The sequence below is a fragment of the Ranitomeya variabilis genome, chromosome 4, assembly GCF_051348905.1.
Source record: "Ranitomeya variabilis isolate aRanVar5 chromosome 4, aRanVar5.hap1, whole genome shotgun sequence".
NCBI lineage: Eukaryota > Metazoa > Chordata > Amphibia > Anura > Dendrobatidae > Ranitomeya > Ranitomeya variabilis.
The window spans coordinates 720,231,069-720,375,247 of record NC_135235.1 but is presented as its reverse complement, the minus strand read 5'-3'; the positions used below and the strand labels follow the sequence as shown (position 1 = coordinate 720,375,247).

At 44.8% G+C, this 144,179-nt stretch overlaps 2 protein-coding genes across 2 annotated transcripts; both read right to left on the bottom strand.

Annotated features, from left to right (window-relative positions):
- Positions 1-41,207: 41,207 nt before the first annotated feature.
- On the bottom strand, positions 41,208-64,918 carry LOC143766630 (uncharacterized). The gene is made up of 7 exons (XM_077254436.1): positions 64,708-64,918; positions 63,923-64,071; positions 63,614-63,793; positions 63,408-63,531; positions 63,235-63,332; positions 52,841-52,931; positions 41,208-43,597 (listed from the first exon to the last, which is right to left on the bottom strand). Exons 2-7 carry the CDS (start codon positions 63,998-64,000, stop codon positions 42,261-42,263), a joined length of 1,908 nt encoding a protein of 635 aa, XP_077110551.1. The 5' UTR covers positions 64,001-64,071; positions 64,708-64,918; the 3' UTR covers positions 41,208-42,260.
- Positions 64,919-73,657: 8,739 nt separating this feature from the next.
- On the bottom strand, positions 73,658-125,337 carry LOC143766631 (uncharacterized). Its single transcript, XM_077254437.1, has 8 exons — positions 125,128-125,337; positions 124,340-124,488; positions 124,031-124,210; positions 123,825-123,948; positions 123,652-123,749; positions 117,309-117,399; positions 100,183-102,620; positions 73,658-75,429 (listed from the first exon to the last, which is right to left on the bottom strand). The coding sequence occupies exons 2-7, from the start codon at positions 124,415-124,417 to the stop codon at positions 101,620-101,622; spliced, it is 1,572 nt and encodes a 523-aa protein (XP_077110552.1). The 5' UTR covers positions 124,418-124,488; positions 125,128-125,337; the 3' UTR covers positions 73,658-75,429; positions 100,183-101,619.
- Between the last annotated feature and the right edge of the window lie 18,842 nt (positions 125,338-144,179).

Sequence of the window (144,179 nt, the reverse complement as noted above, 5' to 3'; positions counted from 1 at the left end):
TGGCACGTAAATACGTGGCACTTAAATACGTGGCACTTAAATACGTGGCACTGAAGTATTTACGTGCCACGTATTTTTCAGTGCCTGAAATACGTGGCACTGAAATACGTGGCACTGAAATACGTGGCACTGAAATACGTGGCACTGAAATACGTGGCACTGAAATATTGTGGCACTTAAATACGTGGCACTTAAATACGTGGCACTTATATACGTGGCACTTATATACGTGGCACTTATATACGTGGCACTTAAATACGTGGCACTTAAATACGTGGCACTTATATACGTGGCCACTGAAATATCGTGGCACTTATATACGTATATACGTATATAAACGTATATTTCAGTGCCACGTATTTCAGTGCCACGTATTTCAGGTTAGGGGTAGGGTTAGGGTTTTTTGTTTTTTTCTTGTTTTCTTGTGTTTTTCTATAAAAACGCATGCGTTTTACCGCGTTTACATGCATTTTTTCACACATGCGGTTTTTTTAAAAAACGCATGCAGATAAAAACGCAAGTGTGAAACCAGACTAAAAGACGCTTTTTATAGCAAAAAAGTTTTTGCGTCTCCACATTTTGAGACCTATAATTTTTCCACATTTTGGTCCACAGAGTCATGTGAGGTGTTGTTTTTTGCGGGACGAGTTGACGTTTTTATTGGTAACATTTTCGGACACGTGACCATTTTTTATCACTTTTTATTCCGATTTTTGTGAGGCAGAATAACCAAAAACCAGCTATTCATGAATTTCTTTTGGGAGAGGCGTTTATACCGTTCTGCGCTTGGTAAAATTGATAAAGCAGTTTTATTCGTCGGGTCAGTACGATTACAGCGATACCTCATTTATATCATTTTTTTATGTTTTGACGCTTTTATACGATAAAAACTATTTTATAGAAAAAATAATTATTTTGGCATCGCTTTATTCTGAGGACTATAACTTTTTTTATTTTTTTGCTGATGATGCTGTATGGCGGCTCGTTTTTTGCGGGACAAGATGACGTTTTCAGCGGTAACATGGTTATTTATATCTGTCTTTTTGATCGCGTGTTATTCCACTTTTTGTTCGGCGGTATGGTAATAAAGCGTTGTTTTTTGCCTCGTTTTTTTTTTTTTTTCTTACGGTGTTTACTGAAGGGGTTAACTAGTGGGCCAGTTTTATAGGTTGGGTCGTTACGGACGCGGCGATACTAAATATGTGTACTTTTATTGTTTTTGTTTGTTTTTTTTAGATAAAGAAATGTATTTATGGGAATAATATTTTTTTTTTTATTATTATTTATTTAGGAATTTTTTTTATTTTTTTTTACACATGTGGAAATTTTTTTTTTTACTTTTTTACTTTGTCCCAGGGGGGGACATCACAGATCGCAGATCTGATAGTGTGCACAGCACTCTATCATATCTGCGATCATACTTTCATCGGAGCAGGCTGCAGCTTTCATCTGCAGCCTGCTCCGACCCGGAAGTGCTCCCTGCAGGACCCGGATACAGCCCCTCGGCCATTTTGGATCCAGGGCCTGCAGGGAGAAGACGTTCGGTACGAGGTGAGTACATCACCTTGTACCGATCGTCTCAGGGAAGCCCGCAGGGAGCCCCCTCCCTGCGCGATGCTTCCCTGTACCGCCGGTACACCGCGATCATGTTTGATCGCGGTGTGCCGGGGGTTAATGTGCCGGGGGCGGTCCGTGACCGCTCCTGGCACATAGTGCCGGATGTCAGCTGCGATATGCAGCCGACACCCGGCCGCGATCGGCCGCGCTCCCCCCGTGAGCGCGGCCGATCGCGTATGACGTACTATACCGTCACCGGGAATTAAGGCCCACCCCACCTCGACGGTATAGTACGTCATATGGGATTAAGGGGTTAAGACACACCACAAAGGATTGTTACTTACAGAATTAGCCTATCGGATTACACCTTGATCTAACAATTCCTGTATGATCTTTGACATAGAATCAATTGATTCTGGAGGCAATTTATACTGACGTTGTGGTGGAAGATCTCGCCCTTCCACATTTATAACAACATCCTTCATTGTACCAACCTCATTCCTGAACAGAGCCCAAAGAAAAGGAAAAAGCTGTACAAGTCTGTCAATACCTCATCACCACCAGTTTCAGGCCACAAATTGTTGTGAATTCTGTTTTTGGGCTCCCTCTGGTGGCTACTGGTGGTACTGGGTGACTTGTGTCTTGTGTTTCCAGTGCACCTGTTTCCATCTGGAAGAGTGGGAGTTTCCTATTTAGTCTGGCTTCTCAGTCATTCTAGTGCCGGCAATCAATGTTACCAGAGCACCTCTGTTGCTTGCTACCTGCTCCAAGTCTGCAATTCAGCTAAGTTGAATCTTTGGCATTTTTTTGTGTTTGTTTTGTCCAGCATGCATTTATATTTCTTGTGCTGCTGGAAGCTCTAGTGATCTGAAATTACTACTCCGTTGTCATGAGTTGATAACGGAGTGAAGGTAATTTCAGGATGGCTGTAAGGGTTTTGAGGTAACCGCGAAGTCCTCTTTTGTATTTTCCGCTATCTAGTCAGAGGGCCTCACTTTGCTGAATCTATATTCATACTGCGTTTGTGTTTTCCTCTTACCTAACCGTTATTATATGTGGGGGGCTACTATAACTTTTGGGGTTTCCCTGGAGGCAAGCCAGGTCTGTGTATTCCTCTACTAGGGGTAGCTAGATCTCCGGCTGGCGCGAGGTGTCTAGGGATAAAAGTAGGCACACCCCCTGGCTACTTTTATTTGCGTGTTAGGTTCAGTATCGCGGTTACCTAAGATACCATCTACCTAGAGCTCGTCCGTTTTTGCCTTCCTCCCTGCCATTGGGAATCATGACAGTATTGCCGGCCTGATTGTATTAAAAGTATTGGCTTAAGAAAGAGAGAAAAAAGAAGGTTCTGATTTTTTATTTTTTTTTTTACTCTGAAGCTCTGTCTAGCCATAATTGCAATCTGCTGCTTTTTTCTCTCCTCTTAACCCCTGAATGGCTCAGATCTCAGCTGTTGAGAAATGGATATCCAGAGTTTAGCTTCAAACCTGAATACTCTCGCTTCTAAGGTTCAAAATATCCAAGACTATGTTATACATGCTCCTATGTCTGAACCTAAAATTCCTACACCAGAGTTTTTTTCTGGAGATAGATCTCGTTTTTTGAATTTTAAGCACAATTGTAAATTATATCTTTCTCTGAGATCTCGCTCCGCTGGAGACCCCGCTCAGCAGGTTAAAATTGTTATTTCCTTGTTGCGGGGTGACCCCCAGAATTGGGCATTTGCATTGGCACCAGGGGATCCTGCGCTGCTCAATGTGGATGCGTTTTTTCTGGCACTAGGGTTGCTCTATGAGGAACCTAATTTGGAGATTCAGGCTGAAAAGGCCTTGATAGCCCTCTCTCAAGGGCATGATGAAGCTGAAATATATTGTCAAAAATTTTGAAAATGGTCTGTGCTTACTCAGTGGAATGAGTGCGCCCTGGCGGCGAATTTCAGAGAAGGTCTCTCTGACGCCGTTAAAGATGTCATGGTGGGGTTTCCTACGCCCACAGGTCTGAATGAATCCATGACTATGGCTATTCAGATTGATCGGCGTTTACGGGAGCGCAAATCTGTGCACCATTTGGCGGTGTCTTCTGAGCAGGCACCGGAGATTATGCAATGTGATAGAATTCTGTCCAGAAGTGAACGGCAGAATTATAGACGTAAAAATGGGTTGTGCTTCTACTGTGGTGATTCTGCTCATGTTATATCAGCATGCTCTAAACGCACAAAAAAGGTTGATAAGCCTTTTGCAATTGGCACCTTACAGTCTAAGTTTATTTTGTCTGTAACTTTGATCTGTTCATTATCATCTATTACTGTGGATGCCTATGTGGATTCTGGCGCTTCCTTGAATCTTATGGATTGGTCCTTTGCCAGACGCTGTGGGTTTAGCCTAGAGCCTTTGGAAGTTCCTATCCCTCTGAAGGGTATCGACTCCACACCTTTGGCTAGGAATAAACCACAATTCTGGACACAAGTGACTATGTGTATGACTCCTGACCATCGGGAGGTGATTCGCTTCCTTGTGTTGCATAACCTGCATGATGTCTTAGTGCTTGGATTGCCATGGTTGCAAACCCATAATCCAGTCCTTGACTGGAAAACAATGTCTGTGTTAAGCTGGGGATGTCAGGGGGCTCATGGGGAAGTACCTTTGGTTTCCATTGCCTCATCTACTCCCTCTGAAATTCCGGAATTTTTATCTGATTTTTGTGATGTTTTTGAGGAGCCTAAACTTAGTTCTCTTCCCCCTCACAGGGATTGTGATTGTGCTATAGACTTGATTCCAGGCAGCAAGTTTCCCAAGGGTCGTTTGTTCAATCTGTCTGTGCCTGAGCATGCTGCTATGCGAGAGTATATTAAGGAGTCCTTGGAAAAAGGACATATCCGTCCATCCTCATCCCCTTTAGGAGCAGGTTTTTTTTTCGTGGGTAAAAAAGATGGCTCCCTGAGGCCCTGTATTGATTATCGCCTGTTGAATAAGATTACAGTCAAATACCAGTATCCTTTGCCACTATTGACTGATTTATTTGCTCGTATTAAAGGGGAAAAGTGGTTCTCTAAGGTTGATCTTCGGGGTGCGTATAATTTGGTGCGGATTAAGCAGGGAGATGAGTGGAAAACTGCATTTAATACGCCCGAGGGCCATTTTGAGTATTTGGTAATGCCTTTTGGTCTTTCTAATGCCCCTTCAGTCTTTCAGTCCTTTATGCACGATATTTTCCGTAAATACCTGGATAAATTTATGATTGTGTATTTGGATGATATTTTGATTTTTTCGGATGACTGGGAGTCGCATGTTCAACAGGTTAGGAAGGTGTTTCAGGTTTTGCGGTCCAATTCTTTGTTTGTAAAGGGCTCAAAGTGTATCTTTGGGGTTCAGAAGATCTCCTTTTTGGGGTACATTTTTTTCCCCTTCTTCTGTTGAGATGGATCCTGTCAAGGTTCAGGCTATTTGTGATTGGACGCAGCCTACTTCCCTGAAGAGTCTTCAGAAGTTCTTGGGCTTTGCTAATTTCTATCGTCGATTTATAACTGGGTTTTCAAGTGTTGTAAACCTCTGACTGATTTGACTAAGAAGGGTGCTGATGTTGCCAATTGGTCCTCTGCGGCTGTGGAGGCCTTTCGGGAGCTTAAGCGCCGCTTTTCTTCTGCCCCTGTGTTGCGCCAGCCTGATGTTTCACTCCCTTTTCAGGTTGAGGTTGATGCTTCCGAGATTGGAGCGGGGGCGGTTTTGTCGCAGAGAAGTCCTGATTGCTCAGTGATGAGACCATGTGCATTCTTCTCTCGAAAATTTTCGCCCGCCGAGCGAAATTATGATGTCGGTAATCGGGAGCTATTGGCTATGAAGTGGGCATTTGAGGAGTGGCGTCATTGGCTCGAGGGGGCTAGACATCAGGTGGTGGTCTTGACTGATCACAAGAATCTGATTTACCTTGAGTCTGCCAGGCGTCTGAATCCTAGACAGGCACGCTGGTCATTGTTTTACTCCCGGTTTAATTTTGTTGTTTCATACTTGCCGGGCTCGAAAAATGTGAAGGCTGATGCTCTTTCTAGGAGTTTTGAGCCTGACTCCTCTGGTGATTCTGAGCCTACGGGTATCCTTAAGGATGGGGTGATTTTGTCTGCTGTCTCCACAGACTTGCGACGTGCTTTGCAGGAGTTTCAGACTGATAGGCCTGATCGTTGTCCGTCTGGGAGATTGTTTGTTCCAGATGAGTGGACCCGTAGAGTCATCTCAGAAGTTCATTCTTCTGCGTTGGCAGGTCACCCTGGAATCTTTGGTACCAGAGATTTGGTGGCCAGGTCCTTCTGGTGGCCTTCCCTGTCTCAGGATGTGCGTACCTTTGTACAGTCTTGTGATGTTTGTGCTCGGGCCAAGCCTTGCTGTTCTCGGGCTAGTGGATTGTTGTTGTCCTTGCCCATTCCGAAGAGGCCGTGGACGCACATCTCTATGGACTTTATCTCGGATCTCCCGGTTTCTCAGAAAATGTCCGTCATTTGGGTGGTGTGTGACCATTTTTCTAAGATGGTTCATTTGGTACCCTTGCCCAAATTGCCTTCTTCATCGGAGTTGGTTCCTTTGTTTTTTCAGAATGTGGTTCGTTTGCATGGTATCCCGGAAAACATCGTTTCTGACAGGGGATCTCAATTTGTGTCTAGGTTCTGGCGAGCGTTCTGTGCCAGGATGGGCATTGATTTGTCTTTTTCGTCTGCGTTCCATCCTCAGACTAATGGCCAGACGGAGCGAACTAATCAGACCTTGGAGACTTATTTGAGGTGTTTTGTGTCTGCTGATCAGGATGATTGGGTCGCCTTTTTGCCGTTGGCAGAGTTTGCCCTCAATAATCGGGCCAGTTCTGCCACTCTGGTTTCTCCTTTCTTTTGCAATTCAGGGTTTCACCCTCGTTTTTCATCTGGCCAGGTGGAATCTTCGGATTGTCCTGGAGTGGACACTGTGGTGGATAGACTGCATCGGATTTGGAGTCATGTGGTGGACAATTTGAAGTTGTCTCAGGAGAAGACTCAGCAGTTTGCTAATCGTCATCGTCGTGAGGGTCATCATCTCCGTGTTGGAGATTTGGTGTGGTTATCTTCTCGTTTTGTCCCTATGAAGGTCTCTTCTCCTAAGTTTAAACCTCGGTTCATAGGTCCCTATAAGATTTTGGAGATTCTTAATCCTGTATCTTTTCATTTGGACCTACCAGCATCTTTCACCATTCATAATGTCTTCCATCGGTCGTTGTTGCGGAGGTACGAGGTACCGGTTGTTCCTTCTGTTGAGCCTCCTGCTCCTGTGCTGGTGGAGGGTGAATTGGAGTATATTGTGGAGAAGATTTTGGACTCTCGCATTTCCAGACGGAGACTTCAATATTTGGTTAAATGGAAGGGATATGGTCAGGAGGATAATTCTTGGGTGACTGCCTCTGATGTTCATGCCTCTGATTTGGTTCGCGCCTTTCATAGGGCGCATCCAGATCGCCCTGGTGGTTCTCATGAGGGTTCGGTGCCCCCTCCTTAAGGGGGGGGGTACTGTTGTGAATTCTGTTTTTGGGCTCCCTCTGGTGGCTACTGGTGGTACTGGGTGACTTGTGTCTTGTGTTTCCAGTGCACCTGTTTCCATCTGGAAGAGTGGGAGTTTCCTATTTAGTCTGGCTTCTCAGTCATTCTAGTGCCGGCAATCAATGTTACCAGAGCACCTCTGTTGCTTGCTACCTGCTCCAAGTCTGCAATTCAGCTAAGTTGAATCTTTGGCATTTTTTTGTGTTTGTTTTGTCCAGCATGCATTTATATTTCTTGTGCTGCTGGAAACTCTAGTGATCTGAAATTACTACTCCGTTGTCATGAGTTGATAACGGAGTGAAGGTAATTTCAGGATGGCTGTAAGGGTTTTGAGGTAACCGCGAAGTCCTCTTTTGTATTTTCCGCTATCTAGTCAGAGGGCCTCACTTTGCTGAATCTATATTCATACTGCGTTTGTGTTTTCCTCTTACCTAACCGTTATTATATGTGGGGGGCTACTATAACTTTTGGGGTTTCCCTGGAGGCAAGCCAGGTCTGTGTATTCCTCTACTAGGGGTAGCTAGATCTCCGGCTGGCGTGAGGTGTCTAGGGATAAAAGTAGGCACACCCCCTTGCTACTTTTATTTGCATGTTAGGTTCAGTATCGCGGTTACCTAAGATACCATCTTCCTAGAGCTCGTCCGTTTTTGCCTTCCTCCCTGCCATTGGGAATCATGACAACAAATAATCTATTGACACAACATCATTTAAGCAAATACTTCCAACATGGCTATAATCACTAGGGTCAATGACTACAGGTTTACAACCATTAGAATCTTTCCGGATCACTTGATTTCCTAGATCGACTACCCATCCGAATTTCTGCACAAAATCTGTGCCAAATATATTTTCAAAATCACGACAATAGCAAATGTCAATTCCTGTTTTGAAAGAACTAGGTATTTCCAACGTCACATTGATAACCAAGGTTGCTTTAGTTCCACATTTCCACTAAAACCAACAATAGTTCAAACTGGTGAATCTGGTTGTAGCTTCAAATCAAGATTTGTAACACTTAATTGAGCTCCTGTATCAATAAGAAATACAACATTCTGTCCTGCTAAATTTCCATTGATAATTGGTCTTCCACAGTCTTCCAATGTAACGTCACAAATTCCAATGGATGGGGTGTAGGAGTAGTCTGTGATTGTCAGAAGATGGAGGAGATGGGAGAAGACCAATGTCCTTTTTAAAAGCACTTGGAATTCTGTCCCTGGACTCAGTCTCCTTCACTGTCATCTCTCTGATCTGTCTTATTAATGGTGCATGTTGTGAACTATGTTTCTGAGCTCCCTCTTGTGGTCACAAGCGGTATGGTATGAGTCTTGTCTTTCCTCAGGCTTGGACTCAGCTGTTTCGTTAAGCTGTGGGTGTCTCCTATTTAGCTCTGCTGGAGACTCAGTCTTGTGCCTGTTATCGATGTATTCAGTCCAAATCTGTTTCCTCCTGATTCCTTGCCATCTGTCTCTAGCAAGAAAAGCTAAGTTTTGTTTGCACACTTTGGATCATTTGTATTATTCATGTTTTTTGTCCAGCTTGCCAAAAATGTGATTTCCTAGCTTGCTGGTAGCTCTGGGGGGCTGATATTCTCCCCTCACACCGTTAGTCGGTGCGGGGGTTCTTGAATATTCAGCGTGGATGTTTTACAGGGTTCTCTGCTGACCGCATAGTCCACTTTCTATTTTCTGCTATCTAATATTAGTGGGCCTCACTTTGCTGAATCTGGTTTCATCTCTACGTTTGTGTTTTCCTCTTACCTCACCGTTATTATTTGTTGGGGGCTTTCTATATCTTTGGGGTTAATTTCCCTAGAGGCAAGTGAGGTCTTATTTTCTCTCTAGGGGTAGTCAGTTCTCCGGCTGGCTCGAGACATCTAGGAACAACGTAGGCACGTTCACCGGCTACTTCTAGTTGTGTGGTTAGGATCAGGTATGCGGTCAGCCCAGTTACCACCTCCCTAGAGCTGGTTCTATGTTTTGCAAACTTAGCCGGAATACCAGAGATCCTCTCCCACTAGGATCACAACAGTATAACAGGCCAAAAGGAAATGTTTAATGCATTGCAAAAGCGGGATTAAAAAGAAGTTCTGAGTACATTTTTTTTTTCCCCTTATACTCTGAGTGGCTTGAGCTCTGCTGCAGACATGAATGTTCAGACTCTGAGTTCTAGCGTGGATCAGCTTGCTGCAAGGGTGCAAGGCATTCAGGATTTTGTCACTCGTAGTCCTATGTCTGAGCCAAAGATACCTATTCCTGAGCTGTTCTTTGGAGATAGATCTAAGTTCTCGAATTTTAGGAATAATTGTAAATTGTTTCTGTCTTTGAGACCTTGTTCCTCTGGTGATTCTGCTCAGCAAGTTAAAATTGTTATCTCCTTCTTGCGTGGCGACCCTCAAGATTGGGCCTTCTCTCTGGCGCCAGGAGATCCTGCATTGGTGAATGTTGATGCGTTTTTTCTGGCGCTTGGATTGCTTTATGAGGAGCCTAATCTTGAAAATCAGGCAGAAAAGGCGTTGCTGGCTATCTCTCAGGGTCAGGATGAAGCTGAGGTGTATTGTCAAAAATTTCGGAAATGGTCCGTGCTTACTCAATGGAATGTGTGCCCTGGCCGCAAATTTCAGAGATGGTCTTTCTGAAGCCATTAAGAATGTGATGGTGGGGTTTCCCATCCCTACAAGTCTGAGTGATTCTATGGCTCTGGCCATTCAGATTGATCGGCGTTTGCAGGAGCAAAAATCTGCTAATCCTCTGGCGGTGCTGTCTGAACAGACACCTGACTCTATGCAATGTGACAGAATTCAGACCAGAGCCGAACGGCAAAATCATAGACGTCAAAATGGGTTGTGCTTTTACTGTGGTGATTCTACACATGTTATCTCAGCATGCTCTAAACGCTTAAAAAAAGTCGTTAATCCTGTCGCCATTGGTACTTTACAGCCTAAATTTATTTTGTCTGTGACTTTAATTTGTTCATTATCTTCTTACTCAGTCATGGCTTTTGTGGATTCTGGTGCTGCCCTGAGTCTTATGGACTTGTCTTTGCCAGGTGCTGTGGTTTTGTCCTGGAGCCTTTGGAATTTCCTATTCCTCTGAGGGGAATTGATGCTACACCATTGGCAGAGAATAAACCTCAGTATTGGACACAAGTGACCATGTGCATGACTCCTGTACATCAGGAGGTGATTCGTTTTCTTGTACTGCATAATTTGCATGATGTTGTCGTTTTGGGTCTGCCATGGCTACAGGCCCATAATCCAGTTTTAGATTGGAAAGCTATGACTGTGTCAAGTTGGGGTTGTCAGGGAATTCATGGCGATGCTCCGTTGGTGTCTATTGCTTCTTCCACTCCTTCTGAGATCCCTGAGTTTTTGTCAGACTACCAGGATGTATTTAATGAGCCCAGGTCCAGTGCCCTTCCTCATCATAGGGACTGTGATTGTGCTATAAATTTGATTCCTGGTAGTAAATTTCCTAAGGGACGACTCTTTAATTTATCTGTACCAGAGCATGCCGCGATGCGGAGTTATATAAAGGAGTCTTTGGAGAAGGGACATATTCGCCTATCCTCTTCCCCTCTTGGTGCAGGATTCTTTTTTGTGGCCAAGAAAGACGGGTCTTTGAGACCTTGTATAGATTATCGTCTTCTAAATAAAATCACGGTCAAATTTCAGTATCCTTTGCCATTATTGTCTGATTTGTTTGCTCGGATTAAGGGTGCCAGTTGGTTCACCAAGATAGATCTTCGTGGTGCGTATAACCTTGTGCGCATTAAGCAGGGAGATGAATGGAAAACAGCATTTAATACGCCCGAAGGCCATTTTGAGTACTTGGTGATGCCTTTTGGACTCTCTAATGCTCCTTCTGTGTTTCAGTCCTTCATGCATGACATCTTCCGGAAATATCTGGATAAATTTATGATTGTTTATCTGGAAGATATTCTGTTTTTTTCTGATGATTGGGATTCCCATGTGAAGCAGGTCAGGATGGTGTTTCAGGTTCTGCGTGATAATGCTTTATTTGTGAAGGGCTCAAAATGTCTCTTTGGAGTACAGGTTTCCTTTTTGGGTTTTATTTTTTCCCCTTCTACGGTGGAGATGGACCCAGTCAAGGTCCGAGCCATTCATGACTGGACTCAGCCCACGTCTGTTAAGAGTCTTCAGAAGTTCTTGGGCTTTGCTAATTTTTACCGTCGTTTTATCGCTAATTTTTCTGGCGTAGTTAAACCTTTGACGGATATGACCAAGAAAGGTTCTGATGTTACTAATTGGTCTCCTGCGGCCGTGGAGGCCTTTCGGGAGCTGAAGCGCCGGTTTACTTCAGCGCCAGTCTTGTGCCAGCCAGATGTCTCACTTCCCTTTCAGGTCGAAGTTGATGCTTCTGAGATTGGTGCAGGCTGTCATGATTCCCAATGGCAGGGACTCAGGCAAAAAACAGACTAGCTCTTGGAAGATGGTATCTTAGGTAACCGCGATACTGAACCTAACACGCAACTAAAAGTAGCCAGGGGGTGTGCCTACGTTGTCTCTAGACACCTCGCGCCAGCCGGAGATCTAGCTACCCCTAGTAGAGGAATACACAGACCTGACTTGCCTCCAGTGAAACCCCAAAAGTTATAGTAGCCCCCCATGTATAATAACGGTTAGGTAAGAGGAAAACACAAACGCAGTATGAATATAGATTCAGCAAAGTGAGGCCCTCTGACTAGATAGCGGAATATTCAAAAGAGGACTTCGCGGTTACCTCAAAACCCTAAGCAGCCATCCTGGAATTACCTTAACTCCGTTGTCAACTCATGACACCGGAGTAGTAATTCCAGATCACAAGAGCTTCCAGCAGCACAAGAAATATAAATGCATGCTGGACAAAACAAACACAAAAAAAGCCAAAGATTCAACTTAGCTGAGTTGCAGACTTGGAGCAGGTAGCAAGCAACAAGGTGCTCTGGTAACATTGATTGCCGGCACTAGAATGACTGAGAAGCCAGACTAAATAGGAAACTCCCAATTTCCTGATGAAAACAGGTGCACTGGAAACACAAGACCAAAGTCAGTCAGTACCACCAGTAGCCACCAGAGGGAGCCCAAAAACAGAATTCAGAACAGTACCCCCCCCTTAAGGAGGGGGCACCGAACCCTCCTGAGAACCACCAGGGCGATCTGGATGCGTCCTAAGAAAGGCGCGAACCAAATCAGAGGCATGAACATCAGAGGCAGTCACCCAAGAATTATCCTCCTGACCGTATCCCTTCCATTTAACCAAATATTGAAGTCTCCGTCTGGAAATGCGAGAGTCCAAAATCTTCTCCACAACATACTCCAATTCACCCTCCACCAGCACAGGAGCAGGAGGCTCAACAGAAGGAACAACCGGTACCTCGTACCTCCGCAACAACGACCGATGGAAGACATTATGAATGGTGAAAGATGCTGGTAGGTCCAAACGAAAAGATACAGGATTAAGAATCTCCAAAATCTTATAAGGACCTATGAACCGAGGTTTGAACTTAGGAGAAGAGACCTTCATAGGGACAAAACGAGAAGATAACCACACCAAGTCTCCAACACGGAGATGCTGACCCACACGACGATGACGATTAGCAAACTGCTGAGTCTTCTCCTGAGACAACTTCAAATTGTCCACCACATGACTCCAAATCCGGTGCAGTCTATCCACCACAGTGTCCACTCCAGGACAATCCGAATATTCCACCTGGCCAGATGAAAAACGAGGGTGAAACCCTGAATTACAAAAGAAAGGAGAAACCAGAGTGGCAGAACTGGCCCGATTATTGAGGGCAAACTCTGCCAACGGCAAAAAGGCGACCCAATCATCCTGATCAGCAGACACAAAACACCTCAAATAAGTCTCCAAGGTCTGATTAGTCCGCTCCGTCTGGCCATTAGTCTGAGGATGGAACGCAGACGAAAAAGACAAATCAATGCCCATCCGGGCACAGAACGCTCGCCAGAACCTAGACACAAATTGAGATCCCCTGTCAGAAACGATGTTTTCCGGGATACCATGTAAGCGAACTATATTCTGAAAAAATAAAGGAACCAACTCCGATGAAGAAGGCAATTTGGGCAAGGGTACCAGATGAACCATCTTAGAAAAACGGTCACACACCACCCAAATGACGGACATTTTCTGAGAAACCGGGAGATCCGAGATAAAGTCCATAGAGATGTGCGTCCACGGCCTCTTCGGAATAGGCAAGGACAACAACAGTCCACTAGCCCGAGAACAGCAAGGCTTGGCCCGAGCACAAACATCACAAGACTGTACAAAGGCACGCACATCCCGGGACAGGGAAGGCCACCAGAAGGACCTGGCCACCAAATCTCTGGTACCAAAAATTCCAGGGTGGCCTGCCAACACAGAAGAATGAACCTCTGAGATGACTCTACTGGTCCACTCATCTGGAACAAACAATCTCCCAGGCGGACAACGATCAGGCCTATCAGTCTGAAACTCCTGCAAAGCACGTCGCAAGTCTGGGGAGACAGCAGACAAAATCACTCCATCCTTAAGGATACCCGTAGGCTCAGAATCACCAGAGGAGTCAGGCTCAAAACTCCTAGAAAGAGCATCTGCCTTCACATTTTTCGAGCCCGGCAAGTATGAAACCACAAAATTAAACCGGGAGAAAAACAATGACCAGCGCGCCTGTCTAGGATTCAGACGTCTGGCAGACTCAAGGTAAATCAGATTCTTGTGATCAGTCAAGACCACCACCTGATGTCTAGCACCCTCAAGCCAATGACGCCACTCCTCAAATGCCCACTTCATGGCCAAGAGCTCCCGATTACCGACATCATAATTTCTCTCGGCGGGCGAAAACTTTCGAGAGAAGAATGCACATGGTCTCATCACTGAGCAATCGGGACTTCTCTGCGACAAAACCGCCCCCGCTCCAATCTCGGAAGCATCAACCTCAACCTGAAAAGGGAGCGAAACATCAGGCTGGCGCAACACAGGAGCAGAAGAAAAGCGGCGCTTAAGCTCCTGAAAGGCCTCCACAGCCGCAGAGGACCAGTTGGCAACATCAGCACCCTTCTTAGTCAAATCAGTCAGAGGTTTAGCAACACTTGAAAACCCAGTTATAAATCGACGATAGAAATTAGCAAAGCCCAAGAACTTCTGAGTAAAAAAAAAAAAAAAAAAAGTGTCAGAAACTTCTTTTTTTCTCTCTTTCTTCAGCCAATACTCTTAATACATCTGGCCGGCAATACTGTCATGATTCCCAATGGCAGGGACTCAGGCAAAAAACAGACTAGCTCTTGGAAGATGGTATGTTAGGTAACCGCGATACTGAACCTAACACGCAACTAAAAGTAGCCAGGGGGTGTGCCTACGTTGTCTCTAGACACCTCGCGCCAGCCGGAGATCTAGCTACCCCTAGTAGAGGAATACACAGACCTGACTAGCCTCCAGGGAAACCCCAAAAGTTATAGTAGCCCCCCACGTATAATAACGGTTAGGTAAGAGGAAAACACAAACGCAGTATGAATATAGATTCAGCAAAGTGAGGCCCTCTGACTAGATAGCGGAATATACAAAAGAGGACTTCGCGGTTACCTCAAAACCCTAAGCAGCCATCCTGGAATTACCTTAACTCCGTTGTCAACTCATGACACCGGAGTAGTAATTCCAGATCACAAGAGCTTCCAGCAGCACAAGAAATATAAATGCATGCTGGACAAAACAAACACAAAAAAAGCCAAAGATTCAACTTAGCTGAGTTGCAGACTTGGAGCAGGTAGCAAGCAACAAGGTGCTCTGGTAACATTGATTGCCGGTACTAGAATGACTGAGAAGCCAGACTAAATAGGAAACTCCCAATTTCCTGATGAAAACAGGTGCACTGGAAACACAAGACCAAAGTCAGTCAGTACCACCAGTAGCCACCAGAGGGAGCCCAAAAACAGAATTCACAACAGCAGGGGCTGTTTTGTCGCAGAGAAGCTCTGATGGCTGTGATGAAGCCATGTGCTTTTTTTTCAAGGAAATTTTCGCCTGCTGAGCGGAACTATGATGTTGGTAATCGGGAGTTGTTGGCTATGAAGTGGGCATTTGAGGAGTGGCGACATTGGCTCGAGGGAGCTAAGCATCGTGTGGTGGTCTTGACTGATCACAAAAATCTGATTTATCTCGAGTCTGCCAAGCGCCTGAATCCTAGACAGGCTCGTTGGTCGTTGTTTTTCTCCCGTTTTGACTTTGTGGTCTCATACCTGCCTGGTTCGAAGAACGTGAAGGCTGATGCTCTTTCTAGGAGTTTTGTGCCTGAATCTTCGGGAGTCTCAGAACCGGCTGGTATTCTCAGAGAGGGAGTTATTTTGTCTGCCATTTCCCCAGATTTGCGATGAGTGCTGCAGAAATTTCAGGCTGATAGACCTGATCGTTGCCCACCAGAGAGACTGTTTGTCCCTGATAGATGGACCAGCAGTTATTTCCGAGGTTCATTCTTCGGTGTTGGCGGGGCATCCTGGGATTTTTGGTACCAGAGATTTGGTGGCTAGGTCCTTTTGGTGGCCTTCCTTGTCGCGGGATGTGCGTTCCTTTGTGCAGTCCTGTGGGATTTGTGCTCGGGCTAAGCCTTGCTGTTCTCGTGCCAGCGGGTTGCTTTTGCCCTTGCCTATCCCGAAGAGGCCTTGGACGCACATTTCCATGGATTTCATTTCGGATCTTCCAGTATCTCAGAGAATGTCTGTCATCTGGGTGGTGTGTGATCGTTTTTCCAAGATGGTCCATTTGGTGCCCTTGCCTAAGTTGCCTTCCTCCTCGTTTCGTTAAGCTGTGGGTGTCTCCTATTTAGCTCTGCTGGAGACTCAGTCTTGTGCCTGTTATCGATGTATTCAGTCCAAATCTGTTTCCTCCTGATTCCTTGCCATCTGTCTCTAGCAAGAAAAGCTAAGTTTTGTTTGCATACTTTGGATCATTTGTATTATTCATGTTTTTTGTCCAGCTTGCCAAAAATGTGATTTCCTAGCTTGCTGGTAGCTCTGGGGGGCTGATATTCTCCCCTCACACCGTTAGTCGGTGCGGGGGTTCTTGAATATTCAGCGTGGATGTTTTACAGGGTTTTCTGCTGACCGCATAGTCCACTTTCTATTTTCTGCTATCTAATATTAGTGGGCCTCACTTTGCTGAATCTGGTTTCATCTCTACGTTTGTGTTTTCCTCTTACCTCACCGTTATTATTTGTTGGGGGCTTTCTATATCTTTGGGGTTAATTTCCCTAGAGGCAAGTGAGGTCTTATTTTCTCTCTAGGGGTAGTCAGTTCTCCGGCTGGCTCGAGACATCTAGGAACAACGTAGGCACGTTCACCGGCTACTTCTAGTTGTGTGGTTAGGATCAGGTATGCGGTCAGCCCAGTTACCACCTCCCTAGAGCTGGTTCTATGTTTTGCAAACTTAGCCGGAATACCAGAGATCCTCTCCCACTAGGATCACAACAGTATAACAGGCCAAAAGGAAATGTTTAATGCATTGCAAAAGCGGGATTAAAAAGAAGTTCTGAGTACATTTTTTTTCCCCTTATACTCTGAGTGGCTTGAGCTCTGCTGCAGACATGAATGTTCAGACTCTGAGTTCTAGCGTGGATCAGCTTGCTGCAAGGGTGCAAGGCATTCAGGATTTTGTCACTCGTAGTCCTATGTCTGAGCCAAAGATACCTATTCCTGAGCTGTTCTTTGGAGATAGATCTAAGTTCTCGAATTTTAGGAATAATTGTAAATTGTTTCTGTCTTTGAGACCTTGTTCCTCTGGTGATTCTGCTCAGCAAGTTAAAATTGTTATCTCCTTCTTGCGTGGCGACCCTCAAGATTGGGCCTTCTCTCTGGCGCCAGGAGATCCTGCATTGGTGAATGTTGATGCGTTTTTTCTGGCGCTTGGATTGCTTTATGAGGAGCCTAATCTTGAAAATCAGGCAGAAAAGGCGTTGCTGGCTATCTCTCAGGGTCAGGATGAAGCTGAGGTGTATTGTCAAAAATTTCGGAAATGGTCCGTGCTTACTCAATGGAATGTGTGCCCTGGCCGCAAATTTCAGAGATGGTCTTTCTGAAGCCATTAAGAATGTGATGGTGGGGTTTCCCATCCCTACAAGTCTGAGTGATTCTATGGCTCTGGCCATTCAGATTGATCGGCGTTTGCGGGAGCGCAAATCTGCTAATCCTCTGGCGGTGCTGTCTGAACAGACACCTGACTCTATGCAATGTGACAGAATTCAGACCAGAGCCGAACGGCAAAATCATAGATGTCAAAATGGGTTGTGCTTTTACTGTGGTGATTCTACACATGTTATCTCAGCATGCTCTAAACGCTTAAAAAAAGTCGTTAATCCTGTCGCCATTGGTACTTTACAGCCTAAATTTATTTTGTCTGTGACTTTAATTTGTTCATTATCTTCTTACTCAGTCATGGCTTTTGTGGATTCTGGTGCTGCCCTGAGTCTTATGGACTTGTCTTTGCCAGGTGCTGTGGTTTTGTCCTGGAGCCTTTGGAATTTCCTATTCCTCTGAGGGGAATTGATGCTACACCATTGGCAGAGAATAAACCTCAGTATTGGACACAAGTGACCATGTGCATGACTCCTGTACATCAGGAGGTGATTCGTTTTCTTGTACTGCATAATTTGCATGATGTTGTCGTTTTGGGTCTGCCATGGCTACAGGCCCATAATCCAGTTTTAGATTGGAAAGCTATGACTGTGTCAAGTTGGGGTTGTCAGGGAATTCATGGCGATGCTCCGTTGGTGTCTATTGCTTCTTCCACTCCTTCTGAGATCCCTGAGTTTTTGTCAGACTACCAGGATGTATTTAATGAGCCCAGGTCCAGTGCCCTTCCTCATCATAGGGACTGTGATTGTGCTATAAATTTGATTCCTGGTAGTAAATTTCCTAAGGGACGACTCTTTAATTTATCTGTACCAGAGCATGCCGCGATGCGGAGTTATATAAAGGAGTCTTTGGAGAAGGGACATATTCGCCTATCCTCTTCCCCTCTTGGTGCAGGATTCTTTTTTGTGGCCAATAAAGACGGGTCTTTGAGACCTTGTATAGATTATCGTCTTCTAAATAAAATCACGGTCAAATTTCAGTATCCTTTGCCATTATTGTCTGATTTGTTTGCTCGGATTAAGGGTGCCAGTTGGTTCACCAAGATAGATCTTCGTGGTGCGTATAACCTTGTGCGCATTAAGCAGGGAGATGAATGGAAAACAGCATTTAATACGCCCGAAGGCCATTTTGAGTACTTGGTGATGCCTTTTGGACTCTCTAATGCTCCTTCTGTGTTTCAGTCCTTCATGCATGACATCTTCCGGAAATATCTGGATAAATTTATGATTGTTTATCTGGATGATATTCTGTTTTTTTCTGATGATTGGGATTCCCATGTGAAGCAGGTCAGGATGGTGTTTCAGGTTCTGCGTGATAATGCTTTATTTGTGAAGGGCTCAAAATGTCTCTTTGGAGTACAGGTTTCCTTTTTGGGTTTTATTTTTTCCCCTTCTACGGTGGAGATGGACCCAGTCAAGGTCCGAGCCATTCATGACTGGACTCAGCCCACGTCTGTTAACCCCTTCCCGACATTTGACGTACTATCCCGTCGAGGTGGGGTGGGCCCGTATGACCGCCGACGGGATAGTACGTCATCACCGATCAGCGGCGCTCACGGGGGGAGCGCGGCCGATCGCGGCCGGGTGTCAGCTGCATATCGCAGCTGACATCCGGCACTATGTGCCAGGAGCGGTCACGGACCGCCCCCGGCACATTAACCCCCGGCACACCGCGATCAAACATGATCGCAGTGTACCGGCGGTATAGGGAAGCATCGCGCAGGGAGGGGGCTCCCTGCGGGCTTCCCTGAGACCCCCGGAGCAACGCGATGTGATCGCGTTGCTGCGAGGGTCTCCTACCTCCTTCCTGGCTGCAGGTCCCGGATCCAAGATGGCCGCGGCATCCGGGTCCTGCAGGGAAGGAGGTGGCTTACCGAGTGTCTGCTCAGAGCAGACACTTGGTAAGCCTGCAGCCCTGCACAGCAGATCGTCGATCTGGCAGAGTGCTGTGCACACTGCCAGATCAATGATCTGTGATGTCCCCCCCTGGGACAAAGTAAAAAAGTTAAAAAAAATTTTTTCCACATGTGTAAAAAAAAAAAAAAAAAAAATCCTAAATAAATAATAATAAAAAAAAATATATTATTCCCATAAATACATTTCTTTATCTAAATAAAAAAAACAAAACAATAAAAGTACACATATTTAGTATCGCCGCGTCCGTAACGACCCAACCTATAAAACTGCCCCACTAGTTAACCCCTTCAGTAAACACCGTAAGAAAAAAAAAAAAAAAACGAGGCAAAAAACAACGCTTTATTACCATACCGCCGAACAAAAAGTGGAATAACACGCGATCAAAAAGACTGATATAAATATCCATGGTACCGCTGAAAACGTCATCTTGTCCCGCAAAAAACAAGCCGCCATACAACATTATCAGCAAAAAAATAAAAAAGTTATAGTCCTGAGAATAAAGCGATACGAAAATAATTATTTTTTCTATATTTTAGTTTTTATCGTATAAAAGCGCCAAAACATAAAAAAATGATATAAATGAGATATCGCTGTAATCGTACTGACCCGACGAATAAAACTGCTTTATCAATTTTACCAAACGCGGAACGGTATAAACGCCTCCCCCAAAAGAAATTCATGAATAGCTGGTTTTTGGTCATTCTGCCTCACAAAAATCGGAATAAAAAGCGATCAAAAACGGTCACGTGTCCGAAAATGTTACCAATAAAAACGTCAACTCGTCCCGCAAAAAACAAGACCTCACATGACTCTGTGGAGCAAAATGTGGAAAAATTATAGGTCTCAAAATGTGGAGACGCAAAAACTTTTTTGCTATAAAAAGCGTCGCTGGTTTCACACTTGCGTTTTTGTCTGCAGCGTTTTTTGCACAAAAAACGCATGCATTTTTTCCCTATATTTAACATTGAAAACGCATGCGGTTTTTTTGTACGCGTTTGGTCGCGTTTTCAAACGCATGCGTTTTTTTTCTGCATGCGTTCATTTTCAGAAATACAACCTGCAGTATTTTCTTGCGTTTTTAAGCACATGCGTTTGTTTGCGTTAAAAACGCATGCATTTAAACACACTGAAAAGCCACCCACCACCATCAAGGTGATAAAGGGATCCAAACCCTAACCCTAACTCTACCCCTAACCTCACCCCTAACCGTTTAATGAACATTTTCTGACAGTCATAGTGCCACGTATTTCAGTGCCACGTATTTCAGTGCCACGTATTTCAGTGCCACGTGTTTCAGTGCCACGTATTTCAGTGCCACGTATTTCAGTGCCACGTATCACATATTTCAGTGCCACGTATCACGTATTTCAGTGCCACGTATCACGTATTTCAGTGCCACGTATTTTAGTACCACGTATTTCAGTGCCACGTATTTCAGTGCCACGTATTTCAGTGCCACGTATTTCAGTGCCACGTATTTCAGTGCCACGTATTTCAGTGCCACGTATTTCAGTGCCACGTATTTCAGTGCCACGTATTTCAGTGCCACGTGTTTCAGTGCCACGTATTTAAGTGCCACGTATCACGTATTTCAGTGCCACGTATTTCAGTGCCACGTATTTCAGTGCCACGTATTTCAGTGCCACGTATTTCAGTGCCACGTATTTCAGTGCCACGTATTTCAGTGCCACGTATCACGTATTTCAGTGCCACGTGTTTCAGTGCCACGTATTTAAGTGCCACGTATCACGTATTTCAGTGCCACGTATTTCAGTGCCACGTATTTCAGTGCCACGTATTTCAGTGCCACGTATTTCAGTGCCACGTATTTCAGTGCCACGTATTTCAGTGCCACGTATCACGTATTTCAGTGCCACGTGTTTCAGTGCCACGTATTTAAGTGCCACGTATCACGTATTTCAGTGCCACGTATTTCAGTGCCACGTATTTCAGTGCCACGTATTTCAGTCACGTTTAGGGTTAGGGTTAGGGGTAGGGTTAGGGTTAGGGTTAGGGCTAGGGTTGGAGGTAAAGTTAGGGTTGGGGCTAAAGTTAGGGTTGGGGCTAAAGTTAGGGTTAGGGTTTGGATTACATTTACGTTTGGATTAGGGTTGGGATTAGAATTATGGGTGTGTCAGGGCTAGGGGTGTGGTTAGGGTTACCGTTGGGATTAGGGTTAGGGGTGTGTTTGGGTTAGGGTTTCAGGTAGAATTGGGGAGTTTCCACTGTCCAGGCACATCAGGGGCTCTACAAGCGCGACATGGCGTCCAATCTCAATTCCAGCCAATTCTGTGTTGAAAAAGTAAAACAGTGCTCCTTCCCTTCCGAGCTCTCCCGTGCGCCCAAAAAGGGGTTTACCCCAACATATGTGTTATCAGCGTACTCGGGACAAATTGAACAACAACTTCTGGGGTCCAAGTTCTCTTGTTATCCTTAGGAAAATAAAAATTTGGGGGGCTAAAAATCATTTTTGTGGGAAAAAAAAGATGTTTTATTTTCACGGCTCTGCGTTATAAACTGTAGTGAAACACTTGGGGGTTCAAAGTTCTCACAACACATCTAGATAAGTTCCTTGGGAGGTCTAGTTTCCAATATGGGGTCACTTGTGGGGGGTTTGTACTGTTTGGGTACATCAGGGGCTCTGCAAATGCAACGTGACGCCTGCAGACCAATCCATTTAAGGCTGCATTCCAAATGGCGCTCCTTCCCTTCCGAGCTCTGTCATGCACCCAAACAGTGGTTCCCCCCCACATATGGGGTATCAGCGTACTCAGGACAAATTGGACAACAACTTTTGGGGTCTAATTTATCCTGTTACCCTTGTGAAAATACAAAACTGGGGGCTAAAAAATCATTTTTGTGAAAAAAAAAAAGAATTTTTATTTTCACGGCTTTGCGCTATAAACTTTAGTGAAACACTTGGGGGTTCAAAGTTCTCAAAACACATCTAGATAAGTTCTTTGGGAGGTCTAGTTTCCAATATGGGGTCACTTGTGGGGGGTTTGTACTGTTTGGGTACATCAGGGGCTCTGCAAATGCAACGTGACGGCTGCTGACCAATCCATTTAAGTCTGCATTCCAAATGGCGCTCCTTCCCTTCCGAGCTCTGTCATGCGCCCAAACAGTGGTTCCCCCCCACATATGGGGTATCAGCGTACTCAGGACAAATTGGAAAACAAATTTTGGGGTCCAATTTATTCTGTTACCCTTGTAAAAATACAAAGCTGGGTGCTAAAAAATCATTTTTGAGAAAAAAAATAAAAATTATTTTCACGGCTCTGCGTTATAATCTGTAGTGAAACACTTGGGGGTTCAAAGCTCTCAAAACACATCTAGATAAGTTCCTTAGGGGGTCTACTTTCCAAAATGGTGTCACTTGTAGGGAGTTTCAATGTTTAGGCACATCAGGGGCTCTCCAAACGCAACATGGCGTCCCATCTCAATTCCAGTCAATTTTGCATTGAAAAGTCAAATGGCGCTCCTTCCCTTCCAAGCTCTGCCATGCGCCCAAACAATGGTTTACACCCACATATGGGGTATCAGCGTACTCAGGACAAATTGCACAACATTTTTTGGGGTCCAATTTCTTCTCTTACCCTTGGGAAAATAAAAAATTGGGGGCGAAAAGATCATTTTTGTGAAAAAATATGATTTTTTATTTTTACGGCTCTGCATTATAAACTTCTGTGAAGCACTTGGTGGGTCAAAGTGCTCACCACACATCAAGATAAGTTCCTTAGGGGGTCTACTTTCCAAAATGGTGTCACTTGTAGGGGGTTTCAGTGTTTAGGCACATCAGGGGCTCTCCAAACGCAACATGGCGTCCCATCTCAATTCCAGTCAATTTTGCATTGAAAAGTCAAATGGCGCTCCTTCCCTTCCAAGCTCTGCCATGCGCCCAAACAATGGTTTACACCCACATATGGGGTATCAGCGTACTCAGGACAAATTGCACAACATTTTTTGGGGTCCAATTTCTTCTCTTACCCTTGGGAAAATAAAAAATTGGGGGCGAAAAGATCATTTTTGTGAAAAAATATGATTTTTTATTTTTACGGCTCTGCATTATAAACTTCTGTGAAGCACTTGGTGGGTCAAAGTGCTCACCACACATCAAGATAAGTTCCTTAGGGGGTCTACTTTCCAAAATGGTGTCACTTGTAGGGGGTTTCAGTGTTTAGGCACATCAGGGGCTCTCCAAACGCAACATGGCGTCCCATCTCAATTCCAGTCAATTTTGCATTGAAAAGTCAAATGGCGCTCCTTCCCTTCCAAGCTCTGCCATGCGCCCAAACAATGGTTTACACCCACATATGGGGTATCAGCGTACTCAGGACAAATTGCACAACATTTTTTGGGGTCCAATTTCTTCTCTTACCCTTGGGAAAATAAAAAATTGGGGGCGAAAAGATCATTTTTGTGAAAAAATATGATTTTTTATTTTTACGGCTCTGCATTATAAACTTCTGTGAAGCACTTGGTGGGTCAAAGTGCTCACCACACATCTAGATAAGTTCCTTAGGGGGTCTACTTTCCAAAATGGTGTCACTTGTAGGGAGTTTCAATGTTTAGGCACATCAGGGGCTCTCCAAACGCAACATGGCGTCCCATCTCAATTCCAGTCAATTTTGCATTGAAAAGTCAAATGGCGCTCCTTCCCTTCCAAGCTCTGCCATGCGCCCAAACAATGGTTTACACCCACATATGGGGTATCATCGTACTCAGGACAAATTGCACAACATTTTTTGGGGTCCAATTTCTTCTCTTACCCTTGGGAAAATAAAAAATTGGGGGCAAAAAGATCATTTTTGTGAAAAAATATGATTTTTTATTTTTACGGCTCTGCATTATAAACTTCTGTGAAGCACTTGGTGGGTCAAAGTGCTCACCACACATCAAGATAAGTTCCTTAGGGGGTCTACTTTCCAAAATGGTGTCACTTGTAGGGGGTTTCAGTGTTTAGGCACATCAGGGGCTCTCCAAACGCAACATGGCGTCCCATCTCAATTCCAGTCAATTTTGCATTGAAAAGTCAAATGGCGCTCCTTTCCTTCCGAGCTCTGCCATACGCCCAAACAGTGGTTTACCCTCACATATGGGGTATCAGCGTACTCAGGACAAATTGTACAACAACTTTGGGGGTCCATTTTCTCCTGTTACCCTTGGTAAAATAAAACAAATTGGAGCTGAAATAAATTGTGTGTGAAAAAAAGTTAAATGCTCATTTTTTTTAAACATTCAAAAAATTCCTGTGAAACACCTGAAGGGTTAATAAACTTCTTGAATGTGGTTTTGAGCACCTTGAGGGGTGCAGTTTTTAGAATGGTGTCACACTTGAGTATTTTCTATCATATAGACCCCTCAAAATGACTTCAAATGAGATGTGGTCCCTAAAAAAAAATGGTGTTGTAAAAATGAGAAATTGCTGGTCAACTTTTAACCCTTATAACTCCGTCACAAAAAAAAATTTTGGTTCCAAAATTGTACTGATGTAAAGTAGACATGTGGGAAATGTTACTTATTAAGTATTTTGCGTGACATATGTCTGTGATTTAAGGGCATAAAAATTCAAAGTTGGAAAATTGCGAAATTTTCAAAATTTTCGCCAAATATTCGTTTTTTTCACAAATAAATGCAAGTTATATCGAATAAATTTTACCACTAACATGAAGTACAATATGTCACGAGAAAACAATGTCAGAATCGCCAAGATCCGTCAAAGCGTTCCAGAGTTATAGCCTCATAAAGGGACAGTGGTCAGAATTGTAAAAATTGGCCCGGTCATTAACGTGCAAACCACCCTTGGGGGTGAAGGGGTTAAGAGTCTTCAGAAGTTCTTGGGCTTTGCTAATTTTTACCGTCGTTTTATCGCTAATTTTTCTGGCGTAGTTAAACCTTTGACGGATATGACCAAGAAAGGTTCTGATGTTACTAATTGGTCTCCTGCGGCCGTGGAGGCCTTTCGGGAGCTGAAGCGCCGGTTTACTTCAGCGCCAGTCTTGTGCCAGCCAGATGTCTCACTTCCCTTTCAGGTCGAAGTTGATGCTTCTGAGATTGGTGCAGGGTGTCATGATTCCCAATGGCAGGGACTCAGGCAAAAAACAGACTAGCTCTTGGAAGATGGTATCTTAGGTAACCGCGATACTGAACCTAACACGCAACTAAAAGTAGCCAGGGGGTGTGCCTATGTTGTCTCTAGACACCTCGCGCCAGCCGGAGATCTAGCTACCCCTAGTAGAGGAATACACAGACCTGACTTGCCTCCAGTGAAACCCCAAAAGTTATAGTAGCCCCCCACGTATAATAACGGTTAGGTAAGAGGAAAACACAAACGCAGTATGAATATAGATTCAGCAAAGTGAGGCCCTCTGACTAGATAGCGGAATATACAAAAGAGGACTTCGCGGTTACCTCAAAACCCTAAGCAGCCATCCTGGAATTACCTTAACTCCGTTGTCAACTCATGACACCGGAGTAGTAATTCCAGATCACAAGAGCTTCCAGCAGCACAAGAAATATAAATGCATGCTGGACAAAACAAACACAAAAAAAGCCAAAGATTCAACTTAGCTGAGTTGCAGACTTGGAGCAGGTAGCAAGCAACAAGGTGCTCTGGTAACATTGATTGCCGGCACTAGAATGACTGAGAAGCCAGACTAAATAGGAAACTCCCAATTTCCTGATGAAAACAGGTGCACTGGAAACACAAGACCAAAGTCAGTCAGTACCACCAGTAGCCACCAGAGGGAGCCCAAAAACAGAATTCACAACAGCAGGGGCTGTTTTGTCGCAGAGAAGCTCTGATGGCTGTGATGAAGCCATGTGCTTTTTTTTCAAGGAAATTTTCGCCTGCTGAGCGGAACTATGATGTTGGTAATCGGGAGTTGTTGGCTATGAAGTGGGCATTTGAGGAGTGGCGACATTGGCTCGAGGGAGCTAAGCATCGTGTGGTGGTCTTGACTGATCACAAAAATCTGATTTATCTCGAGTCTGCCAAGCGCCTGAATCCTAGACAGGCTCGTTGGTCGTTGTTTTTCTCCCGTTTTGACTTTGTGGTCTCATACCTGCCTGGTTCGAAGAACGTGAAGGCTGATGCTCTTTCTAGGAGTTTTGTGCCTGAATCTTCGGGAGTCTCAGAACCGGCTGGTATTCTCAGAGAGGGAGTTATTTTGTCTGCCATTTCCCCAGATTTGCGATGAGTGCTGCAGAAATTTCAGGCTGATAGACCTGATCGTTGCCCACCAGAGAGACTGTTTGTCCCTGATAGATGGACCAGCAGTTATTTCCGAGGTTCATTCTTCGGTGTTGGCGGGGCATCCTGGGATTTTTGGTACCAGAGATTTGGTGGCTAGGTCCTTTTGGTGGCCTTCCTTGTCGCGGGATGTGCGTTCCTTTGTGCAGTCCTGTGGGATTTGTGCTCGGGCTAAGCCTTGCTGTTCTCGTGCCAGCGGGTTGCTTTTGCCCTTGCCTATCCCGAAGAGGCCTTGGACGCACATTTCCATGGATTTCATTTCGGATCTTCCAGTATCTCAGAGAATGTCTGTCATCTGGGTGGTGTGTGATCGTTTTTCCAAGATGGTCCATTTGGTGCCCTTGCCTAAGTTGCCTTCCTCCTCGTTTCGTTAAGCTGTGGGTGTCTCCTATTTAGCTCTGCTGGAGACTCAGTCTTGTGCCTGTTATCGATGTATTCAGTCCAAATCTGTTTCCTCCTGATTCCTTGCCATCTGTCTCTAGCAAGAAAAGCTAAGTTTTGTTTGCATACTTTGGATCATTTGTATTATTCATGTTTTTTGTCCAGCTTGCCAAAAATGTGATTTCCTAGCTTGCTGGTAGCTCTGGGGGGCTGATATTCTCCCCTCACACCGTTAGTCGGTGCGGGGGTTCTTGAATATTCAGCGTGGATGTTTTACAGGGTTTTCTGCTGACCGCATAGTCCACTTTCTATTTTCTGCTATCTAATATTAGTGGGCCTCACTTTGCTGAATCTGGTTTCATCTCTACGTTTGTGTTTTCCTCTTACCTCACCGTTATTATTTGTTGGGGGCTTTCTATATCTTTGGGGTTAATTTCCCTAGAGGCAAGTGAGGTCTTATTTTCTCTCTAGGGGTAGTCAGTTCTCCGGCTGGCTCGAGACATCTAGGAACAACGTAGGCACGTTCACCGGCTACTTCTAGTTGTGTGGTTAGGATCAGGTATGCGGTCAGCCCAGTTACCACCTCCCTAGAGCTGGTTCTATGTTTTGCAAACTTAGCCGGAATACCAGAGATCCTCTCCCACTAGGATCACAACAGTATAACAGGCCAAAAGGAAATGTTTAATGCATTGCAAAAGCGGGATTAAAAAGAAGTTCTGAGTACATTTTTTTTTCCCCTTATACTCTGAGTGGCTTGAGCTCTGCTGCAGACATGAATGTTCAGACTCTGAGTTCTAGCGTGGATCAGCTTGCTGCAAGGGTGCAAGGCATTCAGGATTTTGTCACTCGTAGTCCTATGTCTGAGCCAAAGATACCTATTCCTGAGCTGTTCTTTGGAGATAGATCTAAGTTCTCGAATTTTAGGAATAATTGTAAATTGTTTCTGTCTTTGAGACCTTGTTCCTCTGGTGATTCTGCTCAGCAAGTTAAAATTGTTATCTCCTTCTTGCGTGGCGACCCTCAAGATTGGGCCTTCTCTCTGGCGCCAGGAGATCCTGCATTGGTGAATGTTGATGCGTTTTTTCTGGCGCTTGGATTGCTTTATGAGGAGCCTAATCTTGAAAATCAGGCAGAAAAGGCGTTGCTGGCTATCTCTCAGGGTCAGGATGAAGCTGAGGTGTATTGTCAAAAATTTCGGAAATGGTCCGTGCTTACTCAATGGAATGTGTGCCCTGGCCGCAAATTTCAGAGATGGTCTTTCTGAAGCCATTAAGAATGTGATGGTGGGGTTTCCCATCCCTACAAGTCTGAGTGATTCTATGGCTCTGGCCATTCAGATTGATCGGCGTTTGCGGGAGCGCAAATCTGCTAATCCTCTGGCGGTGCTGTCTGAACAGACACCTGACTCTATGCAATGTGACAGAATTCAGACCAGAGCCGAACGGCAAAATCATAGACGTCAAAATGGGTTGTGCTTTTACTGTGGTGATTCTACACATGTTATCTCAGCATGCTCTAAACGCTTAAAAAAAGTCGTTAATCCTGTCGCCATTGGTACTTTACAGCCTAAATTTATTTTGTCTGTGACTTTAATTTGTTCATTATCTTCTTACTCAGTCATGGCTTTTGTGGATTCTGGTGCTGCCCTGAGTCTTATGGACTTGTCTTTGCCAGGTGCTGTGGTTTTGTCCTGGAGCCTTTGGAATTTCCTATTCCTCTGAGGGGAATTGATGCTACACCATTGGCAGAGAATAAACCTCAGTATTGGACACAAGTGACCATGTGCATGACTCCTGTACATCAGGAGGTGATTCGTTTTCTTGTACTGCATAATTTGCATGATGTTGTCGTTTTGGGTCTGCCATGGCTACAGGCCCATAATCCAGTTTTAGATTGGAAAGCTATGACTGTGTCAAGTTGGGGTTGTCAGGGAATTCATGGCGATGCTCCGTTGGTGTCTATTGCTTCTTCCACTCCTTCTGAGATCCCTGAGTTTTTGTCAGACTACCAGGATGTATTTAATGAGCCCAGGTCCAGTGCCCTTCCTCATCATAGGGACTGTGATTGTGCTATAAATTTGATTCCTGGTAGTAAATTTCCTAAGGGACGACTCTTTAATTTATCTGTACCAGAGCATGCCGCGATGCGGAGTTATATAAAGGAGTCTTTGGAGAAGGGACATATTCGCCTATCCTCTTCCCCTCTTGGTGCAGGATTCTTTTTTGTGGCCAATAAAGACGGGTCTTTGAGACCTTGTATAGATTATCGTCTTCTAAATAAAATCACGGTCAAATTTCAGTATCCTTTGCCATTATTGTCTGATTTGTTTGCTCGGATTAAGGGTGCCAGTTGGTTCACCAAGATAGATCTTCGTGGTGCGTATAACCTTGTGCGCATTAAGCAGGGAGATGAATGGAAAACAGCATTTAATACGCCCGAAGGCCATTTTGAGTACTTGGTGATGCCTTTTGGACTCTCTAATGCTCCTTCTGTGTTTCAGTCCTTCATGCATGACATCTTCCGGAAATATCTGGATAAATTTATGATTGTTTATCTGGATGATATTCTGTTTTTTTCTGATGATTGGGATTCCCATGTGAAGCAGGTCAGGATGGTGTTTCAGGTTCTGCGTGATAATGCTTTATTTGTGAAGGGCTCAAAATGTCTCTTTGGAGTACAGGTTTCCTTTTTGGGTTTTATTTTTTCCCCTTCTACGGTGGAGATGGACCCAGTCAAGGTCCGAGCCATTCATGACTGGACTCAGCCCACGTCTGTTAAGAGTCTTCAGAAGTTCTTGGGCTTTGCTAATTTTTACCGTCGTTTTATCGCTAATTTTTCTGGCGTAGTTAAACCTTTGACGGATATGACCAAGAAAGGTTCTGATGTTACTAATTGGTCTCCTGCGGCCGTGGAGGCCTTTCGGGAGCTGAAGCGCCGGTTTACTTCAGCGCCAGTCTTGTGCCAGCCAGATGTCTCACTTCCCTTTCAGGTCGAAGTTGATGCTTCTGAGATTGGTGCAGGGTGTCATGATTCCCAATGGCAGGGACTCAGGCAAAAAACAGACTAGCTCTTGGAAGATGGTATCTTAGGTAACCGCGATACTGAACCTAACACGCAACTAAAAGTAGCCAGGGGGTGTGCCTATGTTGTCTCTAGACACCTCGCGCCAGCCGGAGATCTAGCTACCCCTAGTAGAGGAATACACAGACCTGACTTGCCTCCAGTGAAACCCCAAAAGTTATAGTAGCCCCCCACGTATAATAACGGTTAGGTAAGAGGAAAACACAAACGCAGTATGAATATAGATTCAGCAAAGTGAGGCCCTCTGACTAGATAGCGGAATATACAAAAGAGGACTTCGCGGTTACCTCAAAACCCTAAGCAGCCATCCTGGAATTACCTTAACTCCGTTGTCAACTCATGACACCGGAGTAGTAATTCCAGATCACAAGAGCTTCCAGCAGCACAAGAAATATAAACGCATGCTGGACAAAACAAACACAAAAAAAGCCAAAGATTCAACTTAGCTGAGTTGCAGACTTGGAGCAGGTAGCAAGCAACAAGGTGCTCTGGTAACATTGATTGCCGGCACTAGAATGACTGAGAAGCCAGACTAAATAGGAAACTCCCAATTTCCTGATGAAAACAGGTGCACTGGAAACACAAGACCAAAGTCAGTCAGTACCACCAGTAGCCACCAGAGGGAGCCCAAAAACAGAATTCACAACAGCAGGGGCTGTTTTGTCGCAGAGAAGCTCTGATGGCTGTGATGAAGCCATGTGCTTTTTTTTCAAGGAAATTTTCGCCTGCTGAGCGGAACTATGATGTTGGTAATCGGGAGTTGTTGGCTATGAAGTGGGCATTTGAGGAGTGGCGACATTGGCTCGAGGGAGCTAAGCATCGTGTGGTGGTCTTGACTGATCACAAAAATCTGATTTATCTCGAGTCTGCCAAGCGCCTGAATCCTAGACAGGCTCGTTGGTCGTTGTTTTTCTCCCGTTTTGACTTTGTGGTCTCATACCTGCCTGGTTCGAAGAACGTGAAGGCTGATGCTCTTTCTAGGAGTTTTGTGCCTGAATCTTCGGGAGTCTCAGAACCGGCTGGTATTCTCAGAGAGGGAGTTATTTTGTCTGCCATTTCCCCAGATTTGCGATGAGTGCTGCAGAAATTTCAGGCTGATAGACCTGATCGTTGCCCACCAGAGAGACTGTTTGTCCCTGATAGATGGACCAGCAGTTATTTCCGAGGTTCATTCTTCGGTGTTGGCGGGGCATCCTGGGATTTTTGGTACCAGAGATTTGGTGGCTAGGTCCTTTTGGTGGCCTTCCTTGTCGCGGGATGTGCGTTCCTTTGTGCAGTCCTGTGGGATTTGTGCTCGGGCTAAGCCTTGCTGTTCTCGTGCCAGCGGGTTGCTTTTGCCCTTGCCTATCCCGAAGAGGCCTTGGACGCACATTTCCATGGATTTCATTTCGGATCTTCCAGTATCTCAGAGAATGTCTGTCATCTGGGTGGTGTGTGATCGTTTTTCCAAGATGGTCCATTTGGTGCCCTTGCCTAAGTTGCCTTCCTCCTCGTTTCGTTAAGCTGTGGGTGTCTCCTATTTAGCTCTGCTGGAGACTCAGTCTTGTGCCTGTTATCGATGTATTCAGTGCAAATCTGTTTCCTCCTGATTCCTTGCCATCTGTCTCTAGCAAGAAAAGCTAAGTTTTGTTTGCATACTTTGGATCATTTGTATTATTCATGTTTTTTGTCCAGCTTGCCAAAAATGTGATTTTCTAGCTTGCTGGTAGCTCTGGGGGGGCTGATATTCTCCCCTCACACCGTTAGTCGGTGCGGGGGTTCTTGAATATTCAGCGTGGATGTTTTACAGGGTTTTCTGCTGACCGCATAGTCCACTTTCTATTTTCTGCTATCTAATATTAGTGGGCCTCACTTTGCTGAATCTGGTTTCATCTCTACGTTTGTGTTTTCCTCTTACCTCACCGTTATTATTTGTTGGGGGCTTTCTATATCTTTGGGGTTAATTTCCCTAGAGGCAAGTGAGGTCTTATTTTCTCTCTAGGGGTAGTCAGTTCTCCGGCTGGCTCGAGACATCTAGGAACAACGTAGGCACGTTCACCGGCTACTTCTAGTTGTGTGGTTAGGATCAGGTATGTGGTCAGCCCAGTTACCACCTCCCTAGAGCTGGTTCTATGTTTTGCAAACTTAGCCGGAATACCAGATATCCTCTCCCACTAGGATCACAACAGTATAACAGGCCAAAAGGAAATGTTTAATGCATTGCAAAAGCGGGATTAAAAAGAAGTTCTGAGTACATTTTTTTTCCCCTTATACTCTGAGTGGCTTGAGCTCTGCTGCAGACATGAATGTTCAGACTCTGAGTTCTAGCGTGGATCAGCTTGCTGCAAGGGTGCAAGGCATTCAGGATTTTGTCACTCGTAGTCCTATGTCTGAGCCAAAGATACCTATTCCTGAGCTGTTCTTTGGAGATAGATCTAAGTTCTCGAATTTTAGGAATAATTGTAAATTGTTTCTGTCTTTGAGACCTTGTTCCTCTGGTGATTCTGCTCAGCAAGTTAAAATTGTTATCTCCTTCTTGCGTGGCGACCCTCAAGATTGGGCCTTCTCTCTGGCGCCAGGAGATCCTGCATTGGTGAATGTTGATGCGTTTTTTCTGGCGCTTGGATTGCTTTATGAGGAGCCTAATCTTGAAAATCAGGCAGAAAAGGCGTTGCTGGCTATCTCTCAGGGTCAGGATGAAGCTGAGGTGTATTGTCAAAAATTTCGGAAATGGTCCGTGCTTACTCAATGGAATGTGTGCCCTGGCCGCAAATTTCAGAGATGGTCTTTCTGAAGCCATTAAGAATGTGATGGTGGGGTTTCCCATCCCTACAAGTCTGAGTGATTCTATGGCTCTGGCCATTCAGATTGATCGGCGTTTGCGGGAGCGCAAATCTGCTAATCCTCTGGCGGTGCTGTCTGAACAGACACCTGACTCTATGCAATGTGACAGAATTCAGACCAGAGCCGAACGGCAAAATCATAGACGTCAAAATGGGTTGTGCTTTTACTGTGGTGATTCTACACATGTTATCTCAGCATGCTCTAAACGCTTAAAAAAAGTCGTTAATCCTGTCGCCATTGGTACTTTACAGCCTAAATTTATTTTGTCTGTGACTTTAATTTGTTCATTATCTTCTTACTCAGTCATGGCTTTTGTGGATTCTGGTGCTGCCCTGAGTCTTATGGACTTGTCTTTGCCAGGTGCTGTGGTTTTGTCCTGGAGCCTTTGGAATTTCCTATTCCTCTGAGGGGAATTGATGCTACACCATTGGCAGAGAATAAACCTCAGTATTGGACACAAGTGACCATGTGCATGACTCCTGTACATCAGGAGGTGATTCGTTTTCTTGTACTGCATAATTTGCATGATGTTGTCGTTTTGGGTCTGCCATGGCTACAGGCCCATAATCCAGTTTTAGATTGGAAAGCTATGACTGTGTCAAGTTGGGGTTGTCAGGGAATTCATGGCGATGCTCCGTTGGTGTCTATTGCTTCTTCCACTCCTTCTGAGATCCCTGAGTTTTTGTCAGACTACCAGGATGTATTTAATGAGCCCAGGTCCAGTGCCCTTCCTCATCATAGGGACTGTGATTGTGCTATAAATTTGATTCCTGGTAGTAAATTTCCTAAGGGACGACTCTTTAATTTATCTGTACCAGAGCATGCCGCGATGCGGAGTTATATAAAGGAGTCTTTGGAGAAGGGACATATTCGCCTATCCTCTTCCCCTCTTGGTGCAGGATTCTTTTTTGTGGCCAATAAAGACGGGTCTTTGAGACCTTGTATAGATTATCGTCTTCTAAATAAAATCACGGTCAAATTTCAGTATCCTTTGCCATTATTGTCTGATTTGTTTGCTCGGATTAAGGGTGCCAGTTGGTTCACCAAGATAGATCTTCGTGGTGCGTATAACCTTGTGCGCATTAAGCAGGGAGATGAATGGAAAACAGCATTTAATACGCCCGAAGGCCATTTTGAGTACTTGGTGATGCCTTTTGGACTCTCTAATGCTCCTTCTGTGTTTCAGTCCTTCATGCATGACATCTTCCGGAAATATCTGGATAAATTTATGATTGTTTATCTGGATGATATTCTGTTTTTTTCTGATGATTGGGATTCCCATGTGAAGCAGGTCAGGATGGTGTTTCAGGTTCTGCGTGATAATGCTTTATTTGTGAAGGGCTCAAAATGTCTCTTTGGAGTACAGGTTTCCTTTTTGGGTTTTATTTTTTCCCCTTCTACGGTGGAGATGGACCCAGTCAAGGTCCGAGCCATTCATGACTGGACTCAGCCCACGTCTGTTAAGAGTCTTCAGAAGTTCTTGGGCTTTGCTAATTTTTACCGTCGTTTTATCGCTAATTTTTCTGGCGTAGTTAAACCTTTGACGGATATGACCAAGAAAGGTTCTGATGTTACTAATTGGTCTCCTGCGGCCGTGGAGGCCTTTCAGGAGCTGAAGCGCCGGTTTACTTCAGCGCCAGTCTTGTGCCAGCCAGATGTCTCACTTCCCTTTCAGGTCGAAGTTGATGCTTCTGAGATTGGTGCAGGGTGTCATGATTCCCAATGGCAGGGACTCAGGCAAAAAACAGACTAGCTCTTGGAAGATGGTATCTTAGGTAACCGCGATACTGAACCTAACACGCAACTAAAAGTAGCCAGGGGGTGTGCCTATGTTGTCTCTAGACACCTCGCGCCAGCCGGAGATCTAGCTACCCCTAGTAGAGGAATACACAGACCTGACTTGCCTCCAGTGAAACCCCAAAAGTTATAGTAGCCCCCCACGTATAATAACGGTTAGGTAAGAGGAAAACACAAACGCAGTATGAATATAGATTCAGCAAAGTGAGGCCCTCTGACTAGATAGCGGAATATACAAAAGAGGACTTCGCGGTTACCTCAAAACCCTAAGCAGCCATCCTGGAATTACCTTAACTCCGTTGTCAACTCATGACACCGGAGTAGTAATTCCAGATCACAAGAGCTTCCAGCAGCACAAGAAATATAAACGCATGCTGGACAAAACAAACACAAAAAAAGCCAAAGATTCAACTTAGCTGAGTTGCAGACTTGGAGCAGGTAGCAAGCAACAAGGTGCTCTGGTAACATTGATTGCCGGCACTAGAATGACTGAGAAGCCAGACTAAATAGGAAACTCCCAATTTCCTGATGAAAACAGGTGCACTGGAAACACAAGACCAAAGTCAGTCAGTACCACCAGTAGCCACCAGAGGGAGCCCAAAAACAGAATTCACAACAGTACCCCCCCCCTTAAGGAGGGGGCACCGAACCCTCCTGAGAACCACCAGGGCGATCTGGATGCGCCCTAAGAAAGGCGCGAACCAAATCAGAGGCATGAACATCAGAGGCAGTCACCCAAGAATTATCCTCCTGACCGTATCCCTTCCATTTAACCAAATATTGAAGTCTCCGTCTGGAAATGCGAGAGTCCAAAATCTTCTCCACAACATACTCCAATTCACCCTCCACCAGCACAGGAGCAGGAGGCTCAACAGAAGGAACAACCGGTACCTCGTACCTCCGCAACAACGACCGATGGAAGACATTATGAATGGTGAAAGATGCTGGTAGGTCCAAACGAAAAGATACAGGATTAAGAATCTCCAAAATCTTATAAGGACCTATGAACCGAGGTTTGAACTTAGGAGAAGAGACCTTCATAGGGACAAAACGAGAAGATAACCACACCAAGTCTCCAACACGGAGATGCTGACCCACACGACGATGACGATTAGCAAACTGCTGAGTCTTCTCCTGAGACAACTTCAAATTGTCCACCACATGACTCCAAATCCGGTGCAGTCTATCCACCACAGTGTCCACTCCAGGACAATCCGAAGATTCCACCTGGCCAGATGAAAAACGAGGGTGAAACCCTGAATTACAAAAGAAAGGAGAAACCAGAGTGGCAGAACTGGCCCGATTATTGAGGGCAAACTCTGCCAATGGCAAAAAGGCGACCCAATCATCCTGATCAGCAGACACAAAACACCTCAAATAAGTCTCCAAGGTCTGATTAGTCCGCTCCGTCTGGCCATTAGTCTGAGGATGGAACGCAGACGAAAAAGACAAATCAATGCCCATCCGGGCACAGAACGCTCGCCAGAACCTAGACACAAATTGAGATCCCCTGTCAGAAACGATGTTTTCCGGGATACCATGTAAGCGAACTATATTCTGAAAAAATAAAGGAACCAACTCCGATGAAGAAGGCAATTTGGGCAAGGGTACCAGATGAACCATCTTAGAAAAACGGTCACACACCACCCAAATGACGGACATTTTCTGAGAAACCGGGAGATCCGAGATAAAGTCCATAGAGATGTGCGTCCACGGCCTCTTCGGAATAGGCAAGGACAACAACAGTCCACTAGCCCGAGAACAGCAAGGCTTGGCCCGAGCACAAACATCACAAGACTGTACAAAGGCACGCACATCCCGGGACAGGGAAGGCCACCAGAAGGACCTGGCCACCAAATCTCTGGTACCAAAAATTCCAGGGTGGCCTGCCAACACAGAAGAATGAACCTCTGAGATGACTCTACTGGTCCACTCATCTGGAACAAACAATCTCCCAGGCGGACAACGATCAGGCCTATCAGTCTGAAACTCCTGCAAAGCACGTCGCAAGTCTGGGGAGACAGCAGACAAAATCACTCCATCCTTAAGGATACCCGTAGGCTCAGAATCACCAGAGGAGTCAGGCTCAAAACTCCTAGAAAGAGCATCTGCCTTCACATTTTTCGAGCCCGGCAAGTATGAAACCACAAAATTAAACCGGGAGAAAAACAATGACCAGCGCGCCTGTCTAGGATTCAGACGTCTGGCAGACTCAAGGTAAATCAGATTCTTGTGATCAGTCAAGACCACCACCTGATGTCTAGCACCCTCAAGCCAATGACGCCACTCCTCAAATGCCCACTTCATGGCCAAGAGCTCCCGATTACCGACATCATAATTTCTCTCGGCGGGCGAAAACTTTCGAGAGAAGAATGCACATGGTCTCATCACTGAGCAATCGGGACTTCTCTGCGACAAAACCGCCCCCGCTCCAATCTCGGAAGCATCAACCTCAACCTGAAAAGGGAGCGAAACATCAGGCTGGCGCAACACAGGAGCAGAAGAAAAGCGGCGCTTAAGCTCCTGAAAGGCCTCCACAGCCGCAGAGGACCAGTTGGCAACATCAGCACCCTTCTTAGTCAAATCAGTCAGAGGTTTAGCAACACTTGAAAACCCAGTTATAAATCGACGATAGAAATTAGCAAAGCCCAAGAACTTCTGAGTAAAAAAAAAAAAAAAAAAAGTGTCAGAAACTTCTTTTTTTCTCTCTTTCTTCAGCCAATACTCTTAATACATCTGGCCGGCAATACTGTCATGATTCCCAATGGCAGGGACTCAGGCAAAAAACAGACTAGCTCTTGGAAGATGGTATGTTAGGTAACCGCGATACTGAACCTAACACGCAACTAAAAGTAGCCAGGGGGTGTGCCTACGTTGTCTCTAGACACCTCGCGCCAGCCGGAGATCTAGCTACCCCTAGTAGAGGAATACACAGACCTGACTTGCCTCCAGGGAAACCCCAAAAGTTATAGTAGCCCCCCACGTATAATAACGGTTAGGTAAGAGGAAAACACAAACGCAGTATGAATATAGATTCAGCAAAGTGAGGCCCTCTGACTAGATAGCGGAATATACAAAAGAGGACTTCGCGGTTACCTCAAAACCCTAAGCAGCCATCCTGGAATTACCTTAACTCCGTTGTCAACTCATGACACCGGAGTAGTAATTCCAGATCACAAGAGCTTCCAGCAGCACAAGAAATATAAATGCATGCTGGACAAAACAAACACAAAAAAAGCCAAAGATTCAACTTAGCTGAGTTGCAGACTTGGAGCAGGTAGCAAGCAACAAGGTGCTCTGGTAACATTGATTGCCGGCACTAGAATGACTGAGAAGCCAGACTAAATAGGAAACTCCCAATTTCCTGATGAAAACAGGTGCACTGGAAACACAAGACCAAAGTCAGTCAGTACCACCAGTAGCCACCAGAGGGAGCCCAAAAACAGAATTCACAACAGCAGGGGCTGTTTTGTCGCAGAGAAGCTCTGATGGCTGTGATGAAGCCATGTGCTTTTTTTTCAAGGAAATTTTCGCCTGCTGAGCGGAACTATGATGTTGGTAATCGGGAGTTGTTGGCTATGAAGTGGGCATTTGAGGAGTGGCGACATTGGCTCGAGGGAGCTAAGCATCGTGTGGTGGTCTTGACTGATCACAAAAATCTGATTTATCTCGAGTCTGCCAAGCGCCTGAATCCTAGACAGGCTCGTTGGTCGTTGTTTTTCTCCCGTTTTGACTTTATGGTCTCATACCTGCCTGGTTCGAAGAACGTGAAGGCTGATGCTCTTTCTAGGAGTTTTGTGCCTGAATCTTCGGGAGTCTCAGAACCGGCTGGTATTCTCAGAGAGGGAGTTATTTTGTCTGCCATTTCCCCAGATTTGCGATGAGTGCTGCAGAAATTTCAGGCTGATAGACCTGATCGTTGCCCACCAGAGAGACTGTTTGTCCCTGATAGATGGACCAGCAGTTATTTCCGAGGTTCATTCTTCGGTGTTGGCGGGGCATCCTGGGATTTTTGGTACCAGAGATTTGGTGGCTAGGTCCTTTTGGTGGCCTTCCTTGTCGCGGGATGTGCGTTCCTTTGTGCAGTCCTGTGGGATTTGTGCTCGGGCTAAGCCTTGCTGTTCTCGTGCCAGCGGGTTGCTTTTGCCCTTGCCTATCCCGAAGAGGCCTTGGACGCACATTTCCATGGATTTCATTTCGGATCTTCCAGTATCTCAGAGAATGTCTGTCATCTGGGTGGTGTGTGATCGTTTTTCCAAGATGGTCCATTTGGTGCCCTTGCCTAAGTTGCCTTCCTCCTCGTTTCGTTAAGCTGTGGGTGTCTCCTATTTAGCTCTGCTGGAGACTCAGTCTTGTGCCTGTTATCGATGTATTCAGTCCAAATCTGTTTCCTCCTGATTCCTTGCCATCTGTCTCTAGCAAGAAAAGCTAAGTTTTGTTTGCATACTTTGGATCATTTGTATTATTCATGTTTTTTGTCCAGCTTGCCAAAAATGTGATTTTCTAGCTTGCTGGTAGCTCTGGGGGGGCTGATATTCTCCCCTCACACCGTTAGTCGGTGCGGGGGTTCTTGAATATTCAGCGTGGATGTTTTACAGGGTTTTCTGCTGACCGCATAGTCCACTTTCTATTTTCTGCTATCTAATATTAGTGGGCCTCACTTTGCTGAATCTGGTTTCATCTCTACGTTTGTGTTTTCCTCTTACCTCACCGTTATTATTTGTTGAGGGCTTTCTATATCTTTGGGGTTAATTTCCCTAGAGGCAAGTGAGGTCTTATTTTCTCTCTAGGGGTAGTCAGTTCTCCGGCTGGCTCGAGACATCTAGGAACAACGTAGGCACGTTCACCGGCTACTTCTAGTTGTGTGGTTAGGATCAGGTATGCGGTCAGCCCAGTTACCACCTCCCTAGAGCTGGTTCTATGTTTTGCAAACTTAGCCGGAATACCAGAGATCCTCTCCCACTAGGATCATAACAGGTGCATACGGTGACTGCGTTTGTCTGTTGTCAGTCTGAGTGAGTGCAGAAGAATGTCATGGAGGTGCAGAAGGTTTAGTGGATGATTTTGGCATGAGTCCATTTTCCCTTCCAAGCTTACCTGTCTGTTTCTGCTCTCAAGAATTTTCTGCACTGCCATTTTAAGTGTCCAGGTATACCACAAAAATAACAATGGATATTGTTCCTTTGTGTAGTATTTTTACCTCTATGATCAATGTAATCTCTGTTCTTGGATGTTACAGTGGGTCTAGGTTTCAGCTGACTAATTTCTCAGGAACTACAACTATTTTAGTCAAAAACTGTTGCTTCTTCCAATGATGGCTGAGCACTAGCCAGTTGCTCTGAGGCAGACTCTAAATATTTGAACTTTTTTTTTTACAAAAAATCTGATCATGGATGTTGGCTCCAGATGAGGCCTAAGATCCATCACCATCCTAAAGGCCTGTTCAAATTTTACCAAAAATGCAAATGGGTCAACATTAATATTAGTTCGTACATTTTCCAGGACATCAATTGTAGGAGTGGCTTCGCCGGTCGTAAACAGTATTGTCTGTCTGTCTTCTTTTGTGCTATGTGTCAATTCATTATCATTTAATCTGGGTGTGGTCTGTAACCTTTTTCCCATATGTGAGGGTAACCATACTTTGAATATCTTGTTTTTTTGTTCATCATTAAGATTGAATTTATCTGTGTTTGATTCAAAAATGTCCACATTACAAAAGGCATCCATCTTGTCATTGAAGTTTGGAATGTCTTTTAAAATTTTCATTAACTGATCGTGTATTTTCAGATTAATTTGTGCTGATCTGTCATGGAATTTTTTCTGTTGTAGTTCATCTGCCTGTAAATCTTCTACTGAAACATCTGGATTTTGTGTGTCTGGTACAAATGATGTGGTGGCATTGTCTTCATGTTTGATCGTGTAACAACAGAAGCCTTTTTTATATCTCGGTGCAATTTGGACAATAATTCTGCTCGAGTATCAATTTGATCTTCCAATTGTTCATTATATTCTGACAATATCAAACAATTTAGACAATCGAAGTAATCCCCGTCATACTCTTGTGTGTCACCTTGGGTGTCAGTATGACCAATGTCTTGTGTGATAGTACATGCTTTATGTATTTGTGTTTCAGTTTTCTCAAAGACTAAATTATTGTACACTCGGACCATGTGTGTGACATTTTGAAGCTTTCTCGGTAACTTGTTTTACTGAGAAAAACCTCTTATCAATTTTAAGATTCTCTTCTTCACATTGGCTATACAAACTAGACCATAATTGTGAATCTGTATGGCTATGAACAAACTTAAACTCTATATTACTTTTCTTAGACTAATCATGAATAAAATCCATTTTCTCACCTATGGAATGTCTTTTCCTCTAGTGGATTGATCCATCCGTCAATGGATGGTCCTCCGTACCTTTACTGACTCCTCAGACCTCCGCCTGTATGGGACACATGCAGCTCTTTATGGTTGGAGACACAAATCTTCACTCCTCTGTAGGCTCTGTCTGATCCTTGTGATGTGAAATAGTGGAAATCCTGCACCTTGAACAACAGGTGTTTAGCAGAGCTCTCCTCCCCCTGTGTGCAAGGAAAAGGAATCCACCCAAAATAGCACAAAAATCAGATTTGGCTGGGCTCCCCAAAATGTTAGAAAAAAAAAAAAAAAAAAAGTAAGAAAGTGTTAAGTAAGAGCACGGTGAGGATAGAAAGGAACGCAGTATTGAATTATGTGGATAAAACAAATCTTGTTTAATGTTTATTCAAAAAGTGATTACAAAAATGAAGAAAAGTTCATAGCACCCAAAAATAAGTATTAGATTATAAGAGAAAACAAGCATTCAGTGGTTCTAACATATGGTCTTGAAGTTGATGTGGTCCGGGTTGGAGATTCTTAAAGTATGGGAGATCTCCTGAACAAGAGTTAGGTCGGCTTATATACTATTTTGACCCATAGACTTACATTGGTTTCTATTTTTCCTGTCTCATAACAACATAAGATGTTCTGCCGCTATGTTCATAGCCTCTACCATAATAGAACACAAATAACTTGCAGAATATGAATATTAGTTTTTTGCACATTGCCTCATTTTGAAATGCTTAAGCATATAGCCTGTGACCTTTAAGAACCATTTACTATCTCCAAATAGCCACATATTGACAGTTCTGACAAAAGCCCTATAGTTCTGACAAACAGAGAACAGATGTATCGGCCAAAATCCTCAGAATAACTCATTCTCTCAATATACAGAGTATCAATTTGCTAGTTAGAACCTGCATATGTTAAGTAATCTATATTTTTTTATTATTGAAATACTAATATTTTACAGTGGCTTACCCTCGTTCTGGAGTGGGTCAATGACTGCCTTCTAGACATCTGTCCAGTCAGCAGTCTTCCTCATGATTGTGGAGCCTACTGAAACAGACTAAGGGACCTTTTTTAAATGTTTAGGAAGCCACTGCAGGTGTTTTTATTCTAATTTACTGACATAATGACTTTTGGGTTTTCATTGGCTATAGGATATAGTCATCAACAGAAATAAACGCTTGAGATATATTAGTCATTACAGAGTGATCTAAGAGTTTCATTTTTTGCATTGAAGAACTGAAATAAATTAACTTTTTGATAATATTCTAATTTAGTTAGAAGCACTTGTATGTGACTATGCAAAAACAATTACGAATTTAAAAAAAGCTTCTCCCCTGTGTGAATTCTTTGGTGTATAGAAAGAGATGGTTTCTTCACAAAACATTTCCCACATTCTGAACACGAAAAAGGTTTCTCAACCTGTGTGGGTTTTCTGGTGGCTAACAAGATTCGATTTCTGGTTAAAACATTTCTTACATTCTGAACAGGAAAAAGGCTTCTCCCCTGTGTGGATTTTCTGGTGGCTAACAAGACTCGCTTTCCTGGTAAAACATTTCCCACATTCTGAACAGGAAAAAGGCTTCTTCCCTGTGTGGGTTTTCTGGTGGTTAACAAGATGCACTTTGTGGTTAAAACATTTCCCACATTCTGAACAGGAAAAAGGCTTCTCCCTTGTATGGGATTTCTGGTGGCTAACAAGATTCGATTTGTGTTTAAAACATTTCCCACATTCTGAACAGGAAAAAGGCTTCTCCCCTGTGTGGGTTTTCTGGTGGCTAACAAGATTCGCTTTGTGGATAAAACATTTCCCACATTCTGAACAGGAAAAAGGCTTCTCCCCTCTGTGGGTTTTCTGGTGGCTAACAAGACTCGCTTTGTAGTTAAAACATTTCCCACATTCTGAACAGGAAAAAGGCTTCTCCCCTGTGTGGGTTTTCTGGTGGCTAACAAGATTCGCTTTGTGGATAAAACATTTCCCACATTCTGAACAGGAAAAAGGCTTCACCCCTGTGTGGGTTTTCTGGTGGCTATCAAGATTCGCTTTCCTGGTAAAACATTTCCCACATTCTGAACAGAAAAAAGGCTTCTCCCCTGTGTGGGTTTTCTGGTGGCTAACAAGACTCGCTTTGTAGTTAAAACATTTCCCACATTCAGAACAGGAAAAAGGCTTCTCCCCTATGTGGGTTTTCTGGTGGCTAACAAGATTCCCTTTGTGGTTAAAACATTTCTCACATTCTGAACAGGAAAAAGGCTTCTCCCCTGTGTGAGATCTATGATGTCTGACAAGAAATGATTTAGCTAGAAAACATTTCCCACATTCTGAACAGGAAAAAGGCTTTTCCCCTCTGTGGGTTTTCTGGTGGCTAACAAGATTCGCTTTGTGGTTAAAACATCTCCCACACTTGGAACAAGAAAATCTATTGTCTGCTTTGTGAAGTTTTTGTTGTTTGAGAAATGACTTTTCTAGGGGAAAACTATTTCCATATTCTGAAAATGAAAATGTCTTCATTGCTTTAGGAGCAGTTCGATTTTTAATGCTTATTTTGTGACTTTGATTTTCATTAGTACTAGGTAATGAATCAGAAGACAGGACCTGTTCCAAATGATCAGATGACAGATCTTTGCTGTGAAGGGATGATGGTATATTTGGAGTACTGGCATTCACTTCAATTGTATCCTGTGGGATCTCAAGATTATCTGATTTAAGCATTGAAGATGTCAGCTGTCCTGCTGATCTCCTGGTACGGTCATCTGCCAAGAATAAAACCAATTATTATTTTAGAATAAAATATCCTTGAATTCTATATTTTTGAACATTTCTACTTAAACGGTCTGCAAAAATGGCAAGTTATGAAAAATTATTAAATTATTAACCAAGACAATGACAGTTTACAGTTTACTAGACTGTGCTCAAACCACATTAAGCATCCATGCTTTTGGCATTACTATAGTGAGAAGAAACCACTTATTTTACGGCATGTGTATCTCCTGGAGCACAATCTGGGCACTATGTGTTGGGTAATAACTTGGGATATTTGCAATTTTCTCTTTCCAACATCCACTGCGCGTGCTAATATCTGGAAACTGCAGTGCAGTCAAAATAGTCACTATTCCTATAGATTAATTTATTGAGGGTTATAATTTACAAAATGGAGTCACTTTATAGGGATTTCATCAGATCTGGTTTTCTGCAATTTTGTCATATTAGGGATTCTGCAAATGGTGTGCCCCATCTCCTCTGCGATCTGCTCCTGCAATGTCTGCTTCGGACAGCAGACGTGGCTTACTAATTCTGCAGGTGATGCTGGTAACAGAGGTGGGGTTGGAACCAGAAGCTCTTGGCGGTGCAGGCTCTTCCCAGCCACTAAGATTAGGGTGCCTGGTATCTGTAGTACCATCCAGTCTGGCAGTATGGGTATGTGTGCTGTCAGCTGCAGTAATCTCTTCCCTGTTTTAGCCAATTGGAAAGCACCACACCTTTTTAATCAGATAAATTTGTATTAACGATAACAAGATTTACAACAGATCACATGTTCATACTCATTTTATGTTTTACAGTAAATTAACCCCCCGATGGAGGCCATATCAGGAGCAAACAATAATTTGTCCATAGTTGACAATATCAAACAGAGTTCCAGTTTACCATAAGTTGTACTCTATAATACTATATACTGGTATAACATTAATCCTATCCAACCACGGTTGCCATAATTTATGGAAGAAATTCAGCTCATCTCTCCTGGTGTAAATGCTTTTCTCAAGCGCAGTTATGTGGTTCGTTTGAGCAATGAATTCGCGTCTGGACAGAGGCTCCTCTCTAATCCAATATTTTGCAATCAGTTTCCTTGCAGCAAACAATAATCTTGCAATTACAGTTTTAGTCGTATTGTCAGTTAATATTTCCTCCACATACCCTAATATACATATCAATGGATCCCTAGGAATAACGTACCCATACGCCACTCCAATGCAGTTCAACACTACAATCCAATAGGACAAAATCTGGGACAATGCCAAAGCATATGCAATATGTCCGTCTGAGATTGAGAACACCTTGGGCAATCAGAATTGGACTTCGAAAGCACCACACCTTACTACAGCTTGAAGCATATTGCCGGAATCTGCCAGATACAGCCTTGATCTCCTCTAGTTCAGTCCTCTGTGCTCAGCTCCCGGCTTGTGTATTTGTTTCCTGTTGTGACCCCAGCCTGTTTACTGACTACTCCTATGTCTCCCGAGTTAGTATTTTCTCTGGCCTCTTGGTTCTGACACGGTTATCTGTCTATTCTTCTTCCTATCTTACTCCACAGAACGGCAGGTTACACTGTGCCCCAAGCCTAGGGGTCTCTGTCTAAGTCCAAATCCATGTAGAGGGGTTAAAGAAGTTAAAGGGTAATGGGCAAAACGGTGACTATAGACAATAACACATCTACTGAAATGATCAAGCTGAACAATCATCCTGAAAAAAAATGAGTAGTTGTGAAACTTCTCTGGAGTAATTGGAGTATGGGACTTGGCGGCTCTAAGCAATATAAACTATCGTAGCCTACCTCCTCACCCCACCCTCTCTCTGTTGGAGTCCCCCAAGGCTCTGTTCTAGGACCCCTACTCTTCTCAATCTATACACTTGGCTTGGGACAAGTCATAAAGTCCCATGGATTCCAGTACCACCTGTATGCGGACGACACTCAGATCTACTTCTCTGGCCCAGACGTCACCGCTCTGCTGTCCAGAATCCCAGAGTGTCTATCAGCCATATCCTCCTTCTTCTCCTCTCGTTTCCTCAAACTCAATGTGGACAAATCTGAACTCATCATCTTTCCTCCATCCCACGAATCTTCCTTACCTGACCTATCTATCGCAATCAATGACATCATGCTTTCCCCCGTACCCGAAGTCCGCTGCTTCGGAGTAACCTTCGACTCTGCCCTGTCCTTCAAACCGCACACCCAAGCTCTTTCCACCTCCTGTCGCCTCCAGCTCAAAAATATCTCCAGAATCCGTCCTTTCCTCAACCCTCAATCTACTAAAATGCTTGTGCATGCCTTCATCATCTCCCGCCTTGACTACTGCAACATCCTTTTCTGTGGCCTCCCTGCTAACACCCTTGCACCTCTCCAGTCCATCCTTAACTCTGCTGCCCGACTAATCCATCTCTCTCCTCGCTACTCCTCCGCTTCCCCCCTCTGCAAATCTCTTCACTGGCTCCCATTCCCTCAGCGTATCCAGTTCAAATTACTAATACTGACCTACAAAGCCATCCACAACCTGTCCCCTCCATATATCTCTGAACTAATCTCCCGATATCTTCCCTCACGTAATCTCCGGTCCTCCCAAGATCTCCTTCTCTCCTCCACACTTATTCGCTCCTCATCCAATCGCCTCCAAGACTTCTCCCGAATATCCCCCATCCTCTGGAACTCTCTGCCCCAACACGTCCGACTATCAACCACAGTCGGATCCTTCAAACGGAACCTGAAAACTCATCTCTTCACGAAAGCCTACAGCCTGCACTGACCCCGCTGCCTCCTCATCACTACCGAAGCTACCGCCTCACCAACACCGGAGCTCCTGCAACTCCCAACCTACTGTCTCCTTCCCCGTAATCCTGTAGAATGTAAGCCCGCGAGGGCAGGGTCCTCGCCCCTCTGTATCAGTCTGTCATTGTTAGTTTGTTTACTGTAAGTGATATCTGTAACTTGTACGTAACCCCTTCTCATGTACAGCACCATGGAATCAATGGTGCTATATAAATAAATAATAATAATAATAATAAATAATAGTAAGGACCAATATTTTCTGTCAGATAAATGTCAAGAAGAAATATTAGACATTTAAATAGAACTTCTTATAATAGTGCAGAGCTGAGGGATCTTACATTTAGATCTCAGGCATTTGGTAACTGAAACCTTTTTCTAAACACTTCCAGGGAGTTACAGACTCAGATAAGTGAGGCAGGCAAATCCCACCACAATCAAATTATCATAAAAAATGAACATATTTAAAAAAAAAAAAGTTACATCAACAACAACATATGTATGAGGGTAGAACTTCAACACTAAACCGGAGTTGCACTCATTTATGGTGGACTACTGGAGCTACTATGAGTCCTGACCAGAAGAGTAGAGAAAGTATTAGCGCCCCCATTTCAGGAGAGAAAATCTGAATTACCGTATATACTCGAGTATAAGCTGACCCGAGTATAAGCCGAGACCCCTAATTTTGACACAAAAACCTGGGAAAACTTAATGACTCGCATATAAGCCTAGGGTGGAAAATGCAGCAGCTACCGGTAAATGTCAAAAATAAAAATAGATACCAATAAAAGTAAAATTAATTGAGGCATCAGTAGGTTAAGTGTTTTTGAATATCCATATTGAATCAGGAGCCCCATATAATGCTCCATACAGTTCATGATGGGCCCCATAAGATGCTCCATACAAAATACGCCCCATATAATGCTGCACCAATGCTGATTATGGCTACATAAGATGCTCCATACAGTCATTTGCCCCATATAATGCTCCACAAATGCTGATTATGGCCCCATAAGATGCTCCATACAGTCATTTGCCTCATATAATGCTCCATAAATGCTGATTATGGCCCCATAAGATGCTCCATACAGTCATTTGCCCCACATGCTGTTGCTGCGATTAAAAAAAAAAAATTACATACTCACCTCTCGTCGCTCAGGCCCCTGGCACTTACTATATTCACCTGCTCCGCGTTCCACCGCCGCCAGCCGCAGCTACGTTCCATGTCCACTGCACTGACTGCTCAGGCAGAGGGCGGCGCACACTAATTGCGTCACCACGCCTTCTGACCTGAGCATCAATGCAGTGGACGGGGGAACGTAGCGGCGGCTGGCGACGGTGGAATGGGGAGCAGGTGAATATCGCGCACTGCTTATACTCATCTGCTTCTGGCGCGGTCCCTGCTTCCCTGACGCCGGCAGCTTCTTCCTGTAGTGAGCGGTCACATGGTACCGCTCATTACAGTAATGAATATGCTGCTCCACCCCTATGGGAGTGGAGTCGGGTCCATATTCATTACTGTAATGAGCAGTACCATGTGACCGCTCACTACAGGAAGAAGCTGCCGGCGCCGGGGAACCAGGTACACCGCACCAGGAGCAGTTGAGTATGCTTAGACAGCTGCCACTCCACCTCCCCTGCCGACCCCTGGGTATGACTCAAGTATAAGCCGAGAGGGGCAATTTCAGCCTAAAAAAAATGGGCTGAAATTCTCGGCTTATACTCGAGTATATACGGTATTTAAGATTGAAAACATAATGTAATTTATGACGTGGAGTGAATCCATGAAACCAGGGCTCGAGTCATGCCAACACATCTCCTGCAGGCGTGAATAAATGTACAGTGGGTACAGAAAGTATTCAGACCCCTTTACATTTTTCACTCTTTGTTTCATTGCAGCCATTTGGTAAATTCAAAAAAGTTCATTTTTCTCATTAATGTGCACTCTGCACCCCATCTTGACTGAAAACAAAACAGAAATGTAGAAATTTTTGCAAATTTAATATAAAAGAAAAACTGAAATATCACATGGTCATAAGTATTCAGACCCTTTGCTCAGACACTCATATATAAGTCCCATGCTGTCCATTTCCTTGTGATCCTCCTTGAGATGGTTCTACGCCTTCATTGGAGGCCAGCTGGGTTTAATTAATCCCAGAGCTTTTTTCAGTTTTGCGTTTTCGTTTTTCACTCCCCTTCTTCTCAGAGCCATAACTTTTTTATTTTTTCATCAATATGGCCATGTGAGGACTTGTTTTTGCGGGACAAGTTGTACTTTTGAATGACACCATTGATTTTACCTTGTTGTGTACTAGAAAATGGGAAAAAATTCCAAGTGCAGTGAAATTAAAAAAAAAAAAAAATGGAATCTCACACTTGTTTTTGTTTGGCTTTTTTGCTACGTTTACTAAATGCTGAAACTGACCTGCCATTATGATTCTCCAGGTCATTACGAGTTCATAGACACCAAACATGTCTAGGTTCTTTTTTATCTATGTGGTGAAAAAAAACATTTTGTTAAAAAATAAAATTTGCGCCATTTTCCGATACCCTTAGCGTCTCATTTTTCGTGAGCTTTTTTTTTTTTGCGCGCCGAGCTGACGTTTTTTAATGACACCATGTTGGTGCAGATACGATCTTTTGATTGCCCGTTATTGCATTTTAATGCAATGTCACGGCGACCAAAAAAACATAATTCTGGTATTTTGACTTATTTTCTCGCTATGTCGTTTAGCAATCAGATTAATCCTTTTTTTTATTCATAGATCAGGTGATTCTGAGTGCAGCAGCGCCAAATATGTGTATGTTTGATTTTATTTTTATTTTGAATGGGCAAAAGGGGGGGATTTAAATTGTTATATTTTTAAAAACTTTTTTGTTTTACTTTTGGCATGCTTCAATAGTCTCCATAGGAGACTAGAAGCTGCCACAACCCGATCGGCTCTGCTACATAGAGGCGATGTTCAGGTCATCTCTATGTAGCAGATTTACTCACTTGCTATGAGTGTCGACCACTGGGTGGCGCTCACAGGAAGCCGGCACTGATAATCATAGGGGTTTCCAGGAGATCTCAGATTGTCATGCCAACACACCGGTGACCCGCGATCACCTGACGAGTTGTCACCGGTGTGCGTATTTCCTTCGCGATTGCCAGAAGCAAAATGTAAATGCCGCTTCAGAGTTTGACAGCGGCATTTAACTGGTTAATAGCCGTGGCTGGATCTCGATTCCACCCATGGCTATTGCGGGCACATGTCAGCTGTTCAAAACATAATGAAAGATGTGGGCTCACCACCGGAGGGAGGAAGTCTGACATAGGCGTACTATTACGCCCGATGTCAGTAAGGGGTTAAACTGATAGGACTTGATTTGGAAAGGCACACACCTGTCTATATAAGACCTCATAGCTCACATTGCATGTCAGACCAAATGAGAATCATGAGGTCAAAGGAACTGGTCAAGGAGTGCAGAGACAGAATTGTGGCAAGGCACAGATCTGGCCAAGGTTACAAAAGAATTTCTGCAGTACGCAAGGTTCCTAAGAGCACAGTCGCCTCCATAATCCTTAAATGGAAGAAGTTTGGGACCATCAGAAGTCTTCCTAGACCTGGCCGTCCACCAAATTGTGCAATCGTGGGAGAAGAGCCTTGGTGAGAGAGGTAAAGAAGAACCCCAAGATCAGTGTGGCTGAGCTCCACAGATGCAGTAGGCGGATGGGAGAAAGTCAACTATCACTGCAGCCCTCCACCAGTCGGGCCTTTATGGCACAGTGGCCCGGAAGCCTCTCCTCAGTGCAAGACATATAAAAGCCCGCATAGAGTTTGCTAAAAAACACATGAAGGACTCTCAGACTATGAGAAATAAGATTCTCTGGTCTGATGAGACAAAGATGGACCTTTTTAGTGAAAATTCAAAGCTGTATGTGTGGAGAAAACCAGGTACTGCTCATCACCTGCCCAATACAATCCCAACAGTGAAACATGATGGTGGCCGCATCATGTTATGGGGGTGTTTTTCAGCTGCATGGACAGGATGACTGGTTGTGATTGAAGGAAACATGAATGCGGCCAAGTACTGTAGCGAACTAGAGGAAACAAGAGTGGACCCTCTGGACCGTGGGGAGACCTACCCCTGGGCGAGCGGCCTAAGAGAGAACGACCCCTATACAGGGGCCGCAAGGAGCAAGCCCAGAGGTCACTTACCCATGGTGAGATACCAGCAGGGACGGCTCCAGGAAGAGAGACAAAAGGAAGCTGGAAATGGGAGAAGAATACGAGAGGTAAAGGAAGGAGCTGAGGACAGGGAGGCTGGAGCGGAGCGGGACTGAGGGCAGGAACAGAACCAAAAAACAAGGTAACCAACAGGGACGGAAGAACTGGAACAAAGGTAACTACAAGGAGGAAGAGGGGTAATAGGGACGGTAGCACGGAAGCACAGAGTGCGGGCACAAAGCAGGAAACAACGGAGGGCCAGACGTAATAGCAAAAGTGCTAAGACAATCAGGCACCAGGAAGCAGGAAGAGCTACCTTATATAGTAGGAGTAGGAACAGGATTGGATGAGGAGTAACCTCATGACCTCAGGAGGCGGTAGCAGAGAGGCAGGACCTGCGTCCAGGAGAGAAGCTAGAGCGCCTGCGCAGAGACAGGATCCCAGCAGAGGACCTGGCCACCGGAAGTGCTGGGAAGGCAGAGGAGCGTACAGAACCGAGCGCAGCAGCGGTGGAACGGGAACGCAGGAGCGCAGCGCCGGAGCGGTGAGAACCGCGCCGCAGGAGAGCGGCGTCTGTAACAGCAGCGCTGGAGCGGTGAGAACCGCGCCGCAGGAGAGCGGCGTCTGTAACAAGTACAGATATATCCTGCATGAAAACCACTTTCAGAGTGCTCTGGACCTCAGACTTGGCCGAAGGTTCATCTTCCAACAAGACAATGACACTAAGCACACAAAGGAGTGGCTTCAGAACAACTCTGTGACCATTCTTGACTGGCCCAGCCAGAGCCCTGCCCTAAACCCAATTAAGCATCTCTGGAGAGACCTGAAAATGGCTGCCCACCAACGTTAACCATCCAACTTGACGGAACTGGAGAGGATCTGCAAGGAAGAATGGCAGAGGATCCCCAAATCCAGATGTGAAAAACTTGTTGCATCATTCCCAAGAAGACTCATGGCTGTACTAGCTCTAAAGGTGCTTCTACTCAATACTGAGCAAAGGTTCTGAATACTTATGACCATGTGATATTTCAGTTTTTCTTTTTTAACAGATTTGCAAAAATTACTACATTCCTGTTTTTTTTTCAGTCAATATGGGGTGCAGAGTGCACATTAATGAGGAAAAAAATGAACTTTTTTGAATTTACCAAATGGCTGTTATTGTAAATTCACACTTGGCCTCACTGCACATTTAATGTTGTCAATCATAAAAGCGAAGTTTGCTCAGAAAGACTGGACCTGGTCTTGTAGGGACCATATGAGCACATTCAGCAGCACATAAGGGGAGAAGGTAGATTCATCCAATATCAGGGATCTAAAAATGACCCAAGCGATCCATAATAGGATGACCAGCCATAGACATAATATTAGGAAAGGTGTAATCTGTCTGTTTAGGCATTTCATTTTAGAATATAAACGAGATCCCACCAGTTTAAGACTCAATATATTAGAACAAATATCAGAACGGGTGTCTAATAGGTCCCAAAGACTATACACACTTAAACTGGAGGATTTTCCATGTACATATATTTTTCTTTATGTGGATTTTATTGTGCATCCAATATGCATTTTACATCTATTTGTATTGTTTTGTATACAAAAAGGTTTTAACACAAAAAACTGCAGCATAGGCGCAGTTTAATTAACGAATTAAGCAACTGGATCAGTGATGCCGTTCTGGAGGATATAAAACATCCACAATGTATCATTTGTATAAGCCTGAGGAAGGAACTGGTTCACATCGGAAATGGGTAGAATATTAAAATGAAAAGTTTGTTGTTTTTTTTTTACATTCATTTGTTTTGATGCCCAACTTTATGGCTCAGCACTTGGCAGCACTTTTCAAAGCCCTGATTTTTTCCTCCTTCCCACATCAGGGATTTTGGAAGCCAACAGCATCATTACCCTCCGTTTTCTCTAAAAGGCTCATTATAATATTTTTCTAACTTGTCAGCACATTCCACGTACGCTGTCATTTGGCTTTGTAGTTTACAGATCTGGGCAGGTAACGGTCAGAGTCTTCTAATCTCAGGGTTAGGTGGATCCTCCAGGTTGTAAGTTCTATAGAAAAGGGCTTTCAATGCCCAAAGTCACTTGGACAGTTTTGGGTGGAGGAGAATGTTGTGGTCTAGAGGCAAAATGGTGATCACACGATTGTGATACGGCCGGACTACACCACCGATAAAGCAGCCACAGCCGGCGACTGAGAAGAATCTGTGACTTCTCTGCATTTAGTGGTCACTACTCACCTGGGTAGTCATATGTAGGAATCTCCTCTTTACACCGCTCATCACCCCTCACATATGTCTCTGTAGTATTAATATGGGTCAGATCTTCACCCTGAAACAAATATTGTAAAAGTCACAGACAGATGGAGAAGTCCCATCTATGATCAGCTCTAATCCTGTCATCTCCACCGTTCTCATTACACAAGTCTAAAACATATAATACTGGTGGATAAAGCAACACTGAGCACAAGACCTTCACAGCCGTCTACACATTGTGACAGTCACTGGTAAGGTGATAGAGGGGAGATATGTGTCACTGCGCTTAACGGCGTCAGTGATGTGAAACCAGAGCATTTTTCCCCAGCACACTACGTGTTGTGAGGGTTAAGTTGCATAAACAGTTCAATCACATGATGGGGAAGTTACAGGCTTGGGGTTGAAATAACCGAGCTCTACAGGCAGTCTAGGATCAGCTAGCCTGGAGAGAGGACTCCAGAGGCTTTGTGGCTCCTCGAGTACAGACTGAACCTGTCCTGCTCCAGAGCGGGGGGCCACTGGCAACATCCGGACTGTGCTGCAGCATTTTTGTATTCCTTTATCGTTTTGTTCTTGTTTTATCCAAGAAGGCTGAGTTTGTTTTCCCCACAAGTTGGTTTATGCTGCCTTACAATAACTCAACGAGGATTTAAAGAGACGTTGTTCCCATTTTTCCTACCTCTGTGTGCCACCACGTGAGTGAACTACCACAACATCATAAAGCCTTTCACACGTCCGTGTCTCCGGTACGTGAGGTGACAGTTTTCACACGTACAGGAGACACGTACACATGTACGCCCATTCAAATGAATGGGTCTGTGCACGTCAGTGTGTTTCCATGGACCGTGTGTCCTGCAAGTAGTCATGTCCGTTTTTTACTGTCAGCATGGACGGAAAAACATACTGCACATGTGCACATGGAGAACACACATTTATGTCCTCCGTGTGACACACATCAGCACCGGGGAAGAGGCGCTACAGTAACCGCTGTTCCCCGGCGGCAGGTGCTGAAGATAGCTCTCAACATTCTCCCCTGCTCTGATGGCGGTCGGCGCGAGCAAAGGAGAAAGATGAGAGTTATATTAAAGTCGGAATGATGACAGCAGGTGGGGGCTTTTGGGACTATTACTCCCATCATCTGACAAATGCTGCTGCCGCTAATAACAGAGACAGCAGGAGCGGATGATCGGGGTTTTTCCTCACCAGCCACTTGCAATATATCGAAATAAATAAATGAAAAACCCGGTGTGGGTTCCCCCCTATTTTCTTGAACCAACCAAGCAAAACACAAAGCTGGGGGCTGCAACCCTCAGCTGTCAGCTTCAGCAAGGCTGGTTATCAAGAATAGAGGGGTACCCACGCTATTTTTTAAATTATTTAAATAAATAATTTTAAAAAATGGCGTGGGGTCCCCCCATTTTTGACAACCAGCCTTGCTAAAGCTCATAGCCGGGGGCTGGTATTCTCAGGCTGTTAAGGGGTCATGGATATTGACCCCCCCAGCCTAAAAACAGCAGACGGCAGCTGCCCAGAAAAGGCGCACCTATTAGATGCGCCAATTTTTGCGCTTTGCCCGACTCTTCCCACTTGCCCTGTAGCGGTGGCAAGAGGGGTTAATATTTGTGGGGTTGATTTCATCTTTGTATTGTCAGGTGACATCAAGCCCATAGCTTAGTAATGGAGAAGTGTCTAAGACATCTCTCCATTACTAATCCTATAGTTATATGGTAAATAAAGACACAGCCAGAATAAAGTCCTTTATTTGAAAAAAAAAGACACAGACTCCTTTAATATTCTCAATTAAACCATACTTACGACCTCCCCTAATTCCACCGAAGTCCTCGATCTCCTGTAATAAAAATAAAATAACAGAACAACAATATACCATACCTGTCTGTCATTCTGTCCCACGCTGTAATCCATGTCTGGGGGATAATTAGTTTTCAACCAGGATGGTGCCAAGATGCGACCGTCCAGGCTGAGAACCACTGGTGAATGAGCTGATGAGAGCGCAGCCTCAGTGACCAGCGGTGACATCATCGAGGCCGGGCTAAACTGCGGTGACCTCAGGACAGTGGGAAAATGCCATTACTGTGGAAAAAAAGTCTACATTCCTCAATAGGGGTTACCCCCACAAAGCGTTAACACAACCCATGATCCCACTAGGAGTCGCAATAACACTATGAGTCGCCGGGTCCCTTTTGTACATCATTATCACCCTTCAGCCTATATTAGCCATAGAACCATTTGCAAACATTGGTATCTCTTACAGATGGCCGATCCCACAATTGAAGATTTCAAAAACCCTTTTCAGATGAGCACGCAATATACATGACACCTTAGTCAGAGCTGACACTGGCCCTACTCGTACATCCAATACACAACGTTTCTTGCGGAATCCCAAAATGGGCACTTTCCCCTGCCTCAACTGCAATCAGTGCAACAAAGTTCTGAAGGGAGACACTGTCCATACACTGGGAAGAGATACAATATCAATCAATTTCTCACCTGTGACTCCAATTTCGTAGTATATTTGATTAAGTGCCCCTGTGGCCTACTTTACCTGGGTGAGACTACCCAATCAGTCAAAGACAGAATTTCGAAGCATAAGTCTACCATCAGGTACAAGAACCTTTATACTTTCCATTCCACAACAGTTTTTCTCTAAGGGCCATAACGTGGCACAATTAAGGTCTCAAGTGATCGACCATGTCTCACCCCCCCCCCACCCCGCAGGGGGAGCCACCGCATCTCAATAATAACACGGAGGGTACTGGATCCATGAGCTAAAGACTCTGACTCCAAAAGGACTTAACAGAGACTATGATTTTCAATCCTTTATGTAATCCTTCATGTAATTGTTGTTTGATATTGATTTTGCCTTTATGCCAGAGTATCATTTAATGCAATATGTTATCTATTTTTTATTACAGCCGTGCACATATATCAGAATTTTGGCATCTTTTTTCTTTTTGCAGAGCCGCATGAACTGAATATCTTCTGCACTTCATCTCCACTGTGTCACGTCTTCACCGTGGATCCATAGATTCCCCACTGCAACCTTCAAGTCTCCACTCACCAATCTGTAACACACCGATCACCACTCTACCTGGAACGCACATCTCCTAGTTCCAGCAGATAGAACGCATAGCGCCGCTGGTTCCGGCTCCTGACACGCAAATGTCACTTCTGATTAGCTGCTTCCGGCCCTCGAACACAGCAATAAGGCGCACACATAGCCAGGAATTAATGGGGACCCCGGGCACGCCACGATCACCCTCCAGACATGCGGTGGATACCGTGTCTTTGCACATAGCTCCTGATGTATTGGTAAGTTTATGCACTGTTAGGCCCCAATCTTTTTGAGTACCTTGGTGATATTAACCTACTGTACATATTATCTACAGATAGACCATTAAACAGCCCCCACAAACCAGTACGCCTGGCTTATCCTATAAATTGGTAGGTGTCTTTTCTCTCCTTGCTGACACACCTGGCTTATTAACTGAGGCAAAACACCACTTCACATGCACCCCTTTTCCTACCCCAGATTCCAGCGCACTCTTAAAGGGTTAAAATCATATGCCCAGCTCTTACTTCTTAGGCTACGTTCACACTTAGCGGAATTCCCTGCGGATTTTTCCGCTGCGGAATTGGAAAATCCGCAGTGCTAAACCGCTGTGGTTTTGCACTGCGGATTTTCCTGCGGATTCCGCTGTGGGTTTCCAGCAGCAGTTTCCTATTGGTGCATATAGGAAACCGCTGCGGAATCCGCAGAAAGAAGTGACATGCTACTTCTTTTTTTCCGCAGGAATTCCGCAGTGTGGGCACAGCGGATTTTGTTTTCCATAGGGTAACATTATACTGTACCCTGCATGGAAAACTGCTGCGGATCCGCAGCGTCAAATCCGCTGCGGATCCGCAGCAAAATCCGCAAAGTGTGAACGTAGCCTAATAGGTATGTTGGTGTTATATCAATGTCTTACCGCCTTCTAGCTCACTTATGCATGCTGCAACCTCCTCTGTATGTTGATATGGGTCGATTATGTTGGATAACCTTACTGTGGTATTTATGTCACTCATTGTGACCTTCCTGTATGATTGTCGCTAATTTCTTTACATGGTTTCTTTATTGTTTATTCTGTTTTTTTTTGTAGTACACTGATGAAGGTCTTGAAAGACCGAAATGTTTGTTGCGACTACTGTATGTATCTCACAATATATTAAAACTGTTTTTTCACCACATCCACCCGAGTGTGCCAAGTATTACTATATAAGTGGGAAAATGCCAGTGATGATGTCACCGCTAGCCATTGAGGCTGCACTCGCAGCAGCTTATTCACCAGTGGTTTTCAGCCGGGACGGTCACATCTTGGCACCGTCCAGGTTGAAAACTATTTAGCCCCCAGACATGGATTACAGCGTGGGACAGAAAGACGGACAGGTATGGTATATTGTTGTTTTCTCTAGTAACCCCCCCACGACAGCACACCTGGAGGATGTTACCCCTTTCCTAATAGGGACAGGAAATGACAAGAGGTTAAATAACCCCTCCCTTATCCTCCCCCTCAGTGTTTTTTCCTGTCCCTACTAGGGATGAAGAGGTCATCCCAGGTGTACTGTGCCGGCAGCAGTCACCGGGGGGGAAAGAAAACCTAAACGCCGGGCAGCTGGGGAGCAGGCTTACCTCTTCCCCGAGCGCTGCTCCCGTCTCCTCTGGACTCGGGACTCCTGGCCACCATTCCGCACCTTCACGGCAAGGTCTGGGGGCATTCTTCGGCTGGAGGCCTCTCTGAGCTCTCCAGCCTTTCTTCTCCTCCGGCGCACGCGTGAGAGACTTCCAGTCTGAAGCCGGCGGCAGGATGTGATGTCAGACGCCGGCCGGCTTCGGTGAAGTGGAAGAACCTTTTGCGTTCCAGACTGGAACGCAAAGCGAATGGCGCGGATTATGTCGGCGGTACTCCCTCCCACGTATATCCGGACTTCGGAGGAGGAGGTCCTCTATCCATGAGGACAGGTGCTGCAGTCCGGTCGCCTATATTAGGCCCCGGACAGGAAGACATCTCAGGTAAGCCCACTGTGTGGTGAAAACCATGGAGATATCCGCTTCCTCGCGCTCTGCATCAGCAGATCCCAGCACCATCCCAGCCCCAGTGAGTAGTCTGGCCCAGGGTGTCCACTCCCTGATGCGGATTATAATCTTTTGATCCCCTCTCCTTCCTTTTTAGGGGGACAGGGAATCCGCATCAGGAAGCAAAAATAAAGCCCGCAAGTGTGCAGTTTGTATGAGGAAACTATCCTCTTCATACAAGAAACCGTTGTGCAAGGAGTGCACAGAAAAGATTATCAGGGAAGAGCAGCCATCTCTGATGGAAGAGATTAAAGGCTTAATCCAGCATGAGATTAAAACTTCGCTGGCCACTCTTTCCCAACCTAGACCCTCTCCAAGTGCTCCTCCTGAAGCTAAAAAAAAGGAGACTTAATCCACAGGATGAAGGGCAGGAGGACTCTCAAGGAGAGACGTCAGACGAACCCCCAGAGGAGGGTGAATTATCTCTGGACTCTGAAGCTTTCCAGCAAGACAGATACTACTTCTCTTCGACTGACATAGAGGAGCTCCTTACAGCTGTAAGGAAGACTATGGAAATTGAGGAAGAGAAAACTGCTCAATCAGTACAAGAAGAGATGTTCGGAGGGCTCCGTTCTAAGAAAAGACAGGTGTTTCCCATACATAAGAATATTCGTGATTTAGTTCTGTATGAGTGGGAATCCCCAGAAAAAAGGCTTACTACTCCAGCAGAGATTAAGGACAGATTTCCAGTGGATGACGAGACATCCGCATGTTGGTCGGAGGTTCCAAAAGTGGACGTCCAGATTGCTAGGGTAGCCAAGAAAACCACGCTACCATTTGAGGATATACTCGGACAACATAACAACAGTTGCCCACCTTCGCCATCAGGGAAGCACAAGACACGAGGATCTAAAAGCAATATCAGCCAGAATATTTTCGTGGGCCGAAGAACATGTGCTCTATCTATCTGCCCTACATATACTGTAAGAGGAGAATTAAATATACAGGCCGACTTTCTGAGCAGAACAAAGATCCATCCAGGGGAATGGAGCCTAGACCCGGAGGTCTTTCAGATACTGGCCAGAAGATGGGGACAGCCAGAAGTAGACCTATTTGCAAACGGTCAAAACACAAAAGTGAACCAATTTTTTTCACTAGATCCAACCAATCCGGGGCTAGGTGTGAACGCATTGGTCCAGCCATGGACATTTACACTGGCGTATGCATTTCCTCCATTACCAATTCTACCAAAGGTCCTACAGAAAATAAGAGCAGAGAAGGTCAAAGTAATCTTGGTGGCTCCATTTTGGCCCAAAAGAAGCTGGTTCGGGACTCTCATCAGCCTAAAAATAGATGGACCAATAGCACTCCCTCCGGTCAGAGACCTTCTTTACCAAGGGCCAATACTCCATCCAGATCCCGAGAGATTACACCTGAATGCCTGGCTTCTGAATTCTCAATTCTAAAGGCCAAGGGGCTATCGAAGAACGTCATTAAAACGTTACAAAAAAGCCGAAAGGCAGTAACTAATTCAATCTACCAAAAGATTTGGAAGACCTTCATCACATGGAGTGCTCCTGAACGGCCTAACCCAGACAGGCCAAACCTATCCAGGATCCTGGATTTTTTACAGGATGGGCTGGAAAAAGGTCTTAGACCCAGCACCCTCAAGGTACAGGTGGCAGCCCTGAGCTCGTATTTTGACCAATCCTTAGCCGACCATAGGTGGATAAGAAGATTCATGACGGCGGCATCCCGCATATCTCCAAGACCCATGAATATAGTCCCATCCTGGGACCTCAATATAGTCCTAAAAGGACTTACACTTACACCTTTTGAGCCCTTGTCATCAATAAGTATGGATAGACTCGCCTGGAAGACCACCTTTCTAGTAGCGATAACTACAGCCAGAAGAGTTGGTGAGATTCAAGCCCTGTCAATCAATGAGCCCTACATGAAGGTTCTACAGGACAGGCTTATCCTGCGATTGGATCCATCCTTTCTCCCAAAAGTCGTCTCTGATTTTCACAAGTCGCAGGAGATAATTCTCCCCTCCTTTTATCAGGAACCAAAAAATGAAGAAGAGGAACAGTTTCATACTTTGGATGTTCGGAGAACGGTACTTTATTATCTTCAAGTTTCAGAGAAGATTAGAAAGGATCAGAATCTGTTTATTCACCTTCTTGGCCAGAATAAGGGAAAGAAGACTTCCAAATCTACAATTGCCAATTGGATCAAGAGAGCAATCTTGGAGGCTTATCAGATCCAAGGCCTTCCACCGCCAGAAAAATTCACAGCTCATTCTACCAGAGCAACAGCTGTCTCCTGGGCCGAGAAAGCCAGTGCTTCCATTGAGCAAATATGCAGAGCTGCTACGTGGTCCTCGGTCCATACATTTTCCAAACATTACAGGCTAGACCTGATGTCAAAGGAAGACTTAGCCTTCGGAGAAAAAGTCCTTAGAGCTATAGTCCCTCCCTAAGAGATTACTCTTGGGTACTGCTCCAGGTGTGCTGTCGTGGGGGGTTACTAGAGAAAATAGAATTATTCTTACCGTTAAATCGGTTTCTAGTAACCCACCATGACAGCAGGAGTAATCCCTCCCTTTGCTTAAGGATATGTTCTGAAAAGAATAAATTTAATTTGAAGCATTCCTTCTCCTGTGGTCCTTTATAATAACACTGAGGGGGAGGATGAGGGAGGGGTTATTTAACCTCTTGTCATTTCCTGTCCCTACTAGGAAAGGGGTAACATCCTCCAGGTGTGCTGTCGTGGTGGGTTACTAGAAACCAAATTAACGGTAAGAATAATTCTATTTTTTTTATTTTACTTTTATTATAGATCGAGGTCTTCGGTGGAATTAGACAATGCAGTAAGTATGGTATCATTGAGATTATAAAGGAGTCTGTGTCATTTTTTCAATTAAAGGATTTTATATCGGCTGTGTCTTTATTTACATACTGTATAACTATAGGATTAGTAATGGATAGGTGTTTTATAGACACTTCTCCATTACTAAGCCATGGGCTTGATGTCACCTGACAATACAAAGGTGACATCAACCCCACAAATATTAACCCCAATTGCCACCGCTACAGGGCAAGTGGGAAGACCCAGGCAAAGCACCAGAATTGGTGCATCTAATAGATGTGCCTTTTCTGGGCAGCTGTGGGCTGCCGTTTTTAGGCTGGAGGGGGGCTAAAAGCAATGGCCCCTTATCAGCATGAGAATACAAGACCCCAACTGTGAGCTTTAACAAGGCAGGTTGGCAATAATGCGGGGACCCTATGCCATTTTTTTAAAATGATTTATTAAACTATTTAAAAAAAACACAGCATGGGGACCCCAGTGTGAGGATATGGCCGCTTACTAAAGACTATAGGACAAATGGATGTAGAGCGGAGTCCACTGCGGTGTGTGACACCGATCCAGCGATGTCTTCACTGGTAACCAGGGTAAACATCGGGATACTAAGCGCAGGGCCGCGCTTAGTAACCTGATGTTTACCCTGGTTACCAGCGTAAATGTAAAAAAAACAAACAGTACATACTCGCCTTTCGGTGTCCGTCAGGTCCCTTGCCGTCCGCTTCCTGCTCTGACTGACTGCCGGCCGTAAAGTGAGAGCACAGCACAGCAGTGACGTCACCGCTGCGCTCTGCTCTCACTGTACGGCGGCACTCAGTCAGAGCAGGAAGCGGACGGCAAGGGACCTGACGGACACCGAAAGGCGAGTATGTACTGTTTGTTTTTTTTGGTAACCAGGGTAAACATCGGGTTACTAAGCGCGGCCCTGCGCTTAGTAACCCGATGTTTACCCTGGTTACCCGGGTGCTGCAGGGGGACTTCGGCATCGTTGAAGACAGTTTCAACGATGCCGAAGTCGTTCCCCTGATTGTTGGTCGCTGGAGAGAGCTGTCTGTGTGACAGCTCCCCAGCGACCACACAGCGACTTACCAACGATCACGGCCAGGTCGTATCGCTGGTCGTGATCGTTGGTAAATCGCTATGTGTGACGGGGCCTTAAGCCCATTGTGTGGGTGGGGATAGTAGACTCAGGGGAGCCATCACCACGGGAGGTCCCACATACAGTCCCAGCTGATGGAATATGCCTTGTTCTGTGAGCTAAAGGAAAATGTTTAAGGGGGCAGGAGAAAAAGACATAGGGTTGAATCAGGCAGTTGTTGGAGGGATTTCGATGGAAGAGGATCCAAGCTGGAATGGATGGATGATCTATGGAGCTTTGGAGATTGTTAGCTGGAGGGGTATCCATGAGCTACGGTCAGGATATCCATCGTCTGGAGGAACATAGGCTGTGACTGCACACTATAGCAGCTGGAGATACAAAATCTGTGGGCCAACCAAAAGTTGGGAGACAGTGGGCATCGCCTGGTATGGAGCCAGTGGAACTCCCGATCTCAGATTGGGAACTTGTGGACTGAGGACATTGTATGTTGGCCATCTACCTGGATTTGTTGTACAACCATGGATGTATGGAATAAAAAAATTAGTTGCATCGTTAACCTGCCTAGGTGATTTTTATAACCCACAGCCTCAGATCTCCACACCCTCTATTCTTGATAACCAGCCTTGCTGAAGCTGACAGTTGAGGGTTGCAGCCCCCAGCTGTGATATTTGCCAGGTTGGTTCAAGAAAATAGGGGGGAACCCACACCGGGTTTTTCATTAATTTATTTCATTATATCGCAAGTGGCGGCTGAGGAATACCCCGATCATCCGCTCCTGCTGTCACTGTTATTAGCGGCAGCAAGTGTCAGATGATGGGAGTAAGAGTCCCAAAAGTCTCCACCTGCTGTCATCGTTCAGACTTTAATATAACTCATCATTCTCTTCTGCTCCTGACGATCGCCGGCAGAGCAGGGGAGAACGATGAGAGCCGTCTTCAGCACCCGCCATGGGGGAACAGCACTTAGGGCTCCTTTTCACTTGCGAGACATACGTCCGAGTCTCGCAGGTTAAAACCCTCCTCAGGCGCCGGCACTCCAGAGCGGAGCGTGCGGCCGCATAGCAACATATGGAGCTGCACGCTCTGCTCCGAAGTGCCGGCACCAGAGCAGGGTTTTAACCTGCGAGACACGGCCGTATGTCTCGCAAGTGAAAAGGAGCCCTTACAGTAGCACTTCTTCCCCAGCGGCCGTCGGTGTGATACTGAGGCAGTACACGGTTGCCACACGTGTGCCGCAAGTATTACAGACACGGACATCTACGGTATTGGTTTTTCCAGGACTGGAAATAAACGGAAGTGTGAAACTGGCCTAAGGGAGATCTCATGACACCTTCTCTCCATCTACCTGATGATCCTGAGGAACATAGGGATCTTCCTGTTTACAGTCCCGTGGAAGAAGAGGACGGGGACATCTCTCTGGTGTTGTCCTCTTACTGGAAAGATCTGGAGGAAACACATACAGTCACTGAATTCATTCTTCACAGATAATTATAGGCCGTGTGTATTTAGTTCTATCACCTGGTGATGTGAGGGGCTGGGGAACCTCCATCATGACGTCCTTGTACAGATCTCTGTGTCCTTCTAAATACTCCCACTCCTCCATGGAGAAATAGACGGCGACATCCTGATACCTTATAGGAACCTGACACATACAATGATACCGTCATCCCCCGATCCCTTCATAGCGTTACTGTATAATGTCCCAGCATTCCCAGCAGTGTCACCTCTCCAGTCAGCAGCTCAATCATCTTGTAGGTGAGTTCTAGGATCTTCTGGTCATTGATGTCCTCATGTATCAGGGGGTGAGGTGGAGGCCCCGTGATTGGGCTCAGGGGTCTTCTCCATCCCTCAGACACCGGGTCCTGACAGCGCTCACTAGAGGTCTTCTTCACTACTGTGTAATCCTGGTTATGGAGAGACACATTAATAAATCTCACTACAGACATTCCCAGAGTCCTCACCTCTCCAGTTCTGTCTGTCCGTTATTCCCATAGATAAGAATTATGTAATGTGACGTCATCAGAATCTCTCACCTCTCCAGTAAGCCGGAAGAGGATCTCTAGGGTGAGGTGTAATATCCTCTCCGCCATCTTGTCTCTGCCCATATCCATCCTTGATGGGTAAATCAGGAAATTCTCTTATATAGAAGATCTTCACTGAGAGGATCCGATATTGTAGAGACCTGAATGAGAAGAAGATGAGCCGATGTAACATCAGAAGAATCCTGTGTAATAATACAATTACTGGAGATAATAAGGGAAACATATGAGATTTATTATTTTACAGTATTTAGTTTCCTTCTTTCCATCTACTAATAAATCCTATATATTTAGGCCACAGACATCAAGCAGTTTCTTCCTCGGAGTCGGCAGCTGAATACGTTCCTCATAGACTCATCTTCCATAACGCTAATTCTCGTCTCATTTCCCGACCCTGGAATCGGCATTAGTAATACTGCAGGAGATATTCATTACACGGGACAGGAGAAATAACGACTTCATGATGAGGACGACATCTCCATCTCCTACTGCGGCTCTAGGAACAGATCTGTCCAGAGTCGGTCACTGACTCCATCACCACCGGCCTCTATATGGAGGTTTCCCGTCTTCCCCGCACTGGAATCTTCTATCACGTTAGATCTCAGCTCTGAGTCACACACAGAAGTTTGAGGCTTTTATAGGAGATTGTTGGTAAGAACAAGACCGGAGATATCTGAGGCCAATGTCTCCATGTACGGGGTTTATTTCTCCGGATAGGATGGTTTTCTTTGGTACTTTCCCCCATTAGAAGGGACACCGGTGGATATTGGGGTCTTTACCTGCTACAGTCCTGGGGGGATTTACTCGGTACAGTGGCCGCTGGACAAATCTCACCATCAATTCCCCTCAGACTGAAGGAACATCGCTCCTCTACTCGGCTCTATGGATCCAGGATGAAATCCACTGCGGCCCCTGCAAGAAAAGAAGGAGGAAGAGCAGAAGTTGGGGGAGACCACCGTGGCCTGAGATTTCTACGGCTGCTCTGTGCGCACAGGACCTGTGATGAGGTCACAGGAGGGGAGGAGTCAGGGGTCACATGATCAGGGGCCTCAGTGTATGCAGGACTCTGCTGTGCTGGTTGTCATGGTGCTGGATGAGGGGAAGTTTCTGTGTGGGGTCAGGAGGGGTTTACAGTGTGGATGTAGCAGAGCCGTGTGTGTACGAGGTGTATGGAGCGGAGCCGTGTGTGTACGAGGTGTATGGAGCGGAGCCGTGTGTGTACGAGGTGTACGGAGCGGAGCCGTGTGTGTACGAGGTGTACGGAGCAGAGCTGTGTGTGTACGAGGTGTACGGAGCGGAGCCGTGTGTGTACGAGGTGTACGGAGCGGAGCCGTGTGTGTACGAGGTGTACGGAGCGGAAACGTGTGTGTACGAGGTGTAGGGAGCGGAGCCGTGTGTGTACGAGGTGTACGGAGCAGAGCCGTATGTGTTCGAGGTGTACGGAGCGGAGCCGTGTGTGTACGAGGTGTACGGAGCGGAGCCGTGTGTGTACGAGGTGTACGGAGCGGAGCCGTGTGTGTACGAGGTGTACGGAGCGGAGCCGTGTGTGTACGAGGTGTACGGAGCGGAGCCGTGTGTGTACGCTTGCGAGAAATACGCAGCGGTGTTAGTGAAAAGTCGTTAACTCAATTGCCGGCTTTTCATTTCTCCTGCACAAACCCGACAGGATATGAGACATGGTTTACATACAGATGTGCCTTTTCTGGGGTGGCTGGGGGCAGATGTTTTTAGCCACGGGGGGGCCAATAACCATGGACCCTCTCCTGGCTATTAATATCTGCCCTCAGTCACTGGCTTTACCACTCTGGCGGAGAAAATTGCGCGGGAGCCCACGCCAATTTTTTCCGCCATTTATCCCTTTATTTCAGCAGCTACAGAGCTGAAATTTTGCACATACACACTACTAACATTAAAAGGGGGATATGAGATGGTTTACTGTATGAAAACCATGTCTCATATCCTGTCGGGTTTGTGCAGGAGAAATGAAAAGCCGGCAATTGAATTACCGGCTTTTCACATAGATCGCGCTGAAGTAAATATAAATACAGAATATATATATATGTGTCTCAATGACATATATATATATATATATATATATATATACACTGTATATATGTTTTCCATAACATTTGAGCACATAAATCCATTAGATGTCGGTTTTGCAAGCCTGCGCGAAAATCTCGCAGTACGGATGCCATACGGATTACATACGGAGGATGCCATGCGCAAAATACGCTGACACACCCTGACTACGGATCAATATTTTGGGAACATTTCTCCGTATTACGGCCGTAGTACGGACGTATAATACGTGGCGTATTGTCTTACGCCAAGTGTGACTCCAGCCTAAGAAGTATGCCGCAGCGTACCTCGATGACATTGTGGTCTTTAGGCCTGTCTGGGTTAGTCATCTGCCAAAGGTACAGACAGTTATGGATGCTTTAAGAAATGCAGGGTTCATCATAATTCCAAAAAAATATGCCAAGTACCTAGGCTATGTCGTTAGGAGGGGCGAAATTAAGCTACAAATAAACACGATCGAGGCGATTCAAGAGTGGCTGCAACCACTTTCCAAGAAGCAAGTGAGGGCGTTTCTTGGAATTGTGGGGTACTATCGGCTATTCAGTCTGAGTTTTGCTATAACAGCCGCGCCATTGATAGATCTTCTTAAAGGCACCTGTTAGAAAAAATAACACTTTCTTACTTTTTAACTAAGAGTACAGTGAGGATAGAAATGAAAACAATATTGAATTGTGTGGATAAAACAAATCTTGATTAACCCCTTTCTGCCATTGGACGTACTATTCCGTCCATGTGGGGTGGGCCCTAATTCCCAAGGACAGAATAGTACGTCCAGCGCGATCGGCCGCGCTCACGGGGGGAGCGCGGCCGAGTGTCAGCTGCCTATTGCAGCTGACATCCGGCACTATGTGCCAGGAGCAGTCACGGACCGCCCGTGGCACATTATCCCCCGGCACACCGCGATCAAACATGATCGCGGTGTGCCGGCGGTACAGGGAAGCATCGCGCAGGGAGGGGGCTCCCTGCGTGCTTCCCTGAGACCCCCGGAGCAACGCGACGTGATCTCGTTGCTGCGAGGGTCTCTTAACCTCTCCTCCCTGCTGCAGGCCCGAATCCAAAATGGCCGCGGCATCCGGGTCCTGCAGGGAGGGAGGTGGCTTACCAAGTGCCTGCTCAGAGCAAGCGCTGGTAAGCCTGCAGCACTGTAAGTCAGATCGCCGATCTGACAGAGTGCTGTGCAAACTGTCAGATCAGCGATCTGTGATGTCCCCCCTGGGACAAAGTAAAAATGTCCCAAAAAAAATTTCCACATGTGTAAAAAAAAATCCTAAATAAAAAAATATATATTATTCCCATAAATACATTTCTTTATCTAAATAAAAAAGACAAAACAATAAAAGTACACATATTTAGTATCGCCGCGTCCGTAACGACCCAACCTATAAAACTGCCCCACTAGTTAACCCCTTCAGTGAACACCATAGGGAAAAAAAAAAACTAGGCAAAAAACGCTTTATCATACAGCCGAACAAAAAGTGGAATAACACGCAATCAAAAAGATGGATATAAATAACCATGGTACCGCTGAAAACGTCATCTTGTCCCGCAAAAAACGAGCTGCCACACACCGTCATCAAAGAAAAATTAAAAAAGTTATAGTCCTCAGAATAAAGCGATGCCAAAAACTATTTTATAGAAAAAATAATTCTTTTATCGTATAAAAGCGCCAAAATATAAAAAAATGATATAAATGAGGTATCGCTGTAATCGTACTGACCCGAAGAATAAAAATGCTTTATCAATTTTACTAAACGTGGAACGGTATAAACGCCCCTCCCAAAAGAAATTCATGAATAGCTGGTTTTTGGTCATTCTGCCTCACAAAAATCGGGATAAAAAGCGATCAAAAACTGTCACGTGTCCGAAAATGTCAACAATAAAAACTTCAACTCGTCCCGCAAAAAAAAAGACCTCACATGACTCTGTGGACCAAAATATGGAATAATTATAGATCTCAAAATGTGGAGACGCAAAAACTTTTTTGCTATAAAAAGCATCTTTTAGTGTGACAGCTGCCAATCATAAAAATCCGCTATAAAAAACCCTATAAAAGTAAATTAAACCCCCCTTCATCACCCCCTTAGGGAAAAATAATAAAATTAAAAAAATGTATTTATTTCCATTTTCCCATTAGGGCTAGGGTTACGGTTAGGGCTAGGGTTACGGTTAGGGCTAGGGTTAGAGATAGGGTTAAGGTTAGGGTTGGGGCTAAAGTTAGGGTTTGGATTACATTTACGGTTGGGATTAGAGTTAGGGTTGTGTCAGGGTTAGGGGTGTGGTTAGGGTTACCGTTGGGATTAGGGTTAGGGGTGTGTTTGGATTAGGGTTTCAGTTAGAATTGGGGAGTTTCCTCTGTTTAGGCACATCAGGGGCTCTCCAAACGCGACATGGCGTCTGATCTCAATTCCAGCCAATTCTGCATTGAAAAGGTAAAACAGTGCTCCTTCCCTTCCGAGCTTTCCTGTGCGCTCCAACAGGGGTTTACCCCAACATATGGGGCATCAGCGTACTCGGAACAAATTGGACAACAACTTTTGGGGTCCAATTTCTCTTGTTACCCTTGGGAAAATATAAATTTGGGGGGCTAAAAATCATTTTTGTGGGAAAAAAAGGATTTTTTATTTTCACGGCTCTGTGTACATCAGGGGCTCTGCAAATGCAACGTAACGCCTGCAGACCAATCCATCTAAGTCTGCATTCCAAATAGCGCTCCTTCCCTTCCGAGCTTTGCCATGCGCCCAAACAGTGGTTCCCCCCCACATATTGGGTATCAGAATACTCAGGACAAATTGGACAACAACTTTTGGGGTCCAATTTCTCCTGTTACCCTTGGTAAAATACAAAACTGGGGGCTAAAAAATAATTTTTATGGAAAAAAAAATATTTATTTTCACGGCTCTGCGTTATAAACTGTAGTGAAACCCTTTGTTGTTCGAAGTTCTCACAACACATCTAAATCAGTTCCTTGGGAGGTCTAGTTTCCAATATGGGGTCACTTGTGGGGTTTTTCTACTGTTTGGGTACATCATGGGCTCTGCAAATGCAACGTGACGCCTGCAGACCAATCCATCTAAGCCTGCATTCCAAATGGCGCTCCTTCCCTCCCGAGCTCTGCCATGCACCCAAACAGTGGTTCCCCCCACATATGGCGTATCAGCGTTCTCAGGACAAAATGCACAACAACTTTTGTGGTCCAATTTATCTGGTTACCCTTGTGAAAACACAAAACTGGGGGCTAAGAAATCATTTTTGTGAAAAAAAAAAGAATTTTTATTTTCACGGCTCTGCGTTATAAACTGTAGTGAAACACTTGGGGGTTCAAAGCTCCCAAAACACATCTAGATAAGTTCCGTAGGGGGTATACTTTCCAAAATGGTGTCACTTGTGGGGGGGTTTTAATGTTTAGGCACATCAGGGGCTCTCCAAATGCGACATGGTATCCCATCTCAATTCCAGTCAATTTTGCATTGAAAAGTCAAACGGCGCTCCTTCCCTTCCGAGCTCTGCCATGCGCCAAAACAGTCGTTTACCCCCACATATGGGGTATCGGTGTACTCAGGACAAATTGCACAACTTTTGTGGTCTAATTTCTTCTCTTACCCTTGGGAAAATAAAAAATTGAGGGCGAAAAGATCATTTTTGTGAAAAAATATTTTTTTATTTTTACGGCTCTGCATTATAAACTTCTGTGAAGCACTTGTTGGGTCAAAGTGCTCACCACACATCTAGATAAGTTCCTTAAGGGGTCTACTTTCCAAAATGTGGGGGTTTCAATGTTTAGGCACATCAGGGGCTCTCCAAACACAACATGGCGTCCCATCTCAATTCCAGTCAATTTTGCATTGAAAAGTCTAATGGGGCTCTGCAAACGCAATGTGATGCCTGCAGACCAACCCATCTAAGTCTGCATTCCAAATGACGCTCCTTCCCTTCTGAGCTCTGTCATACGCCCAAACAGTGGTTTACCCCCACATATTGGGTATCAGCGTACTCAGCACTAATTTACAACAACTTTTGGGGTCCATTTTCTCCTGTTACCCTTGGTAAAATAAAACAAATTGGAGCTGAAATAAATTTTGTGTGAAAAAAAGTTAAATGTTCATTTTTATTTAAACATTCCAAAAATTCCTGTGAAACACCTGAAGGGTTAATAAACGTCTTGAATGTGGTTTTGAGCACCTTGAGGGGTGCAGTTTTTAGAATGGTGTCACGCTTGGGTATTTTCTATCATATAGACCCCTCAAGATGACTTCAAATGAGGTGTGGTCCCTAAAAAGAAATGGTGTTGTAAAAATGAGAAATTGCTGGTCAACTTTTAACCCCCTATAACTCCCTAACAAAAAAAAATTTTGGTTCCAAAATTGTGCTGATGTAAAGTAGACATGTGGGAAAGGTTACCTATTAAGTATTTTGTGTGACATATCTCTGTGATTTAAGGGCATAAAAATTCAAAGTTGGAAAATTGTGAAATTTTCAAAATTTTCGCCAAATTTCCATTTATTTCACAAATAAACGCAAGTTATATAGAAGAAATGTTACCACTATCATGAAGTACAATATGTCACGAGAAAACAGTGTCAGAATCGCCAAGATCGGTTGAAGCGTTCCAGAGTTATAACCTCATAAAGGGACAGTGGTCAGAATTGTAAAAATTGGCCCCGTCAATAACATGCAAACCACCCTTGGGGGTAAAGGGGTTAAAGTTAATTCAAAAAATTGATTAGTAAAATGAAGAAAAGTAAGTTCATAGCACAAAAAAATATGTAATAGAATATAGAAGAGAAAACAAGCATTCATTGGTTCCTACAGATGGTCTTGAGGTTGATGTGGTCTGGGTTGGAGATTCTCAAAGTATGAGAGCTCTGTCTGAACAGGAGTTAGGTCGGTTTCTATACTATTTTGACCCATAGACTTACATTGGTTGCTCTTTTTCCTCTCATAACCACATATGGCGATTTGCCGCTATATTCATAGCCTCTACCATATTAGAACAACACTAGTAACTTATGGAATATGATTTTTAATTATTTGCACATTACCTCATTTTGAAATACTTAAGCCTATGGCCTATGACGTTTGGAAACCATTTACTATCTCCAAATAGACACATATTAACATAACATAGTAACATAGTTAGTAAGGCCGAAAAAAGACATTTGTCCAAACAGTTCAGCCCATATTCCATCATAATAAATCCCCAGATCTACGTCTTTCTACAGAACCTAATAATTGTATGATACAATATTGTTCTGCTCCAGGAAGACATCCAGGCCTCTCTTGAACCCCTCGACTGAGTTCGCCATCACCACCTCCTCAGGCAAGCAATTCCAGATTCTCACTGCCCTAACAGTAAAGAATCCTCTTCTATGTTGGTGGAAAAACCTTCTCTCCTCCAGACGCAAAGAATGCCCCCTTGTGCCCTTCACCTTCCTTGGTATAAACAGATCCTCAGCGAGATATTTGTATTGTCCCTTTATATACTTATACATGGTTATTAGATCGCCCCTCAGTCGTCTTTTTTCTAGACTAAATAATCCTAATTTTGCTAGTCTATCTGGGTATTGTAGTTCTCCCATCCCCTTTATTAATGTTGTTTCCCTCATTTGTACTCTCTCTAGTTCCATATCCTTCCTGAGCACCGGTGCCCAAAACTGGACACAGTACTCCATGTGCGGTCTAACTAGGGATTTGTACAGAGGCAGTATAATGCTCTCATCATCTAGACCTCTTTTAATGCACCCCATGATCCTGTGTGCCTTGGCAGCTGCTGCCTGGCCGCTCCAGGTAAGTTTATCATTAACTAGGATCCCCAAGTCCATCTCCCTGTCAGATTTACCCAGTGGTTTCCCATTCAGTGTGTAATGGTGATATTGATTCCTTCTTCCCATGTGTATAACCTTACATTTATCATTGTTATACCGCATCTGCCAGCTTTCAGCCCAAGTTTCCAACTTATCCAGATCCATCTGTAGCAGAATACTATCTTCTCTTGTATTAACTGCTTTACAGTTTTGTATTATCTGCAAAAATCCATATTTTACTGTGTAAACCTTCTACCAGATCATTAATGAATATGTTGAAGAGAACAGGTCCCAAAACCGACCCCTTCGGTACCCCACTGGTCACAGCGACCCAGTTAGAGACTATACCATTTATAACCACCCTCTGCTTTTTGAATATTGGCACCACATTTGCTATGCGCCAGTCCTGCGGAGCAGACCCCGTCGCTATAGAGTCCCTAAAAATAAGAAATAATGGTTTATCTATTACATTACTTAGTTCTCTTAGTATTCGTGGGTGTATGCCATCCGGACCCGGAGATTTTTCTATTTTAATCTTATTTAGCCGCTTTCGCACCTCTTCTTGGGTTAGATTGGTGACCCTTAATATAGGGTTTTCATTGTTTCTTGGGATTTCATACCAAAGTCCTCAGAATAACTCAGTCGCCCACTAACCAGAGTTAGACAACTGCATATGTTAAGTAATCTATATTTTTCATTATTGAAATAGATATTTTGCAGTCTCCCTGATTATGATTTGAGAAATATTATAATCAATCCTAAACTCATTCTCTCACCATTCATATCACGTTCATTCTTTATTCTGAAAACTTTGTATCAACTCCTGTGTTGAATGACATCTGAGCTTTGAAAATTATATAAAAATTAAATCAGAGTTATATTTTTCCGTTTTATCATCTCTCTTAAAATATTATCTTTTCATTTCTGTCTTTATCTTTTGATAAATTCTCTTAATTTTACACATAACTATTTGATACATTATACACAGCAAAACTACAATGAATATAATAACAATCAGATTAGATAAAACATTTCCTGCTGCCATTTTCGCTGAAGACTGTGACCAACTAGTTAGTGATTTTCCTAAATTTCTCCACCAAGATGAGCCTGACATACTCGTCCACTCATGTTCAATATCATGTAAATTCCCTTGCTCATGTCTGAATACAGTTTCAGCTACTTTTAATTGTTTTGTTAACACACCCTGTCACCCCAAAATCGAAGGTGAGCTAAGACCACCGGCATCAGGGGCTTATCTACAGCATTCTGTAATGCTGTAGATGAGCCCCTGATGTATCCTGAAAGATGAGAAAAAGAGGTTAGATTATACTCACCTGGGCGAGCGGTCCGATCCGATGGGCGTCGTGATCCGGTCCGAGGCCTCCCATCTTCTTACAATGACGTCATCTTCTTGTCTTCACGCTGCAGCTCCGGCGCAGACGTACTTTGTCTTCCCTGTAGAGGGCAAAGTACTGCAGCGCGCAGGCGCCGGGCCTCTCTGACCTTTCCCGGCGCCTGTGCACTGCAGTACTTTGCTCTGCCCTCAACAGGGAAGACAAAGTACGCCTGCGCCGGAGCCGCAGCGTGAAGACAAGAGGACATCATCGTAAGAAGATGGCAGGCCCCGGACCGCGACACCCATCGGACTGGACCGCAGCGGGACCACCCCTGGGTGAGTATAATATAACCTCTTTTTTTATCTTTCAGGTTAAATTGGGGGCTTATCTACAGCATTACAGAATGTATTACAGAATGCTGTAGATAAGCCCCTGATGCCGGTGGCCTTAGCTCACCTTCGATTTTTGGGGTGACAGGTTCCCTTTAACAAACCCTTGTCTTTCTTTATCTCATTTGTCCACATATCCCAAGGAAAACTATTTATTTGTGACAAACTGAACTGTATCGGGAGGATTTTCAGATTTCTTGAGCCTGTTGATGTAATATTTATACTTCCTTCCTTATTGAGAGTTTTCACATTTTACTCAATACAATATAAACCGATTTTCAGACTTTCAGCTTGTACACAAGATGAAAAGAATGCAGAAACAACTTCTTTTTCTGACATAACTTGGAAACAAATCTTGTCAGCGCTTACTGGTGTCACCAAGTCCTGGATCGTGTGTACATTCTCCACTCTGGCATGTGATGAGGTATGATTATGGAAACATGAATAATGAATGACTTTATCCTGTCCAGGTAGACACATCACCTTAGAAACAACATTTAAGCATCAGGAAATGTCTAATTGTTCAGTGTTTGTGTCATCAAATGCAAAATCTGTGTCCTGTAACTGATAATATAGCAATTGTGTTTGACTAACAGGAATTCCCAGAACAGTTATAGGAACCAGGGTTTCTTCTCTTCCCGACAACCATTGTTCTATTCCCATTTCCATGTTAATGAGATGTGATGGACACTGGGGATATGTAGAAGATATTTTCCAGTTAGACATGTTAAAAGTCCATATCATAGTCATAAACACTCCATCTCGTAATAAAGGTTTAGATTGGAACTGATTGATTTGGAAAGGAGTAGATGGTTGAAACCTTGTCTACTGCTGACCATCCATTTCACATTCACATCTTTACATTGTTTGTAGTTATTTTTACTTAAAACGCAACATTGGTAAAGTCCAGAATCCTAAGGAGATGGATTATCTGCAGAAAAAATAATATTCTTATTCAACCAACTCACATTACCGGATTCACTTCTGTGTATAACATTTATTGGACCATTTGAAAAACTTCCCAAAAATAATCTATCTTTGGTCCATGTTAGTGGAGATTCTGAAGGTAACTCTAACCTTGTGTTGCATTTTAATAATAAAGGAGACATATTTTCTTGACTATGTACTGCTTGTGGTGTAACCCTAACTTCTGGAGCTATAGTATTTGTTACTGTAAAAACTACAGATACCTGTACTTGTACTGGTTCTCTGTAAGTTCCATGTTTTTACCCAATCTTCATCTCCTTCTGTAACAGAAAGTAATGAAGGATCCAACATTTTCCCAAAAAGTTGTGTCGTTAACCAAATATCTGTTTTGGATCTTCCATCTTTCCGTTTTGTGATCACATCATTTGTAATATCACCTGAGCACACAGCTTTTTCTTCACCTTTTACCTCTATATTCCAGTATAACACATCTGTAGGATTACATTCCCATGTGCCCGTCTTATTATTGTGTACATAATCTCCTTGTAACTGTATAAACCCAGTCTTAGGTCCTGTGGAAGCATGTAATATTATGTCAGTGTCATGTATAAAGTGTAGCTCAATACAGCATTTTACACCAAAGCCCATGCAAATGTTTCCGGTAATATCTACTGAATCGTCCAGTATTTCTTTATCTATTAGGTTTTGTAGACTAGATCCTCTTGGTTTCCATGAATGTAGAGTTCTTTTGAAAGGTTCATTCATTTCAATAGTATTCGTTCCATGATGTAAAATATCTTCTGCATAGATCGCAGTTGAAATAGTACAAAGTAGCAGAAATGTAATTCCCATCAGATAGTAGCTTTCCTGGGAAATGTCTTCTTCTCCTGAAGGATTGATGTTGAATCCCTTCCATTAAGGTCATGGTGTTTCATATTCCAGCTCTTATTAGAAACCATTTCTTCCTAAAAGAAATGCAGTATTATCATTTTGCAACATACAATTTGCATTGATTGACATGTACACACACTCTTTGTTGTCTGCAGGTATTTTTAACCACATTAGATGCTTGTTGTACAAGAATCATACCTTGTCCCATGGTTTCGATTATCTCAAAGGGACCTTCCCAGTTACTTTCCCATGGTCCACTCTTCCTGAAAGTCTTAATCATCACTAGAGCCCCTTTCTTGAATTTGGATTCATATGGTGGCTCCATTCTCTGCATTCTTGATGCAACATGTGGAAGAATAGTTTTCCAGCAACAATTGCAACCATTTGGTCCTTGCAACAGTATCTTTTTGAGGTGTGAACAAAAATGGTTTAAGTGGAAAAATCAAAGGCATTTTTGTTCCTGTCATTAGTTCAAAAGGAGTAAATTGAGTTGTGGAAGAAGTTGTTCCTCTCACACTCAACAGTACCAAAGGTACAGCATCGACCCAAGTATTGCCTTTGTCCAATAACATTTTGGCAATTCTGGATTTTATTGTTCTGTTCATCCTTTCCACAATACCAGCAGACTGTGGATGGTAAGGTACATGGAATTGTTGTTGTACCCCTAGAATAGTACATACGGCTTGCATGATTTTTCCTGTAAAGTGACTTCCTCGATCAGAGGAGATCATTCTTGGGATCCCCAAGTACAAAAGACATGATAAACTAATGCTCTAACTGTAGACAAAGCATCATCTTTCCTGGCATGTAATATTTCAACCCATTTAGAAAAAACATATACTACAACCAATGCATACCTGAGACCATTTTTACCTGATGGTAACGGTCCAATGTAGTCGATTTGTAACGTAGACCATGGACCATCTGCAGGTGTTGTTCGAAGTAGTGGCAGTTTCTGTCCTTTTGGTCTTGGATAAATTTGGCCACAAATGAGACATAATTGAACAATACTTTATACAGTCTCTTCCATCTTTTCCCAGTAAAATACCTCTCTGAGAATGCCTAACAATTTCTGTTGACCCATGATTATATTTTGTGAACTCAACCTGTAGATGTTTTGGTACAACAGAACACAACTCCCCGTTTAAGTCATGGCACAAAACCCTGTTTTCACAAACAAAGAAGTTTTGGATCAACCCGGGAAGCAACAAGAGATGTGTCTTTTTATTGTTCTTCCACAAAAGAAGGGATATGAGTGTCTGTTCTTTGAACTGCTAAAATCTCAAAAGTTTCAGGGTGAAACACTTCTTCTCCTGTCAGGGCTGCCTCTTTGGCTAAAATATCTGTGGTTGCATTTCCAACAGATAATTCATCAGATTTTTTATTTTTTTTGTAAATTCTTTATTTAAGGTAAAGACTGGGAACGTTACATGCATTTTATATTAGAGTCAGTAAAACATAACCATTTCAATAGTGACAAACGAATCCAGACTAACAACAATGGAAAAAGAAAGGGAAGGAAGGGGTGAGAGGGGGGAAGGGGAGGGGTAAGGTCTAGGGGAGGAAGGAAATAGGGAACAGAAAGGGGAAAACAGTAAACATTACAGTTCAAGTAAATATGGATACATCACTCGAAAGCAGGCAAAACGGTAACATGAATTCTCAAGAGAGGTAAGACCAAGAGAATAGCAATATTAGGACGCGTCGGGTCGAAACAATCTCCAGGGGAGCCAATTTGAAACAAAACGTTCATAGACATGCGCTTCCCAACTTGAGAGTTCCTCCAGTCTATAAATATGGTCAATTTTGTTAAACCATTCACCCATTGTTGGGGGGGACTCGCTCTTCCAGTGAATGGTTATTAAATGTTTTGCCGCACCAAGCATTAAGGGAAGAAGACCATGTTTGGAGGGCTTGAAGTTATTTGTCGGGCATGATAGGACGGCCTCGACAGCTATCAGATTGGTTTTAATTAGATTTAGTTTTTTTAAACGTTGAGTTTATGCCCTCCCAGAAATCTCTGATCCCAGAACATTCCCAGAATATGTGTGCATGGCTCCCCTGGGTGACCCCGCACCGCCAACATAAGTCCGAATCTAACAAACCCAACTGCCGGAGCTTGACCGGTGTCATATGCCACCTGGTTAGTATCTTATATGCGTTTTCCTGCAGTAGGATGCATCGAGAGAATCCCCGGGCAAACTTTAACATCTTTAAGACTTGATCGTCTGAAAAGGTGAAATTAAATTCCGATTCCCAGGAGTAGATAAAAGAGGGTTTAAAGGGTTGAGGAGGAGTAATGAGTCAGAAATACGAACGGGATATAACTTTATATCTAGTTAGACCTGTTTTAAGCATAAGATCTAGCCATGACCAATTGGACCTATGTGGGAATTGCTTTCTAAAATCCATAAGAATACGTTTGGTATGGTGCTGTTGTAAAAAATTTCTTGGGGACATCGTTGCATTACTAGGCCAAATATTATTTTTAAGGGTTTTACCTTCGTAGAAGTTAGCAAGGGAATCCATAGGGAGTTTCAAACATAGATTATATGAATCCTCAAAATTAGGGTTAACTAAATAAGGGATGACTGCAATGGGGGTTAAGGATGATGGGAAAGAATCTGGTGGGAGTTCGTTCAAAACGGCTCGTCTAATATGTAAAGTGGCTAGAGTTATATCATCCAATCCTAGCGAAGCCGCTGGTTTCAAACGCGACCACAAAAATGGAATTCCCCCATTATCCAGTAAAGCTACATCTATCATATCTAGTATACCTCTCTCGAGGCCAATTGTGATTCTCAGCCATCTGCTTAAATGTATAGCCTTGCAATAGATATAAGGGTCAGGTAAACCTAAACCGCCGCAAGAGGTGGGGTATGTTAGTAATTTAAAAGGTAACCTAGCTGGTTTATTTCTCCATATAAATTTAGTTACTAAGGACTTTATATTTTTGAAGAAAGTGAGGGGAAGACGAATAGGTATCATGCTCATACAATAGAGTATGATGGGCATGAGGTAAGCCTTAAATACATTGATACGCCCTATCCATGATAAAGTGGGTAGATTATACAATTTCATCAGTGCCTCTAGTTTTTTCAGTAAGGGAGAAAAGTTAGCGCCGAATAGATCCATGGGTGTTATGATCCTAGTGGGAGAGGATCTCTGGAATTCCGGCTAAGTTTGCAAAAACATAGAACCAGCTCTAGGGAGATGGTAACTGGGCTGACCGCATAACTAATCCTAAACACACAACTAGAAGTAGCCGGTGAACGTGCCTACGTTGTTCCTAGACGTCTCGAGCCAGCCGGAGATCTGACTACCCCTATAGAGAGAAAATAAGTCCTCACTTGCCTCTAGGGAAATTAACCCCAAAGATATAGAAAGCCCCCAACAAATAATAACGGTGAGGTAAGAGGAATACACAAACGTAGGGATGAAACCAGATTCAGCAAAGTGAGGCCCACTAATACTAGATAGCAGAAAATAGAAAGTGGACTATGCGGTCAGCAGAAAACCCTATAAAACATCCACGCTGAATAATCAAGAACCCCCGCACCGACTAACGGTGTGAATGGAGAATATCAGCCCCCCAGAGCTACGAGCAAGCTAGGAAATCACATTTTTGGCAAGCTGGACAAAAAACATGAATAATACAAATGATCCAAAGTATGCAAACAAAACTTAGCTTTTCTTGCTAGAGACAGATGGCAAGGAATCAGGAGGAAACAGATTTGGACTGAATACATCGATAACAGGCACAAGACTGAGTCTCCAGCAGAGCTAAATAGGAGACACCCACAGCTTAACGAAACAGCTGAGTCCAAGCCTGAGGAAAGACAAGACTCATACCATACCGCTTGTGACCACAAGAGGGAGCCCAAAAACATAGTTCACAACAGTACCCCCCCCCTTAAGGAGGGGTCACCGAACCCTCACCAAGACCCCCAGGGCGATCAGGATGAGCAGCGTGAAAGGCATGAACCAAATCGGCCGCATGAACATCAGAGGCGACAACCCAGGAATTATCCTCCTGACCATAGCCCTTCCACTTAACCAGATACTGAAGCTTCCGTCTAGAGATACGGGAATCCAAGATCTTCTCCACCACGTACTCCAACTCGCCCTCCACCAACACCGGAGCAGGAGGGTCAACAGCAGGAACCACAGGCACCACGTACCGCCGTAACAAAGATCTATGGAACACATTATGAATAGCAAACGACCCCGGAAGGTCCAAACGAAAAGACACCGGGTTAAGGACTTCCAAAATCTTATAAGGACCAATAAAGCGAGGCTTGAACTTAGGAGAGGAGACCCTCAGAGGGACATACCGAGAAGACAACCAAACCAAATCCCCAACTTGAAGTCGGGGACCCACACCGCGGCGGCGGTTGGCAAAACACTGAGCCTTCTCCTGTGACAATTTCAAATTGTCCACCACATGGTTCCAAATCCGCTGCAACCTATCCACCACGGAATCCACTCCAGGACAGTCAGAAGGCTCAACCTGACCCAAGGAAAAACGAGGATGAAAACCAGAATTGCAGAAAAATGGCGAAACCAAAGTAGCAGAACTAGCCCGATTATTAAGGGCAAACTCGGCCAGTGGCAAAAAGGTCACCCAATCATCCTGATCAGCAGAAACAAAACATCTTAAATAAGTTTCCAACGTCTGATTAGCTCGCTCGGTCTGGCCATTAGTCTGAGGATGAAAGGCCGACGAAAAAGACAAATCAATGCCCATCTTAGCACAAAAAGATCGCCAGAATCTGGACACAAACTGGGATCCTCTGTCAGACACAATATTCTCAGGAATGCCGTGCAAATGAACCACATTCTGAAAGAACAAAGGAACCAAATCGGAGGAGGAAGGCAACTTAGGGAAGGGCACCAAATGGACCATCTTGGAAAAACGATCACACACCACCCAGATGACAGACATTCTCTGAGATACTGGAAGATCCGAAATGAAATCCATGGAAATGTGCGTCCAAGGCCTCTTCGGGATAGGCAAGGGCAAAAGCAACCCGCTGGCACGAGAACAGCAAGGCTTAGCCCGAGCTCAAATCCCACAGGACTGCACAAAAGAACGCACATCCCGCGACAAGGAAGGCCACCAAAAGGACCTAGCCACCAAATCTCTGGTACCAAAAATCTCAGGATGCCCCGCCAACACCGAAGAATGAACCTTGGAAATAACTCTGCTGGTCCATCTATCAGGGACAAACAGTCTCTCTGGTGGGCAACGATCAGGTCTATCAGCCTGAAAAATCTGGAGAAATGGCGGACAAAATCACTCCCTCTCTGAGAATACCAGCCGGCTCTGAGACCCCCGAAGAGTCAGGCACCAAACTCCTAGAAAGAGCATCAGCCTTAGGAAATTCACTACCAGGAATCAAATTTAAAGCACAATCACAGTCCCCATGAGGAGGAAGGGTACTGGACCTGGGCTTATTAAAACATATCCTGATAGTCTGACAAAACCTCAGGGATCTCAGAAGGAGTGGAAGAAGCAATAGACACCAACGGAGCATCGCCATGAATCCCGACAACCCCAATTTGACACAGTCATAGCTTTCCAATCTAAAACTGGATTATGGGCCTGTAGCCATGGCAGACCCAAAACGACAACATCATGCACTTTATGCAGTACAAGAAAACGAATCACCTCCTGATGTACAGGAGTCATGGACATGGTCACTTGCGTCCAATACTGAGGTTTATTCTCTGCCAATGGCGTAGCATCAATTCCTCTCAGAGGAACAGGAAATTCCAAAGGCTCCAGGACAAAACCACATCGCCTGGCAAACGACAAGTCCATAAGACTCAGGGCAGCACCAGAATCCACAAAAGCCATGACTGAGTAAGAAGATAATGAACAAACCAAAGTCACAGACAAAATAAATTTAGGCTGTAAAGTACCAATGGCGACAGGATTAACGACTTTTTTTAAGCGTTTAGAGCATGCTGTGATAACATGTGTAGAATCACCACAGTAAAAACATAACCCATTTTGACATCTATGATTTTGCCGTTCGGCTCTGGTCTGAATTCTGTCACATTGCATAGAGTCAGGTGTCTGTTCAGACAGCACCGCCAGAGGATTAGCAGATTTGCGCTCCCGCAAACGCCGATCAATCTGAATGGCCAGAGCCATAGAATCACTCAGACTTGTAGGGATGGGAAACCCCACCATCACATTCTTAATGGCTTCAGAAAGACCATCTCTGAAATTTGCGGCCAGGGCACACTCATTCCATTGAGTAAGCACGGACCATTTCCGAAATTTTTGACAATACACCTCAGCTTCATCCTGACCCAGAGAGATAGCCAATAACGCCCTTTCTGCCTGATTTTCAAGATTAGGCTCCTCATAAAGCAATCCAAGCGCCAGAAAAAACGCATCAACATTCACCAATGCAGGATCTCCTGGCGCCAGAGAGAAGGCCCAATCTTGAGGGTCGCCACGCAAGAAGGAGATAACAATTTTAACTTGCTGAGCAGAATCACCAGAGGAACGAGGTCTCAAAGACAGAAACAATTTACAATTATTCCTAAAATTCGAGAACTTAGATCTATCTCCAAAGAACAGCTCAGGAATAGGTATCTTTGGCTCAGACATAGGACTACTAGTGACAAAATCCTGAATGCCTTGCTGTTGTGAATTCTGTTTGTGGGCTCCCTCTGGTGGCTACTGGTGGTACTGGCTGACTTCTGTCTTCTATCTCCAGTGCACCTGTTCCCATCAGGAAATGGGAGTTTCCTATATAGTCTGGCTTTCCAGTCATTCAATTGCCGGCTATCAATGTTATCAGAGTCCTTCTGTTGCTTGCTACCTGCTCCAAAGTCTGCTGATTCAGCTAAGTTGGATCATTTGTATTTTTTGAATCTTTTGTCCAGCGTGCATTTATATGAACCTTGCTGCTGGAAGCTCTAGTGAACTGAAATGACCACTCCGGTGTCATGAGTTGATATCGGAGTTTAATGTTATTTCAGGATGGTATTTTGTAGGGTTTTGAGTTGACCGCGAAGTCCTCTTTTGTATTTTCTGCTATCTAGTTAGTGGGCCTCTCTTTGCTGAACCTGTATTCATGCTACGTATGTGTTTTCCTCTTAACTAACCGTCATTATATGTTGGGGGCTACTATCATCTTTTGGGGTTTCCCTGGAGGCAAGCCAGGTCTGTGTTTCCTCTACTAGGGGTAGCTAGATCTCCGGCTGGTGCGAGACGTCTAGGGATAAAACGCAGGTACGCCCCCCGGCTATTGTTAGTTGTGCGTTAGGTTCAGCATCGCGGTCAGCTTAGATTCCATCATCCTAGAGCTAGTCCTGATTTTGCCTATGTCCCTGCCATTGGGAACCATGACAGTATAGCCGGCCCACAATGTGTTAAATGTATTGGCTGAAGAAAGAGAGAAAAGAAGTTTCTGAAACCTTCTTTTTTTTTTTTTACTCTGAAGTTCTGTCTAGCCATAATTGCAGTCTGCTGCTTTTCCCTCCTCTTAATCCCTGAATGGCTCAGATCTCAGCTGTTGAGAAATGGATATCCAGAGTTTAGCTTCAAATCTGAATAATCTTGCTTCTAAGGTTCAAAATATACAAGACTTTGTCATACATGCTCCTATGTCTGAACCTAAAATTCCTACACCAGAGTTTTTTTCTAGAGATAGATCTCGTTTTTTGAATTTTAAGCACAATTGTAAATTGTATCTTTCTCTGAGATCTCACTCCGCTGGAAACCCCGCTCAGCAGGTTAAGATTGTTATTTCCTTGCTGTGGGGTGACCCCCAGAATTGGGCATTTGCATTGGCGCCAGGGGATCCTGCGCTGCTCAATGTGGATGCGTTTTTTCTGGCGCTGGGGTTGCTCTATGAGGAACCTAATTTGGAGATTCAGGCTGAAAAAGCCTTGATAGCCCTCTCTCAAGGGCATGATGAAGCTGAAATATATTGTCAAAAATTTCGAAAATGGTCTGTGCTTACTCAGTGGAATGAGTGCGCCCTGGCGGCGAATTTCAGAGAGGGTCTCTCTGATGCCGTTAAAGATGTAATGGTGGGGTTTCCTGCGCCCACAGGTCTGAATGAGTCCATGACAATGGCTATTCAGACTGACCGGCGTTTACGGGAGCGCAAACCTGTGCACCATTTGGCAGGCACCGGAGAATATGCAATGTGATAGAATTCTGTCCAGAAGCGAACGGCAGAATTACAGGCGTAAAAATGGGTTGTGCTTCTATTGTGGTGATTCTGCTCATGTTATATCAGCATGCTCTAAACGCACAAAAAAGGTTGATAAGTCTTTTGCAATTAGCACCTTGCAGTCTAAGTTTATTTTGTCTGTGACTTTGATTTGTTCATTATCATCTATTACCGTGGATGCCTATGTGGATTCTGGCGCCGCCCTGAGTCTTATGGATTGGTCCTTTGCCAGGCGCTGTGGGTTTAGTCTAGAGCCTCTGGAAGTCCCCATCCCTTTGAAGGGTATTGACTCCACACCATTGCCTAGGAATAAACCACAATACTGGACACAAGTGACTATGTGTACGACTCCAGACCATCAGGAGGTGATTCGCTTCCTTGTGTTGTATAACTTGCATGATGTCTTAGTGCTTGGATTGCCATGGTTACAAACTCATAACCCAGTCCTCGACTGGAAAACAATGTCTGTGTTAAGCTGGGGATGTCAGGGGGCTCATGGGGAAGTACCTTTGGTTTCCATTGCTTCATCTACTCCCTCTGAGGTTCCGGAATTTCTGTCTGACTACTGTGATGTTTTTGAGGAGCCTAAACTTAGTTCGCTCCCTCCTCACAGGGATTGCGATTGTGCTATAGATTTGATCCCTGGCAGCAAATTTCCTAAAGGTCGTTTGTTCAATCTGTCAGTGCCTGAGCATGCTGCTATGCGAGAGTATATCAAGGAGTCCTTGGAAAAGGGACATATCCGTCCATCCTCATCCACTTTAGGAGCAGGTTTTTTTTTCGTGGGTAAAAAAGATGGTTCCCTGAGGCCTTGTATTGATTATCGGCTGTTGAATAAGATTACAATCAAATATCAGTATCCTTTGCCACTACTGACTGATTTATTTGCTCGTATTAAGGGGGCAAGGTGGTTCTCTAAGATTGATCTTCGGGGTGCGTATAATTTGGTGCGGATTAAGCAGGGAGATGAGTGGAAAACTGCATTTAATACGCCCGAGGGCCATTTTGAGTATTTGGTAATGCCTTTTGGTCTTTCTAATGCCCCTTCAGTCTTTCAGTCCTTTATGCACAATACTTTCCGTGAATTTCTGGATAAATTTATGATTGTGTATTTGGATGATATTTTGATTTTTTCTGATGACTGGGAGTCGCATGTTCAACAGGTCAGGAAGGTTTTTCAGGTTTTGCGGGCCAATTCTTTGTTTGTAAAGGGTTCAAAGTGTATTTTTGGGGTTCAGAAGATCTCTTTTTTGGGGTACATTTTTTCCCCTTCTTCTATTGAGATGGATCCTGTCAAGGTTCGGGCTATTTGTGATTGGACGCAACCTACTTCCCTTAAGAGTCTTCAGAAATTCTTGGGCTTTGCTAATTTCTATCGTCGATTCATAACTGGTTTTTCAAGTGTTGTTAAGCCTCTGACTGATTTGACTAAGAAGGGTGCTGATGTTGCCAACTGGTCCTCTGCGGCTGTGGAGGCCTTTCGGGAGATTAAGCGCCGCTTTTCTTCTGCCCCCGTGTTGCGCCAGCCTGATGTTTCACTCCCTTTTCAGGTCGAGGTTGATGCTTCCGAGATCGGAGCGGGGGCGGTTTTGTCGCAGAGAAGTTCCGATTGCTCAGTGATGAGACCATGTGCGTTCTTTTCTCAAAAATTTTCGCCCGCCGAGCGAAACTATGATGTTGGTAATTGGGAGCTCTTGGCTATGAAGTGGGCATTTGAGGAGTGGCGTCATTGGATTGAAGGTGCTAGACATCAGGTTGTGGTCTTGACTGATCACAAGAATCTGATTTATCTTGAGTCTGCCAGGCGTCTGAATCCTAGACAGGCGCGCTGGTCGTTGTTTTTCTCCCGGTTTAATTTTGTGGTCTCATACCTACCAGGTTCAAAAAATGTGAAGGCAGATGCCCTTTCTAGGAGTTTTGAGCCTGACTCCCCTGGTGATTCTGAGCCTACGGGTATCCTTAAGGATGGGGTGATATTGTCTGCTGTCTCCCCAGACTTGCGACGTGCTTTGCAGGAGTTTCAGGCGGATAGGCCTGATCGTTGTCCGCCTGGGAGACTGTTTGTTCCAGATGAGTGGACCAGTAGAGTCATCTTGGAGGTTCATTCTTCTGCGTTGGCAGGCCACCCTGGAATCTTTGGTACCAGAGATTTGGTGGCCAGGTCCTTCTGGTGGCCTTCCCTGTCTCGGGATGTGCGTACTTTTGTGCAGTCTTGTGATGTTTGTGCTCGGGCCAAGCCTTGTTGTTCTCGGGCTAGTGGATTGTTGTTGCCCTTGCCTATTCCGAAGAGGCCTTGGACGCACATCTCTATGGACTTTATTTCGGATCTCCCGGTTTCTCAGAAAATGTCCGTCATCTGGGTGGTGTGTGACCGTTTTTCTAAAATGGTTCATTTGGTACCCTTGCCCAAGTTGCCTTCTTCATCTGAGTTGGTTCCTCTATTTTTTCAGAATGTGGTTCGTTTACATGGTATCCCGGAAAACATCGTTTCTGACAGGGGATCCCAATTTGTGTCTAGATTTTGGCGGGCGTTCTGTGCCAGGATGGGCATTGATTTGTCTTTTTCGTCTGCATTCCATCCTCAGACGAATGGCCAGACGGAGCGAACTAATCAGACCTTGGAGACGTATTTGAGGTGCTTTGTGTCTGCTGATCGGGATGACTGGGTCGCCTTTTTGCCGTTGGCAGAGTTTGCCCTCAATAATCGGGCTAGTTCTGCCACTCTGGTTTCTCCTTTCTTTTGCAATTCGGGGTTTCACCCTCGTTTTTCATCTGGCCAGGTGGAATTTTCGGATTGCCCTGGAGTGGACACGATGGTGGATAGACTGCACCGGATTTGGAGTCATGTGGTGGACAATTTGAAGTTGTCCCAGGAGAAGACTCAGCAGTTTGCTAATCGTCGTCGTCGTGCGGGTCATCGTCTTCGTGTTGGGGACTTGGTGTGGTTATCTTCTCGTTTTGTCCCTATGAAGGTCTCTTCTAAATTTAAACCTCGGTTCATAGGTCCTTATAAGATTTTGGAGATTCTTAATCCTGTATCTTTTCGTTTAGACCTACCAGTATCTTTCACTATTCATAATGTCTTCCATCGGTCGTTGTTGCGGAGGTACGAGGTACCGGTTGTTCCTTCTGTTGAGCCTCCTGCTCCTGTGCTGGTGGAGGGTGAATTGGAGTATGTTATGGAGAAAATTTTGGACTCTCGCGTTTCCAGACGGAGACTTCAATATTTAGTTAAATGGAAGGGATACGGTCAGGAAGATAATTCTTGGGTTACTGCCTCTGATGTTCATGCTTCTGATTTGGTCCGCGCCTTTCATAGGGCTCATCCAGATCGCCCTGGTGGTTCTCATGAGGGTTCGGTGCCCCCTCCTTAAGGGGGGGGTACTGTTGTGAATTCTGTTTGTGGGCTCCCTCTGGTGGCTACTGGTGGTACTGGCTGACTTCTGTCTTCTATCTCCAGTGCACCTGTTCCCATCAGGAAATGGGAGTTTCCTATATAGTCTGGCTTTCCAGTCATTCAATTGCCGGCTATCAATGTTATCAGAGTCCTTCTGTTGCTTGCTACCTGCTCCAAAGTCTGCTGATTCAGCTAAGTTGGATCATTTGTATTTTTTTGAATCTTTTGTCCAGCGTGCATTTATATGAACCTTGCTGCTGGAAGCTCTAGTGAACTGAAATGACCACTCCGGTGTCATGAGTTGATTTCGGAGTTTAATGTTATTTCAGGATGGTATTTTGTAGGGTTTTGAGTTGACCGCGAAGTCCTCTTTTGTATTTTCTGCTATCTAGTTAGTGGGCCTCTCTTTGCTGAACCTGTATTCATGCTACGTATGTGTTTTCCTCTTAACTAACCGTCATTATATGTTGGGGGCTACTATCATCTTTTGGGGTTTCCCTGGAGGCAAGCCAGGTCTGTTTCCTCTACTAGGGGTAGCTAGATCTCCGGCTGGTGCGAGACGTCTAGGGATAAAACGCAGGTACGCCCCCCGGCTATTGTTAGTTGTGCGTTAGGTTCAGCATCGCGGTCAGCTTAGATTCCATCATCCTAGAGCTAGTCCTGATTTTGCCTATGTCCCTGCCATTGGGAACCATGACACCTTGCACCCTTGCAGCAAGCTGATCCACACTAGAAATCAGAGTCTGAACATTCATGTCTGCAGCAGAGCTCAAAGCCACTCAGAGTATAATAGGATGAAAGCTAGACAGACTGCAGCAAGGGAAAAAAAAAAAATGTACTCAGAACTTCTTTTTAATCCCGCTTCTGCAATGCATTAAACATTTCCTTTTGGCCTGTTATACTGTTATGATCCTAGTGGGAGAGGATCTCTGGAATTCCGGCTAAGTTTGCAAAAACATAGAACCAGCTCTAGGGAGATGGTAACTGGGCTGACCGCATACCTAATCCTAAACACACAACTAGAAGTAGCTGGTGAACGTGCCTACGTTGTTCCTAGACGTCTCGAGCCAGCCGGAGATCTGACTACCCCTATAGAGAGAAAATAAGTCCTCACTTGCCTCTAGGGAAATTAACCCCAAAGATATAAAAAGCCCCCAACAAATAATAACGGTGAGGTAAGAGGAATACACAAACGTAGGGATGAAACCAGATTCAGCAAAGTGAGGCCCACTAATACTAGATAGCAGAAAATAGAAAGTGGACTATGCGGTCAGCAGAAAACCCTATAAAACATCCACGCTGAATATTCAAGAACCCCCGCACCGACTAACGGTGTGAGGGGAGAATATCAGCCCCCCCAGAGCTACCAGCAAGCTAGGAAATAACATTTTTGGCAAGCTGGACAAAAAACATGAATAATACAAATGATCCAAAGTATGCAAACAAAACTTAGCTTTTCTTGCTTGAGACAGATGGCAAGGAATCAGGAGGAAACAGATTTGGACTGAATACATCGATAACAGGCACAAGACTGAGTCTCCAGCAGAGCTAAATAGGAGACACCCACAGCTTAACGAAACAGCTGAGTCCAAGCCTGAGGAAAGACAAGACTAATACCATACCGCTAGTGACCACAAGAGGGAGCCCAAAAACATAGTTCACAACACATGGGGTCCCTAGTGATCCATATACCCAAATATTTTATGGAAGATGTGGACCAGGAGAAGGGAGTTAATTTACACAATTTGGATAGCTGAGAGCCCGATAGAGTAATGTTGAGAGCTTCCGATTTAGTATTGTTAATTTTAAAATTTGATAGTTTGCCAAAATAGTTAAGTATATTAAGGATAATGGGAAATGCTGTGAAAGGATTAGAAATAAGGAAAAGTAGGTCATCCGCGAATGCCAATGTTTTTATCTCCATTCTAGCTATCCGTAATCCCTGAACCTGGTCTTCCTGTCTGATTCTTTGTATCAGCGTTTCGATGACCAATACAAACAAAGAAGGGGACAGGGGACATCCCTGCCTGGTACCATTGTTAATATTAAAAACATCAGACAAGACGCCATTCACTCGGACTCTGGCAGTGGGAAAGGAGTACAGGGAGAAGACTGCTGTAATAAACTGGAGAGGAAACCCAAACCTATGTAAAACCCTTTCCATGTATCTCCAACTTACTCTATCAAACGCCTTCTCGGCATCGGTAGATAGGAGAGTCAACGGTATATTCCGCCTCCTAGCATACAATATAGATTGGAGGGCTTTAGTTGAGTTATCCCTGCCCTCCCTTCCACGCACAAAACCCACCTGGTCCGAGTGAATCAACTTGGGGAGTATATTACCAAGCCTAGTAGCTAAAAGTTTTGCCCATAACTTCGTATCTGTGTTGAGGGATATAGGTCTAAAGCTGGAACAGAGACTGGGATCTTTACCCTCTTTTGGCAAAACTGTGATAAAAGCTTCTAAGGCTTGTTTCGGGAGGGGTTGTCCCGCCAGAAAAGAGTTGAATAATGTTACCATATGTGGGAGCAAGGGTTTTATTAATTTTTTATAGTAGGTGATGGGGAGGCCATCAGGGCCCGGGGCCTTTCCATTAGGAATATTAGTGTTTCCAGTATCTCTTCAGGAGTAATTGGGGCTGTTAAAGAAGAGATGTCCTCTGAAGACAATGAGGGTAATCTTAAGGAGGAGAGGAAAGCATCTATTGTTTCCAAAGCTGTCCCGGGCTCTCCCATGTCATCCGGTGTATTTAGATTGTAAAGATTCTCATAAAAGTGTTTGAATTCTTTAGCAATGTCTTTGGTCTCAGAAACAATTAGGCCACCCGGACCCTTCAATCGTGTGATGAAAGTACGCCCACTACGCTTTCTCAGGAGAGATGTCATAAGCTTACTCCCCCGATTACCGAGGAGGTAGAACTTTTGCTGGCTTCTCATATATATCTTAGCTGAATGTATGTTCAGAAGATCTTTCAAGGATCTTCTAAGTGTAATGAGTTCAGTATGGGCTTTATTTGTCTGAGAGCGTTTGTGCATCCTTTCCACAGAATTAATCTGGTGCAGAATAGCCATTATTTCTCTGGACCTTTCTTTTTTCAAATATGAGCCCAAGGCTATGAATTCTCCTCTCAGGACAGCCTTGTGTGTCTCCCAAATCAGAGACAGCTGTCTGTGGATGGATACCATGCTTGGCATAGGTGATTTTCCTGTATTGGATGTTTTCCTTTATGGGATGCTGCCCTTCCCGTGGTTGTTCCTTCCCGGGGAAAGGCCTGGCTATTCACTGCCTGCGTTGAGAAACACGTGATGGTGTCTCCGCAGATATCCTACATGCATCTGCATATTTCCCAGAAGGGATGGGGGCAGTGTTCTGGATCACTGCGTTGAGAAACACGTGATGGTGTCTCCGCGGTGTTGGATGTTTTGGTCTCCCCGAGGCCAATCATCTGTGCCTTTACAGCCTTTTACTAGGCACTGCTCCTAATAGCCAGATTCCTACTCCACACTGATGAGGGGCAAACAGCCCGAAACAGCTGTCTGTGGATGGATACCATGCTTGGCATAGGTGGTTTTCCTGTATTGGATGTTTTCCTTTATGGGATGCTGCCCTTCCCGTGGTTGTTCCTTCCCGGGGAAGGCCTGGCTATTCACTGCCTGCGTTGAGAAACACGTGATGGTGTCTCCGCAGATATCCTACATGCATCTGCATATTTCCCAGAAGGGATGGGGGCAGTGTTCTGGATCACTGCGTTGAGAAACACGTGATGGTGTCTCCGCGGTGTTGGATGTTTTGGTCTCCCCGAGGCCAATCATCTGTGCCTTTACAGCCTTTTACTAGGCACTGCTCCTAATAGCCAGATTCCTACTCCACACTGATGAGGGGCAAACAGCCCGAAACAGCTGTCTGTGGATGGATACCATGCTTGGCATAGGTGGTTTTCCTGTATTGGATGTTTTCCTTTATGGGATGCTGCCCTTCCCGTGGTTGTTCCTTCCCGGGGAAGGCCTGGCTATTCACTGCCTGCGTTGAGAAACATGTGATGGTGTCTCCTCAGATATCCTACATGCATCCCAAATCAGAGGCATGGGAGTGCCCGGAAGACAGTTCTCCTTAAAAAAAAGATTAATGGAAGTGGAAAACTTAGTCACATAGGAACTAGTACTTAGCAGGGTTTCATTCAGTGTCCAAGTAAAGGGAGTAAGTGGAAGTGATTTAATGTGTATTTCTAAGAAAATCGGGGCGTGATCTGAAAGGGATATAACGTCTATTTTCGTGGATTTCACCAGCTGGAGGTGACAAGATTGAGTTAAGAGGTAGTCTAGTCTGTGATAGCTATTATGGGGAGAGGAAAAGAAAGTGAAATCTTTAGTCGTCGGATATATTACTCTCCACGGGTCAATTAAGTTTAGAGATTGCAGGGTGATATGTAATTTTCTTAAAGCTTTTTGTGAGATAGAAGATTTCCCTGATGAGGCATCCAACGTTGGGTTGAAAGTAACATTAAAGTCCCCTCCCAATATTATGATCCCTTCTTTGAATAATCTAAGGGTGTTCAATACTTGGCATAACCAACCGATTTGGTTTTGATTTGAGGTGTAAATATTACAAAGGGTAACTTTTGTGGTGGCTAATAACCCTTTTATCATTATGTATCTCCCATCAGTATCCGACAGGATGTCTTGCAGAGTAAAAGGGACATTTCGTTTGAAAGCTATGCTGACTCCTCTTGAGGCAGTGGAACCAGTACTATGATACCATGTAGGGAATTGTGATCTCGACATATCAGGGGTCCTATTTTTTTTTAAATGGGTTTCCTGGATAAATGCAATACTAGATTTTTTAGATTGTAAAAATCTCATCAGCTGTCCTCTTTTCCTTGGCGAACGCATGCCCTTCACATTATATGAAGCCACCACTAAAGTGGCTGATTTTGGAGCGCTACCGGTCATGAATTATAAAATAAGATAGAGTGTCATCTGTATCCTTGTACTGAACAAACAAAATAACTAGAAATACAGTAAGAACATGGTTAAAGAAAAAATGTAACATAAAACCAACAAAAATCCCATCTGTGGCAGAGGTGGGGGGCCAGGACATCCTCCTAGAACAGACAGGACAGTCCATTTCAGGCGCACAAGTGGCAAACAAGATAAGAGCATTTACTACCAATAAAATCTATAATGCAGACAACGTGAGGGAAAAGTTCCATTAACCAATCTAGCTTCAAACTATGAATTGTTCCCGATCTGATCACAACAGAAAGGTCGGGACTGTCTGTCTAGCAGAGATGAGAAGCAAAGATAGCACATAAGTAACTCAAGGAGGTGGCTTCTTTTTATTTCCAGATCTGCCTTGTTTCGGAGATTCAAGTCTCTTGGCCGGAGACCACTCACCATGGTCCGGCAAAGGACTGAGACTGGGGAGAGCATTTAGCATCATATCCAGTGGTAGCCAGGAAGGGACATCCACCGCCTTAATGTCAAACGTAGACCAGACCCTGGCGAGGTCATCTGGGTGGCGGATTGTGGCTTGCTTTCCTCCACCATGTAAAGCTAGGCCAAAAGGGAATAACCATTTATATAGTATCTTATTTGAACGTAATGTGTCAAGAAGAGGTTTCAGAACCCTTCGCTTGGCGAGAGTCGATGGTGCTAGGTCTTGATATAACTGGATGGATGAACCTTCGTAGGATAAGTTTTTATTATCTCTGGAGGCATTTAGAATTGCCGAGGTATCCAAGTAATTCAGAAGACCGCATATCACATCCCTAGGGGGGTCTGTGGTTTTAGGTTTAGGCCTAAGCGAGCGGTGTATCCTCTCAATGACCATTTGATCACATCGTTCTTGAGGCAGTAAGGAGGCAAATATTTCTTTGGCTGATTTTTTAAGTATCTCGTTGAAGACACTTTCGGGTATCCCTTTAATTCTAATATTTTTTCTGCGACTCCGGTTTTCCTGGTCTTCTATAGCTAGTGATACCATGTTAAGTTGAGACTTGTGGAAGTCCAGATGGTCTTTAATTTTGTTAGAATGACTTATAAGAGAAGACTGAGTAGCCTCCAGAGACTCCACCCTATTGCCAATTTGTTGAATATCTTCTCGTAGGCCGGAGACTTCTGCAATCAGCGGTTTCATTGCTTGAATTAATGCCTTTTTAAGGAAAGATTTTGAAATTCCTCCCGAGTCTACCTGAGTAGTGTCACTTCCTGAAGCTTCATCACTTGATTCTAAGTCTTCGCCAGGGTCATCCGATTTTGCGTTAGAGCGGGAGATCTTATGGGCAGACCGGGCTAGCGAAGGTTTGTGTTTTAGGAATTTCTCCATATCATTTTGTTTATCTTGTTTTGTAGTATGAAGAGAAGATTTGCTGCGCTCTTTATGAATCTTGACCATTCTAGCTAGATATAGCGCTCGCTTTGAAGATCACCACCTGTGCGCCAGTGTCACATTTAGGTCATCACATCAGAAAATGTAGTTGAGAGAAGCTGTGCATTGTCTTAGTTTGAATACAGAAGAAGGTTGTCACCAGATCTACTATAGTGACAGGACAAGAAGAGAAGTAAATCATATTTCTTTTATGTTACCACTAGATGGCGAAGCGGCACCACAAAATAGACTTTCATTGAAGAAATTTTCATCACTGGCTGCGTGCAAAATGTAATTTAGTAGTTTGGCCAGTAGATGTCGGTCTTGTTTTAGGTTGAGTTCATGTAATACCTCCAATAAAAACGAAATAAAAGGAAAAAAGAAAAAACTAAGCAAAATGAAATTATAGTTAAGGATGACCTAGGTACAGAAGACCAAGGCAAGGGACAGTGAGTCTCAAAACTTTTATATTATTATTATTATCTTGGGTATGGGGCAGCAGGGAGCAAGCTCTCAATTCCAGGAAACAAGACCTCTTCCTCCTTAGAACACAAGCTCCAGAGATCCTGCTCCAAGGAGCCAAGATGGCGGCGAGTGGCGGGAAAAGAGAAGGCAGAGGGGATGAGGCTGGATCCACGCCTCTTCAAGGCCGTCTTCAGCCAGCACTCAGCTCCGGCCCCGGGTGATAGCACGCTCCGTCAAGGTAAGCCACCCCTCCGCTTTCAGACCACCCACAGGTAACTATGAACACCCGAACCGCCGACACCAAGAGACCAGGGCGGATGGTGGGGAGGTCCAGCAGAGTCTATGGCAGGTGTCTCCAGGCGGGACCGCTGGTAATAGGTGCCGCGGCTCTCACCGATCTGCACCAGCGACTCAGGCGGCTGGAGATGGAGTGCGACCGCTCTAGGTGTGCCCTACCTCAAAGGGGCGCTGCGATGCGGGTCCACTGCGGGGAGTGCGGCAACTGTGATGGTCACGGCGGGCAAATGGCTCCACGGGAAGCGCCGCCAGAAAGGCCGTAAGGGAGTGCGTTCCCCGCCGCTCCTCTTACCTCCTCTCAGTGCTGCACCCCAGTCCCCCAGGCACCGGAAGACTTCTCGGGCGGTGAGCTAAGATCTCACGTGCGGAGGAACTCCAGATCCGGCGCAGCATATAGCCCACTGCCGGCGGGAAGCGTACGTCTCCAGCAGGCCCCAAGTCCGCATACAGGCCTCAGATAAAAAGAGCAGTGTAGTGCCAATTTTTCAGTCAGATGAGGCAGGGTAGTCCTCCGGGTCAGCCAGGAGATGTTAGAAGCCCTCTGAATCGATGGATGGGCAAAAAAGTCTGTAAATTGAGTAGAAAAACTACAGCCAGCAGAGGAGCTTAATGGAGACACGTCCTGCTCCCTCCATTCATCAGATTTTTTATGGGCAGGGACTTTGACAATAACAAAACCATTAGGGTTTTTTGATGCCATTTCAAAAATTGTTTTCAGTGTGTCACTATGTACAAGAGTCTTATTAGAAGAATCTACATAACCTCTTTTCCCCAAACTGGCATATAATCTGTCAGTGATCTAACAACATAGGAGCTCTCACTGTAGATTACAATGGGACACTGATCATCAGCTTCGTTCAGCTGTAGTACCATTTTTATCACTTCTAGCTCTGCCCTTTGAGCTGAAAAATGACACAGTAATTTGTGTTTTACAACCTGTCCTCTTTTGGGATAAATAATGTCATATCCTGAATAGTAGTGCCCATCTGAATAAAATCTGGAACCATCTACAAAAATTGGTTCATCTGTTGCCTCTGGCTTCCGTCTGAAAAGCGATGGACTAGGATCCTGAAAAGACTGTAGACAATCATGAGTTTGCCCTTCATATTGCATCAACTGAGGAAGAACATATTTGGCCTTATAATCTACCTCAATTTGTTTGGGAGACAATGACAATAACCAATGAGCAAATCTCTGTGATGACACACCTGGTATATTATTCTCAAAGAGAAGTTTTAGTGTAGAATGAGGAGTTTGCAAAGTGATTTTGTTGAACCCAACAATGTGTTCAGTTACTTTAACTGCAAAGTATAAGACTACCAAGTATCTTGCACAGGTCTCAAAACCTCTTTCAACAGGTGAGAGAAGCTTAGAAAAATAGCCCAAAATTCTCCACTCTTCTCCCTACAACTGTAGCAGCACAGCAGACACAGATGTCTCTGATGTGTGTACTTGCAAAGCAAATGGAGCCGAAGGATCTACTGTGGACAAAGCATGTGACTTTTGCAAATTCATTTTCAATTGTTCAAATTAAGTTTGTTGTTCTTCACCCCAAGGACCAAAGTAATCACTATTTTCACCTTCTAAAAGATCATACAAAGGCCTGGACTTAAGCAAAAAGTAAATTGAGTAACTCGCGCTGGAAGTAGATATATACAATATCCACTATGAGGACCAGAGGTGGAAAAAGAAATGATTATACTAACTAGCCAAGGAAATAGACAGTGCAAAACTAGTAGGACGTATCTAGTATCTTTCTTTGAATCTATTACAGAAACATTCTGAAGTACTGTGGCTGGAAAGAGGAAGATGCATGCAAGGCAAATACCTTTTGTAGATATGATGCTGGTAGGAAGTCTCGGTAACAAACGTGTACCTTCTTCAGGTCCCTGATGCAGAGAACCTAACGGCTGAAACCAGCAGCGCTACTTCACCGCACAGAGGAAGCGGGCGCAGGACACTTTGCTACCGGCCGGGGCAGTGTCCACAGCTCGCTCCTCAGAAGGCAGCGTTCAAGATCTACTGTGGCCGCAACGAGATGCAGGATAAAGACTGCCTGAAGGACTAGAGACTTGCTACCAGCATCATATCTACAAAAGGTATTTGCCGTGCATGCATCTTCCTCTTTCCAGCCACAGTACTTCAGAATGTTTCTGTAATAGATTCAAAGAAAGATACTAGATACGTCCTACTAGTTTTGCACTGTCTATTTCCTTGGCTAGTTAGTATAATCATTTCTTTTTCCACCTCTGGTCCTCATAGTGGATATTGTATATATCTACTTCCAGCGCGAGTTACTCAATTTACTTTTTGCTTATTTCCATTGGCACAGACATGGTACTGTACCCATACTCGCTGCAGAACATACCTGGTTTGAAGCGCTACTGGCACGTATACATTTGTTATATAATTATTATAAGGCCTGGACTTGTCTGCAAAATATTCAATGAAGTGCCTTGAAAAGTTCATAAGACCCACGAAATGTCACAATGCCTTCTGTGATGTTGGAATTGGTAGAGAAGCAATTGCCTGTATTCTTTTCTGCAGTAGCTGACTTTTTCCTGGACTCAACAAAACTCCAAAAAACCTGACCTCAGTCTGCATCAATTTGACCTTTTTGGTGTTTTCATTTTCAACCCTGCATCATGCAGCAGCTCAAACAATTCTGTCCCAAGAGAAACATGTGACTCTTTATCCTCAATAGATAACAGAATATCATCAACATATTGGAAAATACAATCTGGCCTAGAAAATCTAGATAATACCTTTTCCAACGCCTGAGGCTATGTTCACACGTTGCGGGTTTTGCCGCGGATCCGCAGCGGCTTTGACACTGCAGATCCGCAGCTGTTTTCCATGCAGGGTACAGTACAATGTTACCCTATGGAAAACAAAACCCGCTGTGCCCACGCTGCGGATTTCCGCGGAAAAAGCCGCGAGGCTTTTCTGCGGAAAAAAAGAAGGAGCATGTCACTTCTTGGTGCAGAATCGCAGCGATTCTGCACCCATAGAAATGCATTGAACCGCTAACTTCCCGCATGGGGCTGTGCCCACGTTGCGGGAAGTTAAGCGGATAATGTGCCGATGGTACCCGGGGTGGAGGAGAGGAGACTCTCCTCCAGGCCCTGGGAACCATATTTTGGTGTAAAAAAAAGAATTAAAATAAAAAATGATGCTATACTCACCTCTCAGCGCTGCCCGCGGCGTCCGGTCTTCGGTTTGCTGTGCCGAACAGGACCTGTGGTGACGTCGCGGTCACATGACCGTGATGACGCCGCGGTCACATGACCGTGACGTCACGAAGGTCCTTGTCGGCAAAGCTGGGTGCAGCGCCGAGGAGATCGCGACGTCAGAGGGTGAGTATAAGGCCAATTTTTATTATTTTTTACATTACTATTGATGCTGCATATTGCTGCATATGCAGCATCAATAGTACAGGAGTAATCCCGCAGCGGAAACCGCGGAACAAACCGCGATAAATCTGCAGGGATAACCGCAGCGGGTTTGCCCTGCAGATTATCAATTGCGCTGCGGGATTAACCCGCAGAGGAACCCGCAAAGTGTGAACGTGGCCTGATGGAAAACACTAGGCGACAAGTGTGCTCCTTGAAGTAACCTGCAAAACAGATATTGTTCATCCAAGAAAGTAAATGCAAACTTGTACTGACAACTCTTTTCAAGAGGTATACTGACAAAACATTACTGATGTCCAGTACAGAGAAGTATTTTGCCTCTGCATTGAACCTTGCCATCATGTCATGAGTATCTGCAACAATGGGTGCTACACTGGGAGTATGTTTGCTAAACATCCACAATTCCAATATCATTCGATAAGAACCATCAGATTTTAAGACACCACAAAGGATTGTTACTGACAGAATTAGCCTTTCGGATGACACCTTGATCTAACAATTCCTGTATGATCTTTGACCTAGAATCAATTGATTCTGGAGGCAATTTATACTGACGTTGTGGTGGAAGATCTCGCCCTTCAACATTTACAACAACATCCTTCATTGTAACAACCTCATTCCTGAACAGAGCCCAAAGAAAAGGAAAAAGCTGTACAATTTCTGTCAGTAACTCATCACCACCAGTTTCAGGCCACAAATGATCTATTGACACAACATCATTTAAGCAAATACTTCCAACATGGCTATAATCACTAGGATCAATGACTACAGGTTTACAACCATTAGAATCTTTCCGGATCACTTGATTTCCTAGATCGACTACCCATCCGAATTTCTGCACAAAATCTGTGCCAAATATATTTTCAGAATCACGACAATAGCAAATGTCAATTCCTGTTTTGAAAGAACTAGGTATTTCCAACGTCACATTGATAACTAAGGTTGCTGTAGTTCCACCTTTCCACTAAAACCAACAATAGTACAAACTGGTGAATCTGGTTGTAGCTTCAAATCCAGATTTGTAACACGTAATTGAGCTCCTGTATCAATAAGAAATACAACATTCTGTCCTGCTAAATTTCATTTGATAAATGGCCTTCCACAGTCATCCAATGTAACGAGTCACAAATTCCAATAGATGGGGTGTAGGAGTAGTCTGTGATTGTCAGAAGATGGAGGAGATGGGAGAAGACCAATGTCCTTATTAAAAGCACTTGGAATTCTGTCCCTGGACTCAGTCTCCTTCACGGTCATCTCTCTGATCTGTCTGATTAATGGTGCATACGGTGAGTGCGTTTGTCTGTTGTCAGTCTGAGTGTGTGCAGAAGAATGTAATGGAGGTGCGGAAGGTTTTGTGGATGATTTTGGCATGAGTCCATTTTCCCTTCCAAGCTTACCTGTTCCTTGTGTACCTGTCTCTGATTCTGCTCTCAAGAATTTTCTGCACTGCCATTTTAAGTGTCCATGTATACCACAAAAATAACAATGGATATTGTTCCTTTGTGTAGTATTTTTACCTCTATGATCAATGTAATCTCTGTTCTTGGATGTTACTGTGGGTCTAGGTTTCAGCTGACTTCTTTCTCATGAACTACAGCTATTTTAGTCAAAAACTGTTGCTTCTTGCAATGATGGCTGAGCACTAGCCAATTGCTCTGAGGCAGGATCTAAATATTTGAACTTTTTTTTTTACAAAAAAATCTGATCATGGATGTTGGCTCCAGATGAGGCCTAAGATCCATCACCATCCTAAAGTCCTGTTCAAATTTTTACCAAAAATGCAAATGGGTCATCATTAATATTAGTTCGTACATTTTCCAGGACATCAATTGTAGGAGTGGCTTCGCCGGTTGTAAACAATATTAATTGTATAAGTCTATCTTCTTTTGTGCTATGCGTCAATTCATTATCATTTAATCTGGGTGTGGTCTGTAACCTTTTTCCCATATGTGAGGGTAACCATACTTTAAATATCTTGTTTTTTTGTTCATCATTAAGATTGAACTTATCTGTGTTTGATTCAAAAATGTCCGCACTATAAAAGGCATCCATCTTGTCATTGAAGTTTGGAATGTCTTTTACAATTTTCATTAACTGATCGTGTATTTTCAGATTAATTTGTGCTGCTCTGTCATGGAATTTTTTCTGTTGTAGTTCATCTGCTTATAAATCTTCTACTGAAACATCTGGATTTTGTGTGTCTGGTACAAATGATGCAGCGGCATTGTCTTCCTGTTTGTTTGATCGTGTAACAACAGAAGCCTTTTTTATATCTTGGTGCAATTTGGACAATAATTCTGCTCGAGTATCAATTTGATCTTCCAATTGTTCATTATGTTCTGACAATATTAAACAATTTCGACAATCTAAGTAATCCCCGTCAGACTCTTGTGTGTTACCTTGTGTGTCAGTATGACCAATGTCTTGTGTGATAGTACATGCTTTATGTATTTGTGTTTCAGTTTTCTCAAAGACTAAATTATTGTACACTCGGACCATGTGTGTGACATTTTGAAGCTTCTTTGTAACTTGTTTTACTGAGAAAAACCTCTGATTAATCCTAAGATTCTCTGCTTCACATTGGCTATACAAACTAGACCATAATTGTGAATCTGTATGGCTATGAACAAACTTAAACTCTATATTACTTTTCTTAGAATAATCATGAATAAAATCCATTTTCTCACCTATGGAATATCTTTTCCTCCAGTGGATTGATCCAACCGTCATTGGATGGTCCTCCGTACCTTTACTGACTCCTCAGACCTCCGCCTGTATGGGACACATGCAGCTCTTTATGGTTGGAGACACAAATCTTCACTCCTCTGTAGGCTCTGTCTGATCCTTAAAAGTGAAATACTGTAGTGGAATTTCTGCACCTTGAACAACAGGTGTTTAGCAGAGCTCTCCTCCCCCTGTGTGCAATCGAAAGGAATCCACTCAAAATAGCACAAAAATCAGATTTAGCTGGGCTCCCCAAAATGTTAGAAAAAATAACACTTTCTTACTTTTTTTTTTTAAGTAAGAGCACGGTGAGGATAGAAAGGAACGCAATATTGAATTATGTGGATAAAACAAATCTTGTTTAATGTTTATTCAAAAAGTGATTACAAAAATGATGAAAAGTTCATAGCACCCAAAAATAAGTATTAGATTATAAAAGAGAAAACAAGCATTCAGTGGTTCTTCCATATGGTCTTGAAGTTGATGTGGTCCGGGTTGGAGATTCGTAAAGTATGAGAGATCTCCTGAACAAGAGTTAGGTCGGCTTATATACTATTTTGACCCATAGACTTACATTGGTTTCTATTTTTCCTGTCTCATAACAACATAAGATGTTCTGCCGCTATGTTCATAGCCTCTACCATATTAGAAGAACACTAGTAACTTGCGGAATATGCATATTAGTTTTTTGTACATTGCCTCATTTTGAAATGCTTAAGCATATAGCCTGTGAGCTTTAAGAACCATTTACTATCTCCAAATAGCCACATATTGACAGTTCTGACAAAAGCCCTATAGTTCTGACAAACAGAGAACAGATGTATCGGCCAAAATCCTCAGAATTAACTCATTCTCTCAATATACAGAGTATCTATTTGCTAGTTAGAACCTGCATATGTTAAGTAATCTATATATTTTTTTATTATTGAAATACTAATATTTTACAGTGGCTTACCCTCCTTCAGGAGTGCGTCAATGACTGCCTTCTAGACATCTGTCCAGTGAGCAGTCTTCCTCATGATTGTGGAGCCTACTGAAACAGACTAAGGGACCTTTTTTGAACGTTTAGGAAGCCACTGCAGGTGTTTTTATTCTAATTTCCTGACATAATGACTTTTGGGTTTTCATTGGCTATAGGATATAGTCATCAACAGAAATAAACGCTTGAGATATATTAGTCATTACAGAGTGATCTAAGAGTTTCATTTTTTGCATTGAAGAACTGAAATAAATTAACTTTTTGATAATATTCTAATTTAGTTAGAAGCACTTGTATGTGACTATGCAAAAACAATTACGAATTTAAAAAAAGCTTCTCCCCTGTGTGAATTCTTTGGTGGCTAGAAAGAGATGGTTTCTTCACAAAACATTTCCCACATTCTGAACATGAAAAAGGCTTCTCAACCTGTGTGGGTTTTCTGGTGGCTAACAAGATTCGATTTCTGGTTAAAACATTTCCCACATTCTGAACAGGAAAAAGGCTTCTCCCCTGTGTGGATTTTCTGGTGGCTATCAAGATTCGCTTTCCTGGTAAAACATTTCCCACATTCTGAACAGGAAAAAGGCTTCTCCCCTGTGTGGGTTTTCTGGTGGCTAACAAGATTCGATTTCTGGCTAAAACATTTCCCACATTCTGAACAGGAAAAAGGCTTCTCCCCTGTGTGGGTTTTCTGGTGGCTAACAAAACTCGCTTTGTTGTTAAAACATTTCCCACATTCTGAACAGGAAAAAAGCTTCTCCCCTATGTGGGTTTTCTGATGGCTAACAAGATTCCCTTTGTGGTTAAAACATTTCCCACATTCTGAACAGGAAAAAGGCTTCTCCCCTGTGTGAGATCTATGATGTCTGACAAGAAATGATTTAGCTAGAAAACATTTCCCACATTCTGAACAGGAAAAAGGCTTTTCCCCTCTGTGGGTTTTCTGGTGGCTAACAAGATTCGCTTTGTGGTTAAAACATTTCCCACATTCTGAACAGGAAAAAGGCTTCTCCCCTGTGTGAGATCTATGATGTCTGACAAAATCTGATTTGTAGTTAAAACATCTCCCACACTTGGAACAAGAAAATCTATTGTCTGCTTTGTGAAGTTTTTGTTGTTTGAGAAATGACTTTTCTAGGGGAAAACTATTTCCATATTCTGAAAATGAAAATGGCTTCTTTGCTTTAGGAGCAGTTCGATTTTTAATGCTTATTTTGTGACTTTGATTTTCATTAGTAGTCGGTAATGAATCAGAAGACAGGACCTGTTCCAAATGATCAGATGACAGATCTTTGCTGTGAAGGGATGATGGTATATTTGGAGTAATGGCATTCACTTCAATTGTATCCTGTGGGATCTCAAGATTATCTGATTTAAACATTGAAGATGTGAGCTGTCCTGCTGATCTCCTGGTACGGTCATCTGCCAAGAATAAAACCAATTATTATTTTAGAATAAAACATCCTTGAATTCTACATTTTTGAACATTTCTACTTACCGGTAAACGGTCTGCAAAAATGGCAAGTTATGAAAAATTATTAAATTATTCACCAAGACAATGTCAGTTTACTAGACTGTGCTCAAACCACATTAAGCATCCATGCTTTTGGCATTACTATAGTGAGACGAAACCACTTATTTTACGGCATGTGTATCTCCTGGGCACTATGTGTTGGGTAATAACTTGGGATATTTGCAATTTTCACTCTCCAACATTCACTGCGCGTGCTAATATCTGGAAGCTGCAGTGCAGTCAAAATAGTCACTATTCCTATAGATTAATTTATTGAGGGTTATAATTTACAAAATGGAGTCACTTTATAGGGATTTCATCAGATCTGGTTTTCTGCAATTTTGCCATATTAGGGATTCTGCAAATGGTGTGCCCCATCTCCTCTGCGATCTGCTCCTGCAATGTCTGCTTCGGACACCAGACACGGCCTTACTCATTCTGCAGGCGATGCTAGTAACAGAGGTGGGGTTGGAACCAGAAGCTCTTGGCGGTGCAGGCTCTTCCCAGCCACTAAGATTAGGGTGCCTGGTGTCTGTAGTACCATCTAGTCTGGCAGTATGGGTGTGTGTGCTGTCAGCTGCAGTAATCTCTTCCCTGTTTTAGCCAATTGGAAAGCACCACACTGTTGTGAACTCTGTTTTTGGGCTCCCTCTTGTGGTCACAGGTGGTACTGTGTGACTTTTGCTTTGGGCTCCCCCTGGTGGCTTTGCGTGTTATTCTGCTGGTCTCTGGCTTCCACCTGTCTCGTTATCTTCTGGGAGGTTCCTATATACCTCAGTTTCACTTCCATTTGTTGCCGGCTGTCAATGTAATCAGTGATACTCAGATTCCTTCTGACTACCTTGCTCCCAGTTTCTTCTGACAAGCTAAGTTTGTTTACTCAGTTTTTTGTGCATTTTGTTCATCATGTTTTCTTGTCCAGCTTGCTAAAATGTGATTCCTATGCTTGCTGGTAGCTCTAGTGGACTGAGTTTCTCCCCATGCACCATTAGATGGTGTATGGGTTCTTGTAATCTCAGGATGGATTTTGTGTAAGGGTTTTCTGCTGACCGCCTAGATCCCTGTACTATTTTCTTCTTTCTAGCATTAGCGGGCCTCTTTTGCTGAATCTCATTTCATCCCTATGTATGTGCCTTCCTCTTAACTCACCGTTAATATTTGTTGGGGGCTTCTATATCTTTGGGAATTATTTCTCTGGAGGCAAGAGAGGTCTTTGCTTTCTCTTTAGGGGTAGACAGTTTCTCAGGCTGGCTCAAGACGTCTAGAACCAACGCAGGCACGTTCACCGGCTACCTCTAGTTGTGTTGGATAGGTTTAGGTCCGCGGTCAGTCCAGTTACCATCTCCCTAGAGCTTGTCCTATTTTTGCTATACTTGCTTGTCTTTTTGCGATCCTCCGCCACGAGGATCACAACAGTACAGCCGGCCACAAAGTGTTAATTGCATGGCAGAAGCAGGAGAAAAGAAGCCTTGAGAATTTTTTTTTTTTCCCCTTTGCTGCCGTGTCTCTAGCTGCTGTGTGGCTGCTTCTCTCCTCTTAATCTTGGTGTGGCTCTGAGTTCAGCTGTTGACATGGATGTCCAGAGTTTGGCTTCCAGTCTGGATCACCTTGCTGCTAGAGTTCAAAGTATTCAGGATTTTGTTGTTCGCAGTCCTATGTCTGAGCCTAGAATACCTATTCCGGAGTTGTTTTCTGGAGATAGATCTAGGTTCCTGAATTTTAAGAACAATTGTAAATTGTTTCTTTCCTTGAAATCTCGTTCCTCCGGTGATTCCGTTCAGCAAGTTAAGATTATCATTTCTCGTGGTGACCCTCAAGATTGGGAATTCGCATTGGCTCCAGGGGATCCTGCATTGCTCAGTGTGGATGCGTTTTTTCTGGCTCTTGGATTGCTCTATGAGGAACCTAACCTTGAGATCCAGGCCGAAAAAGCGTTATTGGCCCTCTCACAGGGACAAGATGAAGCAGAGGTGTACTGCCAGAAATTTCGGAAGTGGTCGGTGCTTACTCAGTGGAATGAGTGTGCCCTGGCTTCAAATTTCAGAGAAGGTCTTTCTGAGGCCATTAAGAATGTTATGGTGGGGTTCCCCACGCCTGCAGGTCTGAATGAGTCAATGACTTTGGCCATTCAGATTGATCGGCGTTTGCGGGAGCGCAAACCTGTGCACCATTTGGCGGTGTCTTCTGAACAGACACCTGAATGTCATGGTTCCCAATGGCAGGGACATAGGCAAAATCAGGACTAGCTCTAGGATGATGGAATCTAAGCTGACCGCGATGCTGAACCTAACGCACAACTAACAATAGCCGGGGGGCGTACCTGCGTTTTATCCCTAGACGTCTCGCACCAGCCGGAGATCTAGCTACCCCTATTAGAGGAAACACAGACCTGGCTTGCCTCCAGGGAAACCCCAAAAGATGATAGTAGCCCCCAACATATAATGACGGTTAGTTAAGAGGAAAACACATACGTAGCATGAATACAGGTTCAGCAAAGAGAGGCCCACTAACTAGATAGCAGAAAATACAAAAGAGGACTTCGCGGTCAACTCAAAACCCTACAAAATACCATCCTGAAATAACATTAAACTCCGATATCAACTCATGACACCGGAGTGGTCATTTCAGTTCACTAGAGCTTCCAGCAGCAAGGTTCATATAAATGCACGCTGGACAAAAGATTCAAATAATACAAATGATCCAACTTAGCTGAATCAGCAGACTTTGGAGCAGGTAGCAAGCAACAGAAGGACTCTGATAACATTGATAGCCGGCAATTGAATGACTGGAAACCCAGACTATATAGGAAACTCCCATTTCCTGATGGGAACAGGTGCACTGGAGATAGAAGACAGAAGTCAGCCAGTACCACCAGTAGCCACCAGAGGGAGCCCACAAACAGAATTCACAACACCTGAGACTATGCAATGTGATAGAATTCTGACCAGAAGTGAACGGCAAAATTATAGACGGCAAAATGGGTTGTGCTTTTACTGTGGTGACTCAGCTCATGTTATATCAGCATGCTCTAAGCGCAAAAAAAAAGTTGATAAATCGGTCACCATTGGTACTTTACACCCTAAGTTCATTTTGTCTGTTACCCTAATTTGTTCCCTGTCAACTTATCCGGTTAATGCTTTTGTGGATTCAGGCGCTGCCCTGAATCTGATGGATTGGTCATTTGCCAGACGCTGTGGTTTAGATTTGGAGCCTTTAAAATTCCCTATTCCTCTGAGGGGAATTGATTTTACACCATTGGCTACGAATAAACCTCAGTACTGGACACAGGTGACCATGTGCATGACTCCTGTTCATCAGGAGGTGATTCGCTTTCTTGTACTGCATAATTTACATGATACTGTCGTGCTGGGTCTGCCATGGTTGCAGACTCATAATCCAGTCCTGGATTGGAAAACAATGTCTGTGTTAAGTTGGGGTTGTCAGGGAGTTCATTATGACACTCCTGTGGTGTCAATTGCTTCATCCACTCCTTCTGAAATCCCTGCGTTTTTGTCAGACTACCAGGATGTATTTGAGGAGCCCAAGCTCAATTCTCTTCCTCCTCATAGAGATTGTGATTGCGCTATAAATTTGATTCCTGGTAGTAAGTTTCCTAAGGGACGACTTTTCAATTTGTCAGTACCAGAGCATGCTGCCATGCGGAGTTATATAAAGGAGTCTTTGGAAAAGGGACATATTCCTCCATCCTCGTCCCCTCTGGGTGCAGGTTTCTTTTTTGTGGCTAAAAAAGATGGCTCCCTGAGACCTTGTATTGATTATCGCCTTCTGAATAAAATCACGGTCAAATTTCAGTATCCTTTGCCATTGTTGACTGATTTGTTTGCTCGCATTAAGGGGTCTAGGTGGTTCACCAAGATAGATCTTCGTGGCGCGTATAACCTTGTGCGGATAAAGCAGGGTGATGAATGGAAAACTGCATTTAATACGCCTGAAGGCCATTTTGAGTACTTGGTGATGCCTTTTGGACTTTCTAATGCTCCTTCAGTCTTTCAGTCCTTCATGCATGACATCTTCCGTGAATATCTGGATAAATTTATGATTGTGTATCTGGATGATATTCTGTTTTTTTCTGATGACTGGGAGTCTCATGTTCAGCAGGTCAGGATGGTGTTTCAGGTCCTGCGGGCCAATGCTTTGTTTGTGAAGGGCTCAAAATGTCTTTTTGGAGTCCAGAAGATTTCGTTTTTGGGTTTCATTTTTTCTCCTTCTACTATTGAGATGGACCCTGTCAAGGTTCAGGCTATTCGTGACTGGACGCAGCCTACGTCTTTTAAGAGTCTTCAGAAGTTCTTGGGTTTTGCTAATTTTTACCGTCGCTTCATAGCTAATTTTTCTAGTGTTGTTAAGCCTTTGACGGATTTGACCAAGAAGGGTTCTGATGTTACTAATTGGTCTTCTGCGGCTGTGGAGGCCTTTCGGGAGCTGAAGCGCCGGTTTTCTTCGGCTCCGGTTTTATGTCAGCCAGATGTCTCACTTCCCTTCCAGGTTGAGGTTGATGCTTCCGAGATTGGAGCGGGGGCGGTTTTGTCGCAGAGAAGCTCCGATGGCTCTGTGATGAAGCCATGTGCCTTCTTTTCAAGAAAGTTCTCGCCTGCCGAGCGGAATTATGATGTCGGTAACCGGGAGCTGTTGGCTATGAAGTGGGCATTTGAGGAGTGGCGGCATTGGCTCGAGGGAGCTAAGCATCGTGTGGTGGTCTTGACTGATCACAAGAATTTGATTTATCTCGAGTCAGCCAAGCGGCTGAATCCCAGACAGGCTCGTTGGTCGTTGTTTTTCTCTCGTTTTGATTTTGTGGTCTCATACCTGCCTGGTTCAAAGAATGTGAAGGCTGATGCTCTTTCCAGGAGTTTTGTGCCTGACTCTCCTGGAGATTCTGAGCCGACTGGTATCCTTAGGGAAGGGGTGATTTTGTCTGCCATCTCCCCGGATTTGCGACGTGTGCTGCAGGATTTTCAGGCGGATAGACCTGATCGTTGTCCACCGGAGAGACTGTTTGTCCCGGATAGATGGACCAATAGAGTCATCTCTGAGGTTCATTCTTTGGTATTGGCAGGTCATCCTGGAATATTTGGTACCAGAGACTTGGTGGCCAGGTCCTTTTGGTGGCCTTCCTTGTCGCGGGATGTGCGTTCCTTTGTGCAGTCTTGTGGAATTTGTGCTCGGGCTAAGCCTTGCTGTTCTCGTGCCAGTGGTTTGTTGTTACCTTTGCCTGTCCCGAAGAGGCCTTGGACGCACATTTCCATGGATTTTATTTCAGATCTCCCTGTCTCTCAGAGAATGTCTGTCATCTGGGTGGTGTGTGATCGTTTCTCTAAGATGGTCCATTTGGTGCCCTTGCCTAAGTTGCCTTCCTCCTCCGAGTTGGTTCCACTGTTTCTTCAAACTGTGGTTCGTTTGCATGGGATTCCTGAGAACATTGTTTCTGCAGAGGATCCCAGTTTGTGTCTAGATTTTGGCGGACTTTTTGTGCTAAGATGGGCATTGATTTGTCTTTTTCGTCGGCCTTCCATCCTCAGACGAATGGCCAAACTGAGCGAGCTAATCAGACCTTGGAGACTTATTTAAGATGTTTTGTTTCTGCGGATCAGGATGACTGGGTTGCTTTTTTGCCGTTGGCCGAGTTTGCTCTTAATAATCGGGCTAGTTCTGCTACTTTGGTTTCTCCTTTTTTTTGTAATTCGGGGTTTCATCCTCGTTTTTCTTCGGGTCAGATGGAGCCTTCTGACTGTCCTGGAGTGGATGTGGTGGTGGACAGGTTGCATCAGATTTGGAATCATGTGGTTGACAATTTGAAACTGTCACAAGAGAAGGCTCAGCTGTTTGCCAACCGCCGTCGTTGCGTGGGTCCCCGACTTCGCGTTGGGGACTTGGTGTGGTTGTCTTCTCGCTTTGTTCCTATGAAGGTCTCCTCTCCTAAGTTCAAGCCTCGGTTTATCGGTCCTTATAAGATTTTGGAAGTCCTCAACCCTGTGTCATTTCGTTTGGACCTCCCAGCATCGTTTGCTATTCATAATGTGTTCCATCGGTCGTTGTTGCGGAGGTATGTGGTGCCTGTGGTTCCTCCGGTTGAGCCTCCTGCTCCGATGCTGGTTGAGGGAGAGTTGGAATACATGGTGGAGAAGATCTTGGATTCTCGTATTTCTAGACGGAGGCTCCAGTATTTGGTTAAGTGGAAGGGCTATGGTCAGGAGGATAATTCCTGGGTTGTCGCCTCTGATGTTCATGCGGCCGATTTAGTTCGTGCCTTCCATATGGCTCATCCCGATCGCCCTGGGGGTTCTCGTGAGGGTTCGGTGACCCCTCCTCAAGGGGGGGGGGTACTGTTGTGAACTCTGTTTTTGGGCTCCCTCTTGTGGTCACAGGTGGTACTGTGTGACTTTTGCTTTGGGCTCCCCCTGGTGGCTTTGCGTGTTATTCTGCTGGTCTCTGGCTTCCACCTGTCTCGTTATCTTCTGGGAGGTTCCTATATAGCTCAGTTTCACTTCCATTTGTTGCCGGCTGTCAATGTAATCAGTGCTACTCAGATTCCTTCTGACTACCTTGCTCCCAGTTTCTTCTGACAAGCTAAGTTTGTTTACTCAGTTTTTTGTGCATTTTGTTCATCATGTTTTCTTGTCCAGCTTGCTAAAATGTGATTCCTATGCTTGCTGGTAGCTCTAGTGGACTGAGTTTCTCCCCATGCACCATTAGATGGTGCATGGGTTCTTGTAATCTCAGGATGGATTTTGTGTAAGGGTTTTCTGCTGACCGCCTAGATCCCTGTACTATTTTCTTCTTTCTAGTATTAGCGGGCCTCTTTTGCTCAATCTCATTTCATCCCTATGTATGTGCCTTCCTCTTACCTCACCGTTAATATTTGTTGGGGGCTTCTATATCTTTGGGAATTATTTCTCTGGAGGCAAGAGAGGTCTTTACTTTCTCTTTAGGGGTAGACAGTTTCTCAGGCTGGCTCGAGACGTCTAGAACCAACGCAGGCACGTTCACCGGCTACCTCTAGTTGTGTTGGATAGGTTTAGGTCCGCGGTCAGTCCAGTTACCATCTCCCTAGAGCTTGTCCTATTTTTGCTATACTTGCTTATCTTTTTGCGATCCTCCGCCATGAGGATCACAACACCACACCTTTTTAATCAGATAAATTTGTATTAACCATAACAAGATTTACAACAGATCACATGTTCATTCATACTCATTTTATGTTTTACAGTAAATTAACCCCCCGATGGAGACGATATCAGGAGCAAACAATAATTCGTCCATAGTTGACAATATCAAACAGAGTTCCAGTTTACCATAAGTTGTACTCTATAATACTATATACTGGTATAACATTAATTAATCCTATCCAACCACGGCTGCCATAATTTATGGAAGAAATTCAGCTCATCTCTCCTGGTGTAAATACTTTTCTCAAGTTGAATTATGTGGTTCGTTTGAGCAATGAATTCACGTCTGGACGGAGGCTCCTCTCTAATCCAATATTTTGCAATCAGTTTCCTTGCAGCAAACGATAATCTTGCAATTACAGTTTTAGTCGTATTGTCAGTTAATATTTCCTCCACATACCCTAATATACATATCAATGGATCCCTAGGGATAACGTACCCATAAGCCACTCCAATGCAGTTCAACACTACAATCCAATAGGACAAAATCTGGGACAATCCCAAAGCATATGCAATATGTCCGTCTGAGATTGAGAACACCTTGGGCAATCAGAATTGGAGTTCGAAAGCACCACACCTTACTACAGCTTGAAGCATATTGCCGGAAGCTGCCAGATACAGCCTTGATCTCCTCTAGTTCAGTCCTCTGTGCTCAGCTCCCGGCTTGTGTATTTGTTTCCTGTTGTGACCCCGGCCTGTTTAATGACTACTCCTATGTCTCCTGAGTTATTATTTTCTCTGGCCTCTAGGTTCTGACACGGTTATCTGTCTATTCTTCTTCCCATCTTACTCCACAGAACAGTAGGTAACACTGGGCTTCAAGCCTAGGGGTCTCTGTGTAAGTCCAAATCCATGTAGAGGGGTTAAAGAAGTTAAAGGGTAATGGGCAAAACGGTGACTATAGACAATAACACATCTACTGAAATGATCAAGCTGAACAATCATTCTCAGGAAAAAAAATGAGTAGTGGTGAAACTTCTCTAGAGTAATTGGAGTATGGGACTTGGCGGCTCTAAGCAATATAAACTATCGTAAGGACCAATATTTTCTGTCAGATAAATGTCAAGAAGAAATATTAGACATTTAAATAGAACTTTTTATAATAGTGCAGAGCTGAGGGATCTTAAATTTAGATCTCAGGTATTTGGTAACTGAAACCTTTTTCTAAACACTTCCAGGGAGTTACAGACTCAGATAAGTGAGGCAGGCCGATCCCACCACAATCAAACTATCATGCAGAATGAAAAGTTACATTCTCAACAACAACATAGGTATGAGGGGAGAACTCCAACACTAAACCGGAGTTGTACTCATTTATGGTGGACTACTGGAGCTACTATGAGTCCAGACCAGAAGAGTAGAGAAAGTATTAGCGCCCCCATTTCAGGAGAGAAAATCTGAATTACCGTATATACTCGAGTATAAGCTGACCCGAGTATAAGCCGAGACCCCTAATTTTGACACAAAAAGCTGGGAAAACTTAATGACTCGCATATAAGCCTAAGGTGGAAAATGCAGCAGCTACCGGTAAATGTCAAAAATAAAAATAGATACCAATAAAAGTAAAATTAATTGAGACATCAGTAGGTTAAGTGTTTTTGAATATCCATATTGAATCAGGAGCCCCATATAATGCTCCATACAGTTCATGATGGGCCCCATAAGATGCTCCATATAAAATACGCCCCATATAATGCTGCACCAATGCTGATTATGACTACATAAGATGCTCCATACAGTCATTTGCCCCATATAATGCTGCACCAATGCTGATTATGGCCCCATAAGATGCTCCATACAGTCATTTGCCCCATATAATGCTCCACAAATGCTGATTATGGCCCCATAAGATGCTCCATACAGTCATTTGCCCCATATAATGCTCCACAAATGCTGATTATGGCCCCATAAGATGCCCCATACAGTCATTTGCCCCATATAATGCTCCACAAATGCTGATTATGGCCCCATAAGATGCTCCATACAGTCATTTGCCCCATATAATGCTCCACAAATGCTGATTATGGCCCCATAAGATGCTCCATACAGTCATTTGCCCCATATAATGCTCCACAAATGCTGATTATGGCCCCATAAGATGCTCCATACAGTCATTTGCCCCATATAATGCTCCACAAATGCTGATTATGGCCCCATAAGATGCCCCATACAGTCATTTGCCCCATATGCTGTTGCTGCGATAAAAAAAAAAAAACTACATACTCACTTCTCGTCGCTCAGGCCCCCGGCACTTACTATATTCACCTGCTCCGCGTTCCACCGCTGCCAGCCGCCGCTACATTCCACGTCCACTGAACTGACTGCTCAGGCAGAGGGCGGCGCACACTAATAGCGTCACCGCGCCCTCTGACCTGAGCATCAGTGCAGTGGACGGGGAACGTAGCGGCGGCTGGCGACGGTGGAACAGGGAGCAGGAGAATATCGCGCACTGCTTATACTCACCTGCTCCTGGCGCGGTCCCTGCACATCTGTTTCCCGGCGCTGGCAGCTTCTTCCTGTAGTGAGCGGTCACATGGTACTGCCACTCCACCTCCCCTGCCGACCCCTGACTATGACTCGAGTATAAGCCGAGAGGGGCAATTTCAGCCTAAAAAAAAATGGGCTGAAATTCTCGGCTTATACTCGAGTATATACGGTATTTAAGATTGAAAACATAATGTAATTTATGACGTGGAGTGAATCCATGAAACCAGGGCTCGAGTCATGCCAACACATCTCCTGCAGGCGTGAATAAATGTACAGTGGGTACAGAAAGTATTCAGACCCCTTTAAATTTTTCACTCTTTGTTTCATTGCAGCCATTTGGTAAATTCAAAAAAGTCCATTTTTCTCATTAATGTACACTCTGCACCCCATCTTGACTGAAAACAAAACAGAAATGTAGAAATTTTTACAAATTTAATATAAAAGAAAAACTGAAGTATCACATGGTCATAAGTATTCAGACCCTTTGCTCAGACACTCATATATAAGTCCCATGCTGTCCATTTCCTTGTGATCCTCCTTGAGATGGTTCTACGCCTTCATTGGAGGCCAGCTGGGTTTAATTAACCCCAGAAGCTTTTTTCAGTTTTGCGTTTTCGTTTTTCACTCCCCTTCTTCTCAGAGCCATAACTTTTTTATTTTTTCATCAATATGGCCATGTGAGGACTTGTTTTTGCGGGACAAGTTGTACTTTTGAATGACACCATTGATTTTACCTTGTTGTGTACTAGAAAATGGGAAAAAATTCCAAGTGCAGTGAAATTAAAAAAAAAAAAAAAATGGAATCTCACACTTGTTTTTGTTTGGCTTTTTTGCTACGTTCACTAAATGCTGAAACTGACCGGCCATTATGATTCTCCAGGTCATTACGAGTTCATAGACACCAAACATGTCTAGGTTCTTTTTTTATCTATGTGGTGAAAAAAAAAAATTTTGTTAAAAAATAAAATTTGCGCCATTTTCCGATACCCTTAGCGTCTCATTTTTCGTGATCTCGGTTTGGGTGAGGGCTTTTTTTTTTGCACGCCGAGCTGACGTTTTTAATGACACCATTTTGGTGCAGATATGATCTTTTGATTGCCCGTTATTGCATTTTAATGGAATGTCACGGCGACCAAAAAAACATAATTCTGGTGTTTTGACTTTTTTTCTCGCTATGTCGTTTAGCAATCAGATTAATCCTTTTTTTTATTCATAGATCAGGCGATTCTGAGCGCAGCGGCGCCAAATATGTGTATGTTTGATTTTATTTTTATTTTATTTTGAATGGGAAAAAGGGGGGTGATTTAAATTGTTATATTTTTAAAAACTTTTTTGTTTTACTTTTGGCATGCTTCAATAGTCTCCATAGGAGACTAGAAGCTGCCACAACCCGATTGGCTCTGCTACATAGAGGCGATGTTCAGGTCATCTCTATGTAGCTGATTTACTCACTTGCTATGAGCGCCGACCACTGGGTGGCGCTCACAGGAAGCCGGCACTGATAATCATAGGGGTTTCCAGGAGATCTCAGATTGTCATGCCAACACACCGGTGACCCGCGATCACCTGACGAGTTGTCACCGGTGTGCGTATTTCCTTCGCGATTGCCAGAAGCAAAATTTAAATGCCGCTTCAGAGTTTGACAGCGGCATTTAACTGGTTAATAGCCGTGGCTGGATCTCGATTCCACCCATGGCTATTGCGGGCACATGTCAGCTGTTCAAAACATAATGAAAGATGTGGGCTCACCACAGGAGCCCACATCAAAGGGAGGAAGTCTGACATCGGCATACTATTACGCCCGATGTCAGTAAGGGGTTAAACTGATAGGACTTGATTTGGAAAGGCACACACCTGTCTACATAAGACCTCACAGCTCACAGTGCATGTCAGACCAAATGAGAATCATGAGGTCAAAGGAACTGGCCAAGGAGTGCAGAGACAGAATTGTGGCAAGGCACAGATCTGGCCAAGGTTACAAAAGAATTTCTGCAGTACGCAAGGTTCCTAAGAGCAAAGTGGCCTCCATAATCCTTAAATGGAAGAAGTTTGGGACCATCAGAAGTCTTCCTAGACCTGGCCGTCCACCAAATTGTGCAATCGTGGGAGAAGAGCCTTGGTGAGAGAGATAAAGAAGAACCCCAAGATCAGTGTGGCTGAGCTCCACAGATGCAGTAGGCGGATGGGAGAAAGTCAACTATCACTGCAGCCCTCCACCAGTCGGGCCTTTATGGCACAGTGGCCCGGAAGCCTCTCCTCAGTGCAAGACATATAAAAGCCCGCATAGAGTTTGCTAAAAAACACATGAAGGACTCTCAGACTATGAGAAATAAGATTCTCTGGTCTGATGAGACAAAGATGGACCTTTTTAGTGAAAATTCAAAGCGGTATGTGTGGAGAAAACCAGGTACTGCTCATCACCTGCCCAATACAATCCCAACAGTGAAACATGATGGTGGCCGCATCATGTTATGGGGGTGTTTTTCAGCTGCATGGACAGGATATGACTGGTTGTGATTGAAGGAAACATGAATGCGGCCAAGTACAGAGATATCCTGGATGAAAACCACTTTCAGAGTGCTCTGGACCTCAGACTTGGCCGAAGGTTCACCTTCCAACAAGACAATGACACTAAGCACACAAAGGAGTGGCTTCAGAACAACTCTGTGACCATTCTTGACTGGCCCAGCCAGAGCCCTGCCCTAAACCCAATTGAGCATCTCTGGAGAGACCTGAAAATGGCTGTTTACCAACGTTAACCATCCAACTTGACGGAACTGGAGAGGATCTGCAAGGAAGAATGGCAGAGGATCCCCAAATCCAGATGTGAAAAACTTGTTGCATCATTCCAAAGAAGACTCATGGCTGTACTAGCTCAAAAGGTGCTTCTACTCAATACTGAGCAAAGGGTCTGAATACTTATGACTGTTATGATCCCAATGGCTGGGGATCTCAAAAAGGACAAGCAATAATATCAAAAATAGGACGAGCTCTAGGGAGATGGTAACTGGGCTGACCGCGGCCCTAATCCTGCCAAACACAACTAGCAGTAGCCGGGGAACGTGCCTGCGTTGATTCTAGACGTCTCGCGCCAGCCGGAGAAACTAGCTACCCCTGAAGAGGAAACAAAGGCCTAGCTTGCCTCCAGAGAAATCACCCCAAAGATATAGAAGCCCCCCACAAATATTAACGGTGAAGCGAGAGGAAGGCACATACGCAGGGATGAAATAAGATTTAGCAAAAGAGGCCCGCTAATGCTAGATAGTAGAAAGATACAACAGGGAGCTAGACGGTCAGCAGAAAACCCTTAGTAAAAATCCATCCTGAATTTCAAGTATCCATGTGCCAACTCATGGTACATGGGGAGAAATTCAGCCCACTAGAGCAACCAGCAAGCATAGGATTCACATTTTAGCAAGCTGGACTAGAAAACATAATTAATCAAAAACTCAAAAACTGAGAACACAAAACTTAGCTTGTCCTGAAGAATCTGGGAGCAGGTAGTCAGAAGAAAACAGAAATGCACTGATTACATTGACAGCCGGCAATGAATGTCAGAGAAGCAGAGTTATATAGGAACCTCCCTGCAACTAATGAAAACAGGTGGAGGCCAGAGACCAGTAGAAAACACACAAAGCCACCAGAGGGAGCCAAAAACCAAAGTCATTCAGTACCAGCCGTGACCACAAGAGGGAGCCCAGAAACAGAATTCACAACATATGACCATGTGATATTTCAGTTTTTCTTTTTTAACAGATTTGCAAAAATTACTACATTCCTGTTTTTTTCCAGTCAATATGGGGTGCAGAGTGTACATTAATGAGAAAAAAATGAACTTTTTTGAATTTACCAAATGGCTGTTATTGTAAATTCACACTTGGCCTCACTGCACATTTAATGTTGTTGATCATAAAAGCGAAGTTTGGTCACAAAGACTGGACCTGGTCTTGTAGGGACCATATGATCACATTCAGCAGCACAGAAGGGGAGAAGGTGGATTCATCCAATATCAGGGATCTAAAAATGACCCAAGCGATCCATAATAGGATGACCAGCCAGAGACAGAATATTAGGAAAGGTGTAATCTGTCTGTTTAGACATTTTGTTTTAGAATATAAACGAGATCCCACCAGATTAATCTATCTAATAGGTCCCAAAGACTATCCACACTTAAACCGGAGGATTTTCCATGTACATATATTTTTCTTTATGTGGATTTTATTGTGCATCCAATATGCATTTTACATCTATTTGTATAGTTTTGTATATGAAGAAAGGTTTTAACACAAAAAACTGCAGCATAGGCGCGGTTTAATTAACGAATTAAGTAATTGGATCAGTGACGCCGTTCTGGAGGATATAAAACATCCACAATGTATCATTTGTATAAGCCTGAGGAAGGAGCTGGTTCACATCGGAAATGGGTAGAATATTAAAATGAAAAGTCTGTTGCTTTTTTTTTACGTTCATTTGTTTTGATGCCCAACTTTATGGCTCAGCACTTGGCAGCACTTTTCAAAGCCCTGATTTTTTCCTTCTTCCCACATCAGGGATTTTGGAAGCCAACAGCATCATTACCCTCCGTTTTCTCTAAAAGGCTCATCATAATATTTTTCTAACTTGTCAGCACATTCTACGTACGCTGCCATTTGGCTTTATAGTTTACGGATCTGCGCAGGTAACGGTCAGAGTATTCTAATCTCAGGGGGTAGTTGGATCCTCCAGGTTGTACGTTCTATAGAAAAGGGCTTTCAATGCCCAAAGCCACTTGGACAGTTTTGGGTGGAGGAGAATGTTGTGGTCTAGAGGCAAAATGGTGATCACACGATTGTGATACAGTTGGACTACACCACCGATAAAGCAGCCACAGCCGGAGACTGAGAAGAATCTGTGACTTCTCTGCATTTAGTGGTCACTACTCACCTGGGTAGTCATATGTAGGAATCTCCTCTTTACACCGCTCATCACCCCTCACATATGTCTCTGTAGTATTAATATGGGTCAGATCTTCACCCTGAAACAAATATTGTAAAGGTCACAGACAGATGGAGAAGTCCCATCTATGATGAGCTTTAATCCTGCCATCTCCACCGTTCTCATTACACAAGTATAAAACATATAATACTGGTGGATAAAGCAACACTGAGCACAAGACCTTCACAGCCGTCTACACATTGTGACAGTCACTGGTAAGGTGATAGAGGGGAGATATGTGTCACTGCGCTTAACGGCGTCAGTGATGTGAAACCAGAGCATTTTTCTCCAGCACACTACGTGTTGTGATGGTTAAGTTGCATAAACAGGGCTGGTTTTATGTGGACCTTCACAGAGCAGGTGGGAGAAGGTCCACTTTATCTCCCCTGGCAGACCTGCCAGGACCTGCATGAGGACATGATCATGTGATCAATCACATGATGGGGAAGTTACAGGCTTGGGGTGAAATAGCCGAGCTCTACAGGCAGTCTGGGCTCAGCTAGCCTGGAGAGAGGACTCCAGAGGCTTTGTGGCTCCTCGAGAACAGACTGAACCTGTCCTGCTCCAGAGCGGGGGGCCACCCACAACATACAGACTGTGCTGCTGCATTTTTGTATTCCTTTATCGTTTTGTTCCTGTTTTATCCAAGAAGGCTGCGTTTGTTTTCCCCACAAGTTGGTTTATGCTGCCTTACAATAACTCAACGAGGATTTAAAGAGACGTTGTTCCCATTTTTCCTACCTCTGTGTGCCACCACGTGAGTGAACTACCACAACATCATAAAGCCTTTCACACGTCCGTGTCTCCGGTACGTGAGGTGACAGTTTTCACACGTACAGGAGACACGTACACATGTACGCCCATTCAAATGAATGGGTCTGTGCACGTCAGTGTGTTTCCATGGACCGTGTGTCCTGCAAGTAGTCATGTCCGTTTTTTACTGTCAGCACGGACGGCAAAACGTACTGCACGCGTGCACATGGAGAACACACATTGATGTCCTCCGTGTGACACACATCAGCATCGGGGAAGAAGCACTACAGTAACCGCTGTTCCCCGGCGGCAGGTGCTGAAAACGGCTCTCATCATTCTCCCCTGCTCTGCTGGCAGTCGGCGCGAGCAGAGGAGAAATATGAGAGTTATATTAAAGTCGAAATGATGACAGCAGGTGGGGGCTTTTGGGACTCTTACTCCCATCATCTGACAAATGCTGCCGCTAATAACAGTGACAGCAGGAGCAGATGATCGGGGTTTTTCCTCACCAGCCACTTGCAATATATCGAAATAAATAAATGAAAAACCCGGTGTGGGTTCCCCCCTATTTTCTTGAACCAACCAAGCAAAACACAAAGCTGGGGGCTGCAACCCTCAGCTGTCAGCTTCAGCAAGGCTGGTTATCAAGAATAGAGGGGTACCCACGCTATTTTTTAAATTATTTAAATAAATAATTTTAAAAAATGGCGTGGGGTCCCCCCATTTTTGACAACCAGCCATGCTAAAGCTCATAGCTGGGGGCTGGTATTCTCAGGCTGTTAAGGGGTCATGAATATTGACCCCCCCCAGCCTAAAAACAGCAGCCTGCAGCTGCCCAGAAAAGGTGCACCTATTAGATGCGCCAATTTTTGCGCTTTGCCCGACTCTTCCCACTTGCCCTGTAGCGGTGGCAAGAGGGGTTAATATTTGTGGGTTTGATGTCACCTTTGTATTGTCAGGTGACATCAAGCCCATGGCTTAGTAATGGAGAAGTGTCTATAAGACATCTCTCCATTACTAATCCTATAGTTATATGGTAAATAAAGACACAGCCAGACTAAAGTCCTTTATTTGAAAAAAAAAAAAAAAGACAGACTCCTTTAATATTCTCAATTAAACCATACTTACGACCTCGCCTAATTCCACCGAAGTCCTCGATCTCCTGTAATAAAAATAAAATAACAGAACAACAATATACCATACCTGTCTGTCGTTCTGTGCCACGCCGTAATCCATGTCTGAGGGATAATTAGTTTTCAACCAGGATGGTGCCAAGATGCGACCGTCCAGGCTGAAAACCACTGGTGACTGAGCTGATGAGAGCGCAGCATCATTTACCAGCGGTGACATCATCGAGGCCGGGCTGAACTGCGGTGACCTCAGGACAGTGGGAAAATGCCATTACTGGGGAAAAGAAGTCTACATTCCTCAATAGGGGTTACCCCCACAAAGCGTTACCACAACCCATGATCCCACTAGGAGTCGCAATAACACTATGAGTCGCCGGGTCCCTTTTGTACATCATTATCACCCTTCAGCCTATATTAGCCATAGAACCATTTGCAAACATTGGTATCTCTTACAGACGGCCGATCCCACAATTGAAGATTTCAAAAACCCTTTTCAGATGAGCACACAATATACATGACACCTTAGTCAGAGCTGACACTGGCCCTACTCGTACATCCAATACACAACGTTTCTTGCGGAATCCCAAAATGGGCATTTTCCCCTGCCTCAACTGCAATCAGTGCAACAAAGTTCTGAAGGGAGACACTATCCATACACTGGGAAGAGATACAAAATCAATTTCTCACCTGTGACTCCAATTTCGTAGTATATTTGATTAAGTGCCCCTGTGGCCTACTTTACCTGGGTGAGACTACCCAATAGGTCAAAGACAGAATTTCGAAGCATAAGTCTACCATCAGGTACAAGAACCTTTATACTTTCCATTCCACAACAGTTTTTCTCTAAGAGCCATAACGTGGCACAATTAACGTCTCAAGTGATCGTCCATGTCTCACCCCCCCCCCCCACCCCGCAGGGGGAGCAACCGCATCTCAATAATAACACAGAGGGAAGCGTACTGGATCCATGAGCTAAAGACTCTGACTCCAAAAGGACTTAACAGAGACTATGATTTGCAATCCTTTATGTAATCCTTCATGTAATTGTTGTTTGATATTGATTTTGCCTTTATGCCAGAGTATCATTTAATGCAATATGTTATCTATTTCTTATTACAGCCGGTACACATATATCAAAATTTTGGCATCTTTTTTCATTTTGCAGAGCCGCATGAACTGAAGATCTTCTGCACTTCATCTGCAATGTGTCACTTCTTCACCGTGGATCCATAGAATCCCCACTCAAACCTTCAAGTTTCCATTCACCAATCTGTAACACACCGATCACCACTCTACCTGGAACGCACATCTCCTAGTTCCGGCAGATAGAACGCATAGCGCCGCTGGTTCCGGCTCCTGACACGCAAACATCACTTCTGGTTAGCCGCTCCCGGCAAGTGTAACGCATAGCGCCGCTGGTTCCGGCTCCTGACACACAAATGTCACTTCTGGTTAGCTGCTTCCGGCCCTCGAACACAGCAATAAGGCGCGCACATAGCCAGGAATTAATGGGGACCCCGGGCACGCCACGATCACCCTCCAGACCTGCGGTGGATACCGCGTCTTTGCACATAGCTCCTGATGTATTGGTAAGTTTATGCACTGTTAGGCCCCAATCTTTTTGAGTACCTCGGTGATATTAACCTACTGTACATATTATCTACAAATAGACCATTAAACGGCCCCCACAAACCAGTACGCCTGGCTTATCCTAAAAATTGGTAGGTGTCTTTTCTCTCCTTGCTGACACACCTGGCTTATTAACTGAGGCAAAACACCACTTCATATGCACCCCTTTTCCTACCCCAGATTCCAGCGCACTCTTAAAGGGTTAAAATCATATGCCCAGCTCTTACTTCGCCTTCTAGCTCCTTATGCATGCTGCAACCTCCTCTGTACGTTGATATGGGTCGATTATGTTGGATAACCTTACTGTGGTATTTATGTCACTCACTATGACCTTCCTCTATGATTGTCGCTAATTTCTTTATATGGTTTCTTTATTGTTTATTCTGCTTTATTTTGTAGTACACTGATGAAGGTCTTGAAAGACCGAAATGTTTGTTGCGACTACTGTATGTATCTCACAATATATTAAAACTGTTTTTTCACCACATCCACCCGAGTGTGCCAAGTATTACTATATAAGTGGGAAAATGCCAGTGATGATGTCACCGCTAGCCATTGAGGCTGCGCTCGCAGCAGCTTATTCACCAGTGGTTTTCAGATGGGACGGTCACATCTTAGCACCGTCCAGGTTGAAAACTATTTAGCCCCCAGACATGGATTACAGCGTGGGACAGAAAGACGGACAGGTATGGTATATTGTTGTTTTTTTTATTTTACTTTTATTATAGATCGAGGGCTTCGGTGGAATTAGACAATGCAGTAAGTATGGTATCATTGAGATTATAAAGGAATCTGTGTCATTTTTTTTCAATTAAAGGATTTTATTCTGGCTGTGTCTTTATTTACATACTGTATAACTATAGGATTAGTAATGGATAGGTGTTTTATAGACACTTCTCCATTACTAAGCCATGGGCTTGATGTCACCTGACAATACAAAGGTGACATCAACCCCACAAATATTAACCCCAATTGCCACCGCTACAGGGCAAGTGGGAAGACCTGGGCAAAGCACCAGAATTGGTGCATCTAATAGATGCGCCTTTTCTGGGCAGCTGTGGGCTGCCGTTTTTAGGCTGGAGGGGGGCCAAAAGCAATGGCCCCTTACCAGCATGAGAATACAAGACCCCAACTGTGAGCTTTAACAAGGCAGGTTGCCAATAATGCGGGGACCCCATGCCATTTTTTTTAAATGATTTATTAAACTATTTAAAAAAAAACCACAGCATGTGGACCCCAGTGTGAGGATATGGCCGCTTACTAAAGACTATAGGACAAATGGATGTAGAGAGGAGTCCACAGCTCTAAGACATAAAGACTTTTTCCTGCATGGACCACGGGTTACATCAATATTATTGTACTTTAATAGTTACTTTGCTTGATGTGTTTTATTAGTGATTTTCTTGCTGTTTTATTAGTGATTTTCTTGCTCATCAGTTCATGCTCAGGAATCAATGTTTCTATTCAGTGGCAGTCAGCAGAGGAAGATGAGCAGGCTAGAGTTTATGTGAACCTAAGGACAGACTATCAATCTCATTTGTATCAAGGTTTCACTCCTACTGTACTCCCAAACCTAGGCCCATTGTGTGGGTGGGGATAGTAGATTCAGGGGAACCATCACCACGGGAGGTCCCACATACAGTCCCAGCTGATGGAATATGCCTTGTTCTGTGAGCTAAAGGAAAATGTTTAAGGGGGCGGGGGAAAAAGACATCGTGTTAAATCAGGCAGTTGTTGGAGGGATTTCGATGGAAGAGGATCCAAGCTGGAACGGATGGATGATCTATGGAGCTTTGGAGATTGTTGGCTGGAGGGGTATCCATGAGCTACGGTCAGGATATCCATTGTCTGGAGGAACATAGGCTGTGACTGCACACTATAGCAGCTGGAGATACAAAATCTGTGGGCCAACCAAAAGTTGGCAGACAGTGGGCATCGCCTGGTATGGAGCCAGTGGAACTACCGATCTCAGATTGGGAACTTGTGGACTGTGGACATTGTATGTTGGCCATCCACCTGGATTTGTTGTACAACCATGGATGTATGGAATAAAAAAATTAGTAGCATCGTTAACCTGCCTAGGTGATTTTTATAACCCACAACCTCAGATCTCCACACCCTCTATTCTTGATAACCAGCCTTGCTGAAGCTGACAGCTGAGGGTTGCAGCCCCCAGCTGTGAGTTTTGCCTCGTTGGTTCAAGAAAATAGGGGGGAACCCACACCGGGTTTTTCATTAATTCATTTAATTATATCGCAAGTGGCGGCTGAGGAATACCCCGATCATCCGCTCCTGCTGTCACTGTTATTAGCGGCAGCAAGTGTCAGATGATGGGAGTAAGAGTCCCAAAAGCCCCCACCTGCTGTCATCGTTCAGACTTTAATATAACTCATCATTCTCTTCTGCTCCTGACGATCGCCGGCAGAGCAGGGGAGAACGATGAGAGCCGTCTTCAGCACCCGCCACGGGGGAACAGCACTTAGGGCTCCTTTTCACTTGCGAGACATACGTCCGAGTCTCGCAGGTTAAAACCCTCCTCAGGCGCCGGCACTCCAGAGCGGAGCGTGCGGCCGCATAGCAACATATGGAACTGCACGCTCCGCTCCGAAGTGCCGGCATCAGAGCAGGGTTTTAACCTGCGAGACACGGCCGTTTGCTACACGTGTGCCGCAAGTATTACATACACGGACATCTCCGGTATTGGGTTTTCCAGGACCGGAAATAAACGGAAGTGTGAAATCGGCCTAAGGGAGATCTCATGACACCTTCTCTCCATCTACCTGATAATCCTGAGGAACATTGGGATCTTCCTGTTTACAGTCCTGTGGAAGAAGAGGACGGGAACATCTCTCTGGGGTTGTCCTCTTACTGGATAGATCTGGAGGAAACACATACAGGGACTGAATTCATTCTTCACAGATAATTATAGGCCGTGTGTAATTAGTTCTATTACCTGGTGATGTGAGGGGCTGGGGAACCTCCATCATGACGTCCTTGTACAGATCTTTGTGTCCTTCTAGATACTCCCACTCCTCCATGGAGAAATAGACGGAGACATCCTGACACCTTATAGGAACCTGACACATACAATGATACCGTCATCCCCCGATCCCTTCATAGCGTTACTGTATAATGTCCCAGCATTCCCAGCAGTGTCACCTCTCCAGTCAGCAGCTCAATCATCTTGTAGGTGAGTTCTAGGATCTTCTGGTTATTAATGTCCTCATGTATCAGAGGGAGAGATGGAGGGTCCGTGATTGGGCTCAGGGGTCTTCCCCATCCCTCAGACAAAGGGTCCTGACAGCGCTCACTAGAGGTCTTCTTCACCACTGTGTAATCCTGGTTATGGAGAGACACATTAATAAATCTCACTACAGACATTTCCAGAGTCCTCACCTCTCCTGTTCTGTCCATCTGTTATTCCCATAGATAAGAATGATGTAATGTGACGTCATCAGAATCTCTCACCTCTCCAGTAAGCCGGAAGAGGATCTCTAGGGTGAGGTGTAATATCCTCTCCGCCATCTTGTCTCTGTCCGTTTCCATCCTTGATGGGTAAATCAGGAAATTCTCTTATATAGAAGATCTTCACTGAGAGGATCCGATATTGTAGAGACCTGAATGAGAAGAAGATGAGCCGATGTAACATCATAAGAATCCTGTGTAATAATACAATTACTGGAGATAATAAGGGAAACATATGAGGAGATTTATTATTTTACAGTATTTAGTTTCCTTCTTTCCATCTACTAATAAAACCTATATATTTCGGCCACAGACAACAAGCAGTTTCTCCCTCGGAGTCGGCAGCTGAATACGTTCCTCATAGACTCATCTTCCATAACGCTAATTCTCGTCTCATTTCCCGACCCTGGAATCGGCATTAGTAATACTGCAGGAGATATTCATTACACGGGACAGGAGAAATAACGACTTCATGATGAGGACGACATCTCCATCTCCTACTGCGGCTCTAGGAACAGATCTGTCCAGAGTCGGTCACTGACTCCATCCCCACCGGCCTCTATATGGAGGTTTCCCGTCTTCCCCGCACTGGAATCTTCTATCACGTTAGATCTCAGCTCTGAGTCACACACAGAAGTTTGAGGCTTTTATAGGAGATTGTCGGTAAGAACAAGACCGGAGATATCTGAGGCCGATGTCTCCATGTACGGGGTTTATTTCTCCGGATATGACGGTTTTCTTTGGTACTTTCCCCCATTAGAAGGGACACCGGTGGATATTGGGGTCTTTACCTGCCACAGTCCTGGTGGGGATTTACTCGGTACAGTGGCCGCTGGACAAATCTCACCATCAATTCCCCTCAGACTGAAGGAACATCGCTCCTCTACTCGGCTCTATGGATCCAGGATGAAATCCACTGCGGCCCCTGCAAGAAAAGAAGGAGGAAGAGCAGAAGTTGGGGGAGACCACCGTGGCCTGAGATTTCTACGGCTGCTCTGTGCGCACAGGACCTGTGATGAGGTCACATGAGGGGAGGAGTCAGGGGTCACATGATCAGGGGCCTCAGTGTATGCAGGACTCTGCTGTGCTGGTTGTCATGGTGCTGGATGAGGGGAAGTTCATGTGTGGGGTCAGGAGGGGTTTACAGTGTGGATGTAGCAGAGCCGTGTGTGTACGAGGTGTACGGAGCGGAGCCGTGTGTGTACGAGGTGTACGGAGCGGAGCCGTGTGTGTACGAGGTGTACGGAGCGGAACCGTGTGTGTACGAGGTGTAGGGAGCGGAGCCGTGTGTGTACGAGGTGTACGGAGCGGAGCCGTGTGTGTACGAGGTGTACGGAGCGGAGCCGTGTGTGTACGAGGTAAACGGAGCGGAGCCGTGTGTGTACGAGGTGTACGGAGCGGAGCCGTGTGTGTACGAGGTGTACGGAGCGGAGCCGTGTGTGTACGAGGTGTACGGAGCGGAGCCGTGTGTGTACGAGGTGTACGGAGCGGAGCCGTGTGTGTACGAGGTGTACGGAGCGGAGCCGTGTGTGTACGAGGTGTACGGAGCGGAGCCGTGTGTGTACGAGGTGTACGGAGCGGAGCCGTGTGTGTACGAGGTGTACGGAGCGGAGCCGTGTGTGTACGAGGTGTACGGAGCGGAACCGTGTGTGTACGAGGTGTAGGGAGCGGAGCCGTGTGTGTACGAGGTGTACGGAGCGGAGCCGTGTGTGTACGAGGTGTACGGAGCGGAGCCGTGTGTGTACGAGGTAAACGGAGCGGAGCCGTGTGTGTACGAGGTGTACGGAGCGGAGCCGTGTGTGTACGAGGTGTACGGAGCGGAGCCGTGTGTGTACGAGGTGTACGGAGCGGAGCCGTGTGTGTACGAGGTGTACGGAGCGGAGCCGTGTGTGTACGAGGTGTACGGAGCGGAGCCGTGTGTGTACGAGGTGTACGGAGCGGAGCCGTGTGTGTACGAGGTGTACGGAGCGGAGCCGTGTGTGTACGAGGTGTACGGAGCGGAGCCGTGTGTACGAGGTGTACGGAGCGGAGCCTTGTGTGTACGAGGTGTACGGAGCGGAGCCGTGTGTGTACGAGGTGTACGGAGCGGAGCCGTGTGTGTATGGGGTCCTGTGTACTGACTAACCGTATACCCCAAGCTTCGGTCACAGACCCCCCTGTGTACACTGTATACACCCGTATACCCTCAGCCTCGGTCACAGACCCCCCTGTGTACGCTGTATACACCCATATACCCCTTGCTTTGGCTGCCACATCCCTCTGTGTACATTGTATACACCCGTATACCCCCAGTTTCAGTCACAGACCCCCCCGTGTACGCTGTATACACCCGTATACCTCCAGCTTCAGTTGCAGACCCCTCTGCGTACACTGTATACACCCGTATACCCTCAGCTTCAGTCACAGACCCCTCTGTGTACACTGTATACACCCGTATACCCTCAGCTTCAGTCACAGACCCCTCTGTGTACACTGTATACACCCCCAGAAGAAGGCTGATTGCCGAAACGTGCGTAGGGGCAGGCGTTGGCACCCACCGGAGGTAACTATTTGCACATTGCTATTGGTAATTTGCTCTTGAGTATTTTCATGTTTAGTGATTTTTTATTTTTTTTTGCTCTATACTTATAGACCAACTATGTGCACTTTACTGGTTTGTTTAGGCTTTTTTTAATGCCTCCTTCTATAGCATGGTGGGTTCCTGTGCCGTTTTTCGGTTTCCCACTTTTTAATGCTTATCATGTGTGTTATTTTGTTTTTGTGTTTTTTTTGTGTTTTTTCTTTAATAAAATTTACATCTTTTTATATATTTGGTTCTTATGTACATTCTTTTCATCGGATTTTTTTTTTTTTTTTTACTGTATACACCCGTATACCCTCAGCTTCGGTCACAAACCCCTCTGTGTACACTGTATACACCCGTATACCCCCAGCTTCGGTCACAAACCCCTCTGTGTACACTGACATCCTGATACCTGGACCTATTAAAGGTAGGAGAATTCTTTAACTACAACACAACCTATAGACTTGTTACAAATTAATCTTCTTAGAAATAAGGATTATAATTAACATATAACTACAAAATGGAAAACACAAATTTGGAACAAGTAAATGAACAAAGCCCAGAGCCAGAGACACAGGAAGGCTGGGGGTTAGATCTGGAGATAACACAGGGGCAGTGGAGCAATAAACCCAAGAAGGACTATATTAGAGAGAATCCAGAGACTCTTTATGCAGATTTCACAAAGGAAGAACCAAAAAGAAAAAACAATTTATTATTCTATACAGACCAACTCTCAGCCTGGCACACTGCCCTGTGCAATCAATATAAACATGTATCTAAAAGCAACACTAATAATGCCCAGCGGATTAAAATTAACAGCCAAGCAGATGATGACATCAATGTGCTCACCATAAGCCTATACAACAGTGGCACAGTCATGGTGCAGGGGACTGAGGAGATTCTGCAGCAATTTGAAAATTGTTTTTCTGATATCAAAGCGCAGGCACAAACCTATAAAGGACTACAAGCCCCAGCAGCTACCTCTAATGCTCACATAGCGATTCCCACCAGACAGAGCTGCCTAACCCCTGACACTTCACACCTCTCACCTGATAACATCAGAGACTTCTTATCTCAATTAGAAAGAGACTAAAGGTACCGTCACACTCAGCGACGCTGCAGCGATATAGACAACGATCCGATCGCTGCAGCATCGCTGTTTAGGTCGCTGTAGAGACGTCAAACACAGCAGCACCACAATGTGCTGCCAAACGTGACCCTGGCACAACACCTCTCCATAAACATCAGTCACCTGCACGATAATAAACATCTCAACAAACAAGGGGTCAGCCTCCTGGCCAAAGAGCTGAAGGACATCGTGCTAAACAGAGACCCCAGGCCTGGATTCAACAGTGGCCATAATCACGCTGAAAGACCCCTGAGAACGAAAGAGCAGAAAACCCCAATGCTACCTCCTGAAGCTGGAAACAAAGCTCTTCACCCAGTGTCAGACCATCAGAGGAGGAGACCTCCACGGAGGAGACCACCGAGCCCGCACAGACACATGCAGAGCAGAGATATGGATGAGATAAAGAACCTGCTCAATGCACTGTGCAGCAGACTAATGTGTCTGGATGGAACCAAGCACTTCTATAAAACAGTCAGAAATCCAGTTTGTCCCACACAGCCATACTCATTACAAGGTATATACACACAAAATACACTGAAGAATGTCTTCACTTACAATCAGCAGCTGGAATATTCAGGCTCTCAACGCCTTAACCTTTGGATCTAAAACAAAGGACCCTGATTTTATACAAAGACTGAAAAATAGACATTCAGATCCTTCTGGAAACATGGACCAGAGCCGAAAACGAATCCTTGGTACCTATTGGATACAAGGAATTCTCGGTCCATGCCCAGAAAAATAAAAACATCAAGCAGGGCCGGGGCTCAGGAGGAGTATTGATCTGGTATAAAGAGGAGCTCCACCAGTACATCAAACCGGTGAAGAAAGGAGGCAGCCACATATGGATCAGAATCAGCAGCTCCATCCTCACCTGCCAGTCTGACATCCACCTCTGTGCACCTATATACCACCGCCAGAGTCCCCCTACTTCAATCCAGACTGCTTCGAGATCTTACAAAGAGAAGCCGCCCATTATCAGGCCCTGGGCAAAGTTCTCATCTTTGGAGTCATCAATGCAAGAACAGGGAGAGAGAAAGACTTCCTGACCACGGATGGAAACATCTACATACTTGGAGCAGAGAATGACGGCCAAGACCCTGTACACACTGAGAGAAGCAGCTATGACAGTACAGTCAACAAAAGTGGCAGAAAGCACCTGAACGTATGTAGAAGTTTAGGACTTCATATCCTTAATGGACCAAGCAAGGGTGACTCCTTAGGAAGGTATACACTAAACTCCCATGTAGAGAGGAGTGTAGTAGATTACTCCATTTGTTAAATATGCTTATTTTGCACATTTATTTAATCAAGACTATTCACCAGGTGCATTACTCTTAAAGAAAAATGTCATGATATTCTCATGAAAATGGTAGTGGTTTATTGAATTGTCCACAGAAAAATCAGTTTGCAGTAAGACATAAAAATAGACGAAATAGTTACGAACAGATTGTCCATGTGTAGATATCAGCAATTGATACTCATCTTTCCCAAAGTTTGAATGGTAAAAGCCGTCTGTGTGAAGTCTGAAGGTCATGATGGCTACCGCTGCCAGCTGTCCTTCCTTGTGACTTGTCAGATGTCCATGGAGAATGATGGTGAAGCAGGAGGTGGCAGTCCCACGTGACAAAAGCCCCCACACCCTCCTAAGAGACGTTTATATATCTTTCCTACAGACCACGTGTTCCCTGTATATGGAATTGACTTATACATACACAGAAATAGCTCTTTGTACTGTCAGCAAGAAGCAATGTGCTCTGTACTGAATTGAGATTCAATTAATATTTAACAATTCCCCCTTTTGAGGGTGACAGGCACTGATTGGAACCCTCAAATTAAAATATTAATAAGATCTTGTTTCTTCTTTCCTTTTTCTTTGGCAAAATAATTTAATGTTCGTAATAATATAAATAATAATATTGTTATATGTACTCAATAATATAATGATATTGTCATGTCGGACGCTGTTCAGACCAGGTCGTTCGACAGACAGCGGTAATTCCGCTTTTGACCACTATGCGCTCATTGGCGTCAGCTAGATTTTATCTAGCTGGTCGAGGGTTAAATTACCTGGTGCTCGGATTGGAAGCTGGGCCATGCCCACTGCCTTTAAATTGTTCTCCTGAACATTGGGCATCGCCGATTATAGCTTCTGTCTTGTGCATGTTATCTCGATCTGGAGTGGTGAGCTTGTAGTTGGAGTATCGTTGCTGGTGGTGTATTTCCCTTTGTCTTATTTGCTCCTTCCTATATTTGTATTTGTTTTGCCCTTTGCATTTATAGTGTATTCCTGAGTGACTGCGGCGTTGTGCTTATTCTTCCGTTATCCTTGTCTGTGCTTACTGTGGGTATTGGAGTGTGGGCTCTTCACTGGGTGGTGTGTTGTGGTTTCAGCCTAGGGTTGAAACAGGAGATAGGGCGAGGGTGGAGGCTCAGACATGCACACCATCAGTGTAAACTCTGGGTAGAGTGTCAGTCAGGGTTTCCCTAGTCTGAGGGAAATCGCAGGGGCCCGGGTTATTAGCTCTATCCTACCTAGGTCTCCCGTGACATTATAATCGGCCAACATTATTTCCATGGATCCCATGATTTCCATAAACCGCCAGTTGAGGGCGCTGTTCCTACAGGTCACTGAGTTGAGGGGGGCAGTGCAGCAACAGGGACTAGCAGTATCTAATGTGCAAGCCGGCGTTACAGATAAAGTCGCTGAGCCTAAGTTTCCTTTGCCTGAAAAATTTGCTGGGGAACGCAGTAAATTTGTTACTTTTCGTGAAGCTTGCAAACTGTATTTTCGGATGTGTCCGATCTCCTCCAGTAATGAGGCTCAGCGTGTGGGCCTGGTGTTGTCATTATTAAGCGGGGATCCCCAAGCATGGGCGTTTTCTTTGCCATCTGATTCTACTGCATTTGACTCTGTGGAGAGTTTTTTTTTCCTTTCTTGGAAATATTTATGATGAGCCTGACAGAATGGCTCTAGCAGAATCTAAGATACGCACTATTCGCCAGGGGGAGCGAGTTGCAGAGGATTACTGTTCTGAATTTCGCCGCTGGGCGGTTGACACTCAGTGGAATGATTCCCCGCTGCGGAGTCACTTTATTCATGGAGTTTCTGATAGGGTTAAAAAAGCCCTCCTGATGTACGAGACTCCTACTTCACTAGATTCCGCTATGAGTCTTGTTGTCTGCATTGATTGCCGTTCTCGTCTGGGGGAGCATGAGATGCCGCCTGTGGGAGGAGGTTTAGGTTCACGTGAGGTTGCTGCAGGTGAGCCCACGGAACCTATGCAAATCGCAGGGGTATCACATGTTAAGCATCGTGCTCCTGTACTCAGGAAGCAGGGAGCCTGTTTTTTCTGCAGTAAAACTGGTTATTTTATTAATATCTGTCCTCTGCTGTCAAAGAAAAACGCAACGGCGGAAAAACTTCTAAGCTCAGAGGGTGTGGAGGAGTCCAATCTGAGCTTATGTATATCCTCCATGATGATTTCTCAGTGCATGCTCCCTGCCAAAGTTGTTGTCACTGGCAGAGAGCTGCCAATCACTGCTTTTGTGGATAGTGGTTCTGCCACAAATCTCATTGATGAGGAGTTTGCGCGCACTGCTGGTTTTAGGATCGAAAAACTGCTGTCACGCTCACGCCCTGACTGGTAGGCGTGAGCTCTGAGGGTTTGTGGCCCCACTGTGCCACAAACCAGACTACCCTGGAAGGGGCGTGACTATGACAGCTGCCTATTCACACTGGAAGAGAACCGCATGGCTGCGGATAGGAGCGGTAGAGCAGCAAGAGATAGCGATTTTTTGGAAGTGCATTTGAACAGCAAGGTGGCTTGTTGTTGAAGGGAAATAGAGGAAAAAAAAATAAAAATCTTTAAATCTTCAGCATAGCGAGTGTGAGCGAGCTGAGTGTGACCTGAGCGTAAGTGTGGACGGCGGTAAGTGTGACTTGTGACTCAGTGACTTTGGAATCAGGGAGTTTCCAAGGGAGGAATTGCTGTTCCAAGTGTTAATTAATACTTTGTATTTATTTTTATTTAACGTTTCTGTCTGGTGCAATCCCCATTAGGAAATGTGCTCCACAATTGTTAATGCCATCCAGTGCACATCTTGCCACATGTATGCAGTCCTTGATCAGCTGGTCGAGGGTGCATACTGCTGTGCGAGATGTGAGCACGTTGTGCATTTGGAAACCCAGATACTGGATCTAAATGTGCAGCTGGCAACACTGAGATCCATAGACAATATGGAGAGGAGTCTTCTGCTCACAGAGCAGACGCTCAATGGGATAGATGAGGAGGGGGATGGTAGGATGGAGCTGCAGGACAGTGAGGCAGTTAGCTGGGTGACGGTTAGGAAGCGGGGTAGAGGGAAGAGTGCTAGGGAGGCTAGTCCTGATCTTTCACACCCCAATAAGTTTGCTAAGTTGGCAGATGAGGGGGGTGCCAGTACAGGGGTAGCACTGCTGCAGCCAGGCATGTCCTCTGAAAGCCGGAGGAGTGACTGCTCCAGTAAGGAGGGAAATAGGAGAGCAGGGCAGGCCAGACAGGTGCTGGTAGTGGGGGACTCAATTATTAGGGGAACAGATAGGGCAATCTGTCACAAAGACAGGGATCGTCGAACGGTGTGCTGCCTACCTGGCGCTCAAGTCCGACACATCGCTGATCGGGTGGACAGATTACTGGGAGGGGCTGGTGAGGACCCAGCGGTCATGGTGCACATTGGCACAAATGACAAAGTTAGAGGTAGGTGGAAGGTCCTTAAAGATGATTTCAGGGAATTAGGCTGCAAGCTGAAAGCAAGGACCTCAACATGGTATTTTCTGAAATACTGCCTGTACCACGTGCCACGCCAGAGAGGCAACGGGAGATTAGGGAGGTTAATAAGTGGCTCAAGAATTGGTGTAGGAAGGAGGGGTTTGGGTTCCTGCAGAACTGGGCCGACTTCTCAGTTGGCTACAGGCTCTACGCTAGGGATGGGCTGCACCTCAATGGGGAAGGTGCAGCTGTGCTGGGGGAGAAAATGGTTAGAAGGTTGGAGGAGTGTTTAAACTAGGGAATTCATTTTATAGGTGGGGAAGATAGTGCAGATAGAGACCTGGGCACAAATAAGGAAGTTGGGGGTGGCGGAGGCATGGGGGGTGGGGTTAGAACAGTTAGTAATTTAAGAAAGAATAGAGGTACAGAGAGGAACATCAAGTGCATGTATACTAATGCCAGAAGCCTCGCCAACAAAATGGATGAACTAGAACTAATGTTGTTGGAACATAATTATGACATGGTGGGGATATCTGAAACATGGCTGGATGAGAGCCATGACTGGGCTGTTAACTTGCAGGGCTATAGCCTTTTCAGAAATGACCGTACAGATAAGCGAGGGGGTGGAGTGTGTCTGTTTGTAAAATCGACCTTAAAACCCATCCTGCGTGATAATATAGGTGAATCTAATGAAAATGTAGAGTCCCTGTGGGTGGAGATAAGGGGAGGGGGAAAAAATAATAAATTACTGATAGGGGTTTGTTATAAATCTCCAAAAATAATGGAAGCAATGGAGAATATCCTTGTAAAGCAAATAGATGAAGCTGTGACTCAAGGAGAAGTCATTATTATGGGGGACTTCAACTACCCTGAAATAGATTGGGGAACAGAAACCTGCAGTTCCAGTAAAGGTAATCGGATTTTGACAACTATGAGAGACAATTACCTTTCACAACTGGTTCAGGACCCAACAAGAAGGGGGGCACTGCTAGACCTAATATTAACCAACAGGCCAGACCGCATATCAAATATAAGGGTTGGGGGTCACTTGGGGAATAGTGATCACAAAATAATAAGTTTTCATGTCTCCTTTAATAAGATGTGTAGTAGAGGGGTGACAAGGACACTAAACTTCAGGAGGGCAAATTTCCAACGGATGAGAGAGGATCTTGGTGCAATTAACTGGGACGATATCCTGAGACATAAAAGTACACAAAGAAAATGGGAGACGTTTATTAGCATCCTGGATAGGACCTGTGCACAGTATATACCGTATGGGAATAAACATACTAGAAATAGGAGGAAACCAATATGGCTAAATAGAGCTGTAAGGGGCGCAATAAGTGACAAAAGGAAAGCATTTAGAGAATTAAAGGAAGTAGGTAGTGAGGAGGCATTAAATAAATACAAAAAATTAAATAAATTCTGTAAAAAGCAAATCAAGGCAGCAAAGATTGAGACAGAGAGACTCATTGCTAGAGAGAGCAAAAATAACCCCAAAATATTCTTTAACTACATAAATAGTAAGAAACTAAAAAATGATAGTGTTGGCCCCCTTAAAAATAGTCTGGGTGAAATGGTGGATGAGGATGAGGAAAAGGCCAATATGTTAAATGACTTTTTTTCATCAGTATTTACAAAAGAAAATCCCATGGCAGCCAATATGACTAGTGATAATAATTCCCAATTTAATGTTACCTGCTTAACCCAGCAGGAAGTACGGCGGCGTCTAAAAATCACAAAAATTGACAAATCTCCGGGCCCGGATGGGATACACCCCCGAGTACTGCAGGAATTAAGTACAGTCATTGATAGACCATTATTTTTAATCTTTAAAGAGTCCATAATAACAGGGTCTGTACCACAGGACTGGCGTATAGCAAATGTGGTGCCAATATTCAAAAAGGGGACAAAAACTGAACTCGGAAATTATAGGCCAGTAAGTTTAACCTCTACTGTGGGTAAAATCCTGGAGGGCATTCTAAGGGATGCTATACTGGAATATCTGAAGAGGAATAACCTCATGACCCAGTATCAGCACGGGTTTACTAGGGACCGATCATGTCAGACTAATTTGATCAGCTTCTATGAAGAGGTAAGTTCCGGTCTGGACCAAGGGAACCCAGGGAACCCAGTAGATGTAGTGTATATGGACTTTTCAAAAGCTTTTGATACGGTGCCACACAAAAGGTTGATACATAAAATGAGAATAATGGGGATAGGGGAAAATATGTGCAAGTGGGTTGAGAGTTGGCTCAGGGATAGGAAACAAAGGGTGGTTATTAATGGAGCACACTCGGACTGGGTCACGGTTAGTAGTGGGGTACCACAGGGGTCAGTATTGGGCCCTCTTCTTTTTAACATATTTATTAATGACCTTGTAGGGGGCATTCAGAGTAGAATTTCAATATTTGCAGATGACACTAAACTCTGCAGGGTAATCAATACAGGGGAGGACAATTTTATATTACAGGCTGATTTATGTAAACTAGAAGCTTGGGCTGATAAATGGCAAATGAGCTTTAATGGGGATAAATGTAAGGTCATGCACTTGGGTAGAAGTAATAAGATGTATAAATATGTGCTTAATTCTAAAACTCTGGGCAAAACCGTCAATGAAAAAGACCTGGGTGTATGGGTGGATGACAAACTCATATTCAGTGGCCAGTGTCAGGCAGCTGCTACAAAGGCAAATAAAATAATGGGATGCATTAAAAGAGGCCTAGATGCTCATGAGGAGAACATAATTTTACCTCTATACAAGTCACTAGTGCGACCACACTTAGAATACTGTGCACAGTTCTGGTCTCCGGTGTATAAGAAAGACATAGCTGAACTGGAGCGGGTGCAGAGAAGAGCAACCAAGGTTATTAGAGGACTGGGGGGTCTGCCATACCAAGATAGGTTATTACACTTGGGGCTATTTAGTTTTGGAAAAACGAAGACTAAGGGGTGATCTTATGTTAATGTATAAATATATGAGGGGACAGTACAAAGACCTTTCTGCTTAATCATAGACCGGTGACAGGGACAAGGGGGCATCCTCTACGTCTGGAGGAAAAAAGGTTTAAGCATAATAACAGACGTGGATTCTTTACTGTAAGAGCAGTGAGACTATGGAACTCTCTGCCGTATGATGTTGTAATGAGTGACTCATTGCTTCAATTTAAGAGGGGACTGGATACCTTTCTGGAAAAGTATAATATTACAGGGTATATATATTAGATTCCTTGATAAGGCGTTGATCCAGGGAACTAGTCTGATTGCCGTATGTGGGGTCAGGAAGGAATTTTTTTCCCCATGATGGAGCTTACTCTTACCACATGGGTTTTTTTTTCCTTCCCCTGGATCAACATGTTAGGGCATGCTAGGCTATGGGTTGAACTAGATGGACTTAAAGTCTTCCTTCAACCTTAATAACTATGTAATAAAAGCAAAGCAGAGCAGAACCACAAGGAATGTGGAGAAGAGCTGCAGCAAGAGATTCTTACAGCAACGGGAGCGGAGCAGAGATGAACGGAGCAGAACCGCAAGGAATGCGGAGAGGAGCTTCAGAAAGATTCTTACAGCAGCGGGAGCGGAGCAGAGATGAATGGAGCAGAACCGCAAGGAATGCGGAGAGGAGCTGCAGAAAGAGATTCTTACAGCAACGGGAGCAGAGCAGAGATGAACGGAGCAGAACCGCAAGGAATGCAGAGAGGAGCTGCAGAAAGAGATTCTTACAGCAACGGGAGCGGAGCAGAGATGAACGGAGCAGAACCGCAAGGAATGCAGAGAGGAGCTGCAGAAAGAGATTCTTACAGCAATGGGAGCGGAGCAGAGATGAACGGAGCAGAACCGCAGGAGTGCGGATCAGAGGTAAAAGGTACAAAGGTACAGAGCAGGCAGAGCTGCAAGAGTGCAGAGCATAAGCAGACTGAGAACACAAGGAAAGACACAGCAGGAAAGGAAGCCACAGTGTTATACCTGTCGCTCCTGACGCTGCGGCCGCTTCCTCCATCGGCTCCTCCTGCTGCGGTCCTGCTCACCGCCCTGGGCATCGCGCCGCTACCCCGGTCTCTCTGGCTGCTGCTGGGGGTCTTCAGCATGGCGCCCGTGCTTCCTCCTTCCTCCGGCCGGCGTCTGCTCCACACATGCGCCTTAGGTCGCGGGCGCGCGCTCTTCCTCCTACTTAACCCCTTCCGCGTCCTCGCCTGTTCTACCTCCACCAATCAGGTGACTCCTTGGCCTTTATCAGGCGTCCTCTCCATAATGGAGGCGCCTGATTATTGTTGTGCTTTTGTGCTCAGTGTTAGGCCTTGTTCCCTTCCTGCTTCCTCACGTCTAGCTTCAGTCATTTTGGGCTATTTTCCTGTTTGCTCCTCTGTGTCCTTCTTGTCCCAGTCCTGTATCCTTTGTTCCGTTCCTAGTCTCCCTACCTCCTTCTTTTCAGCCTTGTTTTATTACCCTCTCCTCAGTCTTTTTCTGAGCCGTCCCTCTTGTACCAGCTGTTGCGGTGTAGACCCCCTTGGGCCTGTTCCCCACTATCCCTGTATAGGGGTAGCTCCTCCCCGGGGTCGCTCATCCTTGGTCCCGTCCGCACCGTGACCCTGAGGGTCCACTCTCTCTCCGTGCGTCTGAACGCCACAGTATAATCAGGCCATGGACCCCGCTGGTACTTCTGCAGCAACGCAGAAGGAGTTGTTATTCTTACGGGAGAACCAGACCCGGATCATGTCTGTCATGAAATCCATGGATTCCCGGTTAACTGCCCTTCAGACTTCCGATCCTGGTAATGCTCCTTTGCTGGCGGGACTCCAGCAGGAGCTCGCACAGCAGCGTGATACACAGTCCCATATTCTAACCTATATGGCATCCGTAGACGACCGTTTACACTCCCTGCAGTCTTCGGCCGCTGCTTCAGTCTCTCATAGAGATCCGGTACCTCTTCCCCCTCCTCGTTTGGGAAAGCCCCCTAGATATAGCGGTGATCCCAAATTGTGTCGGGGTTTTTTGAACCAGTGTCGCCTTCACTTCGAACTTCTGCCTCAGCAGTACCCATCCGATCGTGCTAAGGTGGCCTTTATTGTGTCTCATCTTGAGGGAGAGGCCTTATCCTGGGTAAACCCTTTGTGGGAGCGGGACGACCCGGTAGTTGCCAGTATTCAGATTTTTTTGGACACATTCCGTAGAGTTTTTGATGAGCCCGGACGGCTGGCTTCTACTACCGAGTCCCTATTTAGCCTCCAACAGGGAAACCTTACTGTTGGACAGTACGCCATCCGTTTTCAGACACTATCCTCTGAGCTCGGGTGGAACAATGAGGCATTGGTAGGGGCTTTTTGGAGAGGGCTTTCGTCCAAGATTAAGGATGAGCTCGCTGGCCGCGATACTCCTACTACCTTGGAGGATCTCATATCCCTGGCCACGCGTATAGACTTACGCTTCCAGGAGCGTTCTCAGGAATTGGTCAGGGAGAAGAGGTCCTTCAGGTCAAGCTGGGCACCTGGTCCTTCCCCAAGCAAGTCTTCCACTTCTTCCATACCTGAACCTATGCAGGTCGACCGAGTTAAGTTATCTGAGCAGCGACGTAAGGAGAGGTTAGCACAGGGTTTGTGTCTCTACTGCGGAGGGGTAAATCATTTTTTGCGCTCCTGCCCAGAGAGGCCGGGAAACTCCTCCACCTAGGCCAGGTAAGGGAGGCTTCCCTAGGTGACCCAAATTCCTCTCTACCCTTAACTATTTCAGCTTTGATTTCTTTAGGTCTTGAGCGTAGATCTGTGGAGGCGTATGTGGACTCGGATGCGGCTGGTAACTTCATTCGTGAAGAGGAAGTGTACAAGCTTCAGATACCAGTAGTTACCTTGGAGACTCCGCGTGTTATTTCTGCAGTAGACGGCAAACTCTTACCGGATCCTATCACCATGGTTACTCTCGAGTTGGAAATGCAGATTGGAGCCCTACACCGGGAGAAGATTGCCTTCTATGTTTTGCCCAATCTGTCTCATGCTCTGCTTTTGGGTCTGCCCTGGCTCAGATCGCATGAGCCAGTTCTTGATTGGCGCTCTGGAGAAGTACTCCGCTGGGGTCATGGTTGTCATGAACATTGTCTACAGTCCGTCTCTCCTCCAGGTTCTCCTCAAGCGGCCGCCAATCCTTCCAGCCTTCCTGCAGCCTATCACTCGTTTGCCGATGTCTTTGATAAGAAGGAGGCTGAGTCCCTTCCACCGCATCGAATTTATGACTGTCCCATCGAGCTAATTCCCGGAGTTACCCTTCCCAAGGGTAGAACATATCCCTTGTCTCCGGCGGAGACTTTAGCTATGTCTGAGTACATCAAAGAGAATTTGGCTAAGGGATTCATCCGGAAGTCCTCATCACCGGCTGGAGCTGGGTTTTTCTTCGTTCGGAAGAAGGAAGGGTCTCTTCGGCCTTGTATTGACTACCGAGGTCTGAATGCCATCACGGTCAAGAATCGATATCCTCTTCCGCTGATCCCTGAACTCTTCGACCGACTGAGGGGAGCCCGAATCTTTTCCAAACTTTATCTGAGAGGAGCCTACAATTTGGTTCGTATCCGCGCGAGACGAGTGGAAGACCGCCTTTAACACTTGCGATGGTCATTACGAATACCTCGTCATGCCCTTTGGTCTCTGTAACGCTCGAGCAGTCTTCCAGGAGTTCGTAAACGAGATCTTCCGCGACCTATTGTATTCCTGCGTGGTGGTATACCTTGACGACATTCTTATTTTTTCGCCCGACCTGTCCTCCCACAGGAGAAGTGTCCGTTTGGTCTTGCAACGACTCCGGGAGAATCGTCTTTACGCCAAGATCGAGAAGTGTTTGTTTGAACAGACTTCTTTGCCCTTCTTGGGATATATTATTTCTGACGTGGGGTTGAAGATGGATCCTGAGAAGTTGTCTGCTGTACTCAAGTGGCCCCATCCCTTTGGAGTTAAGGCCATCCAACGTTTTTTGGGCTTTGCAAACTACTATAGACAATTCGTGCCGCATTTCTCCTCCGTGACCAAGCCTCTTGTTGCCCTAACCCGGAAAGGAGCGAAGCTTCATGTTTGGCCTCCAGAGGCGGAGGACGCCTTTCTTGCCTTGAAACAGGCCTTTGCTTCTGCTCCAGTTCTTCATCAACCTGTGGCCAGCAGATCCTTCTCCCTTGAGGTGGATGCCTCCTCTACAGGAGCTGGAGCGGTACTCTCCCAGAAAACCCCTTCCGGACGTCTGGTTCCTTGTGGATTCTTTTCAAAGTCATTTTCTCCTGCGGAATGCAATTACTCAGTTGGGGACCGGGAGTTGCTGGCTATTAAGATGACTCTACAGGAATGGCTTCATCTCTTGGAGGGGGCCATTCATTCCTTTACGATTTTCACTGACCACAAGAACTTGGCCTACATCCAGTCCGCTCAGAGACTCAACTCCAGGCAAGCCAGATGGTCTTTGTTCTTTTCTCGTTTTGATTTTAAACTTCATTTTCAGCCCGGAGCTAAGAATACTAAAGCAGACGCTCTTTCCCGGTCCTTGCAATCTCCTGAGATGGAAGAGGGTCCTTCACATATCATTGATCCCGCCAGACTCATGGTAGCCCCTTGGAATCTCCTCTCGGTTCCACCAGGCAAAACCTTCGTCCCGTGTGACAAAAGAACTGAGGTTTTGCGTTGGGGGCACTCTTCCAAGATTGCCGGACATGTCGGTACCAAGAAGACCCTTACTCTTCTTTCCCGGTATTACTGGTGGCCATCTCTTCGACAAGACGCTTCGGGTTTTGTACCCTCTTGCATGACTTGTGCGAGGAACAAAGTACCAAGAGAGTTGACTTCCGGTCTCTTGCATCCTTTACCCATACCCGAAGCTCCTTGGCAGCAAATCGCCATGGATTTCATTATGGATCTGCCTCGTTCCTCTGGGTGCACGACCATCTTTGTGGTGGTAGACCGGTTCTCCAAGATGGCCCATTTCGTTCCCTTGCCCGGATTACCCTCAGCTCCAGAATTGGCAAGAATCTTCATTCATCAGATCTTCAGATTACATGGCCTTCCTCAACGAATCGTGTCCGATCGAGGAGTCCAGTTTACTTCCAGATTCTGGAGAGCTCTCTGTAAGCTCTTGGGCATTTCTTTGGATTTTTCTTCCGCATACCATCCTCAGACCAATGGGCAAGTAGAACGGATAAATCAAGTTTTGACTTCCTACCTTCGTAACTTTACCAACGCCCATCACGATGATTGGGTGACCCTTCTTCCTTGGGCTGAGTTTGCCCATAACAATCATGTCAGTGAGGCCACTTCCAAATCTCCGTTCTTTGTGGTCTCTGGTCTGAATCCGGGAGTACCTCTTCCAATGTCCTCTTCTTCTGGTGTCCCTGCTGCAGATGCCCTTTCTTCTGAATTTTCCCAAGTTTGGAGGGAGACCAAGGAGTCCCTTGTACGAGCTGCAGTTCTGATGAAGAGACATGCTGACAAGAGAAGGAAGGATCTTCCTCCATATCATCCTGGTGACAAGGTTTGGCTATCGACCAAGCATATCCGCTTGAAGATTCCCTCTTACAAGTTGGGTCCTCAATACATCGGTCCCTTCGAGGTCTTGGGTCGAATTAAAAATGTGGCCTATAAATTGAGGTTGCCGGCTTCGCTCTGAGTCCCTAACGTCTTCCATGTCTCGCTTTTGAAACCTCTCGTCCTTAATCGATTTTGCCCAGCGCCACTTGACTCTCCTCAACCTTTTGGCATCGATAACGATTTTGAAGTAAGAGATATTCTAGCTATGAAGAAGGTTAGAGGAAGAGTCTTCTATCTTATTGATTGGAAGGGATTTGGTCCTGAGGAGAGATCTTGGGAACCTAGAGAGAACATTAATGCTCCACAGATTCTGAAAAAGTTCTTGACTAGCCGTGGTAGAGGGGGTCTTAGAAGGGGGGTACTGTTATACCTGTCGCTCCTGACGCTGCAGCCGCTTCCTCCATCGGCTCCTCCCGCTGCGGTCCTGCTCACCGCCCTGGGCATCGCGCCGCTACCCCAGTCTCTCTGGCTGCTGCTGGGGGTCTTCAGCATGGCGCCCGTGCTTCCTCCTTCCTCCGGCCGGCGTATGCTCCACACATGCGCCTTAGGTCGCGGGAGCGCGCTCTTCCTCCTACTTAACCCCTTCCGCGTCCTCGCCTGTTCTACCTCCACCAATCAGGTGACTCCTTGGCCTTTATCAGGCGTCCTCTCCATAATGGAGGCGCCTGATTATTGTTGTGCTTTTGTGCTCAGTGTTAGGCCTTGTTCCCTTCCTGCTTCCTCACGTCTAGCTTCAGTCATTTTGGGCTATTTTCCTGTTTGCTCCTCTGTGTCCTTCTTGTCCCAGTCCTGTATCCTTTGTTCCGTTCCTAGTCTCCCTACCTCCTTCTTTTCAGCCTTGTTTTATTACCCTCTCCTCAGTCTTTTTCTGAGCCATCCCTCTTGTACCAGCTGTTGCGGTGTAGACCCCCTTGGGCCTGTTCCCCACTATCCCTGTATAGGGGCAGCTCCTCCCCGGGGTCGCTCGTCCTTGGTCCCGTCCGCACCGTGACCCTGAGGGTCCACTCTCTCTCTCCGTGCGTCTGAACGCCACACACAGACAAGGAGACGGAGATAAGACTAAGTACAGACAAGGCCATGGAACAAGACACAAGGACAAAGACACAGGGACCAGGATATTCTGCCTCCTGGAGGGCAGAAAACAAGAACAAGGCAAGAATACAGAGTAGAGCCTCCAGCGAGGGAGTAACATAGAGCAAGGCCTGGCAAACTCAGCAGTTAGACACTAACTGAGCAAACACATTGCACAGGCCCAGAACACTGGGTGGAGCTGAACTATATACTGGAGGCCTCTTGGTAATTGGTCAGGAATGGATTAGACAGATGCACCTGATTCCTATGAGAACCAGAGAGGTCAGGCGCCGGCCCCCTATACACACACAGCCATGAAGCATGCAGAGAGCAGAGACATAGAGCATGGTGCTGGCAAGAAACAGAAAGCACAACATGACCTGGAGCAGTGGGTAAGATAGTGTGAGAGATGAGAGGCCATGCCGTGATGCCAGCAGAGTTGTTACAGTACCCCCACCTTTACGGCCCCTCTTCTTCAAGCTCGCCAGGATGATTTGCAGAAGAAGAATAGGACCACACACAGTCCAGGCCAACATGACATCTTCAGGGTAGAAGGCGGCAGGAGGGTCACCAGGTATCTCAGAAAACAAAGTCTCTTGGTGCTCAACAGGGTTAGCTTCCACAATGTGCAGGACCACCTCCTTCAGGTACATAGGTGTTATGATCCGGTGACCTTGGAGCAGCATGAGACTTTCTCTGGAGTAGGTGGAACCTGTACTGACCGCAAACCCTAAACTGACACCGCAACTAGAAGTAGCCGTGGGGTGTACCTAACACATCCTAGACACCTCGACACAGCCGGAGGACTAAATACCCCTATAGATGGAAATGGGAATACTATCTTGCCTCAGAGCAGAACCCCAAAGGATAGGCAGCCCCCACAAATATTGACTGTGAGTATTAGAGGAAAGACACACGCAGGCAGGAAACAGGATTTAGCAAAAGAGGCCACTCTAGCTAAATAGGAAAGGATAGGACAGAATACTAAACGGTCAGTATTAAAACCCTAAAAATATCCACAGCAGATAATACAAAAATTCCACCATCTAACTAAAGACATGGAATGTATATCTGCATCTCCTAAGAATCCAACTTGACTGAAAAAATCCTAACACAGTCTAAGCTGGACAAGAAAAAACAATGAATAGCACTGAATTGTAAAGCACACAGAATGTGTGCTGCAGAAACAAAACCAGACACTTATCTTTGCTGATTTGGCAGCAGGGCAGGAGGAACCAGACAGAGATGCAAAACCTCCAAGAACAATGGACAACTGGCAAGGACTAATGAATCCTGCACACCTAAATACCCCAGTCAGAACTGCAATCAGCAGGGACACCTGACCAGGATTGCAACCCAGGGACAACTGCATTACCACCAACAACCACCGGAGGGAACCCAAGAGCAGAATTCACAACACATAGGTAACAGGGACTTGAATGCTGCTGTCTTAACATCTTCACGAGCCAGACACTTGGAAACTGGAAACCCTCCCACAGGGTTCAACTTTAGCCCAACAGGTAGCAGAGAAGTTCCTGGATATTGAACATAGGAAAAGTCATTAGAGATGAGCGTGGAGAGCCTCAGCTCCACTGGGTCAGAGAAAAATTGCGGCGAACAAACTTCTGTTTTGAAATCTTCACCAGCTGGCCACAAGGATGCTGAAGGTATAAACATAGGAACCATCTTCTGCCCGTGATCCAGAAGAAATCGTCCAAACGGCGGGGATGGTCCTAGGAACGGATTACAGGTAGAGTCGTAGGAGATGTGTGGAGAGATCGTC

Bases quoted from the DNA above. Each gene is read 5' to 3' on its own strand.
- LOC143766630 (XM_077254436.1), bottom strand. From the start codon at position 64,000: ATGGATATGGGCAGAGACAAGATGGCGGAGAGGATATTACACCTCACC. The intron at 63,532-63,613 runs GTGACACTGCTG...TGTATGTGTCAG, and splicing joins TTGAGCTGCTGACTGGAGAG to GTTCCTATAAGGTATCAGGA. The intron at 43,598-52,840 runs GTGAGTAGTGAC...TATTCTTGGCAG, and splicing joins TCCTACATATGACTACCCAG to ATGACCGTACCAGGAGATCA.
- LOC143766631 (XM_077254437.1), bottom strand. From the start codon at position 124,417: ATGGAAACGGACAGAGACAAGATGGCGGAGAGGATATTACACCTCACC. The intron at 123,949-124,030 runs GTGACACTGCTG...TGTATGTGTCAG, and splicing joins TTGAGCTGCTGACTGGAGAG to GTTCCTATAAGGTGTCAGGA. The intron at 123,750-123,824 runs GTAATAGAACTA...TGTTTCCTCCAG, and splicing joins CCAGCCCCTCACATCACCAG to ATCTATCCAGTAAGAGGACA.